This window comes from Lampetra planeri, chromosome 15, assembly GCF_965212315.1.
Source record: "Lampetra planeri chromosome 15, kcLamPlan1.2.h2, whole genome shotgun sequence".
Lineage (NCBI taxonomy): Eukaryota > Metazoa > Chordata > Hyperoartia > Petromyzontiformes > Petromyzontidae > Lampetra > Lampetra planeri.
Window position 1 is genome coordinate 5933864 of NC_136121.1, and position 121896 is coordinate 6055759.

Sequence of the window (121896 nt, forward strand, 5' to 3'; positions counted from 1 at the left end):
CTCAAGTGGAATATAAATAGTTCCAATGACACTTGCATGGGTTTTTCTTGATAAGAATGCATTTGGGTTATCAAGCTTTTTTCCATGCCACGACTCTACTGTGAAACTCTCATAGCCAATCTCACGCGCTGGGCTGTGAGGTTGGCCATGATCAGTACGATCAAGTGGGTTTGTGAATTTACTACATCTCTTCGTAACATTGTAATCTCCTCGTACGTGCGAGTATTCTCCGGACACCCTGGTTTCCTCGCAAACAAAACAAAAAAAACACTTATTTAAATCGCCAAACATTCAAATTTCAGGACCCTCGTAGAAAACTATTGAAACTTCGAGTATCTCGTGGATAATGGACGTCATTATGAAGACGACTGATGGCCTGTCTTATGCTATATTTCAATAATACGTTGGTGCATTTGTATATTCCAACTGCTCTCCATTCTGTCGCTACTGATGCAATCTAATACGCATTATGTAGGCACAACGAAAACGCGCTTAAAATCCAACTCTGATCGTTATATTTAATCAACCTTGACGACGTTCGTTTATCCAGGAAAGCCTCGCCGAGTCTCAAGACTCGTTTTCAGGCGGGTCCTGCTTTGGGATGTTTGACCAATTCGTTTTAAGGGGCAACGGTGGCGTTTGATGATGAAGAACAACAATCAACCCATGAAGATAATGATTAATTGACGATTATGGTGATATGCATATCTGTACAGATAACAAAAGTGGCTAAAGGTTAACTACCTCGCCTGGTATACAGGAAGTCGTGGGTTCGATCATGACCCTGACGCCTGCTGTATATTTGAATTTTGCACGTCGCTTTCCCTGTGGTCGCGTGGATTTTTCTCCGAGTCCTCCGGTTTTCTTTCCACAGAATCGACATCACGCGGTTAGAGTATTTGGCTGCTATAAATGTCCACGTGATAAGCCACTTCGTTGAGCTATCATTTGTGGCCGAGTTGGCTTCTAAAAAATAGCCATGTAGCTCAGCGGGCCTTACCTGTTTGTTTGTTGTAGTACAGAGTTAGACTGATGGCCTTAATCTATGTTGTCTTGTGGTTGTTGTTGTTTGACTTGCATCCCACTGGGATATTTGCACAGGGTGGGTCTACGGTGATTTTTCTGCAATATTTTGCTGTCTTTTCTTGAATTTTCTGTTTGCACATAGTCACTTTAAGATGTTTTCTTGTTCATGTGTTTTTGTTTGTTGCGGTTGCACCCGATTCAAGAGCCGAATGGCTCACAGGGCTACACCTAATACACAAACTTTGAACCTGGTCAAATAAAAAAATATGTTTAGTTTAGTTGAACTAGCCACTGCAAATTATGTGTTACTTGGTTTATTAGTTTAACATGCTGATGAGAAGCGATGGCTTGGTAAGCAGGCGCGAAGGTGGATTGTTACATCGCAAGGTCGTGATACAGCGGCAGTAGCGTGAGCATGGCTGGCGATCCATGATTCATTGGCCTTTTACCTTAATAGGCGCTCGCTGACAACTCTAACCCCGACTGTTCAAGAGGACAAACGGTAGAATAACGCATCTTAATGTTATATCTATGAATTAATTTAGGGATTGTTTATAGCAGTTAAACGTTGTGTGAAAAGTGGCAATTAACTCCCTATGCGGTACGACATGAACATCACTCAGCTGAACACAAACACGTATAGATCATACTATCACGCTTCTGGGCGCCGTCACATTCTTAAACATCGTTGTCAACATCGAAGCGTTCACTAATCGCACTTTTAAAGTGAATACATTTACAAGTGCATCACAATTGCCGATGCGAACACGTGTCGAGGTGGTCGGCCTTAGGAGGCCCACGCGAGACACCGACCCTAGGATAGAATCCCTGCCGGGGAAGGCGCAACTTCCCGGCGGAAGGCCACTATCCCAGCCCGGCGACTCCGACACTCTTTCCTTTACAAAAAAAAAGACAACTGCCGTCTCAAGCGACGCGCGACATGTTTCCCTTACTTCTTAAACATGACTCCGCCGCTCCTGGCTCTCCAGGGCGTGAGGAGGAGGAGGAGGTGGTGGTGGCGTGCGGAGGCGGCGGTCTTGAGAGCAAAGCGAGAGAGGAGGAGGAGTGGGAGGGCCTCGGCGTGAGGGGTGCGTTCGGAATCGCCAAGTCACGAGGCAGTTTCTGTCCAATGAGGACCGTGCTGAGTGTATGGGGGGGGGGGTCTTCCCATAGAGTTATATTAGAAGAAATTTCTGTCATAAGATTGTTTTTGCTGTCACCATTTGATTATCTGCTTTCATTTCCTTAAATCAATAGGGAAGCTCAAGGTTAAATAATTGGGATTTGTTTTAAGTCGATGTCATCATTTTTTGAAAGTCACAATTGCGTAATAATAATAAATCGTTAATTCACACGCTAACGCTCAAGTGATCCTCAGCAGCCGACATAATTTAAAATATATATTTTACGATTGTAAACCAAGAAATGTTGTGGGTTTACTCTCCAACACACCGGTGTGCTGTACTAGTAACGAATTGGCATGTTTTGTTTTCGTGACAAACCTTATGAATTAGCTGTGTCGGGTGGTGGTGGATTTAACGACACATTTACATCTACACGATCTAACCCCCCAAAAAACCTCCATTATGGATAATATTGGTGGCAAAAGCCTACTGACTACGTGTTAAGCTGAAGGTTGTTTATTTCGGGTTCCTCTACAGGCCCCTCCCCTTTCCACTTGCAGGCCCCTCCCCTGATTAAGCCCCGCCCCTTCCTCTTTTGGCTCCTCCTCCTTTACCTTTAAGTCCAGCGCCTTTCCCACAAGCCCGGAGTGGTAATGATCTTACACTCTGTTGTTCGCAGCTCAGTTACTACTAAACACCGCGTCACCACTAACACCCACACCCAAGTTTAGATTTTAGAGGTACTTCCTCAAATGCAAAGCGAAACTATCATTAAAAAAAAAACAGGCACATTTTTTCAGGACAAAAACAGCCGCTTCACATTCGCCGCTGAGTTGCAGCAGAGGGTAAGTCGTTTTTTTTTGCTGTCTAAAAAATAAATTTACGTTCATAAATTGTAACAATATTATACTGCACCGGCCTTTTTGACACAAGTAATAGTTATGAGCTCTTAGCGTGCCTTGAGTGCTCTCTTTGTGAAAATCTGTCAGTGGAATTCGGTAAATATTTGATCGTGAGAGATGTCTTCCTCTCTTCTCATTTAGAATTTACCAAATATGTAGAGATTTGCGAACTTAATATTATAAATGCGTGGTTTACTAACCTTGTTCAAACGAACCCCTAACGGTAACCTACCCTTTAGCCGTGTCCAGGAAGCGAACTCAAGATACTCTTAGATTTTTTTCGGTAAAGTCACGTAGGTAAAAAAATTATAATAATATAATAATAATAAATAAGTGATTTAATTTAGTTATTATCATGTATTCTTTTATTATTATATATTTTTTACCTACGTGACTTTTCCGAAAAAACCTAAGAGCATGAATCCTTGCAGTCACGAAAGCTTCAAATCTACGAACTCAAGATCTCAGGGCGCGCATCTCGTTATTGTATTTCTCGTCTTTGTCTACGACCACGAGTCGCGTCCTAGTCTTGACTCGGATACATCTCTTTCTGTGAGAACTGATTTGGGCCACACGCTTTCTCAGGTGGCTCACGAGAGAGAGAGAGAAAGCTTTTTTGAACCTGGTTCATTCATTGCCCCCGGATCTCCCGTCCGTTACGCCGTCTGATTAGGCGCCGTTTAATTTGAAATATCGATCAAACGCGTGCATCCTCGCAACCAATATTCATCCTACTCGTGAGCAAGATAACAATGCATCTCCAATGAGCACGGTGGGCTACGTGCGGTGCGAAATAAGTTCTACATACATGCATTGTGTACTTTACATTCAGTCTAGTGAGTTCACATCGAAGTGAATGGAAAAAAATAGCTGTGCATGATTCTCAGCACGTGTCACGAGTCGTGGTTGTTACAGCGCAGTAAAAATAACATTTTTTAAATGGTAAGTTACTCAACTTGTACGCGTGAAAATAAACGTTGATTGGAATAAGTTTAAATGGGAAAAAATGAAGTGAGGAACAGGTTTGAAAGAGGAAAAAAAAATATGATTGCTACGGTATTAGTGAACATCATTCAAAGAACGTAATAACGCTTTAATAATAATAATAAAAATGCCGTAACACCTTCTTACTTTAACATTGTCATATTTATAGTTTGGCTACTTATTACCAAATTCACCTCTTTCAAAAGTTGTATTTTCTAGCGCTGACACCGACTCAACGCTGTTTATAGGGCACGCAATTCGCGAAATTACCGTAATCGGACTTTTTAGACCCCGTGGCATGATTCACAAGAGTTAAGGAGTTGTGTGTCAGTGCCATAGCGCGCATTCTAAATCTTAAGACGAAGAAGAAAGATACCCTTCGACTAAGACAATGCAGATACAGGTTCTACCCTACAAGTGCAGTACAGCAGTATACAAGTGTAGAAAATATTATGTAATTATTATATTAGTGTACTCTTTGGTTCTTTCGGTAAAGTCACGTAGAAAGAGAAAATAATAAATTAATAATAGCATACGACGTTTCGATTGCAACACAAGCAATCGTCATCAGGTACAAATGAAAGAGAAAACAAACCTAGTATTAACTCTTTGGTTTTTTCGGTAAAGTCACGTAGGTGACTGCTGATGAAGGCGCAGTTTAAAATCAACGTCACGCGTTTAGAGGATTGTACATTTCCACGTGATGATGATGGTGATGATAAGCAACTTGGTTGAGCTATAATTTGTGATTAGAAAGAAAGCAGTGTAGCTCAGTGGACCTTAGCTGGTAAAATAAAAAAGTATACTGTAGTTGAGTTTTAATTGAACACCGCCGCCACCAGATGCGCTTCAGCGGCCGTCTGGAACACTCGCACAGAGACCCCGGTATTAGAAAGCCACTGGGAGCTATCCACTTTAAAATCATCCATATTGAATACTACTTTCTTTAGAACAAGGCCGTAATTATAATATATGCTAAAAAATGCCCCCCCCCCCCCCAATATATTGATATAAAAATAATTGCTATGCTATGTAAATAAAAACAACAATTTTCTGAACCTTTGCCACAATATCTGGACTTGTCTTCATATAAATCAATGCATAGATTTCTGTTTATATGATTATGGTGGTCCTTTATTAATCCCTAATCTCTGCCATTACATACAATGAAACAAGAAATGGTAAAAAAGTAAAAACAGAGCAATGTAATACAATACACTATTAGACATTATAATTGTAAAAAATAAAATAAAAGTCTATCCCACGTGTTAGTTAATTTTTTTTATATTTTAGGCAAGAAATGAGTAACATTTCGATTCAAAGCTTTCGTGACTGCAGGGATTCATATTCTTGGTTCTTTCGGTAAAGTCACGTAGAAGGGAAATAATAAAATAACATAAATATAGAACAATATAACTTTATTATTTCCCTTCTACGTGACTTTACCGAAAGAACCAAGAATATGAATCCCTTCAGTCACGAAAGCTTTAAAACTATTTCAATGTAATACTGTACTATTGTTTTTAAATGCAGTCATTGTTGATTTAAAGCTTTCGTGACTGCAGGGATTCATATTCTTGTTTCTTTCGGTAAAGTCACGTAGAAGGGAAATAATAAAATAGCATAAATATAGAACAATATAACTTTATTATTTCCCTTCTACGTGACTTTACCGAAAGAACCAAGAATATGAATCCCTTCAGTCACGAAAGCTTTAAAACTATTTCAATGTAATACTGTACTATTGTTTTTAAATGCAGTCATTGTTGATTTAAAGCTTTCGTGACTGCAGGGATTCATATTCTTGGTTCTTTCGGTAAAGTCACGTAGAAGGGAAATAATAAAATAACATAAATATAGAACAATATAACTTTATTATTTCCCTTCTACGTGACTTTACCGAAAGAACCAAGAATATGAATAGGAAATGAGTTTTCAAATGTAGGCATTTTTCTGGGTTAGGACCCCCAGACCCCCTGTAAGATTTGGTCCCCCCCCCCCACCCATGTTGACTCCATGGCTACGGCCTTGCTTTAGAACCGCACCTCCGATTAGCGCGGTTGGTTCCGTAAGGTGCAAACGAAGTTCACGCGTACACCACAGCATCTATCGGACGCAAGGGCCCCACATCTCCTGCCGGTTTTTAATTTTCATTCTCTTCTCTTCAACCACATTACCGTGGCCACCGTTTGAGGGGGGGAAAAAACGCGTTCGAATCTTTTGCAGTCACGCCTCTCAAGTGATTGTTTAATTACTTTTTGGTTCTTTCGGTAAAGTCACGTAGGTAGAAAAATAATAAATCATGCGCCTCAGCAGCAGACCACGCTTTCCCACCTGATGACGGACGCTTGTGTTGCGCCCGAAACGTCGTGATTTATTTTATTTTATACCTACGTGACTTTACCGAAAGAACCAAAGAGTATGGATCCCTGCAGTCACGAAAGCTTCAAATCAAGATTGATTGTTTAATTCTCGTTAAAACGCCACAATGAGTGCTTTGAGGCGCTCATTTATTGCTTGCATTTACTGCTTTAAGTTCGACTTCTACAGCATATTTGTAAAAATATATATATACAGTATAACTGTGGAGTTTTGAAACTACAGTCATACAATGATTTGTGTACAGTTTATCATTCGACATAGGGAAAACAACAAATACACTTTATAGCCAAAGTAACGCTTTTTTATACATTTAGATTTATCTGGGATTAGGGGTCGTCCATAAATGACGTCACGCGATTTTGGATGATTGTTGACCCCCCCCCCTCGTCACACGGCGTCACAAAAAGTCAGAACCCCCCTCAAATATGACGTCACAAAGCTCTGCCCCCCCCCCCCCCCAAATAAAACATGCTTCAAATCGCTTTAAACAATTGTCATTGTAGTGCGTATTTAATGTGGCGCTGCACTCTGATGTTGTAGGAGAAAACATTTATTAAAAAGTCTATTTAATTAAGTAGAACGTGTTGTCTATTTAAGTTGCGCATTTTGATGTGACGTCACAATTCTCAACCCCCCCACCCCCTCGTCACACATCGTCACAAATGTCTGACCCCCCACCCACCCCCCTAGGCGCGTAACGTCATTTATGGTCGGCCCCTTACTGCGGATAAGCGGAGGATTTGACGGTTTAAAGAACTGCACGCGGATATGAACTGAGCGTTGATGTTGACCGGGAGCCTCTTGACTGTCTAGCCCCCAGGCAGCCAAGGAACGCGTCCCCCTCTCTTCCCAGGAGAGCGCTGAGGTCGCATCCCACAGAGTCCTGGACATCGCAAGACCGGGATCACCATGAGGCCCCTGGCATCATCCATCGCTCTGCTCCTGGTCCTCACGACCCACGCAAGCCGCACGGCGGGTAAGAGCTGGGCCGCTTCGTGTACGGTGCCAACCCGTGATCTACCCACTGCCGGATAAAGAAAGTCTCACGAACCCCGAGCCGTCGCCATCTCCACACTGGGGGGTTTTGGGACGGAGCGATTCGACGCGCTCCAGACGGTTCTCTCCTTTGGCTGCCACTGTGCCCGTCAGCCCTGACCACAGGATGTCTATCATCTTAGCCCACTTCACTTTTCTTGAAGCGTCCAAATGAGAGTCCCCGATCCACGTGTTTCTCTTTCTGTCTCGGGCTTACTAACGATTAAAAAGTATAAACTTTATTTTTTTTTTGACCAGGTAAGACCCCACTGAGCTACATGGCTATTTGTGATGGGCCTGACCATCACAAATGATAGCTCAACGAAGTAGCTTATCACCTGGTCATTTATAGCTGTAGCCAAATACTCTAAACGCGTGGATGTTGATTCTAAATGTAGGTAAAAAATATAGCGGAGGACCCGGAGAAAAATCCACGCAACCACGGGGACAAAATGTTATGCGGCAGATAATCGATTATCTGGCAGATAATCGATTATCTGGCAGATAATCGATTAATGCAGTGATTATCCGGTGTTTGAATATCCGGTGCCGCCGGATTATCTGCAGGATAATAGATTATTATCCTGCAGATAATCGATTATGTTTGAATCTCCGGCGGTACCGGCGGTACCGGATATTCAAACACCGGATAATCACTGCCTTATCATTCATTTTAAATAGCTTATTTTTGCACGTTCTTTTTTGGCATTGTTTTTAGGTGTTGTTATGGTTTTTTTTTATTTACGATATAAAATTGCCACGAATAAACATACAAATAGACACACATAAATATCCTCCTTTAAAAGTTACCGTAATTACTGTACCAATCACGAAGACTCTGAATGGGGTGATGTGTATATATATACGTACAGTATTTTTATTGTTTAAGTATGTAGTGTATCATGTACTGTATACAACATTTTGACACTGACCGCCGGACTGGTATGCGTGTAGTACGTTGTTTGTATGTAGTGTATAGTGTAGTGTATGTAACATTTAACACTCACATCAAGCGTAGCTATATATTTTATTTGTCACACGCATATAGTGACAATCGCCGGAGACTGGGTTACAGCCTTTGGAGCGGTTTCGCCGGATCAGTCCGAGGACCGCCGAATAATGTTGGAAGCAGCCCAGATAATCGGCGATGCCAGATTATAATCGATGATGCACTGTATACGTGTCTGTCAATGTGCGGCCCCGACTTAAATCGGCAATTGAAAGTTGTTGGGTTTTTTATTTACAAATGTGCAGCGAGTCTCACGACCAAAAAAAAATCATTTTCACGGTGGATGTTTCAAAAAAACTAAAATCTAAATAAATGCTTATTTGTAAGTTGATTGGTAACGAACTGCAGTGGCTACGGTGTGAATCACGTCCCTCTCAAGAGTAGTTATCGCCAGGTCACCGCGGTCAAGCATGACCACGGTGACATCGGTTCGTAAGCATGCGGCTGTAAGTCACCCTAAATCACTTGGTTACTCATTCCATCTGCAAAGTTGGGTTTATCCGAATGCGCGTGATTCTCCGTTGTGTGAATTCCGAGATACGGTCGTAAGCGATATGTATGTGTGTATGTGTCCATGTATGGATGTTGAACTTCTTTCGCAGCGTACGTGGCCGACCGTGCTAATCGGAGGTGCAGTGTTGAGTCTATGAGCAGTGTTGAGTCTATGGGTAGTGTTGAGTCTATGGGCAGTGTTGAGTCTATGGGCAGTGTTGAGTGTCTGAGCAGTGTTGAGTCTATGGGTAGTGTTGAGTCTATGGGCAGTGTTGAGTCTATGGGCAGTGTTGAGTCTATGGGCAGTGTTGAGTCTATGTGCAGTGTTGAGTCTATGGGTAGTGTTGAGTCTATGAGCAGTGTTGAGTCTATGGATAGTGTTGAGTCTATGGGCAGTGTTGAGTCTATGGGTAGTGTTGAGTCTAAGGGCAGTGTTGAGTCTATGGGCAGTGTTGAGTCTATGGGTAGTGTTGAGTCTATGGGCAGTGTTGAGTCTATGGGCAGTGTTGAGTCTATGGGTAGTGTTGAGTCTATGGGTAGTGTTGAGTCTATGGGCAGTGTTGAGTCTATGAGCAGTGTTGAGTCTATGGGCAGTGTTGAGTCTATGGGCAGTGTTGAGTCTATGAGCAGTGTTGAGTCTATGGGCAGTGTTGAGTCTATGGGCAATGTTGAGTCTATGGGCAGTGTTGAGTCTATGGGCAGTGTTGAGTCTATGGGCAGTGTTGAGTCTATGGACAGTGCTGAGTCTATGGGTAGTGTTGAGTCTATGGGTAGTGTTGAGTTTATGGGCAGTGTTGAGTCTTTGGGTAGTGTTGAGTCCATGGGCAGTGTTGAGTCTATGGGCAGTGTTGAGTCTATGGGCAGTGTTGAGTCTATGGGTAGTGTTGAGTCTATGGGTAGTGTTGAGTCTATGGGTAGTGTTGAGTTTATGGGCAGTGTTGAGTCTATGGGCAGTGTTGAGTCTATGGGCAGTGTTGAGTCTATGGGCAGTGTTGAGTCTATGGGCAGTGTTGAGTCTATGGGTAGTGTTAGTCTATGGGCAGTGTTGAGTCTATGGGCAGTGCTGAGTCTATGGGCAGTGTTGAGTCTATGGGCAGTGTTGAGTCTATGGGCAGTGTTGAGTCTATGGGCAGTGTTGAGTCTATGGCTAGTGTTGAGTCAATGGGCATTGTTGAGTCTATAGGTAGTGATAGTCTATGGGCAGTGTTGAGTCTATGGGTAGTGTTGAGTCTATGGGCAGTGTTGAGTCTATAGGTAGTGTTAGTCTATAGGTAGTGTTAGTCTATGGGCAGTGTTGAGTCTATAGGTAGTGTTAGTCTATGGGTAGTGTTGAGTCTATGGGCAGTGTTGAGTCTATGGGCAGTGTTGAGTCTATGGGCAGTGTTGAGTCTATGGGCATTGTTGAGTCTATGGGCAGTGTTGAGTCTATGGGCAGTGTTGAGTCCATGGGCAGTGTTGAGTCTATGGGCAATGTTGAGTCTATGGGCAGTGTTGAGTCTATGGGCAGTGTTAGTCTATGGGCAGTGTTAGTCTATGGGCAGTGTTAGTCTATGGGCAGTGTTGAGTCTATGGGCAGTGTTGAGTCTATGGGTAGTGTTGAGTCTATGGGCAGTGTTGAGTCTATGGGTAGTGTTGAGTCTATGGGTAGTGTTGAGTCAATGGGCATTGTTGAGTCTATGGGCAGTGTTGAGTCTATGGTGCAGTGTTGAGTCTATGGGCAGTGTTGGGTCTATGGGCAGTGTTGGGTCTATGGGTAGTGTTGAGTCTATGGGCAGTGTTGAGTCTATAGGTAGTGTTAGTCTATAGGTAGTGTTAGTCTATGGATAGTGTTGAGTCTATGGGTAGTGTTGAGTCTATGGGCAGTGTTGAGTCTATGGGCAGTGTTGAGTCTATGGGCAGTGTTAGTCTATGGGCAGTGTTAGTCTATGGGCAGTGTTAGTCTATGGGCAGTGTTGAGTCTATGGGCAGTGTTGAGTCTATGGGTAGTGTTGAGTCTATGGGCAGTGTTGAGTCTATGGGTAGTGTTGAGTCTATGGGTAGTGTTGAGTCAATGGGCATTGTTGAGTCTATGGGCAGTGTTGAGGCTATGGTGCACTGTTGAGTCTATGGGCAGTGTTGGGTCTATGGGTAGTGTTGAGTCTATGGGCAGTGTTGAGTCTATAGGTAGTGTTAGTCTATAGGTAGTGTTAGTCTATGGGTAGTGTTGAGTCTATGGGTAGTGTTAGTCTATGGGCAGTGTTGAGTCTATGGGTAGTGTTGAGTCTATGGGTAGTGTTGAGTCAATGGGCATTGTTGAGTCTATGGGCAGTGTTGAGTCTATGGTGCAGTGTTGAGTCTATGGGCAGTGTTGGGTCTATGGGTAGTGTTGAGTCTATGGGCAGTGTTGAGTCTATAGGTAGTGTTAGTCTATAGGTAGTGTTAGTCTATGGGTAGTGTTGAGTCTATGGGTAGTGTTAGTCTATGGGCAGTGTTGAGTCTATGGGTAGTGTTGAGTCTATAGGTAGTGTTAGTCTATGGGCAGTGTTGAGTCTATGGGCAGTGTTGAGTCTATGGGCAGTGTTGAGTCTATGGACAGTGTTGAGTCTATGGGCAGTGTTAGTCTTGTGGTAGTGTTAGTCTATTAGCAGGATGTATGTTGAACTTCTTTCGCACCGTACGTAGCCAACCGCTCTAATCGGAGGTGCGAGGGAAGGACAACAAACTAAAACACACAAAAAAAGTCCTAAAATAATGAGTGTGTCAATCTAGATGATGATTTAAAAGTGCGTAGCTCCAGTGGCTTCCTAATATCGGAAGGAAGAGCGTTCCAGACGGCCGCAGAAGCGCGTCTGAAAACGTCGCCTTTGTTCGTTGGTTGGCAGCCAAAAGTCGCCGCTGCGAGGATGACCGCGGGTTCGCGTGATGATGGTTTATGCCACTTGACGAGATCAGCGAGGTGTTGATTTGTTAATTAATGGTAATAATATTAATACGGTAATTCCATTTATGTAGCGATTTTCATCAAGGATCTCGAAAAGCGCCGTAGTTTCGACTTGGGGTGGAGCGACAGGGCAGCAGTTAGCACACTGCACCCCACCAGACATCAGCGGCGAGGAATTCACGAAGCGGTTTCTCTGAGCTCGCTTCACCAACCCGCACTGACCGACGTGGTGAAGTATGGTCAAAAACAAGTCAGCAAGAGATGTAATTGGAAAGTTTGGCGGGAATCCGTTTCTTACATCCATAACAATTGGTGAGTCACATCATTTTTGTTTGTTTGTTGCAAACGAGACTTATCCTGGTCTCTTGGGCTCTCACCTGCTTACACAAGATAACCCTTAGCTTGGTAAGTTTAGCTGCGGTGGAGTGGTGGCGCAGTGATTAGCACGCCACGCTGTGGTTTCGGTTCACATTAGTGGCGAGCGATATTGGAACCGGTCCCGTTTTTTTGCCATTTATCAACCGGTATACACACATATATATATGTAAACTTACATTGTCCAGCGTGGTGAAATATGGTCAAACAATCCGCATGACCGACATTGCATATATATGATGTCTTAGTCCAGCACTGGAGTTACAGATGGTTGCACATTTATACGAATTTTTTTTTATGATTCCAGCCATTCTCTATCCACCAAGAGATGAAGGTCTCCCCATGACATGCAATTTTTTCGTGTCATACTTCACTACGCTGGTGAGTGTGGACTGGTGGCAGCAGGGAGCGGTGGCTGGACCGGCCACGGTGGCTAGGAGATGTTAACTCCCTTGCCTGGTATACAGGAGGTCGTGGGTTCAATTCCGAACCTGACGCCTTTTCAATTCCGAACCTGATGCTTCATATTGGGAGTTTGCGTATCTCTTTCTCTCTACCCCCCCCCCCCCCCCCCCCCCCGTGGTCGCTTGGATTTTTCTCCGGGTCGTCCGGTTGTTCCCTCCACATTTAGAATCAACATCACGCATTTAGAGAATCTGGCCGCTATACATTTCCACGTGTCGATAAGCATCTCGCTTGAGCGATTATTTGTGACCAGGTCGCATCTGAAAAACAAGCTACATAGCTCGGTGGGCCTTCTTCGGTAAAATAAAAAGAGCAAATGTTCTCACTATCACGCGCTGCTCATGTGAGCCACGGTCAGGCATCGAACTCGGGTGGCTGGGTTCTTAGCGCAGCTCCGCTAACGACTGTGCCACCGCTCCTCCTTCACCACACATTATACGCACTACGCAGGCCGGGTGCAACCCAGCGGTGCCGATTTGATGAGGTAAGCCTGATTCCGATACGATCACTAATACAACAACAACAAAAACACAATAATAATTATTTGAACATGCAAATAAAACAACCCGCAATTGATCATTTACGTGAGTGCCATTTATCTGAAGGTTGCACACGTGGGTTGCAGGCAGCGATATGTGAAAAGCCCTGGTGCACGTAGATTTCACCGGGGATTATCACCTCGTGTGGTGCAGCTGCTGGAGTTGGGGGGGGGGAATTCGTGAAGTGGGAGAATTTGGCTCAGGAGAAAAAAACCCTACAGATAGGCATCGACCACGTGAACTCAGATACATTCTACGCACGGCTGTTAGCAGTCCGCCTACACGCATTGTGTGCGGACGCACTTGGAGCTGATAGGGGTAGAGGGCCTGGCTAAGTAGTCCCTGAAATCCCATTACAATCGGCGTCAATTGGGGGAGTTTCTTCCACTTAAAGTGCTTGCTTAACTAAACTAGTAGTAGGTTTTTACCCTTTAAACTGGTACAAAAACTGACACCTTTATACAAGGCATCATGTTTGCAATAACCACAACACAAGCAGTCAAAATGCAAACAAAAAGAAAACAACTCTGATAATGATGATATGCACTGTCCTTGAAGTTGATTGGTCCACACCCGAGACAGCTTTACTTAGAGCCTAGTCTCCATTGGTGTTGGACCAGATGACGCCAAAAGGTGTACAACTCAAAAACAGCGCACTATCAGAGTATTGAGAGCTCGGGGTAAGCATTTACACTATGAGACCTCCTTTACCAGTGGCAAAATATAGTAGTAGGTTTTTACCCTTTAAACTGGTACAAAAACTGACACCTTTATACTACTACGATATTTTGCCACTGGTAAAGGAGATGTCTCATAGTGTAAATAACTCAACTATTTTACCAGGTAATGCCCACTGAGCCATCTGTTGGTATTTTTCAGAAGCGACCGGGCTGCCACAAATTATTTCTTCAAAATGGTTCATCACGTGGAAATTTATAGCAGCCAAATACTCGAAACGCATGCCTATAAATGTGGAGGGAAAAACCGGAGGACTTGGAGAAAAATCCCATGTGACCACGGGGAGAGAGAGACACAAAAACTCCAAATATACAGCAGCAGGCGTCAAGGTCGGGATCGAACCCACGGCCTCCTGCACACCAGGCGAGGTAGTTAACATCTCCTAGCCACCGTGATGATGATGAGAAAGAGACGCAAACTCCAAATATACAGCAGGCGTCAGGGTTGGGATCGAGCCCACGACCTCCTGTATACCCAGCAAGGTAGTTAACATCTCCTAGCCATCGTGATTATGATGAGAGAGAGAGACGGGATGGAACCCACGACCTCCTCTAGACCAGGCGAGGTAGTTAACATCTCCTAGCCACCGTGATGATGATGAGAGAGAGACACACAAACTCGAAATACACAGCAGGCGTCAGGGTCGGGATCGAACCCACGGCCTCCTGTATACCAGGCGAGGTAGTTAACATCTCCTAACTATCGTGATTATGATGAGAGAGAGAGACGCAAACTCCAAATATACAGCAGGCGTCAGGGTCGGGATCGAACCCAGGGCCTCCTGTATACCAGGCGAGGTAGTTAACATCTCCTAGCCACCGTGATGATGATGAGAGAGAGACACACAAACTCCAAATACACAGCAGGCGTCAGGGTAGGGATCGAACCCACGGCCTCCTGTATACCCAGCAAGGTAGTTAACATCTCCTAGCCATCGTGATGATGGTGAGAGAGAGACACACACAAACTCCAAATACACAGCAGGCGTCAGGGTCGGGATCGAACCCACGGCCTCCTGTATACCAGGCGAGGTAGTTAACATCTCCTAGCCACCGTGATGATGATGAGAGAGAGAGACACGCACACTCCAAATATACAGCAGGCGTCAGGTTCGGGATCGAACCCACTGCCTCCTGTATACCAGGCGAGGTAGTTAACATCTCCTAGCCACCGTGATGATGATGAGAGAGAGAGACACAAACCCCAAATACACAGCAGGTGTCAGGGTTGGGATCAAGCCCCTACCTCCTGTATACCCGGCGAGGTAGTTAACATCTCCTAGCCATCGTGATTATGATGAGAGAGAGAGACGCAAACTCCAAATACACAGCAGGCGTCAGGGTCGGGATCGAACCCACGACCTCCTGTATACCAGGCGAGGTAGTTAACATCTCCTAGCCACCGTGATGATGATGAGAGAGAGACACACAAACTCCAAATATACAGCAGGCATCAGGGTCGGGATCGAACCCACGGCCTCCTGTATACCAGGCGAGGTAGTTAACATCTCCTAGCCATGGTGATTATGATAAGAGAGAGAGACGCAAACTCCAAATACACAGCAGGCGTCAGGGTCGTGTTCGAATCCACGGCCTCCTGTACACCAGGCGAGGTAGTTAACATCTCCTAGCCACCGTGATGATGATGAGAGAGAGACACACAAACCCCAAATATACAGCAGGCGTCAGGGTTGGCATCGAAACCACGGCCTCCTGTATACCAGGCGAGGTAGTCAACATCTCCTAGCCATCGTGATGATGGTGAGAGAGAGACACACACAAACTCCAAATACACAGCAGGCGTCAGGGTTGGGATCGAACCCACGGCCTCCTGTACACCAGGCGAGGTAGTTAACATATCCTAGCCACCGTGGTGATGATGATGAGAGAGAGACACACAAACCCCAAATACACAGCAGGCGTCAGGGTCGGGATCGAACCCACGGCCTCCTGTATACCAGGCGAGGTAGTTAACATCTCCAAGCCACCGTGATGATGATGAGAGAGAGAGACACACAAACCCCAAATACACAGCAGGTGTCAGGGTTGGGATCAAGCCCCTACCTCCTGTATACCCGGCGAGGTAGTTAACATCTCCTAGCCATCGTGATTATGATGAGAGAGAGAGACGCAAACTCCAAATACACAGCAGGCGTCAGGGTCGGGATCGAACCCACGACCTCCTGTATACCAGGCGAGGTAGTTAACATCTCCTAGCCACCGTGATGATGATGAGAGAGAGACACACAAACTCCAAATATACAGCAGGCATCAGGGTCGGGATCGAACCCACGGCCTCCTGTATACCAGGCGAGGTAGTTAACATCTCCTAGCCATGGTGATTATGATAAGAGAGAGAGACGCAAACTCCAAATACACAGCAGGCGTCAGGGTCGTGTTCGAATCCACGGCCTCCTGTACACCAGGCGAGGTAGTTAACATCTCCTAGCCACCGTGATGATGATGAGAGAGAGACACACAAACCCCAAATATACAGCAGGCGTCAGGGTTGGCATCGAAACCACGGCCTCCTGTATACCAGGCGAGGTAGTCAACATCTCCTAGCCATCGTGATGATGGTGAGAGAGAGACACACACAAACTCCAAATACACAGCAGGCGTCAGGGTTGGGATCGAACCCACGGCCTCCTGTACACCAGGCGAGGTAGTTAACATATCCTAGCCACCGTGGTGATGATGATGAGAGAGAGACACACAAACCCCAAATACACAGCAGGCGTCAGGGTCGGGATCGAACCCACGGCCTCCTGTATACCAGGCGAGGTAGTTAACATCTCCAAGCCACCGTGATGATGATGAGAGAGAGAGACACACAAACCCCAAATACACAGCAGGTGTCAGGGTTGGGATCAAGCCCCTACCTCCTGTATACCCGGCGAGGTAGTTAACATCTCCTAGCCATCGTGATTATGATGAGAGAGAGAGACGCAAACTCCAAATACACAGCAGGCGTCAGGGTCGGGATCGAACCCACGACCTCCTGTATACCAGGCGAGGTAGTTAACATCTCCTAGCCACCGTGATGATGATGAGAGAGAGACACACAAACTCCAAATATACAGCAGGCATCAGGGTCGGGATCGAACCCACGGCCTCCTGTATACCAGGCGAGGTAGTTAACATCTCCTAGCCATCGTGATTATGATGAGAGAGAGAGACGCAAACTCCAAATACACAGCAGGCGTCAGGGTCGTGTTCGAACCCACGGCCTCCTGTATACCAGGCGAGGTAGTTAACATCTCCTAGCCATCGTGATTATGATGAGAGAGAGAGACGCAAACTCCAAATACACAGCAGGCGTCAGGGTCGTGTTCGAACCCACGGCCTCCTGTATACCAGGCGAGGTAGTTAACATCTCCTAGCCACCGTGATGATGATGAGAGAGAGACACACAAACCCCAAATATACAGCAGGCGTCAGGGTTGGGATCGAAACCACGGCCTCCTGTATACCAGGCGAGGTAGTCAACATCTCCTAGCCATCGTGATGATGGTGAGAGAGAGACACACACAAACTCCAAATACACAGCAGGCGTCAGGGTTGGGATCGAACCCACGGCCTCCTGTACACCAGGCGAGGTAGTTAACATCTCCTAGCCACCGTGCCACCCTGGCGTGGAATAATTCTGTATCGCGTGGGCACTGTGCAGAATTATCTTCCAACAAAAAATTATCGCATCCTGACGTAATCAGAACAATGACCAGGAGATAAAACTACAGAGAATGGTTTCTTGAATCCATCCGTGCAGCGTTGTATCCCACTTCTTATGCATCACCAAAAATCCTAATTTAGGATCCTCTTGAAAGGAGGTCTTGGGAGACAGGGAGGCTCTTCTGGGTAAATAAATAAAAGTATTATTTATTTGTTAATATATATATTTTCATTCTCGAGCAGGAATTTTATAGTTGGAAATTAAACTCATACCTGTAGTGCATGACGGAGGTCCCATTGCCACCACAATGTGTGATGCAATGTGGGGTTTATAGAGACGCTTACAACATCCGCGTATCAAGATGCCGAATTGTTAAAGCAGGGACCTTCTGGCATGAATTTTACCAACTGCGACTTCATCAGCAGTCAGTTCTGTCCAACGAAAACAGTGAGCATAATGAGGCACATATAACCATGTACGAGATTCAAGATCTCTACATACATGATCCTTAAAAAGAGCATCAGTGTTTGTAAGGTGTGAGTTTAACACGCAGTCGTACGCTTTCGCGACCAATATCCACAATAAAGTTTTTTTTGTTGGGTTAGATCGTGTAAATATATAAATGTGTCATTAAACCCACCACCACCCGACACAACCAATTAGTAAAGTTTGTCACAAACTGTGGTGGCGGGTTTAACGACACTTTCATATTGACACGATCTAACCCGAAAAAAACTCCCTTAATTGTGGATTTGTTAGGCGTGAATTATTATCCGCGATACATTTCGACGTGAAATGAACCGATGAAAGAGGGTCGCTCACAGGTCACTGCATGGAGTTCCTCGGGGTTGTGCTGCACTGACGTTTCGCACCGCGTGCTAGGGAGCTTTCCCGGTCCTAGAAGAAGCTTCTGGAACGTGGAGCGGAGATGTTGGTGGGGAGCGGGGGGGGGGGTTTATCGTTTCCGTAAGACTTACGGAGAAACCCAAAAACGCGCCGGGAGGGTGGTTCGCAAGTGAATTAACGGGGAATTGAAGCAGAGGAATTAATCACTTTCCCATAACTCTGCTTATCGATGTGACGCATTTGCGTCGGCTGCAAATATGATGTCCTCCTCATCAGTGACGTAGTAACGACATTATCAGTGGCGTAGTAACTACATTATCAGCTCGGGGGGTGCAGCAATCGTCCAGGTGGGGTCCCCAGTATTTGATTTGTCTCGCATGGTCCCACCTAGAGGCTGTAGTATCGCCGATTCCTCTTGCCTAATCACATCATCGTCGTTACGCTCACGGTCTCGAACATTTAACGCTGTAGGGGGCACCCCGTCTTTGTCGCATGATTCCTTGTAAAAGGTTTCAGTTTGGTGTTTTAACATCTCAACACCTGTTTTGTTGCCAGAAAAAAGCGGAAAACTTATTGTAGTAGGTTTTTACCCTTTAAACTGGTGCAAAACTGACACCTTTATACAAGGCATCATGTTTGCAATAGCCGCAACACAAGCAGTCAAAATGCAAACAAAAAGAAACAACTCTGATAATGATAATGATATGCACTGTCCTTGAAGTTGATTGGTCCACACCCGAGACAGCTTTCCTTAGAGCTTAGTCACTACCATTATCAGAGTTGTTTCTTTTTGTTTGCATTTTGACTGCTTGTGTTGCGGTTATTGCAAACATGATGCCTTGAATAAAGTTGTCAGTTTTGTACCAGTTTTAAGGGTAAAAACCTACTACTGTATGTTGCCACTGGTAAAGGAGGTCTCATAGTGGAAAACTTATTCTCAATTATTGCTCTTGTTCTCTGACACTATTGCCGAAAACAAATCTCGCAGTAGTTTTCAAGACGGCCCAAACTCGTAGCTTTGGCCACCAAGTGGGCGGGAGGGGCAAGGCCACCCCGCCCCCCCTCCTGCCCCCCACACAAGACACGCTACTGGCGTCCCGTGAATCTCCGGCAACCAAGTGACCCGGCGAGAGCGACCGATACTGTCCGTGCGACGTTGCCGGCAACTACGCCGTTGCGCAAAACTGTGAGCGGCGGTCAGAAAGCTCGCGACGTCCGTCCGTTTCGATCGGTTAGTTCATTGCATCCTGCAATCGTCGCAGCTGCGGTTGAGCGGAGCCGTAATATTCGCCGCACTCAGCTCGCAACCTGCCAATCTTTATTTCGATTTCCGGCCACGGCCAAATATCAGCAGCAGCGACGACTGATTCATGAATTGATTCCGGGTCTCCCCCCCCCCGCCACCACAACCCGCCCTGGCCCCCCACCCCATTGCCAAACCGTGCTGACCGGCACGGTGAAGTATGGTTAAACAATCCCCATGATCAACACAATATGGGGAGGTTTTTGGATAGACTGCGCAGCAACGGAGTGCTCACGCGCGCACCGTCCTGTGATCCCACAGACGTCTGTCTGTACGTATGAGTGTGCGTGCTGTGTTCGGTCGGACAGAGGGGGCTAAACGGGTGCGGCACGGGCTCGAGAAGAGATGGAGTGATGTGGTGCAGGAGATTAGATGTGGCTCTCAAGGACCTGGGTCACATCGCTGCAGACGTAGAATGATTTTATTATGTTTTATTTTTATTATTTTATTACTTCCCTTCTACGTGACTTTACCGAAAGAACCATGAAGATGAATCCCTGCAGTCACGAACGCTTTAAATCGAAATTTAACTGAGTGAACTTGTCGATGACTGGTACCAGCGGTGTCAAGATCGGCCTCTGTGGAGGAAGCGTGTGGAAGGATGCTACTGGGCAGTTGGAGGCAGTCGCCTCTGATCTCTTGTCTCTGATTTCTCGTCTCTGATCTCTCGTCTCTGATCTCTCATTTCTGATGTCTCGTCTCTGATCTCTCGCCTCTGATCTATCATCTCTGATGTCTCATCTCTGATCTGTCATCTCTGATTTCTCGCCTCTGATTTCTCGCCTCCGCGCCGGCTCTCAACTCAGGTTTCCATTGGATTCACGATTCTTTTGCCCGTCCTAGGACGGAAGCTGTAATAGTTATGAATTGTTTTAGCAGAGTTTTATTGTATCTTGTGTAAATGTAATGGCAGTGAATCTTTCACGAAAGTATGTCATCAAACACTTCACTGCAGTTCACTGTAGCACTGTATATAAGTGACCTTCAATTTGTTCAAATTCACTGCTCTGATACTTTATTCTCTTCTGCTTTCGGTCGCTGGGGTTGAAATTAATTGGAAACCGATACAATATCTGGAAAATCACCGAGAAATGTCTATTATACCATAATGTAGAAGCATAAATGAGACTTTCCTTTTGTCTCAAGTGCTGAAGAAAACAAAAAGGCACCAAATCCACTTTGTTGCTGCGTATAATTATTTATTAGATCAACTTTCAATTTAAAAAACGTCAAACTTGAAGCGAATTTGCGAAACAAAATTCTTTCAGCTCCACCTTCTTCTGCGTGAGTGTAAAAATCCACCCGCTCATGAATATTAATGACGTGGGGGTACGGAATGTGGAGTGACGTCACGCGCTCATGAATATTAATGAGGGGGGGTATGGCATGTGGAGTGACGTCACGCGCTCATGAAAATTAATGACGGGGGGGGGGGATGCGGCATGTGGAGTGACGTCACGCGCGTTACACACAGACAGATCTTCTTGGTTCTTTCGGTAAAGTCATGTAGAATGGAAATAATAAAATAATAAAAATTCAACATTATAAAATAACAGACATTATTGGCTCATTATAGTAGTAATTTGTTTTGGCTGTAACGTTTGAATCCGAACGCCCAATACTTTTATTGCACTGACCAATGAAAGTGTCAATCGCAAGGACTTCAAACCTAACGCCCAACTTAACATTTCCTCGTATGATAACCCATCGGTTTGTAAAAAAAAAATTAAACGGCCGAGACATTTGTTTTGTGCGTCAGTCGCTGCGAATTTGAAAGAAAATTATCGATGACAGCCCCCCCCCCCCCACCATGCCTCGCGCTTAGAAAATGCGCACGCAAGCTCCCAGCGCCTATCGTTATCTCCCCGACTCGACCGCTGCGCACGAAGATAAACAACGGGGATTGGCACGTCGCCCTGTTCCGTTGCGCACACACGCACACAAAGCCAAAGATGCCCCCTATAGCCTCGAACAGACTGCTGGGGCAAGTGCTGTGAGCGAATTAACACCGACGAAGGCCAGACGATGGGGCTGGTTGGAACAGCACCACGCCCGGGCTCGCCTTTGTCTCCCCAGTGGCGATGTTTTCTACACACCGCACCGGGTACTCATTTGAGGCTGAGTCGACCTAGGGGAGGCCCAGGACCGGTTCAGATAATCGCCACTTGGCGTTGGCCGTGAGCGGGAATCAGAACTCGGGTGGCCGGGTTCGTAGCGCAGCGGAGCGCTAAGGAGCCGTCCATAAATGACGTCACGCGATTTTGTATGATTTTTGACCCCCCCCCCCCTCGTCACACGGCGTCACAAAAAGTCAGACCCCCCCCCCCCTCAAATATGACGTCACAAAGCTCTGCCCCCCCCCCCAAAAAAAAATAAAACATGCTTCAAATCGCTTTAAACTATTGTCATTGTAGTGCGTATTTAATGTGGCGCTGCACTATGATGTTGTAGGAGAAAACATTTATTAAAAAGTCTATTTAATTAAGTAGAACGTGTTGTCTATATTTATTTAAAGTTGCGCATTTTGATGTGACGTCACATTTCTCAACCCCCCCCCTCCCTGGTCACACATCGTCACAAATGTCTGACCCCCCCCTCCCCTAGGTGCGTGACGTCATTTATGGACGGTCCCTAACCGCTGCACCACCGCTCCCCACACACTCGCGCACGTGCGTGACCACGTGGTTGCGTGCCGAGTCAGCGCTCGACTGCGTGTGTCTGTGTCTGTCTGTGGTCACCGCGCGTGCAATGGGATTCGCGTTTCTTTCTGTATCTCCATTCAGACGCTGTCTTTCCGACAGACCTGTTCTTCACCTGAGGACGGCTGCTTGCGTTGTGGCCGAAACGTCGTGATAATTATTTTATTATGTTTTATTTTTATTATTTTATTATTTCCCTTCTACGTGACTTTACCAAAAGAACCAAGAAGATGACTCTCTCTCATTGTTTAGCACCTTCTAATTTTACGTTAAGTTTGAGTTGTAATCTTGTGGTGATGATGACGACGACGACACTTTGAGTGGCAGATTTGTGCTATAAAGGCGCCACGAGTGTAAACAAAGATGACATTGACTCGACCGAGGGACGCTACGGTGGCTATGATATGTTAACTACCTCGCCTGGTAAGCAGGAGGTCGTGGGTTCGATCCCGACCCTAACGCCTGCTGTATATTTGGAGTTTGCGTCTCTCTCTCTCTCATCATCATCACGGTGGCTAGGAGATGTTAACTACCTCGCCTGGTATGCAGGAGGTCGTGGGTTCGATCCCGACCCTGACGCCTGCTGTATATTTGGAGTTTGCGTCTCTCTCTCTCTCTCATCATCATCACGGTGGCTAGGAGATGTTAACTACCTCACCTGGTACGCAGGAGGTCGTGGGTTCGATCCCGACCCTGACGCCTACTGTATATTTGGAGTTTGCGTCTCTCTCTCTCTCATCATCATCACGGTGGCTAGGAGATGTTAACTACCTCGCCTGGTACGCAGGAGGTCGTGGGTTCGATCCCGACCCTGACGCCTGCTGTATAGTTTCCATGTCTCTGTCCCCGTGGTCGCGTGGATTATTCTCCGGATCCTCCAGTTTTTTCCTCCACATTTATAATCATCATCACGTGTTGAGAGTATTTGGCTGCTGTACATTTCTACACGATGAGCCACTTCGTCGAGCTATCATTTGGGGCCAAGTCGCTTCCGAAAAAGAGCTGTACAGCTCAGTGGAAACTTTAACTGGTCAAATAAAATAAACCATTGCTTAGTTTACAGTTCATACAAACTGAATCGCCAGCGCATCGAGACACCGAGACACGTGAGGCAAAAGCGCAGCCGTGCAAGTGCTGCCTGCTGGCGGAAGGCCTCTCTCTAGAGGCTAGATCTCTGGAGCGAGTATCAAAGACAGCCCTCTTGGGAGGGTATTTTTTGGCCTACTCTTTTCCGCACACGCCAGACGCCTCGGTAGAGGTGCCGGTGACCGCAACGCTGCATCCCTCAACGCACCCACCGTGACAATGCCGACGCCGCTGGGCAGACAGAAGCATTCGTCTCAACTGCCGTGCCAGGAGATCAAAGTGGCCACCTCTCGCTGGCTTGTCCGCATCCGGTCACCGTCCCACCACGGCACCATCTCAATGATGCGCTAAGCGCAGCGAAACTAATAAACGATGGTGACCCCGATGATGATGATGATGATGACCTAAAATGTCAACTTGTTATACATTTTTTTGCAGAGTGAAACGGACTCGTGTGTGTTGTTGTTGTTGTTTATTAAAAATAAGAATTTTTTTTTGTTATCAGGAGCAAAATGCGGCACGGATACGATCAGAATGGCGGAAGGAGGCGAGGCAGAATGCAACTGCACGGGAATCGACGTCGCGAGCTTGATATGGATTCCAGACAATGCCGAGTGTGACGAGCATGGAGATCCAGGAGATAGTTCGCGGTGGAACCTGCAACTCGATGGGGGGGGATGCTGGCTGATCATCAAAAACGTGAGAATGAGCGACAGGGGCATGATTATACTGCAACCGGAGGGACGCCAAGTGAAGCTGTTCATCGAACCGGGTGAGTGCTTGCTAAATGTTGAACATCTAAAGACATGAACTACCTCGCCTGGTCTACAGGAGGTCGTGGGTTCAATCTCGACCCTGACGCCTGCTGTATATTTGGAGTGTGCGGTGTCTCTCTCTCTCATCATCACGGTGGCTAGGAGATGTTAACTACCTCGCCTGGTCTACAGGAGGTCGTGGGTTCAATCTCGACCCTGACGCCTGCTGCGTATTTGGAGTTTGCGTGTCTCCCTTGCCGTGGTCGCATAGATTTTTCTCCGGGTCCACCGATTTTCCCCTCCACATTTGAAGAAATGAGTATTGAGAGAGAGAAAGTGATGAGATTATTCCGATAATTATCAAGTATTCAATAGCTTATTTACCTAATTATTTAAGATAATTTATAAAATAAAAAAAGTTTTCCTTTAGCCAATATCATTACCCCGCAAAATTTTCCTTTCACAAGCATCTCCGAAACGTGTCCCCCCGCGATTAACGAGGCAACGCGTGCGGTGCACAATCGCGCAGCCGAGCAAAGCGTCCTTTGTTCCCCCCCCCCCCGCCCAAAGTGTGCACAGCGCTCCACATACAGAGTGCGACAGACAACACGACGGACGAAGTACGCCTGACGTGCCGCAGCGGCGGAAAAGTGGCGCCGGAGGAAGGGATTGAGTGGACGTATCAGGGACAGAGACAGGCTTCCGAGGGCAACACCGTGGTGACGAGTCTGCAGCGCCAAGGATTGTGGAGCTGCACATACGAAGGGCAGACCGCGGGGTTCTGCCTCGTCGAATCCAGTAAGTGGAATTTGGCCGGCTACCGTAGCCGGCCACCTACTGTGGTCGGTCGGCTACCGTGGTCCAATGCGCTACCGTGGTCAGCCACCTACCGTGGTCGGTCGGCTACCATGGTCCAATGCGCTACCGTGGTCGGACGGCTGGACTTGCAACGCAGAGGCCGCAGGTTCCACTCCCGTCTTCCGGCGCGGCGGCTTGGAACAGCGGTGCGATGCGTGGGTAACTCCTCCCAACGCTGTCCCGACGTCCGGCCAGCGCGCGGAAGAGTAGGCCGAATGCACTCCCCACGGCCTCCTTGGCGTGGTGCAACCCCAGCGCCACCACCCCGTGCCAAACTTCGCATTCGACGATCGCGGCGGAAATTGGCCGCGCCCTCGGCAAGCTGCGATGGGCAGGGCGCTCTTGAAGTATTGACGTGGGTGGTTTTTTTTAATATACCGAATTCGAAAAGAAGAGTGGGCTCTTCACCGTTACTTCGGTCGCCGAACCCCTGCGCTAAGCCAAGAACGAAAGAAACCAACGAACAGAACGGAGCAGTGAAACCGACTCGTCCATCCGGTCGTAACCCGCAGGGATCTCCGAGATCAAGGAAGCGGAGTGCGAGAGCAAGGAGCTGACCTCGCTGACGCCCCAGGCCACCCAAGCGAGCGACCACCTATCGCCGCCCATCATCGAGATCGCCCTCGCCGTCGCGGGGTGCATTCTGGTGGTCGTCGCGGTGCTGGCCGGCGTGTACTTCTACAGAGAGAGTGAGTGGTGATGGCCGTCGTGTGTTTCTACAGACAGAGTGAGTGGCGATGGCCGCCGTGTGTTTCTACAGACAGAGTGAGTGGTGATGGCCGCCGTGTATTTCTACAGAGAGAGTGAGTGGTGATGGCCGCCGTGTGTTTCTACAGACAGAGTGAGTGGCGATGGCCGCCGTGTGTTTCTACAGACAGAGTGAGTGGTGATGGCCGCCGTGTGTTTCTACAGACAGAGTGAGTGGCGATGGCCGCCGTGTGTTTCTACAGACAGAGTGAGTGGTGATGGCCGCCGTGTATTTCTACAGAGAGAGTGAGTGGCGATGGCCGCCGTGTGTTTCTACAGACAGAGTGAGTGGCGATGGCCACCGTGTGTTTCTACAGACAGAGTGAGTGGCGATGGCCGCCGTGTGTTTCTACAGACAGAGTGAGTGGCGATGGCCGCCGTGTGTTTCTACAGACAGAGTGAGTGGCGATGGCCGCCGTGTGTTTCTACAGACAGAGTGAGTGGCGATGGCCGCCGTGTGTTTCTACAGACAGAGTGAGTGGTGATGGCCGCCGTGTGGTTCTACAGAGAGAGTGAGTGGCGATGACCGCCGTGTGTTTCTACAGAGAGAGTGAGTGGCGATGGCCGCCGTGTGTTTCTACAGACAGAGTGAGTGGCGATGCCCGCCGTGTGTTTCTACAGAGAGAGTGAGTGGCGATGGCCGCCGTGTGTTTCTACAGACAGAGTGAGTGGTGATGGCCGCCGTGTGTTTCTACAGAGAGAGTGAGTGGTGATGGCCGCCGTGTGTTTCTACAGACAGAGTGAGTGGTGATGGCCGCCGTGTGTTTCTACAGACAGAGTGAGTGGCGATGGCCGCCGTGTGTTTCTACAGACAGAGTGAGTGGTGATGGCCGCCGTGTACTTCTACAGGCAGAGTGAGTGGCGATGGCCGCCGTGTGTTTCTACAGACAGAGTGAGTGGCGATGACCGCCGTGTGTTTCTACAGAGAGAGTGAGTGGTGATGGCCGCCGTGTGTTTCTACAGACAGAGTGAGTGGTGATGGCCGCCGTGTGTTTCTACAGACAGAGTGAGTGGTGATGGCCGCCGTGTGTTTCTACAGAGAGAGTGAGTGGTGATGGCCGCCGTGTGTTTCTACAGAGAGAGTGAGTGGCGATGGCCGCCGTGTGGTTCTACAGACAGAGTGAGTGGTGATGGCCGCCGTGTGTTTCTACAGACAGAGTGAGTGGTGATGGCCGCCGTGTGTTTCTACAGAGAGAGTGAGTGGTGATGGCCGCCGTGTGTTTCTACAGAGAGAGTGAGTGGCGATGGCCGCCGTGTGTTTCTACAGAGAGAGTGAGTGGTGATGGCCGCCGTGTGTTTCTACAGAGAGAGTGAGTGGCGATGGCCGCCGTGTGTTTCTACAGACAGAGTGAGTGGCGATGGCCGCCGTGTATTTCTACAGAGAGAGTGAGTGGTGATGGCCGCCGTGTACTTCTACAGACAGAGTGAGTGGCGATGGCCGCCGTGTATTTCTACAGAGAGAGTGAGTGGTGATGGCCGCCGTGTGTTTCTACAGACAGAGTGAGTGGCGATGGCCGCCGTGTGTTTCTACAGACAGAGTGAGTGGCGATGGCCGCCGTGTGTTTCTACAGACAGAGTGAGTGGCGATGGCCGCCGTGTGTTTCTACAGACAGAGTGAGTGGCGATGGCCGCCGTGTGTTTCTACAGACAGAGTGAGTGGCGATGGCCGCCGTGTGTTTCTACAGACAGAGTGAGTGGTGATGGCCGCCGTGTACTTCTACAGGCAGAGTGAGTGGTGATGGCCGCCGTGTGTTTCTACAGAGAGAGTGAGTGGTGATGGCCGCCGTGTGTTTCTACAGGCAGAGTGAGTGGTGATGACCGCCGTGTGTTTCTACAGACAGAGTGAGTGGCGATGTCCGCCGTGTGTTTCTACAGACAGAGTGAGTGGTGATGGCCGCCGTGTGTTTATACAGATAGAGTGAGTGGCGATGGCCGCCGTGCGTTTCTACAGACAGAGTGAGTGGTGATGGCCGCCGTGTGTTTCTACAGGCAGAGTGAGTGGTGATGGCCGCCGTGTGTTTCTACAGACAGAGTGAGTGGTGATGGCCGCCGTGTGTTTCTACAGACAGAGTGAGTGGTGATGGCCGCCGTGTGTTTCTACAGAGAGAGTGAGTGGTGATGGCCGCCGTGTGTTTCTACAGACAGAGTGAGTGGTGATGGCCGCCGTGTGTTTCTACAGAGAGAGTGAGTGGTGATGGCCGCCGTGTGTTTCTACAGAGAGAGTGAGTGGTGATGGCCGCCGTGTGTTTCTACAGACAGAGTGAGTGGTGATGGCCGCCGTGTGTTTCTACAGACAGAGTGAGTGGTGATGGCCGCCGTGTGTTTCTACAGACAGAGTGAGTGGTGATGGCCGCCGTGTGTTTCTACAGACAGAGTGAGTGGCGATGGCCGCCGTGTATTTCTACAGACAGAGTGAGTGGTGATGGCCGCCGTGTGTTTCTACAGAGAGAGTGAGTGGTGATGGCCGCCGTGTGTTGATGGCCGCCGTGTGTTTCTACAGGCAGAGTGAGTGGTGATGGCCGCCGTGTGTTTCTACAGACAGAGTGAGTGGTGATGGCCGCCGTGTGTTTCTACAGACAGAGTGAGTGGTGATGGCCGCCGTGTGTTTCTACAGACAGAGTGAGTGGTGATGGCCGCCGTGTGTTTCTACAGAGAGAGTGAGTGGCGATGGGTTTTTTCGGTAAAGTCACGTAGGTAAAATTTTTCAATAAAAATCACGACGTTTCGGAGGCAACACAAGCCTCCTTCTTCAGATGGAACCGTCACAGCACGCTCGCTGTATCAAGTAAATGAGAAATTCCAAGAGATCCGACCCCGTCGGATCTCTTGGATAGGAATTTACCTACGTGACTTTACCGAAAAAACCCAAGAATATGAATCCTTGCAGTCACGAAAGCTTCGAAAAGTGAGTGGTGATGTCCATCGGCAGGCAAACACCGACGGAACCCGACCTCTTCTTGATGGGGGTCGTAGCGGGGGGGGGAGGGGATCGCCTAACCGTGCCGGCAGTGAGCACGGGCGGTCACCGTCGGGTGCGATTCGGATGCCCGGGGTTGGTGAACCACGAAAAGAGTTGTGAAATCTGCATAACATGGTCGGGTGGGTGGGTTGGGGGGGGGGCTAAAGCGAGAAGACGGTGATGATGGCGGCACTGTAACGGTGGTTCTCCAAGGTCAGGTGTCGATGTTAGAATGGCTCTGGGATCTGGGTGCACCGTACGTGTGTACGTTGAACTTCTTTCGCACCCTACGTAGCCAACCGCGCACATGAGGGGTGCAGGGGAAGGACAACAAACCAGGGAGATGCTCTACAGCGATGGATCAATATCGTTTGCCACCTCCTTCTGAAACTAAACTAGACTATTTTTTTTTTACCAGGCCCACTGAGCGACACAGCTCTTTCAGAAGCGACATGGCCACGAATGATATGCTCAACGAATGTTTGATTCTAAATGCCAGAGGTGGGACAAAGTCATTGTTATGCAAGTCCAAGTCGAGTCGCAAGTCATCAAATTCATGACTCGAGTCTGACTCGAGTCCAAGTCACATGACTCGAGTCCACATCTCATAGGTGGGACAAAGTCATTGTTATGCAAGTCCAAGTCGAGTCGCAAGTCATCAAATTCATGACTCGAGTCTGACTCGAGTCCAAGTCACATGACTCGAGTCCACACCTCTGCTAAATGCGGAGGGAAAAACCGGAGGACCCGGAGAAAAATCCACCCGATCAGGGGGGAGAGAAAGAGACACCGCAAACTCCAAATATACAGCAGGCATCAGGGTCGGGATCGAACCCACGACCTCCTGTATACTTCGCGAGGTAGTTAACATCTCCTAGCCACCGTGATGATGATGATGAGAGAGAGAGAGAGAGAGACACCACAAACTCCAAATATACAGCAGGCGTCAGGGTCGGGATCGAACCCACGACCTCCTGTATACTTCGCAAGGTAGTTAACATCTCCTAGCCACCGTGATGATGATGATGAGAGAGAGAGAGAGACACCACAAACTCCAAATATACAGCAGGCGTCAGGGTCGGGATCGAACCGACGACCTCCTGTATATCTGGCGAGGTAGTTAACATCTCCTAGCCACCGTGATGATGATGATGAGAGAGACACCGCAAACTCCAAATACACAGCAGGCGTCAGGGTCGGGATCGAACCCACGACCTCCTGCGTACCAGGCGAGGTAGTTAAAATCTCCTAGCCACCGTGATGATGATGAGAGAGACACCGCAAACTCCAAATACACAGCAACAGGCGCCAGGGTCGGGATCGAACCCACGACCTCCTGCGTACCCGGCGAGGTAGTTAACATCTCCTAGCCACCGTGGTGGGCCTCGTGTGTCGGCGGTCCGCAGGAGATGGAAACCAACAGTGGGCGGCGTTGGGCCTGCACATCAGCAGGCTTCCCACTTCAGGCATCAGAGCGACATAGCAAGTGTGGCAGGCATCCGAGCAAGTGTGGCAGGCAACATAGCAAGTGTGGCGAGCGTCAGCAGCATTGACTTCCGGACCATTGTCATGAAATCCGCGTTAATAAAACAAAAACGTCGAATAATTTTGTTTCATTTTCTTTTACAGGCAAGAAGGCACTCATCTCACCTTACGTGTCAGAGTAAGTTCAAGCAAACCACAGGGCCCGCGCCACCACGGTTGGCCACCTATGTGCGCGCGTGTGTTGAACTTCGTTTGCACCGTACGTAGCCGACGGTGCTGATCGGAGGTGCGATCGTTTGAGCTGATCGTCCGCGTAGGCCGAGCATGAGCAATGACCATGAACTGAGAACAACGCGTGCCCATCACCTCTCTCGCGACAAGTAAAAAAAATAATATCTATGGGACCTTTTCTGCCAGTATCAAAGTATGAAAAATAAGATTATGCTTTACGCTTTCTCTCTTGATTTGAAGCTTTCGTGACTGCAGGGATCCATACTCTTTGGTTCTTTCGGTAAAGTCACGTAGGTATAAAATAAAATAAATCACGACGTTTCTGGCGCAACACAAGCGTCCATCATGAGGTGGGAAAGCGTGGTCTGCTGCTGAGGCAGACTTCTTTTTAAAAAGGTTTGAAATGGGTGTAGTTCAAGGGTTACCCTTTCTGGCAACAAAACAGGTCGTAAGATCTTCTTGGTTCTTTCGGTAAAGTCACGTAGAATGGAAATAATAAAATAATAAAAATAAAGCATAATAAAATAATTCTCACGACGTTTCGGCCACAACGCAAGCAGCCGTCCTCAGGTGGAGAACAGGTCTGTCGAGTAGACAGCGTCATTCAGACTCTGTCGAGACGACAGAGTCTGAATGACACACCCCAGACTCTGTCGTCTCGACAGACCTGTTCTTCACCTGAGGACGGCTGCTTGCGTTGTGGCCGAAACGTCGTGAGAATTATTTTATTATTTTTATTTTTATTATTTCCATTCTACGTGACTTTACCGTAAGAACCAAGAAGATGAATCCCTGCAGTCACGAAAGCTTCAAATCGAAATTTAGGTCGTAAGATGTTCAAACACCAAGTAGAAACCTCTTTGCAAGGAATCAAGTCTGCATTAACCACACAATGTACTTGTGGCAAAAACGTGCAAATGATCAGAACATGTTTGTCTGCATGCTTTAAGGGGTCACCACGCCTTGCCATGGCGCGTGTGTGTTCCCAACCATACTTCACCACGCTGGTCAGTGCCAGTTGGTGAATGGGAGGTCAAGCCAGCTTCAGGTGCCGCCCGCCACCGATGTTAGCCATGGGCCGGGAATCGAACTCGGATCCGCTGGGTTCGTAGTGCGGCGCACTTTAGCCACCGTGTCACCATTTTGCCCCATTGTCTGTACGTCAGAGGTCGCAACCAGGTACCCGATACCCGTACCCTACCCGATACCCATTTGCGACCCTGGTGCGACCGGGTATGGGTACGGGTAAGGAATCAAAACCCGTTTGCGACCTCTGCTGTACGTGTGTTGAACTTCTTTCGGACCATACGTAAGTGAAAACCTACTCGATGTGCTTTCTTTTTCAGACCTGCCGATAACCTGAGACAGTCTCGGATGACCTGCCATCCCGATTACAGCTACAACAACGGTAATGAGAGCCGAAGACCTTCCCGACAGCAAAGTGCACGACTCCAGGGGCCATTCTGTCAGCCGCTGCTGCTCATTCCGTCACTGTCGTCACCCCCTCCTGGACGTGTGTCCTGCCGTGGCCCGATTACTTTCCTAAACGTTCAATACGGTTTGGTTTGCACGTGTTTCCCTCCTGCCCCATGAGTTCCTCTCACTGCCTCTGCGTAATTGCACGGCGTGCATCTCTCCACACCTTTGTGCGCTCTTCATCCTTTTGTTTCGGACGAGTGGGAAAACGAAACTATTGTTTTTATCTAACCAGATAAGGCCCACACTGAGCTATATACGGCTCCTTTTCAGAAGCGACCTGACCACAAATGATAGCTCAACGAAGTGGCTTATCACGTGGAAATTTATGGCCGCCAAATTCTCTGAACGCGTGATGTCGATTCTAAATGTGGAGGGGAAAACTTGAGGGTCCGGCGAAAAATCCACGCGACCACGGGGAGAGAGAGACACCGCAAACTCCAAATACACAGCAGCATGCGTCAGGATAGGGATTGAACCCACGACCTCCTGTATACCAGGCGAGGTAGTTAACATCTCCCAGCCACCATGATGATGATGATGAGAGAAAGACACCACAAACCCCAAATATACAGCAGGCGTCAGGGTCGGGATGGAACCCATGACCTCCTGTATACCAGCAAGGTAGTTAACATCTGGCCACCATGGCGAGATGTAGCCAGAACTGGTGCCAATAATGAATCCAAGCTCTGCGATCCTCTACGGTATTGGGATGCTTTGGCCAACTCCATCGACGAGCGTTTGTACATGTGAGAGGAATGGGGTGTCACTCAAGTAAGAGTGGAATGTAAGAGCCAATATTGAGTGTGCGGAATGCAAGAGTCAAAATTAGGTTGGAGCCAGGTGTTTAGTTTGTTGTCCTTACCGCCACACCTCCAATTAGCAGGGTTGGCTACGTACTGTGCGAAAGAAGTTCAACATGACTCGTAGTGGAAAGTCCACTATTCTATGACAGGGGCGAGTCTCTCTTGAACGACAGCTTCTTAGCTCAGTGGGCTTCACTAGAGAAATCAACTTCTTCCAATTCCAATTCTTTTCATCAGCACGGGTGGGATGACGGACTGCTGAGTCAACCCCCCCCCCCCCCCCCAAGGAGGAGTTGATGTTGCGAGCTGCGTCACGGTGGCTAGGAGATGTTAACTACCTCGCCTGGTATGCAGGAGGTCGTCTGTTCGATCCCAACCCTGACGTCTGCTGTATATTTGGAGTTTGCGTGCTTTTCTCTCTCTCTCCTCGTGGTCGCGTGGATTTTTCTCCAGGCCCTCCGATTATTATTTTTTTTGCAATGAGAATCAACGTTACGCATCTCGGAGCATCTAGCTGCGATACATTTCCAAGCGATGGGAAGCCCACTCCGTTGAGTTGCTGTCATTTTTGATGGCCAGGTCGCTTCTGAAAAAAAAAAGAGCAACGTAGCTCAGCGGGGGGCCGGGGCTTTGCCCGGTAACGATACAAAATACAGTTGAGTTTCAGTTGAACACCGCTGCCACCAGATGCGCTTCAGCGGCCCTCTGGAACACTCGCACAGAGACCCCGGTATTATAAAGTCGTGTTCCGTGGCGGCTGTGACGGCGACCGAGCGCAGCGCAGAGCCGTTAACCTCTCGTTAACCTCTCGTTAACCTCTCGTTAACCTCTCGTTAACCTCTCGTTAACCTCTCGTTAACCTCTTGCCCCGCCACCCTCCCCAGCCACAGGGGACTGCGGCCACTCCGTGGAGATGCCCTACGTCCCGATGACCAAACAACGGACAAGTCAGATAGGTAAGGCTAGCTGGAGGCGATATCGAATGTACCGAATGTAAGAACCAATAAACAAGTCTCTCGACGAGATAAGCGTCGACCGCGTGCACCCAGGCGCGTTCTGCACGAGGCTGTTAATGGTCCGCCTGCAAGCATTGCGTACGAGAGCACTTGGGGTTGATAGGAGTAGAGGGCCTGCTTCAGTTGTGTAAAACTCAAGGACAATTGTCCCCGAAATCCCATTGAAATCGGCGTCAATTAGGGGAGTTTTTTTCACTTAAAGTGTTTGCTCAACTTTTTATTTTTTATTTGACCAGGTAAGGCCCCCCCTGAGCTATATAGATCTGCTTAAGAAGCAACATGGCTGTCGCAAATGATAGCTCAACGAAGTGGCTCATCGTCACGTGGAAATGTGTAGCAACCAAACGCTTTAAACGCGTGATGTCGATTCTAAATGTGGAGGGGAGAACACAAAGAAAAATCCACGCGACCACGGGGACATAGACCCGCAAACTCCAAATACGCAGCAGGCGTCGGGGTCGGGATCGAACCCGCGACCTCCTGTACACCAGGCGAGGGAGTTAACATCTGGATATTGAATGTAACGAATGTGAGAGCCAATTTTAAGTAAGAGCAAAAACCCATTCTAGATTTGAAGCTTTCGTGACTGCAAGGATTCATACTCTTAGGTTTTTTTCGGTAAAGTCACATAGGTAAAAAATACAATTAAAAGTTAATAAAAGTAATAATGGAAATAAAATAAAATAATAAATCACGACGTTTCGGAGGCAACACAAGTCTCCGTCATCAGGTGGGACCGTCACAGCTAAATTTACTGCATCAAGTGATGCATCAAGTGCTTTAATTTTAGCTGTGACGGTCCCACCTGATGACGGAGACTTGTGTTGCCTCCGAAACGTCGTGATTTATTATTTTATTTTATTTCCATTATTACTTTTATTAACTTTTAATTGTATTTTTTACCTGCGTTACTTTACCGAAAAAAAACCTAAGAGTAGCAAAAACCCAGTCGGAGAAGAACCAATATTGAATGCACAACGAATGGTGTAACGCGCACACAAGCCATGCGCTTGCCATGGCCTCCTTGGTCTACCCACTGCTGGATGAGGGCCTCCCACCCGCGCCGTGCCGGTCGCGGGCGGTTACATGGCCGTACTTCACCACGCCGGTCAAGTGTGGGTTGGTGAAGGCTGGGAGGAGGAGCGTAGACGCGGGAGGTCTGAAGCAGTGGACTTTTTGCCGCGTCGACCTCTGCTGCTCAACGCTGTAGCCGCACGGCAGCCGGTCGCAATCTGGCATGCACGGTGGGCACCCATCCGAGGACTAGCCAAGATCCAGCCTGCTTAGCTTCCTAGAAGTGGAAAGACTTGGTCAGAGGCCTAGTGCGTATCGTAGATTTGTATACATCCATCGGAGGTGTATATCATCGATACAACGTCGTGTTTATGATATATGTACACCGGTGTATAATTAACGGACCGTGGAGCGATGTACGTTCATTTGCGTGTTGTATTTTTTTGGAACAGACGGGGAAACGGAGGAGCATTACGACTACGAGAACGTGAGCGACACCTTGAGTAAGTTTCAGCCACTCCGACGCGCGAGGCTTTGCACTCACACATTGCTTCCACAGACGTCACAAGATCACGTCCATCTTTAAAGCGTGGTTAGCTCATATTCTTGGTTCTTTCGGTAAAGTCATGTAGAAGGGAAATAATAAAATTATTAAAATATAAAACAATACAATTCTCACGACGTTTCGACTGCAACACAAGCAATCATCATCACGTGTGAAATCCACAGCAAGCTCGTCAATGGATGTGGTGCTTTGTACGCATGTTGCGGTGGTGTAGCGGTTAGCGCTACGCTGCGCTACGAACCCGACGACTAGAGTTCGATTTTCCGCTCACCGCCACCACCAGCAACGATTATCTGAACCGGTCCTGGGCCTCCCCTAGGTCGACTCAGCCTCAAATGAGTACCTGGTGCGGTGTGTATACATCGGCACTGGGGAGACAAAGGCGACCGGGCGTGGTTCTGTCCACCCGCCCCCTCATGTGCCGTAACGGCCTTCATGGGTGCTCGCTAACAGCACTTGCTCCTACAATCTGTTAAGGCTATATGGTGGAATTTTTGTCTTTGTATGTATGTTGAACTTCTTTCGCACCGTACGTAGCCAACCGTCCTAATCGGAGGTGCGAGGGAAGGACAACAAACTAAACACAAAAAGCAGCTCTAAAGAAACGAGTTTTCAACCTCGATGTAAAACTGCATAGCTCCAGTGTCTTCCTAATGTAGTGGGTTCCACGGAGACACACACACACTGGAACTTGGAGGCAACACGTTAATTATAACACCCCCACAGGGTAACTGCATAACGTACACGTGGTTAACTAGACCGCAATGGGGTAACTACATAACTGGGTCAGTCAGTAACACACTGCCTGACCCACGATGCCGAGCGTGAAGACCGAGGAACGAGGATGGACGCAGCACCGACGGGTTCCATTCCAGCAGACAGCCGCGATTGCTCTCGGTACTTCCCTTTTATGCTCCCGGGCGTGGCCTCGCTCCGCCTTCGACCACGCCCCCTTATAGATCCTACTAGAAGGTTCTGGGCCATACATCACGTGTCCCTCTCGCCACCCTTTGGCCCCTCTCCCTACCCTGTCCAGGTCACGTGCCCTCTCGGGTTCACCCAGACTGTCACGTCCTTACTTGCCCTCTCTCTGACCGTCACCAGAACCATGCCCCCTAGGGCCCACTCCATGCTATACCTCTACTCTGGTGCCAGAGAGAGGCCCAAGACGCACAGTTGCACTCTTGTGACAGCAGCTGGCGCTATACGCCATCGTGACTCCATTTACGTCGCTACACTAATATCGGAAGGAAGAGCGTTCCAGACGGCCGCAGAAGTGCATCTGAAAGTGCGTGATGGAGTGGCCGTCTTCTCTCGAGTAAACCACTATCAGAGTAACGAAAGTTAACGATGATGAAGATGATGTACAGCTATGTATCCATGAGGGCCTCCCCACGCTGCGTCCATACTTCACCACGTTGGTCACATTAACAAAAAGATTCAACATACTCGTCAACAACACTCTGGCTTTAAATGAAAACACATAATTCGGCAACGTTTCGGGCAACGGCTCTTATTCAGAGCACATCATCAGAGAAGCCAGAGACATTTTATTTTAAAATATGTTTTTTCTCTCCAGATGTTCAGGATGAAGGAACTGCACAGCCGTCATCACTCCACCAGCAAAACCCTCTGTACCTCTGCAACGACACTCTGTACGGAGACGTTGCATGAGACTCGTGTAAAGGAGATCAGGATTTTTTTTAAATACTGTACATATATAATCACGGTTCTTGAGCAGAGGCCCAAATGCTCAAAACTCCATGCAGGCAGCAACAAAATGAACCGGATATTATTGTAGTCGCTTTACATTGAAAGTGTTATTCGAACAGAAATTTCTGGTTTACGATTCATAATTTAAAAAATTAGCAGGGAGGCCACGTGACCAGATTAGGGCACCACAGTGGCGAGATGTTAACTCCCTCGCCTGGTATTCAGGAGGTCGTGGGTTCTATTCCGACCCTTGACGCCTGCTGTATATTTGGAGTTTGCATATTCATTTCTTCTGATGTTATTGTATTTTAGCTGGGGCAATGATTAACATCACACGAGTTACTGTTCAATTTTAATCATATACTAACTCAGCTTTGTCCGTCCCGGTTATCTCGATGAATCCTGGCATGCAATCTCCTGGTCATATATTCTGTAGTCAATCACAGGTAATGTAGTCAAGCTCATGTATTGTAGTAAATCTTCAGGTGTTGTAGTCAATCTCAGCTACTGTAGTAAATATTCAGGTATTGTAGTAAAGCTCACGGCTCAGGTATTGAATGAAAACTATGAAAATTCCGAAAGGAAACTGAAATAAAATGTCGGATCGTGTTAAATACACAGGCGGGTAATATTCGGCGAACTGAATCAACATTGCACTGCTCTACTGGCTTAAAACGCCAGAAAGGGCCAATAATGTGAGCTTCAACACAACTTGTATGCCGTAATTTAATTATGTTAATGCAGAACCGTTATATCTTTGAAATATCTCTTTTTTAAGTGTAGAGGCTCGTGTAAACCTTCTCGGGAAATGTTTTTGTTTTACTTGAGCTTGCGCGCATCATCATATCGACGTGTGACTGCTGGTTTCTGAATCACCCCACCAGCCATCGATGAATGTCTCTTGCTATCGTCGCGATCAACGTTTTTTTAAAATCCTTTATATTAAGTTCGCTTGCTTGCGTGCTTGCTTGCTTGCTTATGACCGTGCAAATCTTTCGGTCGTTTTTTAACCCACTTCCCGTGATCTAATCGAGCTGACATTTTGCACACAGACTCGTTGTGCGTGACAATTTATTTTCGCGAATTTTTTTTCTCCAAAATTTTACACTTTTTAGGAAAAAAAAAATTATATTTAATTACCAATTGCTTAATGCTGCCATGCAATCATCTGACCCATAGGTGGCAGCCATCTCAAGCCAGAGGACGAGAGGACTCTAGCCGCCACGCATATAACGGATTTATAGTGAAAAACTTTGTTTTTACGGGTATACTTGTTTTCCGGTCCTGTTCGTGGTTTCATTCGCAACATTATCCCGTTGTTCTTGTTTGTTGTTGTGTTCAGTGTTTGTTGTCCTCCCCGCACCTCCGCTCTGCACGGTTGGCTACGCACGGTTCAACGTACATCCATACGTATCTAACGTGCGCGCACGTACGCTTCCTAAAACCAGCATAAGTTTTTTTGTTTTCTTGAAAGTCGTTACGCGGAGTGCCACGTGCCACCACTCGACAGCGTTGGCTCGTCGAGGTGACTTCAAATCCCAAATGCTTTGCGTCAGTGAACGTCTCGCATCTCAAACGACGTATGCCTCGTAATTATTCTTATAATTATTGTGATTATGCCTAAATGCAAACTTAAAACACCAACATCTTTTTGGAGTGTGTACTATATCGGTACGCAATTGCCAGTCACAATGCTTTAAAAACTATACTGTATATTTATGTATATGATGAAGTGTTAGGCTTAGTTGTGCGCTCCGCCGTTTACGCTACTAAAATGTTTTTTCTCGTGACGGAGGCAACTATTGAAGTACATCGTGAAAGCACAGTGTGTCCACGAAGGCACCATCCATGATTCATTAAGTAACACATTGTCCTGCGGAGGGAGCTGGTAGGAACGTTGGGTTGCTCGGTCAATGGCCAGGGTCAACGGCGGCGTGGTGTATTCCGCAAATATGCCCGACTGTGAGGGCGGGCACAAGCCGGCGTGAGTAGGTTAAACGTTGAGTTGTATAAGGGCACCACGGGGTGACCAGCCCCTCCCCACCCAGCCCCACCCCACCCAGCTCCTCCCCACCCTCCCCACCCAGCCCCTCCCCACCCTCCCCACCCAGCTCCTCCCCACCCTCCCCACCCAGCCCCTCCCCACCCTCCCAACCCAGCCCCTCCCTCCCCACCCAACCCCTCCCTGCACGACGGACACAATAATCCCCTGTGGGCTAGTGTAACCAGGAGGTTCCTACCAGTATTACGATTGTTGACCCAAGTCAAGGCGAATTACTGTTGACCTTTAATAACGGGCGACAGCTTCACGAACCCTCTGGGAAATCAATTGATGTACATCTGAATGCTTGTTCAACGCTTGGTGTGTGTGTGTATATATGAGAGTAATGTTTTACAATGATTCACAATCGCCATGGGGTTAACGTCACCCCCTGCAAGTCGCGCGAGGTGCCACGACTTTTCACCGCGCTGTGTACGAAAAGTGGACTCGGCTTTGCGCCTTTTGCAACAACAACAAAACCCCTTCAGTGGTTCCTGAAGAGATGCATTGTGCTCCCGCCTTTGTCCGAGGCCATAATCAAAATACATTTGACCAAATTTGACCGTGTGACAGCAGCAGCAAAGACGGCTAACGAAACTGATTTCATCCTTCTCAGGACTCATCGGTACTCACCAATGCTCACGGACGCAAAGTCTGTCTCTGAGAACCACATATATACAGTCCCCACGTTTATGATTGCCATATAATGCACAAATCATGTCTATTGTGAATTGTTCCTCATGGGGTTTTTTTGTCGCCTTTCGTTTCCCGGTCTACATCAGTTCTGTTATAATGGGTATTCTCATTTTATTACAGAATTGATTCACTGCAAAGATAAAACTAAATATATAGTTGGATTGAGTCACAGCCCACAACTGTGATAATATAATTCGTCAAACTCTTGATAAAGTAGGGCAAATCGTTCCACTTCTAGACTTACACATATATATACTGTAAATGCAGAATATACACAAGCACTGCTGCTTTTCAATCCTATCGCACATCCATTCAAAAACAGAAATATATTCTTTTTAAATGCAGCTTATCTTTAACCGAAGCGCACAACACACCGCGTGAAAAGTCAGCTCAGCAGACACTTGCGCTACGAAGCAACGATACGAACTTCGAACCAAATTAAAAAGCTTTCTGTGATGAAAAAAACTAAAATGATTCGTATTTCGCCGTGACAGAAAGGTCACGACACGTGCGATCTTGACCTTCTTCCTAGCGTTGTTCCCACTGTGGCACAGGGTCCGCTTTTCGGCATTGTCTTCTCCATTTGGCTCGGTCCAGGGCATCTTCGGGGGATGCGTTGACCGTCTTCATGTCTTGACCATCGGGGTGAATCTTCCTGTCACCGCCGCGGCTTTGTGTCGACGAGAACGTCAGCCGTTTGCGCCGCGTTGCTACCCGAAGGGCAACTTGACTCTCTGCCTTTGTCCTTGGCTTTTCAACTTGATCGGCACTCGTGCAATGTGCGTTGTTGAGTGTCGTAAGGAATAACCTCGCCGCTTTTATTTTTTTTACACTCCTCCGGAAGGAAGCAAACGAAATGTGAACACGCTTCCTTTTGATTTAAAGCTTTCGTGACTGCAAGGATTCATATTCTTGTTTTTTTCGGTAAAGTCACGTAGAAGGGAAATAATAAAATAATAAAAATATAAAACAATAAAAATTCTCACGACGTTTCGACTGCAACACAAGCAATCATCATCAGGCTGTGGATTTCACACCTGATGATGAAAGAACCAAGAATACACTTCCTTTTGTAAACCCTGCATTTTTTAAGTACTCGCATATTATTACCATACGTGAAGATGGTTTAACTGGCTTTGATGGAATTGCTTTATTGTACAATACTTTTAAAAAACTATTTGGGGGGGAGGGGAGGCTGAAATACCCTTTTATACATATTATCAACCTGTCATACTGTTGTTTTTTTTAAACATATAAAAATGTCCGTGCATTGTCCGATTATATTACGAGTGCGTGCGAAGTGTTTCCTTTCACACCAATAAAAGCACACACAGGGGGGGGCTTGCTGCTCCACGAGAGTGATTGTAACGTGAAACCTTTATAGCGCGTCCGCCGCGTGATCACGTGCAGCAGCAACAACAACATTCATCGAAGCCGCGAACAATCTCGGTGGGTTGCAACTTCAAAAGCGAAAAGCGAAGCAGGAAAAACAAACAAACAAATCATGACCACGTGTTGGATACATTCATTCACCGCAATTACCGTCACGAATCATCCGTAAGGAACTGACCCGGCCATTGGGTTTTGGGGAACATTTGAAAACTTTGAAGAAAACGCTGCCAATTACCGAACATCGATTGGTTTTACATGGACGCGCGCGTGTGTGCGCGCGTTGTGAAATTGCGCGCGCCAGATGTTTGCGGTGCTGGCTACAGACGATTTAGCTCCGTGCCATTCAACGCAGTGGGGTCTGCCGTGTCTTGAGTAGGCAGCAAGCAGGGGGCAAACTGCGTCCCCAAAAGGGGCGCTGACAAAGGCCGCAAGGTCGCACGCGCAGGCCCACGAAATGCGCGCACACCGGTGTTCCGGAATGCCGTGGAAGACCTCGACTTGTGTGACAGCAGCTCCAGAAGATCTCCAAACCTGTCAACCCCTTATCAGTGCCCTACCTTATTATGACAGACCAATTCAGACCTTATTGGTCACCCCGTGCCCCTTATAAAAAAATCTCAAAACGTTCATCCGACAAGGGAGAAAAAAAAATGTTACTCAATTTCCCTGCACAAGAATACGGGTAGACCGTACGAGTTGACAGGTTTGGAAATCGATGCAAAAATATCAATCCACACGCAAATGGGGTGGGAAACCACGTGGTGCCAATTGAATCGGATAAGTACCAGGCAAATCTGGCACACACAAAAAATTTTTTTTACGTAAAGACAACGTTCTATTTACAAATTGTCGATTACAAGTTTTCAGTACTTCGCTATGTAATCACGTAATTAAATTGGTAATGATTTGCCATTCCCCACCGAACACATCGATCAAGCTGTAGGAGGGCATTGACGTTCACGCTGTCCGCGCTGAAGATCACAGAGCAAGCGGTGTTGTAACAGATGGAGGAGAGAAACAATGTCGAACTAAGCAGTTGTAGGGTAACACTTTTTCATTCATGTAAACACGACCGAACGGAGGGGGGCTGCCACACAAAGCGGTTCACAACTTCAACACACCGGTCCATAGGCGCCCAAACACGTCGACATTTGCAACGTCTTAAAAGAGTAACAATCCCTTGCCATCTTCCGCACTGGTCATTCCAATGCTGACGTCCTAACAACCATTTAACAGCAGCCCAGCTGACGTTTGCTTTTTAATAATGTCAACATATTACACGGCGATCAACGTATAGATACCCCCACTGATTTCAAACGACCCCGGCTGGTCTCGTGCAGGACACGGTGGGGCTGGTCACAAGGCACCGTTGATGGCCTCGGCGTAAGAAGCATCATCGAATGATGTCGGCAAGATCACGCCGGCTACGGTTGGACAAAGTGTCATCGGGGGGGACGAGTTCATAAACGATTTCATAAGTGCATCGAATTTTGCGAGAGATGTGGAGAGGCTTTGAAATTAAATGTACCGGTAGTTTTCCCCTGCAACTGATGTCTGTCTCGCCTGGCATGGTCGTGGCTTAGATCCTGAACCTGATGCTGCCTTGTATATTTGGAGTTTGCGTGTCTCTCGCACCGTGGGTGCGTGGACATTTCTCTGGTTTTTCCACTCTACATTTAGAAACGTGCGTTGAAAGTATTTGGCTGCTATGCGTTTCCACACGATGATAAGCCGCTTCCGTTGAGCTATCATTTGTGACCAGGTCACTTCTGAAAAAGAGCTGTGGAGCGCAGTGACACCTGACCTGGTAAGATACAAAAAGTTTTGTTTAACTTTTTCGTGGGGTATCTATAAATGGACCGCCGCTTTGCTGTACCTTTCAACACCACCGGTCGTGCCACAAATGGCGCGTGCACTTAAAACCGAACCAATCCCACTCAACATTTGTGAACAAAGTGTTGGTAACGTAACACACCTTTGAGGAGCGAACGAACGCCGCGCTCTTCAAAAACCCAACTGCAACTTTGCTCGTGCAACAAATACAAATATTCCCGCGTTCACGAAAACAAAGCAATCGAGGGTCGTTTGAAAGCTGAAACAAAGTGCAAACTTCCGAAACGGCTACACAGCTTGGGAGTCGAAGTGACTCTCGCTTCAAAACGCCTCCGCGTCCGGCAACACTTTCGGAGCACCGCGCGACGCACACACGCATCTCACTCAAACCGGCTCAAAAAATCTCTACCGCGGTGCCGAAACCTCTCGCGCAACACACACACGCACCAGAGGTTGCAACCGGGTACCCGATACCCGTACCCTACCCGATATCCGGCTACCCGTACCCGGCCGGGTACCCGTTTGCGACCCTGGTGCGGCCGGGTACGGGTACGGGTAAGGAATCAAAACCCGTTTGCGACCTCTGACACGCACAAACAAAAACCACGCAAGCAGCAAATAATGGGGGCCTACATTCAAAATGGCATTGAGAAGCGAAGACCCCATTGAACAAGCGACCCTCTCGACCAGTTCACACCTGGTTTAAAGAGCTGTGTTGGACCTAATAGAAAGACAAAGACGGCAAAAACCCGTGCGTATTGTTGGAACCAATACCCGTGCACAAAACGGGAAAACGTCACGCAACTCACTTGACCTGCTCCAACAACCAGGGCTGCCCGCAGGCTCCCGGAGGCCTGGGGCTGACGGCCCCGGGCAGAATGCCACGCGGGGAGCTCCTGTATTCAAAAACCCAGGCCCCTGATAGAGGGCCCTCTCTTGTGAGGCCCAGGGAACGTTGCCCCATGTGCCCACTCAACCCTCTCTCCGCCTGGGGCGGCTCTGATAACAACAGCCATCCTGAACACGAGTTGGTGAATGGCAAGACCCGTGCAGCGGTAACACATCAAGGGTTTCTTTCTTGTTCCTTTACAAAAGAAAGGCATATCCAGTCTAACTTCGACTTACCCATCTATTCATTCATTTCCCCAACAGCATTTCAAATGACCTATTTTATCCATCTTCCTGTGTGCAATGTCTGTGTGTGTGGACGTCGCAGCGCTGGGCAGGTTTCACCATGGCGCGCTCACAACCAAAAAACTGCAATTCTTGTAAATAAATCAAACGCACCGAAACTGCCAAACAGCATGCACACGCGCTGGGCTCCCAGTGTTCAGACACAGTATCATCAGCGCAGTGTCAGGCCACGTGCGTCTCTATGCTATGGAGTGCTTGTAGCAGCGACGGTGCCAGACACGACATTTGACAGGAGCAGAGCGTGCTCGCTTAACCGACTATCCCATTGTCGATGGCTGTAAGAGCGATAACGTTTAAAAGACTCAAGCGAGCGTTTCAGACATACCCAGTTTTGGAGTGTAATGCACCGACAATGAACTAGACGTAACCCGCACAAAGATATCTTCCTCTTAGCTTTGATAATAAGTGCTAAATGGTCGCGGAAGTGGTCGTACAGCGGTTATACCGCACTGCACTATGAACCTGGCAACCCGAGTACAATTGTCGGTCACGACTAACATCGGTGATATTTGAACCAGTCCTCGCCACCCCCCCTTTCACCAATATGGACTCACGAGGATGAAGATGTGTGGTCATATAAACCTCATGAGTGACATGGGGTGGGGGAGGCCTTCCTCCAGCAGTGCATTGACAAGGGGCTGGAGGGAACAATGGTCGGAAAGTTCCAGAGGGAGGCAATGGTGTGGGGCCTGACAACTCGTCACCGGTGCTGTCTCTGCATCAGCAGCTAACTTGATGGTGGCTTAGGGGAGGTCAACGTGAACAGATGAGTGCCGTATGCCCACAACTGTGTGTGTGTATGCCAACGCAACGTGGCATTCTCACAAACTACCCTTATTGTAACGGAGGTACAGCTTTTAGCTTTTATACAAACATCCATAACTGCAAGGGGGCGAGTGGAGGGTGAAAGGGAATGACCGGTTACTGATAATGATCATCTGCGCTGACAGGGCGAATTGGTAAATGGACATCATTGCAGTAGTTACACTTTGAAAGCCCCAAATAACTCCAGGCGAGTAGAAACAAAGGAGCAACGGTGAACTAACGCGTTACTACTTTAGAAAAAAATGCGCGAGCAAATTTGGCCACACTACCAAACCTATGTCGGTGTACATCCATTAATAATGTACTGCGTTACTGTACTATACGGTATGTTGGTACAGACACCATGTATTCAAACGCAAAACCAACATTATAAAACAAAACATTTCAAACTTGGTTATTAACAAATGACGACAAGGACACGGATAACAACACCGTGTTAGATGGAGAGGTAAATGAGCGATACAATAAGCTGGTGACGTACGAGCTACACACACAGAATAATTAACAAAGAAATTGCGATGAAGTTGGGACAGATAAATAAAATACAGGTGCCTCGCTCAACGAGCTGTGCGAAAATTTTTAATTTAGACCCATTTGTTTGCAAAACGAGCAAATGTTCGCGTAGCGAATCGATCGAATGCGCACCGCGTCCCGCAGCTGTTTCCCGGCTGTGCTGCCCACGTGATTCGCCATGTGGGGGGCTTCGTAATGGCACTGTAATGGGTGGGTGGGGCAGGAGGGGCGGGAGGGGTGGGGGGAGGTGGACGGGGGGCTACGCTGCGGACAGGCACCCTGCACGCGCTGTGTGGTTCTTCATGGGTGCTCAGTGTCACATTCGATGTTTTATTACTTTATTTCAAAATTATCATTCGTATTTCTCACGTTAAGAAAGTTGTTCAAGAGTGGAATGTTCTGGGGGATGAAACGTAACTCGGCTTTTAACATGGGAGTCAATGGGAAAAACGGTGATCGCTTTAACGAGTTTTCGCTGAACTGGCAATTTTCGCGGAAACCATTCACTCTCGTTAAGCGAGACGCGTCTGTGAAGTACTTAACGGGCAGCACGCGACAAAAGAGCAAATGCAGGAGGCGCTACTCAAGCAGTGAACAGGAGCGATATGAAGGTGACGATAAAGTATTGTCATTTTTAAACAAAGATGACCATGCCACAAACACACACAATGCTAAATGTGTTTGTAACTGCGATTCCGTAGATATGCTGTGTCAGTTGTAGGCATGTAACAATTGGTCAACTTAAATCATATCTAAATTAAAAGCTGAAAAACTAATTTCTTTAGAACTGCTTTTCGTGTTTAGTTTGTTGTCCATCCTGCACACCTCCGATTAGCACGATTGGGTACGTACGGTGCGAAAGAAGTTCAAGATACCTACATTACGTTCCTGCTACACACATTGAAATCTTGCGTGGAAGAAATTTATGAAGAACAAAAAAGTTACCTTCGGCTTATTGGCATGGACGAGACCTAACGAACCTGATAAAGAACACGGGAGAGACAGTGCGGCACAAACGTACAAGGGGGATAACAGAGAAAGATTCCTAAATCGAATCGTGAAACCCTGAATCGTGACAACCTATGGAATCGCCGGCGTGTGGAGCAGAGGGGTGGGGGGTAAATCGTTACATGCCTAGACAGCCATGCGCCAGAGACCCACGGCGCGCTGTCCCGCCGGTGTCCGGGCCTCAGTGGAAGACCGTCTGGCGCCACCGATTGTCGTCCAGGAACGGCCACAGACACTCGTGGATGCCCTGGCGGAACGGCGTGCGCTGCCCGACGCCCAGGCTCTCGAGCAGAGACGTGTCGAGCTGAGCGTTGTGCGGACGGGACGCCCCGGACGGAGGCTCCTCCACCTGCGGGTGGACGGGGCACGGAGGGCCCACGGGGGGGGCGTTCACGCGCTCACGCTCTCGCCGCTGCCAGGTGGAGCGCGCGGACAAAAATCCGCGCCCGTATCGCGGGGTGCATCTCGGTCGCCCTACCCCGCCCCGAGCTCAACTTCTATCAGAACCTCATCGATCACTTTCAATCACTTCGAGTTAAGTTTTCGTGTTTAGTTGCTTCCGCAAGCAGATGCTTTTTATTCGGTCGGATTTCACACAAATATGCGTGTCATTATATGAACGACAAATAAGGTTGATATTTCATATTCTTAGGTTTTATCGGTAAAGTCACGTAGGTAAAACATTAAAATTAATAAAAGTAAAATAAAATAAAAATCACGACGTTTCGGAGGCAACACAAGCTTCCGTCTTCAGGTGGAACCGTCACAGCCACGACAGCTGTATAAAAAAAATTTTACTTTTATACATTTTAATGTTTTACCTACGTGACTTTACCGAAAAAACCTAAGAATATGAATCCTTGCAGTCACGAAAGCTTCAAATCTAGAATTGATATTTCATCTCAGTCAACCCATGGCACCTGCGTCTGTCCCGCGACTTCCTGCCAGAGGGGCGTTCCGACACTTCACGTGGCCTTAAAGTGCACGTAGCCTGGCACAAGCACCGTGGTGACGTCACCGCCACTTAGTGGCGAATGGCGTCTGTTGTTCTATATTTAACGGAAATTAACATGTGCGAGCACATGTTGTTTTTACAGAATCGCAATGTAATCATTCCCATTTTAGGCTATACATGAATAAAGGGGAGAATGTGCTGGGTGCCCAAAGTTGTCGTGCCTGCACTAAGGCACTAAGATAAGTGAATAACACTACCACTAATAATCATCACTATGAACAACCAGTGTATTATAGAACTATTGGCCACTGTAAGTTGCCTAGGTTACACCAGATCAATCTTGATTTGAAGCTTCGTGACTGCAGGAATCCAAACTCTTTGGTTCTTTCGGTAAAGTCACGTAGGTGAAAAAATAATAGATCACGACGTTTCGATCGCAACATGAGCAAATCGTCATCAGGTGGGGCAACCGCAGACGAGAGATCTGCCGTGGCACGAGGTTATATAGGCCACCTCGTGCCACGGCAGATCTATCGCCTACTTCTGCAGTTCTTTCTTGCTGTGGTTGTCCCACCTGATGACGATTGCTTGTGTTGCGATCGAAACGTCGTGATTTTATTATTATTTTTCTATCTATGTAACTTTACCAAAAGACCCATAGAGTATGTGCATCCACAATTTACAAATGGACAATGATCACCCGAATGGCCAATTTTATCAACTCGCATTGATGTCTCCCACAGCTGAAAACATAGCAGAAATATTAATAACTCGGAGAAACTAAAGGCAGACAATTACCGCTGAGAAAGACGTTCAGAAATCACTGCTTAGAAAAGAGTGTTTTTTGCAGAAACAAAATTGTTAACACATTTCTCATTGTCAGTAATAGATTTCTGTCGCCATGCAATCGCATAACAAGCAATTTGTCTAGAAGCTTTTTTTATTCATTCAAGGAAAAAAATAAAATTGTAAATCATTTAAATTGAGTTCTGTTGGAGGATGCTCTTAAGGTAAATTCTTATTCACATTTGTAATGCAATATAGCAGATATCTAAATTATAGACAACACTTGTATGTCACTGACCTGCTTATTTTGCAAAGGTAATGAATTTAATATTTTATTATTTTCCTACACCAGATCAAGTTGAGGATGCACACAATTCAGTGTTAAATGCCAACCAAAAAGCAACTTATCGAAGGATCCCAAGCGTAAAGGGAGATACATCCCAAGCTGTCCTACTCGGCTGCCCTTGTTATTGTGCAGCCTCCATACTCTCCGTTTCGACCACGTCCTTACTTGCCAGGAGACACAACACCCTCTACGTCACGAAGAACGCGATTGGAACGGATTCTATTTTCCCCCTCCCTCCAACACGCACGCTCAAAGTCACGCTTCTCACCGGTCTCAGGTGGCTGCTCGGCAGATTGAAGGCATCGGCCATGGCGCACGCCATCTCGTACTTAGTCATCTTTTCATTCCCCGACCAGTGGTAAATGCCCCTGATGGTGGCGGGGTCCTGCAGCAATGGGCACATAAAGCAGGAGGATCGGTCAGTTAAAGCGGCGAGGTGGCTGGCGGCAATCTGTAAAAGAAAACGTTCACGGCAAAACAGGCCGTCGTACACCTGCCATCAAAATCATTGACGTAATCGCACACACACAAGTCGACTCAATGAGCTTAGCGTTAAAGTCTAATCATCAAAAACAAATTAAGCTTCAAACTCGTGTTGGGGACAGCCCGGGAACTCACAACCCAAGTACGTATCGACAAGATAAGAGCTGCTGTGGATTTTTGTATGCACTTTCCTGCAAAGGTCAGAACAGTGGGGTCAGAACAGTGAGGTCAGAACAGTGGGGTAGAGTCTGGCACCACCGCTGCCCCCCTATCTTGTACCCTCTGCCATCCCCTGGTCACCCCACACCCCCACCCCTCCCCTTGGTCACCCCACACCCCCACCCCCACCGAAGCGACGCCACCAGCACCTGCAGGTGCAGCTCGGTGAGCTGGCGGCACACGAGGGCGACGTCGCGCGTGTGCGTCGGGTAGCGCTGCTGCCAGTGCTCCAAGTCGGCCGACTTGTTGGCGTGCTGCACGCGGTCGAACATCACGGACACGGCGCTCTCCGCCAGGGTCTCGACGGCGCCGTACAGCACCGGCACGCGAAGCACCGCCGCAGCTGCACGCACGCACACGCACACACACGCGCACACACACACACACACACGCACGCGCACGCACGCACACACGCACACACGCACGCACACACGAACGCACACACTCACACACGCACACACACGCACGCACACACACAAACACGCACGCACACACACACACACACGCACACACGCACGCACACACACAAACACGCACGCACACACACACACGCGCACGCACGCACACACGCACGCATGCGCACGCACGCACACACGCACACACGCACGCACGCACACACACACACGCACGCACGCACACAAACACGCACGCACACACACACACACACGCACGCACGCACACACGCACGCACGCACACACACAAACACGCACGCACACACACACACACACGCACGCACGCACACACGCACACACGCACACACGCACACACGCACACACGCACACGGAGCATTCAATTAATCGTTGCAAATCTAGGTTCCTTATTGATTCAATAAATTTCGATTACAAGCTTTCGTGACTGCAGGGATTCATCTTCTTGGTTCTTTCGGTAAAGTCACGTAGAAGGGAAATAATAAAATAATAAAACATAAAACATAATAAAATACAGTTCTCACGACGTTTCGGCTGCTTGCGTTGTGGCCAAAACGTCGTGAGAATTGTATTTTATTATGTTTTCTTTTTATTCTTTTATTATTTCACTTCTACGTGACTTTACCGAAAGAACCAAGAAGATTCAATAATTGTTCGGCTTGATTGTATTGTCCGTTTCCATTGCGTCGTCCGTTTTTCTTGTTCGTTCTCATGCTCGCACCGTCTCGTGTCCCGTATCCTTTGTTTCGTCTTCCTTATTTGTACTTTCTTTCATTCCGTACCCTCATTTACGTCCGTTTCATCTCTAGAATCTGTGCAAATTTTACTGTGTGTACTGTTCGTCGTAACAGCACCTTTGAGACGTCTTGCAAGTACGTTCTCGTTTGTTCTGTACGTCTCGTTTGTTAGTTGTACAACGTTCTTTAAGGACCCTGTCGTCGTTCTCTGCAATGTTGATAATCTTGTCTTTTGTTTAATGTCGTTGTTGTGCTCACGCGGCACCACAGATCAAACTCGTACAATGGTCGGGCAAACTGGCTAAACGGAACCATCCGTGTAGCAAATCAAATAAACTCAAGCTCTATTGTCTAACTCATTATTTCTGTGCATTTTTTAAAATAAACATTAACCTCAATAAACTTTGCATCACATACACAAAAACCCAAATTATTGTTGCACGCAATATTCCATGCGAATTATAAAAGATGCAATCGCTAAGTTATTATTTATATATTTTAATAATTTTGTCTCGATAAAGTTATCGGTCATCAAGTCACGAGGCGAAGAACCCCCTGGGATCTCCACACTGAAAAAAATCGACCCCTGGAAGTGGCTGTCACAGAGCTGCCACCACCGAGATCCCTTCCGATCGCCTCTCCAAGCTTGTTCAATCGCCGCTGAATCTCCGAACAACTAAGCGAGTGGGGGGCTGCGTGGAGCCACGGGGAAGGGGAGGGATACGTGTGGAGGTGGGGGTAGAGTTCATGCGTGGGGGGGGGGGGTACACGCACCGGGGTGTTCGCGCAGCGTCGCCTGCTCGCCCTCCAGCTTGCTGCGCCCGTACGCGCTGAGCGGCCGCGGCTCGGCACTCTCGCTGTAGGGGGGGCTGCTGCCGTCGAACACGTAGTCGGTGCTGATGTAGATCAGGAAGCCGCCTACCTGGGCTGCACGTTAACGAGACGGGGGTGCGGGAGGGGGTGGAGACGTTAGTGTTATCGGTGACACGACGGAGCGCGAAGGAGGTGGCTGCCACGGTGGCTAGGAGATGTTGACGACCTCGCCTGGTGTGCAGGAGGTCGTGGGTTCGATCCCGACCTTGACGCCTGCTGTATATTTGGAGTTTGCGGTGTCTCTCTCTCATCATCATCACGGTGGCTAGGAGATGTTGACTACCTCGCCTGGTGTGCAGGAGGTCGTGGGTTCGATCCCGACTTTGACGCCTGCTGTATATTTGGAGTTTGCTGTGTCTCTCTCTCATCATCATCACGGTGGCTAGGAGATGTTAACGACCTCGCCTGGTATACAGGAGGCCGTGGGTTCGATCCCGACCCTGACGCCTGCTGTGTATTTGGAGTTTGCGTCTCTCTCTCTCATCATCATCACGGTGGCTAGGAGATGTTAACTACCTCGCCTGGTATGGAGGAGGTCGTGGGTTCGATCCCGACCTTGACGCCTGCTGTATATTTGGAGTTTGCGTCTCTCTCTCTCTCATCATCATCACGGTGGCTAGATGTTAACTACCTCGCCTGGTGTGCAGGAGGTCGTGGGTTCGATCCCGACCTTGACGCCTGCTGTATATTTGGAGTTTGCGTCTCTCTCTCTCTCATCATCATCACGGTGGCTAGGAGATGTTAACTACCTCGCCTGGTGTGCAGGAGGTCGTGGGTTCGATCCCGACCTTGACACCTGCTGTATATTTGGAGTTTGCTGTGTCTCTCTCTCTCATCATCATCACGGTGGCTAGGAAATGTTAACTACCTCGCCTGGTATACAGGAGGCCGTGGGTTCGATCCCGACCCTGACGCCTGCTGTATATTTCGAGTTTGCGTCTCTCTCTCTCATCATCATCACGGTGGCTAGGAGATGTTAACTACCTCGCCTGGTATGCAGGAGATCGTGGGTTCGATCCCGACCCTGACGCCTGCTGAATATTTGGAGTTTACGGTGTCTCTCTCCCCGTGGTCGCCTGGATTTTTCTCCGGGTCCTCCGGTTTTTCCCTCCACATTTAGAATCAACGTCACGCGTTTAAAGTGTTTGGTTGCTATAAATTCCCACGCGGTGATACGCCACATTGTTGAGCTACCATTTGTGATAGCCAGGTCGCTTCTCAGTGGGGCCTTACCTGGTAAAATAAAATATAGGTTTAGCTTATAGGGTGGGTGGGTGGATGGGGTAGGGGTGCGGTGAGAAGAGTCTCGTGGGTGAACGTCACACCGGTCTCCCGTGCGAGCGTGGCGGACGCGACTACGTTGAGGAGGTGAGCGGAATGCGGCTCGTTCTCCACCACGTCCGGCCTGCGCTCCGCCGCACAGTGCACGACCACGTGAGGCTGCCGCGCACACACACACACGAGCACGCGCGTACGTATCATCATCACCATCACCCTCGGACATGATCCATCCACTGCTGGATGAAGGCTAATCGCCAACCCTCACCGTCTAGTGATGCAACAATGCACCTTGCTCCTGCGCGTGAGCAGACCTCGTCGTTTCATCTCCGCGGTGGGCGTCCTCTCGGGCGTGTTTCCCACCTTTAGCTGCCACTCCATCGTCGGTCTCGACCATCGGTCATCGTCCCTTCTAATGCCCTTCCCTGGCCCCCTTTATTTTTTTTAACAGTTAATGTGACGTCTCCTGCTTGCCGTATTCCCACCACCCTGCCAGCTTGCAGCCTAGCATGCGGAGGTCGTGGGTTCGATCCCGACCGTGACACCTGCTGTATATTTGGTGTTTGAGTGTCTCTCTTTGTAGTTGCGTAGATTTTTCTCCCTCCGGTTTGTGAATCAACATGCATGGAAAATATTTAGCTGCGGTATATTTCGACGCGATGAGCAATTCATTGAGCTATCATTTGTGATAGCTTATAAAAAATGATTATATAGCTCAATGGGCCTTTCCTAGTACAACATATAATAGTAGTATCGTATTAATAAATATTATTATTAATCTGTCATTACTATCACAGCATTCGTTTGCTAGCCGCTTTATAAATTTAACACGTAGGTTTTCGCGACCAATATTATTCATAATAAGAGCTCATTGTAATTATCAGCGAAACGTCGTACTCAAATTGTAAATGTTGGGGGTTAACTCTCCAACACAATGGTGTGCTGAAGTAGTAACTAATTGTCATAATTTGTTTACTTGACAAACCTTACATTTTGACTTTGATACCCCCCCCCCATCATCTACACATTCCACAAGTAGTGACTAATCCCATATCTGCATTTCCCATAAATATGCTAAATCCCTCTGTTGATATGCAAATTCCTTTGTCAAGGCGCCCTTCCTTCCCTAACCCAGCTTAAATATACGCTGACAAGCTTGGTGGTGTTCATTCAGACGCTGTCTTTCCGACAGACCTGTTCTTCACCTGAGGACGGCTGCTTGCGTTGTGGCCGAAACGTCGTGAGAATTGTATTTTATTGTGTTTTATTTTTATTATTTTATTATTATTTCCCTTCTACGTGTCTTTACCGAAAGAACCAAGAAGATGAATCCCTGCATTCACGAAAGCTTTAAATCGAAAAATCTGGCCATGTCTCGTACTCTCAGAAAGAGTATTTTGCATCCCCGGGAGGTGCTGCGTGCAAACCAGGTTCAGAACCACTGACACGGATCGTCTATTTGCATTGCACATAGATGATAGCACACAGCACACAGAAGATCTATGTTCCAATTATCTATAATTTTATTATTTCCCTTCTACGTGACTTCACCGAAAGAACCAAGAAGTTGACAAACCTTACTAATCGGTTGTATCGGTTGGTGCTGGGTTAGCGACACATTTATATTTACGCCGTCCAACCCAAAATAACTTCCGTTAAGAATAGCCGCTTTGCGTCACGGCCATTTTGTATTCGTTGCTCGGCAACCGTGCGGCGACGGACCTTGAAGTCCTGGACGAGGTTGCGCACCGCCGCGTCGTCGCACAGGTCCAACGGGAGGTGGTGCGGGCGAGCCCGGCGTAGCCCCGTGCCCAGCGGCTGCCAGCCGTTGTTGAGGAACTCCTGGTGGACGGCGCGGCCCAGCATGCCCGTGGCGCCCGTCACCAGCACGCGCCGCTCACGCACACTCTCCTCCCCCTGCCGGGACGGACACACGCATACGCACGCGTACGTGTACACGCGCGGTCGTGCGTCGCTCCGGACGTCAGCTCCAACCGCGTGTAGCTCACGCGCTCGATGTCTCCTTGACCATCGCGTGTCGGTTCTCGGAAGCTAAGCCGGACAGAGCCCCGCTTTGTACTCAGATCAGTGCCCCGTCAGGAATAGTCAGGTGTGGGGCTGCGAGGTATGAAGGACGCCACTGGGCAGTTGGAGGCAGTGACTTGCTTGCCATTTTCTCTATTTTGCACTCCGATAATTTTTTGTTGTTGTAACTTGCTTGTTGTTGTTGTTGTTGTTTGACTTGCATCCCACTGTGATTTTTGCACACAGCGTTGGTGCACGGTGTTTTTTCTGCAATATTTTGCTGTCTTTTCTTGGATTTTCTGTTTGCACTTAGTCACATATTCACTTTAAGATTTTTTTGTTCATGTTTTTGTTTTTTGTTTGTTGCGGTTGCACCCGATTCAAGAGCCGAATGGCTCACAGGGCTACACCTAATAAATGAACTTGAACCCGCCGATGCTGAACATCTGTAAAGAAGAGCTTCGGAGCTTATCAGATAGTCTAAATAAAGATTTTGATCCTCATGTACCTGCACTGGGTTCCTCAGCTGTTGTTGTCCAGCGGGTCACGTAGTAAATCTAACGCTTGCTGGCAGGCCGTGCTTTTGACTAGCTATCCAACAAAGACGGTCACCACATCGCGCGCCACTGGAGCTATGCACAACAAACATATAGATTGAAAACTCATTTCTTTAAGAGTGCTTTTTTGTGTTTAGTTTGTTGTCCTACCCCCGCACCTCCGATAATCAATGCCGGCTACGTATGGTGCGAAGGAAGATTAACATACACATGCGATGTCGCGAAATATCTTCACATCGTAGTGTCAAGTGTACAGAACATTATGATTTAAATGGTGTTGTGACATCACCACGTCTTCATACGTCACTGCTAATCTGTTACCTCCTGCCTCCAGGAGCCCGGGTTAAAAAAAAATTGTCTAAAACCTATCAGGCAGTGAATTGCATCGGCTCCGAAAATATGCACGGAGTGAAATTCTCAGCGTCTGTGCAAATTTGGACACTCAAGTCAGTGGTTGCTATGGATTACATCATCACTCCCGTTACACCAGCCAATCAGCTGCCAGGAAAACAATCCTCACGCAACATGGCGACCGTGTTGCATCAAGACTTGCTCAACATTGCTGCTGTGACATCATCGCTCCATGAGCTTAAGCTGACCTAAGTCGCATATTTATATTATTCATGTAATTTAAACTCGAGTGTAATTTTGCGTGCAATGATTTGTGCAAAGCGTGTGAGAGTGCATCTATGTCACTGTTTGAGTGTGTTACTTTGAGTGGGAATGTCTTTATGTGACAGTGGTTTTTGTGTTTTCTTCTTATTATTGATGTACTAGCCTTGATAGGTGCTCGCTAACAGTATGTTGAAAGGCTATATGGAGGATCTGTTTAGTTTGTGACAGTGCGTGTTCGTGTGGGGCGAGTATTTGTATTCGATTGTGCATGTGTGTGTTTGTGCTTTGAGTGTATAGGTGTGTATTTGTAATAGTATGTGGATGTATGGCTGTACCTCTGTATGTGTATTTGTTAAAGTGTGTGCGGAGCAGTAGCGTCGCAGTTAGCGCGCTATGCCAAGAACCCGGCGACTGGAGTTCGATTCCCACTCGCAGCCAACACCAGTGACTATCTGAACCGGTCCTGGGCCTCCCCTAGGTAGGCTCAGCCTCAAATGAGTACCTGGTGCGGTATGTAGAAAACATTACCACTGGGGAGACAAGGATGGTCAGGCGTGGTGTTGGAAATCAACCCCCTCATGTATCATGTCGGCCTTATTAGATCCTCGCTAAAAGCACTTGCCCAAACAGTCTGTTCAGGCTATACGGGAGATCTTTGTCTTTGGATGTGAGTGATGGCTGACTCACTGGTCTCATGGAAATGTATGCAATCCTCTTGCGTAATTCCCGTAGGGACTAGGAAATTGGGACGAATCTTTGGTTACATATTTTATAGAATTATCTAAGACATCCAGGTAGTCTCTCATCTCTCTTATTTATCTTTTGATTTTATGAATGTCTATCCCTTTAGGTCTCAGTGAGCCATAGCTCTCGGCATATCATAGCTTCGTGGGGGGGGGGGGGAGGGGAGGTACTCCTACAACCTTTTTGAGCCATATATGGCCCATGACAGCTGGCTGAAGAACTCTGCATTGTTGCTTTGTGTGGCTCAAACGAAAAAAATCCAAGTGGTTTTATGCCCAACTCTTGTACAAAGCCAAGCGGTGGGACCTCCATATTCGTATCCTGGGGAAAAGACAACTGACATGAAAATTACTGCTGACGTTTTATTGACTCTGAAGGTACGAAAGGCTGCCTCTCTCTCACCTCAAAGTGGAATTTGTACTCAAAATATTAAGATTGTGAGCGCACGGCCATTCCACATTCTCTTCACAGGCACACACATTTATCAAGATCGTGCACGCAATGCCGTAGACACCACGACATACGCCGATTGTTCTTCCTTCTGCCAAATCCTAACAACGTTCGCCCTGTCTGAGTTCTGCTTTTAAATGTCTTATTACGTATACTACAAACCGAACTTATGAGTCACTGCAATGCGAGTCTCAGTAACCTCACAACCACCTCCATATCCCATGCACGTGCCCCACCCGTCACAACCTGCTCCCAGAACACGTCCACGATTATTTCATGCCACGTTCAAGTATGGACTTTCAAGTGGCTTACCAAACCATACCATGAAATGCATCGCATGCTCAGCCAGCATTTCACGTGTATTCAACAGGCAGATGTCTCGCTTGTAATGGGTCGGCTTCTCTTGAGCTACACAAGAGTCTGTAGCAACACAAACTTTACTTCTGCCTCGAACACCCCGTGTTCCGCCAACACTAGAGGTGACAACTAAACGTACACAACTGTAAACGTTTTACACCACCGATATGATACAAACAGGAACACCTGTACTCATACCTGTCAACCCCTTATCAGTGCCCTACCTTATTACAGACCAACTCAGACCTTATTGGTCACGCCGTGCTCCTTATAAATCTCAACGTTAATCCTATACACTACACTATACACTACTATACACTACACATACCTGTCAACCCCTTATCAGTGCTACTTATTACAGACCAACTCAGACCTTATTGGCCACCCCGTGCCCTTATAAATCTCAACGTCAATTCTACAAAGTCCCATCACAAGGGAGACGCACAAAGAGAGAAACATTCTTTTGCCCGTATTGAAAACTCAACTTCCCTGTACAACGAATACGAAGTAGCCCCGTATGGGCTGACAGTTGTGTGCCGTACAATTGTCGCAATGACAACGAAAGCTAACCGTTAAATCATACAACATGCGGTCAATTATAACGTGATGTATAGAATAGTAAATGCAATAAAATACACGCTTGAACTTCACGTAGAGGTGATATCCTATTTAGTTTTTTGTTTTTTTAACGTATCGATGTTAAAATATGAGCAGTAACATAACACTTGTTACTGAACACAGTGAAGACATCGTATTCACCCCGAACACGATGAACATCAACTCACTGTGACCCAACAGGATCATTAATTCATAACAGCCAGCAATAAAAACATCTATTCACGGGACGTCAAATGTTTTCAATCTTGTCCATTAAGCACGGTGGGCTACCTACAATGCAGAAAAATCCCAACACACGCGGACACATTTGGCCGAACGCACGCCATATACAGTATTCATATATAAATGACTGATAATTAAACTTTATAACCATTCAAGCTGCGCTACCTGTGAAGATATTATGCCAGTTACAAACAGCACTGTTAGTCGTGTCAATGAGGGCGTGGAAGCGTCTTGTGACTGAACCCAACACGGAAAACGTCAAATCACCCACAGCAAGCGGACAAGCTGAGGCATCTAAACATAAATCCCGAGTATGACCAGCATTTAGTAACGAATTGCGTTGAATTAAGAGTTACACGGCGTTAAATATCGTGGGGGCACGATTTCGGGCGTGCACTGCAAGGCAAAGCCAACGAATCTCCGTGCGTAGCATGAACAGGCTGTCTGGGGCAAGTGTCTTTAGCTACAAGCCTCACCTGGTACACACTCTGTGCTACAAACCTCACCTGGTACACACTCTGTGCTACAAACCTCACCTGGTACACACTCTGTGCCACAAGCCTCACCTGGTACACACTCTGTGCCACAAGCCTCACCTGGTACACACTCTGTGCTACAAGCCTCACCTGGTACACACTCTGTGCCACAAGCCTCACCTGGTACACACTCTGTGCCACAAACCTCACCTGGTACACACTCTGTGCTACAAACCTCACCTGGTACACACTCTGTGCTACAAGCCTCACCTGGTACACACTCTGTGCCACAAACCTCACCTGGTACACACTCTGTGCCACAAACCTCACCTGGTACACACTCTGTGCCACAAACCTCACCTGGTACACACTCTGTGCCACAAACCTCACCTGGTACACACTCTGTGCTACAAGCCTCACCTGGTACACACTCTGTGCTACAAACCTCACCTGGTACACACTCTGTGCCACAAACCTCACCTGGTACACACTCTGTGCCACAAACCTCACCTGGTACACACTCTGTGCTACAAACCTCACCTGGTACACACTCTGTGCTACAAGCCTCACCTGGTACACACTCTGTGCCACAAACCTCACCTGGTACACACTCTGTGCCACAAACCTCACCTGGTACACACTCTGTGCTACAAACCTCACCTGGTACACACTCTGTGCCACAAACCTCACCTGGTACAGACTCTGTGCCACAAGCCTCACCTGGCACAGACTCTGTGCCACAAGCCTCACCTGGTACACACTCTGTGCCACAAGCCTCACCTGGTACACACTCTGTGCCACAAGCCTCACCTGGTACACACTCTGTGCTACAAACCTCACCTGGTACAGACTCTGTGCCACAAGCCTCACCTGGTACACACTCTGTGCTACAAACCTCACCTGGTACACACTCTGTGCCACAAGCCTCACCTGGTACACACTCTGTGCCACAAGCCTCACCTGGTACACACTCTGTGCCACAAGCCTCACCTGTCTCACCTTGCATAGTTCAACGTGACCGGGGCTGTAGCGAATGTTGAGGCCTCTCTCCAGCCCGTACGACTGCATCTCTCTTTCTCTCCGCGTTCGTGTGATGGTTTAGATAACAAGGATTCTTAATCTTTTCCACCACCACGGTTTAAACAATTTAAATTTAAACCCGAAAACTTTACCTCGATCGCTACAACAGCAAACAACAACAGCCCGTGGTGGTTGTGTGGTGGTGGTATGGGTGGCGCTCAATTTCCATAGACCGCTTCGGCCGCGCGCGACTCTGATTGGTCCGCCGCGAGTGCCTCGCGCGATGGTCGCGCTTCCCGATTGGCTGACGCGCGAGCGCGGGGACCAATCGAAGAGCCGCTGAGCGTGCGGGTGCCTTGTGCGTTGTACGGAATGCAAACGGGGCCGTGTTAACCCGGAAGTTGATGATGTTGACGTCTTGAGGTCCTTTAAACGTCAAACGCTGCACTGGGTAATGGAGAGAGAGGCCTTTAAAAATATATTTAAAAAATAAATGTTTATGTTGGACAGGATGTTATATTTTAAATATGTGCGGTAACTTATGGGTGCCTATGGGTTTTAAAAAATATTTTGGATTTAAAAAAAATGTTTTTTTTTGTGTTTGTGTCGTACTGTTTGTGCATTGTCAGAAGTGTTTGTGATGGATTATTGGGTGTCTATGCCAAGCGTTGTTTGTTTATTCTGACTTTCGTACGCATAGCTGTCGTGATTATACCTGTAGTGATCACAGTTGTAGTGATCGTAGCTGTCAACCTACACGATCTACCCGTATTCTTGTAGAGGGAAATTTAGTTCAAGTTCATGTATTAGGTATAGCCCTGTGAGCCATTCGGCTCTTTAATCGGGTGCAACCGCAACAAACAAAAAACAAAAACATGAACATAGTTTCCAAGTCCACACGGCGTACAGCCGTTTCAATACGGAAAATATATCTATATATCACGACCCACGGTGGACACGACCCACAGTGGTGTCTGGCGGTGTTGGTGACGGTGGTGGTGGTGGCGGTGGTGGTTTTGACGGTGGTGGTGACGGTGGCGGTGGTGTTGTTGGCGACGGTGGTGGTGTTGACGGTGGTGGTGGTGGTGACACTGGTGTTGACGGTGGTGGTGTTGACGGTGGTGGTGGTGTTGGGTCAATATCGTGACCGGCAACTTTGAGGACTCGGCTGCAACGCCCCGGGTTAGGTGGCAGGGGGCACCAAACGTCCACGAATTTCACTTCGGAACGCCACGAAAAATGTGGCCCCACCACCACGACCACCACCCTCTCTGCTGCTGCTGCCCTCTGCGTGTGACACGGAAGCGTTTAGAAGAAGGCGGTAGAGGAGTCGTGGAACCGCCAACAACAGATCGGTTTTTATTTGTTTACCTTTTATACAAAGACACAATGTTGAGACTAAGAAGGTTGCCCGACTCGTCGTAATCCCACGGCAGTGTTTTAAGAGCCCCCCCCCTGTGTGTGTGTGCATGTGTGCGAGAGACGGGCGTGCTGTTTCACAACACAGGTAACTCGCACACTGTTATACTGCCATCCTTTGTAACGCAGTGATGATCTTTCGATTTAAAGCTTTCGTGACTTAATAATAAAATAATAAAAATAAAACATTAATCATTCAGACTCTGTCTCCTCGACAGACCTGTTCTCCACCTGAGGACGGCTGCTTGCGTTGTGGCCGAAATGTCGTGAGAATTATTTTATTATGTTTTATTTGTTTTATTATTTCCATTCTACGTGACTTTACCGATAGAACCAAGAAGACAAGTGATGATCATTGTAGACATTGACTGCCCTTTGTACATCCTCTGGCCGGGTGAATACCTGTTCGCGCTGTGTCGTTAATGGGAGATTGTTTGACTATACTTCACCACGCTGGTCCATGGGTACGCTACACACAAGGACCGGTTCGGATATATGACCGTGGCCCGAAATCCAACTCAGATTCGCGAGTTTGTCATCGATACATCCCCGAAACACGTATCCTTTATTACCCTGCCATGATTGTATGTTGGTCTTGTGGAAAGTCTCCTTGTCTAAGTTTTTTTTACGTTGCTCATAAGCGTGTAGAGCAGTAGATTACATTCAAGCAACGTTGTTGTTTACTATACGTCTAAGGCTTCCACGTGTATGTTCGTCACCTTCGCCAGCCCTCCTTGACCAGCGTGGTGAAGTATGTTATTTTAATTTATTATTTTATTTTTAGACGTGACTTAACCGAAAAGAACCAAAGAATAATTCCTGCAGTCACGAAAGCACCTAAATTAAGAATGGTGAAGTATGCTCAAATAACCCCCCCACACACACACAACCAACCCGCTTGGGGAACGGGCAAGGGCCTGAATCTAGCAGTGGATTGAACAAGGCCTGTCAGGTGTAGGTAAGCGCCACGCGGTGGTTAAGAGGCGTGTCGTCCTGAGAGTGTGAAGACGTCATTAGGGGCCGTCCATAAATGACGTCACGCGATTTTGGACGCGTTTTGACCCCCCCACCCCCACTTCGTCACACGACGTCACAAAAAGTCAGACCCCCCCCTCAAATATGACGTCACAAAGCTCTGCCCCCCCCCCCAAAAAATATAAAACATGCTTCAAATCGCTTTAAATACTGTCATTGTAGTGCGTATTTAATGTGGCGCTGCATTTTGATGTTGTAGGAGAAAACATTTATTAAAAAGTCTATTTAATTCAGTAGAACGTGTTGTCTATATTTATTTAAAGTTGCGCATTTTGATGTGACGTCAGATTTCTCACCCCCCCCCCTCGTCACACATCGTCACAAATGTTTGACCCCCCCCCCCCAGGTGCGTGACGTCATTTATGGACGGCTCCTTAGCTGTCAATCCCTTGTCATTGAAAAGGCTGCACGCCTAATACGGACCTGGAAACTCAAATTTCCCTGTACAAGGACACGGAGTACACCGTGTTGGTTGACAACTATGAGATGTTTCTAGATTTGAAGTTTTCGTGACTGCAAGGATCCATACTCTTTGGTTCTTTCGGTAAAGTCACGTGGGTAAAAAATAAAAATAAAGAGATAAAAATAGAAATAAAGAATACGTTAATAAAAGTAAATTAAATCACGACGTTTCGATTGCAACACAAGCAATCGTCATCAGGTGTGAAAATTACAGCTAGAAAAAATAATTGCTGTGATTTTCACACCTGATGATGATTGCTTGTGTTCCAATCGAAACGTCGTGATTTAATTTACTTTTATTTAGTTCATCTCTTATTTTTATTTTATGTTTTACCTACGTGACTTTACCGAAAGAACCAAATAGTATAGCTATGCGATGCCCGTATTGTTCATGCAAAGACGGGGAGGGGGAGGCATTTGGCAAGAAGAGACAGTTGTGGAGACTCCCCGTGTAAGAATGTGTGCCTGTGTCCACGCAGGCAGCATGAGTGGGGATCTGGGAAGAGTCTTCGTCACTGTTGGCACCACGTCCTTCGATGAGCTGATTGAGACCGTCTCTTCTGATGGAGCCACGCACGTAAGTTCCACATCAGGGTTCGGCTACGTACGGGGCGAAATAAGTTCGACTGTACGGGGACTTCTCTACTTACGAGCGAGTTAGAGTCCAGAGGTCTGTTCGTAAGTCCAACTTTACTACTTTCGATTTCAAACGTGTTGTACGGCATGTACACTAAACACGGGGAATGGCTTTAAAAGATGCCACTGGTTCTTCACATTCTGCAGATGTAGAAGCCACTTGTTCTTCACGTTCTGCAGATGTAGATGCCACTGGTTCTTCACGTTCTGCAGATGTAGATGCTACTGGTTCTTTACGTTCTGTAGATTTAGATGCCACTGGTTCTTCACGTTCTGCAGATGTAGATGCCACTGGTTCTTCACGTTCTGCAGATGTAGATGCCACTGGTTCTTCACGTTCTGCAGATGTAGACGCCACTAGTTCTTGACGTTCTGTAGATGTAGATGCCACTGGTTCTTCACATTCTGCAGATGTAGATGCCACTGGTTCTTCACGTTCTGCAGATGTAGATGCCACTGGTTCTACACGTTCTACAGATGTATATGCCATTGGTTCTTCACGTTCTGCAGATGTAGATGCCACTGGTTCTTCACGTTCTGCAGATGTAGATGCCACTGGTTCTTCACGTTCTGCAGATGTAGATGCCACTGGTTCTTCACGTTCTGCAGATGTAGATGCCACTGGTTCTTCACGTTCTGCGGATGTAGATACCACTGGTTCTTCACGTTCTGCAGATGTAGATGCCACTGATTCTTCACGTTCTGTTGATGTAGATGCCACTGGTTCTTCACGTTCTGTAGATGTAGATGCCACTGGTTCTTCACGTTCTGTTGATGTAGATGCCACTGGTTTTTCACGTTCTGTTGATGTAGATGCCACTGGTTCTTCACGTTCTGTAGATGCCACTGGTTCTTCATGCTTTGGAGATATAGATGCCACTGGTTCTTCATGCTCTGCAGATGAAGATGCCACTGGTTCTTCACTTTCTGCAGATGTAGATGCCACTGGTTCTTCACGTTCTGCAGATGTAGATGCCACTGGTTCTTCACGTTCTACAGATGTAGATGCCACTGGTTCTTCACGTTCTGCAGATGTAGATGCCACTGGTTCTTCACGTTCTGCAGATGTAGATGCCACTGGTTCTTTATGTTCTGCAGATGTAGATGCCACTGGTTTTTCACGTTCTGCAGATGTAGATGCCACTGGTTCTTCATGTTCTGCAGATGTAGATGCCACTGGTTCTTCATGTTCTGCAGATGTAGATGCCACTGGTTCTTCATGTTCTGCAGATGTAGATGCCACTGGTTCTTCATGTTCTGCAGATGTAGATGCCACTGGTTCTTCACGTTCTGTAGATGTAGATGCCACTGGTTCTTCACGTTCTGCAGATGTAGATGCCACTGGTTCTTCACGTTCTGTAGATGTAGATGCCACTGGTTCTTCACGTTCTGTTGATGTAGATGCCACTGGTTCTTCACGTTCTGTAGATGCCACTGGTTCTTCATGCTTTGGAGATATAGATGCCACTGGTTCTTCACGTTCTGCAGATGTAGACGCCACTAGTTCTTGACGTTCTGTAGATGTAGATGCCACTGGTTCTTCACATTCTGCAGATGTAGATGCCACTGGTTCTTCACGTTCTGCAGATGTAGATGCCACTGGTTCTACACGTTCTACAGATGTATATGCCATTGGTTCTTCACGTTCTGCAGATGTAGATGCCACTGGTTCTTCACGTTCTGCAGATGTAGATGCCACTGGTTCTTCACGTTCTGCAGATGTAGATGCCACTGGTTCTTCACGTTCTGCAGATGTAGATGCCACTGGTTCTTCACGTTCTGCGGATGTAGATACCACTGGTTCTTCACGTTCTGCAGATGTAGATGCCACTGATTCTTCACGTTCTGCAGATGTAGATGCCACTGGTTCTTCACGTTCTGTAGATGTAGATGCCACTGGTTCTTCACGTTCTGTTGATGTAGATGCCACTGGTTCTTCACGTTCTGTAGATGCCACTGGTTCTTCATGCTTTGGAGATATAGATGCCACTGGTTCTTCATGCTCTGCAGATGAAGATGCCACTGGTTCTTCACTTTCTGCAGATGTAGATGCCACTGGTTCTTCACGTTCTACAGATGTAGATGCCACTGGTTCTTCACGTTCTGCAGATGTAGATGTCACTGGTTCTTCACGTTCTGCAGATGTAGATGCCACTGGTTCTTTATGTTCTGCAGATGTAGATGCCACTGGTTTTTCACGTTCTGCAGATGTAGATGCCACTGGTTCTTCATGTTCTGCAGATGTAGATGCCACTGGTTCTTCATGTTCTGCAGATGTAGATGCCACTGGTTCTTCATGTTCTGCAGATGTAGATGCCACTGGTTCTTCATGTTCTGCAGATGTAGATGCCACTGGTTCTTCACGTTCTGTAGATGTAGATGCCACTGGTTCTTCACTTTCTGCAGATGTAGATGCCACTGGTTCTTCACGTTCTGCAGATGTAGATGCCACTGGTTCTTCACGTTCTGCAGATGTAGATGCCACTGGTTCTTCACGTTCTGCAGATGTAGATGCCACTGGTTCTTCACGTTCTGCAGATGTAGATGCCACTGGTTCTTTATGTTCTGCAGATGTAGATGCCACTGGTTCTTCATGTTCTGCAGACGTAGATGCCACTGGTTCTTCATGTTCTGCAGATGTAGATGCCACTGGTTCTTCACGTTCTGCAGATGTAGATGCCACTGGTTCTTCATGTTCTGCAGATGTAGATGCCACTGGTTCTTCACGTTCTGCAGATGTAGATGCCACTGGTTCTTCATGTTCTGCAGATGTAGATGCCACTGGTTCTTCATGTTCTGCAGATGTAGATGCCACTGGTTCTTCATGTTCTGCAGATGTAGATGCCACTGGTTCTTCACGTTCTGTAGATGTAGATGCCACTGGTTCTTCACGTTCTGTAGATGTAGATGCCACTGGTTCTTCATGTTCTGCAGATGTAGATGCCACTGGTTCTTCACGTTCTGTAGATGTAGATGCCACTGGTTCTTCACGTTCTGCAGATGTAGATGCCACTGGTTCTTCACGTTCTGTAGATGTAGATGCCACTGGTTCTTCACGTTCTGTTGATGTAGATGCCACTGGTTCTTCACGTTCTGTAGATGCCACTGGTTCTTCATGCTTTGGAGATATAGATGCCACTGGTTCTTCACGTTCTGCAGATGTAGACGCCACTAGTTCTTGACGTTCTGTAGATGTAGATGCCACTGGTTCTTCACATTCTGCAGATGTAGATGCCACTGGTTCTTCACGTTCTGCAGATGTAGATGCCACTGGTTCTACACGTTCTACAGATGTATATGCCATTGGTTCTTCACGTTCTGCAGATGTAGATGCCACTGGTTCTTCACGTTCTGCAGATGTAGATGCCACTGGTTCTTCACGTTCTGCAGATGTAGATGCCACTGGTTCTTCACGTTCTGCAGATGTAGATGCCACTGGTTCTTCACGTTCTGCGGATGTAGATACCACTGGTTCTTCACGTTCTGCAGATGTAGATGCCACTGATTCTTCACGTTCTGCAGATGTAGATGCCACTGGTTCTTCACGTTCTGTAGATGTAGATGCCACTGGTTCTTCACGTTCTGTTGATGTAGATGCCACTGGTTCTTCACGTTCTGTAGATGCCACTGGTTCTTCATGCTTTGGAGATATAGATGCCACTGGTTCTTCATGCTCTGCAGATGAAGATGCCACTGGTTCTTCACTTTCTGCAGATGTAGATGCCACTGGTTCTTCACGTTCTACAGATGTAGATGCCACTGGTTCTTCACGTTCTGCAGATGTAGATGTCACTGGTTCTTCACGTTCTGCAGATGTAGATGCCACTGGTTCTTTATGTTCTGCAGATGTAGATGCCACTGGTTTTTCACGTTCTGCAGATGTAGATGCCACTGGTTCTTCATGTTCTGCAGATGTAGATGCCACTGGTTCTTCATGTTCTGCAGATGTAGATGCCACTGGTTCTTCATGTTCTGCAGATGTAGATGCCACTGGTTCTTCATGTTCTGCAGATGTAGATGCCACTGGTTCTTCACGTTCTGTAGATGTAGATGCCACTGGTTCTTCACTTTCTGCAGATGTAGATGCCACTGGTTCTTCACGTTCTGCAGATGTAGATGCCACTGGTTCTTCACGTTCTGCAGATGTAGATGCCACTGGTTCTTCACGTTCTGCAGATGTAGATGCCACTGGTTCTTCACGTTCTGCAGATGTAGATGCCACTGGTTCTTTATGTTCTGCAGATGTAGATGCCACTGGTTCTTCATGTTCTGCAGACGTAGATGCCACTGGTTCTTCATGTTCTGCAGATGTAGATGCCACTGGTTCTTCACGTTCTGCAGATGTAGATGCCACTGGTTCTTCATGTTCTGCAGATGTAGATGCCACTGGTTCTTCACGTTCTGCAGATGTAGATGCCACTGGTTCTTCATGTTCTGCAGATGTAGATGCCACTGGTTCTTCATGTTCTGCAGATGTAGATGCCACTGGTTCTTCATGTTCTGCAGATGTAGATGCCACTGGTTCTTCACGTTCTGTAGATGTAGATGCCACTGGTTCTTCACGTTCTGTAGATGTAGATGCCACTGGTTCTTCATGTTCTGCAGATGTAGATGCCACTGGTTCTTCATGTTCTGCAGATGTAGATGCCACTGGTTCTTCATGTTCTGCAGATGTAGATGCCACTGGTTCTTCATGTTCTGCAGATGTAGATGCCACTGGTTCTTCACGTTCTGTAGATGTAGATGCCACTGGTTCTTCACGTTCTGTAGATGTAGATGCCACTGGTTCTTCATGTTCTGCAGATGTAGATGCCACTGGTTCTTCACGTTCTGTAGATGTAGATGCCACTGGTTCTTCACGTTCTGTAGATGTAGATGCCACTGGTTCTTCACGTTCTGCAGATGTAGATGCCACTGGTTCTTCATGTTCTGCAGATGTAGATGCCACTGGTTCTTCACGTTCTGCAGATGTAGATGCCACTGGTTCTTCACGTTCTGCAGATGTAGATGCCACTGGTTCTTCACGTTCTGCAGATGTAGATGCCACTGGTTCTTCACGTTCTGCAGATGCAGACGCCACTACCGCCGTCTATTGCGCGGCGGTTGAAATTACGACTCTCAGTCCGAACAGGAAATGGACATACGGACAGCTTTATTCTTATCGTAAGTCACGTTTTCGCAAGTAGAGGAGTCCCTGTACATACACCATTGTATGCACACTACGACACGTGACATGTGCAGCTCGACCTTAAAATACCGGATAATATATTTTCGTATCAAGACCCCGTTATATCCATGTAGCCCATTTATAGCCGTGCAATGTTAATTAAATGTTAATTACGTTCCTTTTTACGTCGTCAAATATATCAAGTTCAAGGTTACGAAAAAACCAACCATTAAAACCACCAAAAATCACGAGCCCATTCTGGAACCCACATTCCAGTGCTGCAGTAGTTACTGCGCGGCACGGCGCTGAACTGGGACTCCGCTGGTACGCGACGCTTCCACGCAACGTGGAGATGCAGCTAACAGCACGTCAGCAGTGCTTTGCACGCTGTTAATATGTTGAGATTTGGGAGTCTTTTTTGTTAATGCAATTTTGAATATTTAGAGGTCCCGCCAAATATCCCTCCTGTTTTATATATGGGACACTGCACATCCGGCCACGATATTTGGAGGACACAACTGCATGGACGTATGTTGAACTTCTTTTGCGCCGTACGTAGCCAAACTTGCTAATCGGTGGTGCGGAGCAAGGACAACAAACTAAATACAAAAAACAGTTTTAAAGAAATTAGTTTTCAATCTAGAATTTTAAATGCATAGCTCCAGGGGCTTCCTATTATCGGAAGGAAGAGCGTTCCAGGCGGTCGCAGAAGCGCATCCGAAAGGGCGCGATGCGGTGACCATCTCCGTTCAATGGCCAACCCAAAGCGCTGCTGCTGCTGCTGCTGCGAGGATTGACCGGAGGTCACGTGACGGTTTATGTTCCTTGACGAGACTGTGGTGCGGAATTTCCGCCACCGCCTGAAAATCGCCAAGAGGCACGCGCACGCGAGCACTTTCAAAGACACCGTACGTGTTCCGCGCTGGGAGCACTCTGACTGCGACACTGTTGAATCGTCGTTGACCCCCCCCCCCCCCCATTTGTGTCGGCAGGTACTGAGGTCGCTGGGCTACTCGGAGTTGGTGCTGCAGGTGGGTCGGGGAGCGCTCCTGCCGGAGCCCGACACGCGCCCGGGGTTCCGCTTGAGCGCGTTCCGCTACAAGGATTCCCTGGCCGAGGATATGCAGGCCGCCTCGCTCGTCATCAGCCACGCCGGTGAGCGGGATTCTTACGCGTTGTTGACGTCGCTTGTCTCCCACGTTATACGGTGGTCGCTCGGTTTAGGATGCCATCGGTATTTCGATGAACGATCCGGCTCCCGTAGGGTCCCCCCGTTGTTTCTGTTAGCGATACATTTTCGATTAACGATACGTTTACGATATCACGCGTCCGTTGATTTCAGCTGATCGGAGTGCTCCTGAGTGGACTTAGCAGACCTCAGCCAATCAGCGACGCCCTTTTTTGAGAGTTTTGAGAGCAACTGGCTGCTAGCTTTTATCAATGGTTGATGTGCGTTGCTTATGGAAACAGCTCTCTTGAATACTATGTTTGATTAACAATGATTTCATTTCACGACGGTTTTCGCGGAACCAATTAATATCGTTTAAGCACACATACTTGTTGGTGAACATGCAAACAAAAACATGCTCTGGTAGTATATGATGTATTGTCTTTGAAACTGATTGGTCCACACCAGAGACAGCTTTCTTTAGAGCCCAGTCTCAAACGGTGTCAGATCAGAGGATGCCAAAAGGCGAACGGCGCAAAGACAATGCCCCTCTCAGTTCGTAGCAGAGGTCGCAACCGGGTACCCGATACCCGTACCCTACCCGATACCCGGCTACCCGTACCCGGCCGGGTACGGGTACCCATTTGCGACCCTGGTGCGGCCGGATACGGGTACGGGTAGGCCGTGAGTCACTGGTGAGTAACCGTTTGTCATTCATTTCGGGTAGGGTACGGGTACCCGTACCTGGCCGGGTACGGGTACCCATTTGCGAACTTGGTGCGGCCGGGTATGGGTACGGGTAAGGAAAACCCGTTTGCGACCTCTGGTTCGTAGGTCATGGGTCCGATTCGACCTCCACGACCGTGATTGTTGCAACGATGGGAAAGTTTCTAGAAACTTCCCCCCCCGCCCCTGTCCACGCAGCAGTATTAACGGCTGCACCGCAGGCGATGGGCAGGTCGTGTGTGGTGGCGGTACAGCGTGGATACTCCCACCGCTTTCAACAACATGTCTGACTAGCGTGGATGAGTAGGCCAAATGCCTTCTAGAGCGTCTCTCTAGAGCTCCAGTGCAGGCCCTTCTACCCAGAGCGGCATCAGAATCTGAAATATGCATTTCTACTGGAGGAATCGGACGAGCGATAAAGCTCTTTTACACGGATGTCCAGTAGAGCAAGACATTACATTGCTGCACCTTCAGCGTTTGAATCTCTCATCGTCACAGTTTGTTATTCATACTGCGCCTCCCGCGGCGTGGATTTCGAGGTGCCGGAAGAAAGGGGTATTATTTTATATATATACACCACAACAGTCACTCAGCAAGGAAGTGATTCCAGACCAAATATACTGTGGGAAAGTCAAGCAGTGTAGACAATACACTCGGGAGCAAACAAAATCGGCGACGCGTCACGACACGAAGGAGAGTTTCCATTCAGAACTCCGCAGCCGGCGGCGGCAAGAGGCCGACCACGATGGATGACGTTACCCCCCCGCCTCTTTACTATTAAAGCTCGGAGCATTTTACCGCACGCACGGCATTTGCCGCGCAAGAAAGGTTTTGCCGTACGTCGATCGAACCAAAGACTTTAATCTTTTGAGTTGGAATTTAGCCAATTCAAGTTGAAGAAATGTTATGACTCTTTTGTGCATTCGTTGGTGAGCTGAGCTTTGGCCATCAACTTGCTACAAATGGGAACCCGGCCCTCAATTGGGAACTTGGATCTGAACAGTTCCATCTCAGCGCTCTGATCCTGTTGTAGCAAGTAATCTATGTCTGTATGTATGTTGAACTTATAGTAATAGGTTTTTACCCTTTCAACTGGTACAAAATCTGACACCTTTATACAAGGCATCATGTTTGCAATAACCTCAACACAAGAAGTCAAAATGCAAACAAAAAGAAACAACTCTGATGATGATAATGATATGCACTGTCCTTGAAGTTGGACCAATCAACTTCGCTGGTAAAGGAGGTCTCATAGTGTATGTTGAACTTCTTACACACCATACGTAGACAACCGTGCTGACCAGAGGTGTGGGGGAAGCACAGCGAATTAAACACTAAAAGGAGTTCTCAGGAAATGAGTGCATCAATCTCGCTGATTTCAAAGTGCACAGCTCCGGTGCCTTCCTAATATCGGAAGGAAGAGCGTTCCAGACGGCCGCAGAAGCGCATCTGTAAGAGCGCGATGCAGCGACCGTCGTTGTTTGATGGCCAGCCAAAAGCGCTGCTGCTGCTGCTGCTGCTGCTGCGAGGATGACCGGCGTTTGCGTGATTAGTTTACGATTAGAGGACACCTCCGATCTGGTGTTGGGCAGTCAGTCCCGAGTCACTGACGCCACCGTCAATCAGGCTCGTAGTGGCACGGGGAGGAGGGGGCTGTATGGGGCTGAGCCGCCAAGGCAAGGTAAAACACGGTGGTACAATATTCACAGGGAGCGAGAGCAGAATGCATGTTAGACAAAAGCCGATCGCATCCAGTTGCACATCCCGCTGAGTGTTTAACACTCGTCCCACGTTTGTTTAACATTGACCGTGTCGTGCCCACCCTGAGTGTGTGTATGCGCCCCCACTTTCAACGAGGTTACTGCTGCAGGGTTGGTGGCGGGAGGCCGCTCGTTTTTCTCTACTACCCCGGCAGTCTACCTTCTCCCACCCACCCGCAGCTCTCCGTGCTGTTGACTCCCTGCTCCTGCTCAGGCTTAAGACCTTCTTCCTGTTTTCCTCTGCCTATGAATAATGCCCCCACACCCCCACCGCCCCCCCCAGACTTTAAACAAGGTCGCGCTCCAGGGTTGCCACCCGTACAGGAGTCTGCAACGGCGTGAAACGCGCGCAGGCCAGTCTGCGACAAACGCGGCGGCCCTTTTTCTTACGCGTGCAGGTGCAGGAAGCTGCCTGGAGGCCCTGGGGTGTTCAAAGCCTCTGGTGGTCGTCATCAACGAGAAGCTCATGGACAATCACCAGCTGGAGTTGGCCATGCAGCTGCAGGAGGACGGCCACCTCTTCTCCTGCACGTGCAGGTGGGGGCTCCCCCCAAACTCCTCCCGATCGCTCGCGCACCGCGCTTCGATGAGCGATGCGGCGTTTGGCACGGCGCAAGGTGCGAGCGAGCACAGCTCTGCGGAGCCACTTGAAGGGACGCCGCCGTATCGCGTGCGGTTTTTGCCAGAGGTCGCAACCGGGTACCCGATACCCGTACCCTACCCGATACCCGGCTACCCGTACCCAGCCGGGTACGGGTACGGGTACCCGTTTGCGACCCTGGTGCGGCCGGGTACGGGTACGGGTAGGCCGTGAGTCACTGGTGAGTCACCGTTTGTCACTCATTTCCCAACGTCTTGTCTCTTCTCACAATTCAAGTTCCTAGAATCAACCCACCCGCGCCTGCAACATGGCTTCATCCCAGAGGTCGCAATCGGGTACCTGATACCCGTACCCTACCCGATACCCGGCCGGGTACAGGTAGCCGGGTATCGGGTAGGGTACGGGTACCCGTTTGCGATCCTGGTGCGGTCGGGTACGGGTAAGGAATCAAAACCCGTTTGCGACCTCTGGTTTTTGCCGACCTCGCCGAGCCTCGGGATGTTTTCGGGAGCTTCCCCCACCCCCCCCCCCCCGCGTTCGAGATTTGTGGCCACGATTCACCAAGAGTGTTTTTCTGTGGGAGTGATGTACGGATGTATATGGATGGATGTTGAACTTCTTTCGCGCCGTACATAGCTAACCGTGCTGATCGAAGGTGTGGGGGGAAGGAACAACAAACTAAACACCAAAGCAGATCTAAAGAAATTAGTTTGTCAATCTAAAGGATTTAAAAGTGCATAGCTCCAGTGGCTTCCTAATAGCGTAAAGAAGAGCGTTCCAGACGGCCGCAGAAGTGCATCCGAAAGCACGCGATGCGGTGACCGTCTTCATTCGATGGCGAGCCAAAAGCCGCTGCTGCGAGGTTGACCGCTGGGATTGAAAATGATCACCAGGGTTAAGAGGGTTAAAAAAATTGCCAGCGCGCTGCCTAAATCAGTCGGGCTGGCAAACACGTGACTGTAAAACGTAAAGGTGCAGCGGTGCGATTTCCTGCATCTATTGTGCCGAACCTGTTGGCGCGCGCGTGGAAAAATACGCACACGCTCTAAGCGAGCGGACCGACCTAATACGTTCCGGTCAGCGACGCGCTCGCCATACTTGCCTCCCTCCCATAGGCACCTCGCCGCTTGCAAACGTGGAAAGTATGAACAAGAACTGGCAAAGCGAAAATTGAAGCCACCATCTGGTGCCTTGTATGAAAAGGCCCTCCCCCCCCCGGTATCTAAGACAAACAGTAAACAGTGCTAATGATCCGTTCATCATCATCATTTCATTCCTATTTTAGGCAAAGGAAACTTCGCATTCGGGTTTTAAAAAAACACGCAAATTGCACGTGCTAATGTTCAAACGGCGTGCAGGACGTTTCTGAAAAGTGTTTTGCTTGTCGTGGTGGTTTTTTTGTTGCCGTGTGCAGGTTATTTTTTTCGCCCGTCGCTAATGATGCGGATGCATCGTGAGATAATTGACTCCAACGAGCCAGGCACAGAGTGGTCAAAAAAGCGACATAACAGAATGAAAGGGGCATTATGCGGGCGGTTTTGAGTTCGAGGCAGTGAGTGAGTGGTCTGCCCCACATCCATCCACGTTACCTTCCCTTCCTTCCACTGCAGCAGCTGCAACACTGGCTAATCGGTCTAAGGACAGGGGTTCGGCAAATCAAAATAACAAAAAGGGCCATTTTTAGTTCGAATTCGGTGAAACGAACTCGACACATTTCAAGAGCCGCGATTGCACACGAGTACGAGACGGTCCTCCTTATTAAATGACGTCACGAAACGGTCCTCGGAAAGCCACGTGCGGCTCAGGATACGCAGGCTGCCGACCGCTGGTCCAGGCCGCTAAAGTCAACCCAGGCCGCTAAAGTCAACCCAGGCCGCTAAAGTTAACCCAGGCGAGGCTGATAGTTGGTCGAGGTGAGGCTCGCACCAGGAATTTATTTCGGGCGAAGTTGATCTAGGGGCAGTGTACTAAAAATACAATTGCCAAAACCCAAGTGCTTCCACTCCACAATCAGCTCTTCCCAAAGCCCCGAAGCCAGTGGTGGAAATTCCACGCTCTCATGGAGGGGGCCAGACTCATTGTGATGGCCACTGTTGACTTCCTACACTGCGGCGCCAATATCTGCCGTCGAGGCAAAAGCTGTCAAAATCTTGAGATCGAGAGTCAAACGCTGTAATCACGCGCAGCCTTTCTCGATCCACCGCTGGATCAAGACCTTCCTCGTGGCTTGCCGCCCATCGGGGGTTGTTGAACCATCACCACGCGGGGTCAGGGTGGGTTGGTGAAGGGAGGGGAGGTCCAGGATCAGTTGAGGTGTCACTTGATTGTTGTTAGATGTCACCGGATATCAAATTCAGTTCACTGGCTTTGTACAGCAGTGCCCTAAGCACTGCGGCCACCACACCACCCACTTCACCTATCAATGCCCGTATCCCATAATATTCTGCATGTGCTGTCGCTGTCACTACTTGAGACCCCCCCCCCCCCCCCCCGATTAGGTAACTCAGTTCTTGCCAACATAGCCCTGGGAATTCCACCAGCCTGTTCCAAAAAGACGTGCACTACTTGAGCATATTGGCACACCGCAAGGGAGGAAAGTGGTGCCAAATGCCGAGATGTGCAGTGGACACCTCACGGGCTATCTGCCCGTGGATCTTGATGATGACGGTGATGGTGACACTTTCAATTTCAGGCTGAGCAGACCCTAGGTTGGAGTTCCCCTTCGATTGCCACTGAGGCTGCGATTCACCGCGCTCGTTCCCGTTACCTCCCGGTCACTGCACCGCTGCGTGCTGACGGGCGGGGGTTTACGCCGGTGGAGTCAGCCGTGCGTAAATGTTGATGAGGTAGGAGGAAAAGGGACTTCGGTGGTGGCTCAAGGCTTGAGCATTAGTGGGAGAGAAGATACGCAGGCGTGCGACGCTTCAAGCTTAACGAACAAAAAGGAATGACGCATTAATGGGCCAAAGTGTCTTGCGTAGGTTTATTAAAATGTTATATATAGAGTGAACGCTGACTGCATTGGCTTTCATCCACAATTCAATTACAAACCCTACTGGGGATGGGGCGGGGGGCGGATATGCCTCATTGTCTTAATATTTCATTAGAAATTTACCCAAAGGCCATTATTCAAAATGTTAGCCACTGCCACATACCAACCCTCACGATTTTCAAAGCCAAATACCAAACCCGACTGATTTAAGGGCCAGGCTTGTTGATTCTATTGTTGTTGTTTAACCCCTTTTACCACAGACCTATTGTTGAAAACATAAATGTTGTCAAAAATGTTACGAAGCTGTACGGCTACCCTTTCAAATTCATCTGCGCGGTAAGAAGGTTGAAATATCGCCAGCTCGCTGCTTAAAATCAGTCGGGCTGGCACACACGCCGCTGTGAAACGTGAAGGCGCAGCGCTGCAACCTCCAGCTCGCGACACCGCTGGCCTAAGAGCCTCCACTGGATCGTCCGCCTTGAGAGGCCATGTGAGCAGCCTCCTCTTCCACGCGAGACAGGAATCTTGGAAGAGGGGTGGGAGGTTGGAGCAACGTGCATCTTGTACAACCTTTCTAAGTACCTGGACAAGATTGCTCGGAGATTGCTGTTTCGTAACTTATTATTAAGATATAAAAGTGGCGTTAATGACAATGCCAAGGGGTGAGTTCAATCTCACCGTACCGTGGCGAGATTTTAACTACCTCGCCTGGTATTCAGGAGTTTGTTGGTTCAATCCAGACCCTGATGCCTTCTGTATATCTGGAGTTTGCGTGTCCCTGTGGTCACATACATTTTTACATGGGTTCTCTGGTTTTTCCCTCCACATTTAGAATCAACACGCGTTCAGAGTAATTGGCTGCTGTAGATTTACACGTGATAAGCCATTCTGTTGAGCTATCATTTGTGGCCAAGTCGCTTCTGAAAAAGAGTAAAACAGCTCAGTGGGCCTTACCTGCTAAAATAAAAAAGTTTAATTTAACAAATCTCTGTCGCTGTTTCTCCTCTGCCTCGCAGCACCCTTGTGCAGACTCTACGCGAGATGGATCTCAAGACGCTGAAACCGTTCCCTCCAGGCCAGCCCGAGAAGTTTGCGCAGTTCCTGGACGAAGTGATGGGCTTCACATGACAGGCAAAGAAGCGATTCGGTGGATCCGCAGCGCAAACGCTCGTCATCCCTGTCATCACCCCCCGACGTGTCCCTGTAAACGCTGCGCGTTCGTGCTGCACAACCGTGAAAAAAAAACGCTGGTGGGAAACTCGTCGCCATCGCCTTGCACATCCACGCTCGGTGGCGGTCACGAGGTTTTCACCATTGTCAGATTGGTCGGCTTTTGGTAAATACGGGTCGTGGCAGGGCGATCCATTTGTCGAAAAGCCCATGAAAGTAAAAGGGAGAAATTTACAGAAAAGCGTTTTTATTTCAAAACCTAAACATACCTGCCGCCAATCTCAACATACCGATGAAAATGTTACTCTCCACTCGAAGATACGGAGCCAACCCTTGCAGCAAGTCATTAGAAATCGGTGGGGTATATATAAATGGATCACCCCTGCCTCGTATGGTAATGGAGACCGTCGTTATACGATGAATGTGCTATCTGACAGGCAGGTATGAGCACATGACACATGCGAGTTTTACGTAAGCGAGAGAGATTCGTTGCATCTTACCTGTTATATTGATCCCAATGGCTACAAAATAAAACAGAAAATACCTGTTTAATCTTGGAGAATTCACTCTTTTTAAATCCTTTATATTAAGTTCACTTGCTTGCGCGCTTACGACCGTGCAAATCTTTTGGTCGTTTTTTCACCCACTTCCCGTGATCCAATCGAGCTAACATTTTGCACACAGACTCGTTGTGCATGACAATTTATTTTCGTGAAAAAAATTCCAAAATTGTACACTTTTTAGGAAAAAATTAATTATATTTAATTGCCAATTGCTTAATGGTGGCAGGCAATCATCTGACCCATAGGTGGCAGCCATCTCAAGCCAGAGGACGAGAGGACTCTAGCCGCCACGCATATAAAGGATTTATAGTGAAAAACTTTGTTTTTACGGGTTAATTTTTTGCTCCTGATCAAAACACCACAGGAGTGCCCTCATCCGCAACTGCACCCAAAGCACCATCTCTACCAGCACGGCCATGTGACTCCAACCTCGAACAGGGCCACTTCCTAAAAATGTGCGACCTCACAAGCGTCTCCTCCTTTTCCCAATGTCAGCTGATCCATGACGATAACGAGTTGCTTCAGTCAGTGAGTTGGCTCCAGCTGATATTTTGGCCCATTGAGAATGAACTTGTGATCTTGGGAGCTCTTGCACCTCCATCCTTAATGCCTCTCCTGGGCTTAAAGCTCACGTAATATCAGTGCTGGACATTGCAGACAGGCAGGCAGGCCTGTCTAACGCAACTTGCCGTTTCTGTAAGATTCATGCCTGGACAGGAAGTTGTTCCTGCGATTGGAAACATTTCGAAAAAGCAGATGAAAATTCACCATATATGGGCAGGGCCTCTGATCCCCTCTGGCTTTTCTCCAGTGCCAACTCTCAAAAGCATTTCCTTGAAGAATGGACCGGCTGCATTTTTAAATCCTTTATATTAAGTTCACTTGCTTGCTTGCTTAGGACCGTGCAAATCTTTCGGTCGTTTTTTAACCCACTTCCCGTGATCCAATCGAGCTGACATTTTGCACACAGACTCGTTGTGCGTGACAATGAATTTTCGTGAAAATATTTTTCCAAAATTTTACACTGTTTAAGGAAAAAAAAATAAATATTTATTTACCAATTGGTTAATGCTGGCACAATCATCTGACCCATAGGTGGCAGCCATCTCAAGCCAGATGACGAGAGGACTCTAGCCGCCCCGATGCCACGCATATAAAGGATTTATAGTGAAAAACTTTGTTTTTACAGGTTAATTTTTTCACCTTCAACTGCAATCTGCCAGTTTCCTCTGTGCCACGCGCAATGCTGGGACCTCCTGTTCCAATTCATCAAGTCCAGTCAGCGCTCCCCCTCCATGTCCCCTAGCATGAGAAACGCTCCTGGGTTTCACTCCAAGCTTTGTAACGCCACCGTGAATCTCTCCTTGCCGTGCCTCTAAAATAAGCCTCCCAAGAAAGCCGTGAAAAAGAAACAATGCAAAGTTGAGATTTTTTTTTATTTTAAAGCAGTTTATTTGCAAAAGTTCATCAAAACATTTACATTGACATTTCTCACACTGCTGGATACAAGGAGTTGCAGTTGTCAGGAGCAGATGGTAAGCAGTGTTTACTTACAGCACTAAGGAGTTCTGCTATGGAATCACCAAAAATGATGAGCTAAACCAGCCTTATTTTTTATTCTTTAGCCAAAATAGTTTATCTTCTTAAAAAAAGACCTCTCGTAAAACGAAAAACAAATCCGTTAGTGTTACTTGTGTCAAAATGTAACATTTAAAGACAGTAGTGTATTTGTTTAATATTGTTTACAAAAATTTTCAAAGGAAAAAAGCTGTAAGCGCTTCATTTAAAAGAAATAAATGTTTTAGTACACGTTCGATTTATAAACGTTAAGCTGATTGTAATGCAAGGCAGAGAAATACATGATAGGCAATTATTGTACATTATAGAGAATGACGTCTCAAGGCGTATCGATGTAGTAACACCATCGTGAATTGTAAATAACCAAAGTCGAAAAGTTGAATCATGGTGACAGTCTCCTCTCCTAAACAACGCTTCTGCTTTCAAACTTTTATGTACAATGTTTTTTAACCACAATTTGTTTCAAATCTTAAAACTACATATGCCGTGTATTTTTTTTTTCCTTCAATAAGTCAGCCAATTCTGAGAGTCTACAATAAAGAATTAGCGTTATTTTAAAAAAAGCACGGGAGACTCACAAATAAAAATCAGAAAAATACTGTAATGCACCGTTAACGTTAATTGAGCATTAGAGGTTTGCAGATTTCCGCAGCAGAATAAGGAATCGATGCATGGCAATGCGTTTCACAATACGTCAAAAGAATGCGACATTTTAAAACTTGTCACATTCGCCGCTCTGCTTTTAACCGTCTACCACCAACGCAGGGAACCTATCTATGAACGGTCTGATGCACGCGCGCGCGCACACACACACGCGCACATCTACAATACAAAACGCTCCGTAATAGAGTAATATAACTACTGCAAGCTGTACACAAATTTTACCGTTATAATCCAATTACCCCAATTCAACCCACACCCTCCCCAGTCCCCCTTTTAACGTTCATATTTCTCCAACAGGGACACACACGGCATACAAACAGCCTTACGAATGTGGTTTAAAAAAAATGACAATAAAAAACAACTTTAAAAAACACAATCTTGGCTACAAGCTCACACCTGTCATGTGACTCGCATCGGATGGTAAAAAAAAGCCACAGGCTTGGCTTTTACCAATGTAACGCAAACTGCACGTTAACTAGACACCACAATTTGTCTGCAGACGTAAAAAAACGAAAGCCCAATACCTCCTCGCTTGCACAAAGCCTTCGGTTTCTCGTGTAATGTGAACTTAAAAACACGGCACGTGCGCTTGTAAACAAATTCACTTAAAACAAAAACTACTTGGGATAATTCAACACGTGCGTTGGAGCCCAGATCTGTTTTTGCCTTGCCCACCCCTCCCCCACCCCTCCCCTCCCGATCATCCCAAACCTTCCCCTTTCATGGTCCTGCAGTCAGACAAATAAAAAAACTGGCGTATGAACTTAAGCCAATCGAATTATTTAATTGAACTTCAATCTTTTTTTTACGAAAGCCGCCCAAAGACTTCAGAACCCAGGCAATTGCGCAGTTGGCAAAAAAACAGACTGCAAGTTAATCCTGGAAGCAAAACACACAGACCACTGCTTCTAGGAAGCAACCTTATGACAATAATTGTGATCCAAAAAGCAATTAACTCCAAATCGGCAAATCCTTTCCATTGGATACCAATTGTCATTTTTTTTTACAACAATTGTGTTACTCTAACTTTCTCAACCTCGGAAGGCGTTTGCAACTGCAGCCTAGTTGAAAGGCAACGCAACTTTTTTTTCCCCCCCACAGTACCTCTTTTTTGCCAGGGTGGCGTTTGGCAATGCCCTTGGGTTCTTTAGGATCTGTCGCAAGGCTGCTAAAGGTCCACACGTTTTATCAACACAAAAGCTGCACCGGTCTTGCAGCAGAGAATCAAGCCGTCAGCGGGTACACAATCTGCCCAAGTGTTCCGAGGCCCTAAAAAGTCATGCACAGCAACTTCTGTAATCGAACAGTCCACTTCTTCTTCTTATTCTTCACGCCCTTTTAACTTCATGAAGCGTCAAGTTAATATGTGAAGACTCAATGGCCAGGCGAGACGAAGCTGCGGTCTTGTGTGGACACGTCAAGGCTCGTATGTCAAGATGGAACAGACCGACAGATCCTTTTCCACCAGCATTTGAAGGCGCTTGCGACCAATGAGTGTTGTAAGCGGAAAAGGAAACATTCATCGCTGCGATTAAACTGCAGCTTGCTTAGTTTACAGCCAGACATCCAAAAACATATCAGATCGGTGATGATACCAAAACAGTGATAACTTGTGCGCTTATGGCAAGAGATGGTTAAAAAAAACCCATGTGATAATAACAGTAATAGAAACTAGGCTACAATAACAATAGACCAATAAAAACGAGAAAAAGAGCAAACACCACAAAGCTTGATTTTGGCAGGTTGTGTGATGAAATAAAAAAACAACACGGCAGGCGACTGTGGAGTCTCTTTTGGCTGGCATTGAAAGGTGTCGGGGGTGGTGGGTGGGGGGGGAAGATGCGGAGTCGCGCTCAGGAGACCGAGGAGATGGGCATGTGTGGGGAGCCCATCTGCGTGAGCACCTTGTCCAGCCACTGCAGGGGCCCGTGCAGGTGAATCTCCACCCAGCAGGGCGTGCTCGTCACGTCCTGCCGGTGGTACTCGGCGCCCCACCCCTGGTCACAACGGACAAGGTGTGCGCAACGCCGGCGTTAAACAACATTTCCCGTCCCCATGACGTACGTCGTCAAAACGAAATCGGGGGAAAACAAAACTCAAGTAACATCACTTCATCAGTCTCGACGCTCCCACAAGGCCATGCGGTTTGGCACCAGCTATCATAGTGGGATCGTGTCGCTACAGTTCTCTGCAGGGAGTACAATGTCTTTAAAAACAACGACGCGAAGCCTCTCTAAATAAAATTAACGCCAAGCCGCATGCGCGTTCCAAGATCCAGCGGTGAACGGGCCGCACCCACCCTGCGACTCGCAGAGATCTCGGTTTGGGAAGGGGTTAAGGGGGATTACATTATGTGTCAGCAGGCAACAAAAGTGCCACACTTTGTGGTACTTTTTATTGTTTTTTATGCCACAAACTATAAAAAAAATATTTTTTATTTTACCAGGTAAGACCCACTGAGCTATATAGCTCTTTTTCAGAAGCGACCTGGCCACAAATTATAGCCCAATGATGTGGCTTATCACGTGGAAATTAATTGCAGCCAAAATATTCTAAACGCGTGTTGATTCTAAAATGTGGAGGGAAAAACTGGAAGACCCGAAGAAATATCCACACGACCACGGGGAAAACACGCACACTCCAAATATACATGCCAGGGTCGGAATCGAACCCACGACCTCCTTGTATACCGGGCGAGGTCGTTAACATCTCCTAGCCACCGTGGCACCCAAACAAAGAGCCCCGGGTACAAGGCAGGGGGGGAGGTACAAAAATTCTGCGGACTAAACATCCCCAACTCAGTACTCTCGGGTCTAAAGATGGGGAGGAGATTGGGCTCACTGCCCCCACACACACGCGGGTGACTATGAAGGGAGCATAGGTTTTTACACTTTGTGGTAACTGTTTAAAGTCTACGGAGCCCAAAGCACGGAGGAAAATTTTAAAACCGATAAAAGTAGTTTTGCGTACAGCCAGGTGTCACACGGTGTGGGGGCAGCAAAGTTTTTTATTGTACAGAAGCAGATCAACTCCCGCAGCCATGCCCATTACTTTTTTTTATAAACGAAAAGAAACCTGCTTATTTTTTGTTGTTTTTTTAAAAAGATGCAACCCAAAAAAAACTATCTTGTAAATGCATCCTGAAGCAACACGTCTCCCCTTGGCTATTAAAATCAAACGAAAGCTTCCTTAACGAAAAAAAACAAGACTTTAAAGTTGACAGATAAGCATATTTTTTTTTTTCCCACAATAAATTCTAACTTTGCTCAACACAAGAAATGTATCAACTCTTGTCGATACGACACGATCGATCGTGCCCCGGCTTGGCATTTTGGGGCCTTTTGGACTGTGCTAGGCAAACTGGCTTCATCAGCCTGCCGCTTAATGTAATTACTGGCAAACGTCGTACTCGGATTGTAAATGTTGTGGCTTTACTCACCAACACACCGGTTAGTGCTGTACTAGTAACAAATTGACATGTTCTGTTTACGTGACAAGCCTTACTAATTGGCTGTGTCAGGTGGTGGCGGCGGGTTTAACGACACATTTATATTTACACGATCTAACCCAAAAAAAAAAAACCTACGTTATGAAAATCTACGTGTTAAACAGCAGTCAAAGTACTTATTGCGGAAGGGGTCTGGGCGGCTCACCTTGACGAAGCTCATGCGGATGATGCACATCTTGGTGAGCTCGTAGACGGCCTCGAAGCCATGGTTCACAGACTCGGCCAGCAGGCCCGCAAACTCCTGGTTGTTGAAGATCTTGAGGCTGCAGCCGCTGGGGATCTTGCACACGGTGGTCGGGTGGAAACCGTGGTGGTAGTTGCAGTTGCGGCTCTGCACGAAGATGCTGCTGTCACTCAGGCACTCGGCGAACACCTCCCCGCCCACGTAGTACAGGTGCACGCCTGTCACGCGATGGGGGTACACGAAGCGGGGGGGGGGGGGCAGTGAGCGATCGAGTATTCACAGTCCTTGAGTCACTAGTCTCGGAGTCGGCAACCTGCGATTAGCACGGTTAGCTACGTACGGTTATGAAAAACGTTCAACATACGTACATACAACCTGTGTCTCCCGGAGCCGCATGCAGCTCTTTAATGACTGCTTCGAGATGTTATTTGTTTCAAGCATCACCGTCTCTCGTCTTCACATGCATTGAGTCTCTTGAAATAGAGGTGTTTTTAACCGAATTCGAAAAAAATGGCTCTCTTTTATTTCGGTTGTAGACCCCTGCGCTCAGTCATTCAAGAATTGATTTCTGTTGTCTTGTTTGCAAGTACAGGCAAGGCACAAGAGGAATCGATTCTTGTGAGCTCGTACCGTAGTAACACCTGGCCAGGCCTGATCCAGGACAGGCATGGGGGTGTCCGCACCAGATGCACGGACTGTTGCAAGTGACTGGTTGGGGTGGAGAGCGCTCTGGCCTATTGCCGGTTAATCGCAACAGTAGTTGCACCGTCTAATTTGTACACTCTTTATTCTCAGCACTGGAATACGCTCACTATTTAGGTGAAACCCAAATTTTAAATGTTTGTATTTCGCAGTCATTGATAACCACAGGGCAAGACCATCAACTTGCCACAGTTAAGTCATGGGTTGCAGCGTGGATTCAAACCCCGGCATCTCGGTCGGAATGCGCAGGGGACCCGAGTCACAAACTGCAATTAACATTCCGACTGCGCCAAGTCACGTGTTTTTGCATCGAGTTTGTTGATGTAACGTTCGGACCGCCCTGAGTGGACATCTGTGAAAAAGCGCTTTTTAGCTCATCAGATTCCTCCAGTAAAAATAAAACATTCAAATTCTAATTCTGACGTCACGAGTCAAAAGGAGCTTTCCCAACTTAACCCACAACGAGCTCTGCACCGGCAAGCTCTGTCAGCGAGCAGCAGGCGACGACGTGGCGCGTCGCGACGTACCCTTGCCGATGTGCCGACGCGTGTTCTCGATGGTCGAGTTGCGGTTGACGTGCGACAGGAGGCCCAGGCAGAAGCGGTTCTTGTTGTTGGAGGGGTCGGTGAAGCCGTCGACCAGCACGCTGGTGGACGAGGCGTGGAAGGCCTCGCCCACGCGGTTTGTCAGCTCGTAGTACACGATGGAGCACCAGTGCTTGGGCTCCTCGTACGTCACGGGCTGCCGGTCTACGAGCGTCGCATGAGGCAAAGAAGAGGTTTTTCACTTGGAGTGAACAATTGCACCACCTCGCCGTGCTGGGTAGCAATGGGCCCCTGATCAGTAAAAACAATACTCATGAAGTCCCCTAAAAAGGTCTTTTATCTGCACGAGTACATCCACACTTATAAACTCGATTCTGTGCAAGCTATATCCTCCCAGTAGTGGCTTTTGGCTCACCGTTGAGTAAAGACGGGCACTGCATCGAGAGCGTTCAGATGCGCTTCAGGCGGCCTTCCGGAACGCTCTTCCTTCCGATATTAGGAAGCCACCAGAGCTATGCACTTCTAAATCTTGATTGAAAACTCATTTCTTGATAATGAATTTTTGTGTTAAGTTCATTGTCCTTCCCCCGCACCTCCGATTAGCAGAGTTAATGACATGAAGTGCGAAAGAGGTTCACCATACATCCATAGGGAGATGTATATATTTATGCGAAGCTTTTATTTAACCATATACCACCACGCGAGTAAGGGCACGTTGGTGAAGATGGGGATGCACTGATACGGGACCAGAGAAGTACAGTTCAACAATTGAGTTTGCTGCAGCACCCTCTGCTGACCATCATTTGCCACAAAGACGAAGATCCCCCGTATACAGCCTTAACAGACTGTTTGGAGAAAGTGCTGTTAGCAAGCACCGATAAAAGCTGGCATGGCACACGAGGGCGTGGGTGGGTGGCCAGCACCACGCCCAGCCGCCTTACTCTCCTCAGTGGTGACATTTACACACTGCACCAGGTACTCATTTGAGGCCGAGTCGACCTAGGGGAGGCCCAGGACTGATCCAAACAATCGTCACTGGTGTTGGCCATGAGCGGGAATCGAACTCGCGTCACCGGGTTTCGCAGCGTAGCGCTAAACGCTGCACTACCGCTCCCCGTCATGTAACCACAGCGGCACGTACGATCCAGGCTCAACTCTGCTGAGAAGAGATCACCCACACTGCGAGTGATTTGGTAATGGGCGTGCGTGCGGAGGACCAAGACATTTCCATTCAGAGGTGGCATCCGCGAGCAGTGCACACCCACCACGTGTGCGAGAACACTCCCCCAGAAGATTAAGTGACACTTCAAAAGACCTCTCGTATCTGTGTTTTTATTAGGCCATGGTTGGTTCAGTGTTCCCCCTCCACCGTTGTCCTAAGCCAATTTGTTTACATTTCATCACATTGTGCAATTTTCTCCACTGCGTCAACTTGCCAAAATGTGTCACTTTGACCTCCTGAAGTGATTTCTTGCATATTTAACGATTAAAAAGTGCAATTCGCGTTATTGTATTAACCTTATTTTACGAAAAATATTGTCACGTTTAGAGTAGATTTGTTAAATGTACGTTTACTTAAAAACTATTTTTACGTAACCCAGGTCTACCGTACAAAAAACAACGTTTAAGGTGTCGCAATAGGTTCATGTAATCTCTTGACTCAAATAAAAAAAGACATTGACTGACTAGCGGCAGCATACCTACACACTTGCATTTCACAAAGACTAATCCCTCTGATGCAACAGCGCTTGAAGGCACAATCAGACATCTGCAAACATCAATATAGGCGGGTAAGGGCGCGTACCGCCAGTGTTGGGCAAGGTGGGGACCATTGTGGTGCTGGTCTCCATCGATTGACTCCCGTCTTGGCTGTTCTGGTCTTCCGGGGGCACGTACGCAGGAGGTGGCGTATCCGCTGTACACGCACGCCGCAAAAACGCACCTCCGATAAGCACAGTCGGCTACGTACAGAGCGACAGATGATCAACATACTTGCACACAAACGCGCAAGGAAAACAGGCACAGCATCCGTCAGCTATACTAAACTAAAACTAAACTTTTGTATTATTTACCGGGTTAAGGCCCACTTAGCTCTACAGCTCTTTTTCAGAAGCGACCTGGCCACAGATGATAGCTCAACGAAGTGGCTTATCATGTGTAAATTAAATAGCAGGCAAATACTCTTAAACGCATGTCGATTAAAAAATATGGAGGGAAAAACAGGAGAAAATCCACGTGGCCACAGGGAGAACATGCAAACTCCAAATAAACAAGCATCAGGATTGGGATCGAACCCACGACCACCTGCATACCAGGCGAGGGAGTTAACATTTCGCCACCGCAATGTCCCAGCCCTGTTAAAGTCAGCAGGCACGTAACCGGTGTTAAAAATCTGATTCGAATACAGACGACACAAGCACCACATCACGTGTGGAAGAATGGACGATTAATCATGAGTGCGTATTTTATGCCAAATGTTTCTCCTATACTAATGCCCAAAACGACTGTGACAAAACTAGATCGTGAAACAAGACAGTATAACCGAGATGAAAGATACAATTTTTTTTTTAAAATAATTGTGGATGGGTGCAGCAGGTCATGTGGTAGAGCGATGGCACATTGGTTCGTGCAGAGCGCTGTGGAACCCTTGCGACCCGCGTTTAATTCGTGGCCACAGATAATATCAGTTACATCTGAACCCATCTTGGGTACACCCCCAACCCTACACACACCTTCACTCACCTGCACTGACCAGCGTGGTGAAGTATGGTCAAACAGCTGTGGCGAGGCATTAACACAGCAGTGAATAAATAATAGGCTGTGCATTATTCTACACCAATGATTTCACACGTGTACCGTGTGTAATGAATAGCTAAGGTTGGCCTCACAGATAAACCATCGCCTCCAGTGTGAGGAATTTCCACCACTTGCCGAGGCCCGAAAGAGAAATGATCACGGCCATTGGTAATTGTAGAAGTGAGACGACCCAACTGATATAACAGTACTGATTGCGTATGCTCGTGTAGAATCGTGTAGATATAATCAACGGTGTTTGTGACTTTCAAGTACGTCCATGTACTTAGATAAAGTTTAAGTTTAGACATTTAACAAGAGCAAGAAAACCTTTTCCTAAATAACATAAAAAACTCAAAATATTTGTAAATAGCACTGCCATTAAATAAATACATATTTCCCCAAATATTGCTGCGCTTACATGCTACATTCCACCCGTCAATCAGTACAGCGCTGTTCAGTAAACCAGGGTGATTATATTCCACATCAATTAAATCAGTTTAAGTACTCAGTTCACGCGTATCATGGTGTCCATCGGCACAGCACGACCAGCTGCTTATCGCTCCATTTAACTCTGATCAGGTTTGTGGAGAAACAAAGGTCTCTATCGGTCTACCCAAATCATACCATCCCGAGTTTCACGCAGTTGACAAAGGGGAATATGTAAGTTGGACACTATGTCCAATCATCCGAAATCTCAGATCGCAGAAGCCAAGTAGAGTAGGCACTATTTAGGCTCAATGCGACTTTATAGGCTACAAGATGGGCAGCAAAGGGCAGTGTGGCAGAGGTAATAGCTGTACTTTATAGGCTACAAGGTGGGCAGCAAAGGGCAGTGTGGCAGAGGTAATAGCTGTACTTTATAGGCTACAAGATGGGCAGCAAAGGGCAGTGTGGCAGAGGTAATAGCTGTACTTTAAGAGCTACAAGATGGGCAGCAAAGGGCAGTGTGGCAGAGGTAATAGCTGTACTTTATAGGCTACAAGATGGGCAGCAAAGGGCAGTGTGGCAGAGGTAATAGCTGTACTTTATAGGCTACCAAGATGGGCAGCAAAGGGCAGTGTGGCAGAGGTAATAGCTGTACTTTATAGGCTACAAGGTGGGCAGCAAAGGGCAGTGTGGCAGAGGTAATAGCTGTACTTTATAGGCTACAAGGTGGGCAGCAAAGGGCAGTGTGGCAGAGGTAATAGCTGTACTTTATAGGCTACAAGATGGGCAGCAAAGGGCAGTGTGGCAGAGGTAATAGCTGTACTTTATAGGCTACAAGATGGGCAGCAAAGGGCAGTGTGGCAGAGGTAATAGCTGTACTTTATAGGCTACAAGATGGGCAGCAAAGGGCAGTGTGGCAGAGGTAATAGCTGTACTTTATAGGCTACAAGATGGGCAGCAAAGGGCAGTGTGGCAGAGCTAATAGCTGTACTTTATAGGCTACAAGATGGGCAGCAAAGGGCAGTGTGGCAGAGGTAATAGCTGTTTACCCCGAACTCTCAATACTCTGATATTGCACTGTTTTGAGTTGTACGCCTTCTGGTGTCATCTGGCCCTACACCAATGGGGACTAGGCTCTAAAGAAAGCCGTCTCGGGTGTGGGCCAATCAACTTCAAGGACAGTGCATATTATTATCCTTATCAGAGTTGCTTCTTTTTGTTTGCTTTATTGACTACTTGTGTTGTGGTCATTGCAAACATGATGCCTTGAATAAAGGTGTCAGTTTTGTACCAGTTAAAAGGGTAAAAACCTACCATTATATTTTGCCACTGGTAAAAGAGATCTCATAGAATACAATTCTAGATTTGAAGCTTTCATGACTGCAAGGATTCATATTCTTGGGTTTTTTTGGGTAAAGTCACGTAGGTAAAAAAATAATGAAAGTTACATTAAAAAAAAAAATGTTTTATCAAAATCACGACGTTTCGGAGGCAACACAAGCCTCCGTCTTCAGGTGGAACCGTCACAGCACGATAGCTGTATCAAGTAAATGTTGACAATACAAGCACAGGGGGTGGGTGAGTGGGGGGGGGGGGCATGGGGCTCACCGGGGATCTGGAAGGGGCTGCCGGGGCCCGAGCTGGCAGGCGACTGTGGGTAGCTGGACGTGCTGCTGGGCGAGTGCACAAAGGGGTTGCTGTTGGGCTGCTGGAACGACTCGGGGAAGTGGCCCGGCCCGCCGTGCATTCCCGCGGGCTCACTGAAGCTCGTGGTGAGGCTGCGGAACTGCGGGATCATGCTGAGCTGGGGGTTGAACTCGCTGTGGCGCGGCACGAGCACGGGTGGCAGCACTGCAAGAAACGAGGGAGGCGCGTGGTTAAGTTTCGCGCCAAGGAGGCCGATTGGCTCAATGGGCTCTCTCGCACGGTTAGGGATACGGCGACTGCTGTAGGTGACGCGATGCTCCACGAGTTCACGTGGATTATGCTCGTGAAACATGAAATCAAATGGAACAAATAGCACATTGTTTTCACTTATTACGCGCGAATATTTCCGTTGGGATAGCGATTGGAATGAACACGAGAACGAACGAGTCCGTAAAAAAACAAGGCCCAGTATATATACGAGGCGTTATATGCAAGACAGGGTGAATCGAGACACGCGAAACCCGGTGTTTAAGTTACGAATAAAAGTTGATTCCACAGTTCTAACAGTCGTGGGGTGACATTCGTGTCCCAAGTCGCACCCGTGAATCAGTGGTGGAAAATCCCCAACCTCCCAGTGTGCTCACTCGTGTTATTGTGCAGAGAGGACATTGGATGAGTCGACCCCCCCACCCCCCCCAACTGAACTGGATTTCATAATCAACGTTTTTGGGTTAGATCGCATTATTTGAGTACTCAAAAACTGTAAATGTTGTGGTTTCACGCTTGAACACACCGGTGAGCTAAAGCAGTGAACTATTTGTCTTTTGTCAACGTGACACTTTTTTGCTGATTGGCCATGTCGGGTGGTGGAGGGTTACGACACATTTATAAATAACGCGATCTAACCCAAAAACGTTGATTATGAACAATATTGGTCGCTAAAGCCTACGTCTTGAACTGGATTTGAATGCACAACTTTTCCGAATCGCAAGCCGTGCACCGTATAATACCGCAGCGCCATCTCGCCAGACGCCAACTTCCATTTCATGACCACCCCAAGGCCAAGGCCTCTCGGCATTAACTGTCTGCATGGGATTCACTCCGAATACTAGGAAACATGAATTGTTCGCAACAAGCAATGCCCTCAATACCATGCTCGTTAAGATGAAACCCAGTGACTACTGACATTTAACAAAGACAAGACAGTTGCCAGCAGATGGCAGTACAGCAAGAAGGCCGAAGGCTGACATTCTCCGTGCTTGGTTGTTTTCTCCAGGAACTCCCCATTTCCTCGTGTGCCAAAAACAACTTTTCGTAATTGGCGGTTCGGTGGAGTGGATGAACCGTCACAATTTTGTGTCACAATCGGATTCACAAATGTTTTGTTTTTTCATCTCATTTGTACTGTGCCTCTTTTGTGCCGGGTCAAACGCCGTCCTTGTCTGTGCCGTCTCGTTCACTGCAGTTAGTCAAAAGGTAACATTTTAATTTGTTAATATCATTTTCCCAAGTTATAAATACTGGATTCTTGCGTAAACAATTCAAACGCATGTATCTTGAACACGAGGATTTGTTTAACGCCGTGAAATGCTCAATTCCCAGTAATTACTGTGAGACGACAAATAATTCGAGATGGTACAAAGTCCCATTATTTTATGCGGACACTGCACAAATTGGTCCCTTTACACTGGTTTCACTTTGAATGAAACCTCATCAGCACAGCGTGTGGCAGTGGCTTATTTACCGCACTCCCCTAAAGTTGAAGGTCCCAGTGCACCCAAAGCGCTGCGAGAGAAAACGAGGACACCCCCCCTTCAGACCAATCAAAAAACAAAACGCCGCTCAAGACTGTACGCAAATTGTGCAACACGAGTGGATTTTTAAATCCTTCATATTAAGTTCGCTTGCTTGCTTAGGACCGTGCAAATCTTTCGGTCGTTTTTTAACCCACTTCCCGTGATCCAATCGAGCTGACATTTTCCACACAGACTCGTTGTGCGTGACAATTAATGTTCGTGAAAAAAAAAATCCGAAATTTTACACTTTTTAGGGCAAAAATATTATATTTAATTACCAATTGCTTAATGGTGCCATGCAATCATCTGACCCATAGGTGGCAGCCATCTCAAGCCAGAGGACGAGAGGACTCTAGCCGCCACGCATATAAAGGATTTATAGTGAAAAACTTTGTTTTTACGGGTTATACTTATTATTCCACCGCCAAGTATTTCAACAAGCGGGGGGGTGTGCGCAGCTGAAGGCACACAAACAAGTAGGGAGGGTGTCTACTCTTAATGGCTGCACTCGAATAGATATTCAGAACTTCAAATACCGTTGTGTAAAAACAGTGCCGAGTGAAGTTCTCCGCATGCCAATATTACGGACTAGAGCACGATTTTTTTAATGGGGTTTAGTCCGTGACCAAATTACCGAGAATGCTCGCAATCTGGTCAGACCTCGGACGCCGTGATTAAATCGCCGAGCGCTCGAATGGGTGATCACCACAGACAAAGCAGGTGCATGGCTACATTGTGGCCAGCAACGAGCAGTGCAGCAAAACCCATTGTTGTAATGTACTATGCTAACCTTCATTCTCTAACCCGCACTGACCAGTGTGGTCAAATATGGTCAAATGACCCCCACAACTTTCAGGCATTTGGAGAGGCTCTCATCAAGCACCTCCGATTAGCACAGTTGGCGACGTAGAGTGCGAAGTAAGTTCAACATACACACCGATAAATACACACAGACATATGAAGAGGGTGGACATGTGAAGTATTACAACTGAGTTTTTCAGTACTATCCAAGCTACAGTTTTGACATTGCCATTTGTGGGAATGTAAATATAAAAAAACAAATGCAATTAATGAATCACCTTTATAGTTTTTTTTTCGATTTAAAGCTTTCGTGACTGCAGGGATTCATCTTCTTGGTTCTTTTGGTAAAGTCACGTAGAAGGGAAGTAATAAAATAATAAAAATAAAACATAATAAAATAATTCTCACGACGTTTCGGCCACAACGCAAGCAGTCGTTCTCAGGTGAAAACCAGGTCTGTCGAGGCGACAGCGTTAATTCATAACACTTGAAACGCGCAGCAAAATAAAGTAACTAAAACGTCCAAAACATACAAGCTGGAGACACGCAGCGGCATTCTTTGAACATTTACGGAGAAAATGCAGCAGTGCACTGTGGGCGCGGTTAGTCACTGGGGTTTCATCTTAACGAGCTATTTGTACGGAACGGGGCAAGGAAGCAGCTGCAATGTGTACATCATCCAGCAGACATGAGAGGTCTTTCACTGTCGGGCCAATTGTGTCAATGGTTGGACATGAAGCCCGAGACCCGAGCGATTCACGGAGAGACACGGACAATTCACAAAGAGCTGCGGCAGGAATTAGGGGTGGCTCTTAAAAGGGGCTTCCGCGCCAAGGATTCTTAACGTCAAACAGACAGGGGACCACATATCAAACGGTGAGCTCTGTTATAGATCAGAGCGGACACCACTTTGTGTAATAACGCACAAACAGACAGAGGGAGACACTTTGTTGTTGGAGATAGTCGTGTTTTTTTTGTAGAAGGGGACGATCAAGGTCGAGCAAGACTACACGGCAGAGGAAGAGCCCTGGGTGTGGGCGAACGGTCACAGAAAGAACTCTGCGTTGTGCTGGCTGGGATAAGATCAGGTTCATCTCCGCAAGTGACCTTGACAAGGGGGCTTTTTGAATTGCAGCGACTGGTGGAAATTGATAATGAGCTCAAACTTGGCACGAGGCATCTGAAGCGAGTAGCTTGCTAGGAAAATAAGGGGCAGTAGGCAATGTTAAAACAAATATGGACCGTAAAACCACGCAGAAATGCACAAAGCAAAGACAAAAATGTGAACGAATTTAACTTCGCCTCGTCTTGACACTTGAGTGACAACGCTTAATTTCTTTCATAATTATTTTCAACTGTGTTAAATGACCCAATGTCGGTAAAATTGCTGGCTACGTGTCGATACTAACATGTTAAGAGAGCCGGCAATCTGCTGCAGCAACACAACAACCCGACGTGCATGACTGGCACAAAGGTCGCACAAAACCATACATCACACAGATTAACAGTTGCTGTTTAAACAAGCCGGTCTAACGGGCTCGATGTATGCAGACAGTATTTTGAATTACCTGGACTCATTCAAACAGCAGAAACGCGTGAACTGTGCACACTAAACACTTCACACATTTTGGCACGTGCAAAAAAATGCACCAAAAATATCAACATCCATTGATCGCGCTAAACGTAAATTGCGAGGCATGTGTTTAATATCAGGTGAGCGTGTTGAGGATATTTCTCGGAGCGGTTATGGATGCAAGTTCAAATTCCTTCGCACCATATATGTCGCCAACCATGCTAATTCGAGGTACGGGGGAGGGGGAAGGACACCAATCTAAACACAAAACGCAGCATAAAACGTCACCAACCTGCAGCCAAACTGCACCTTTTTTAAATCGCAGCGCCTGGTGCACTGTACCACAGAGAGGCCCCCTTCACCGGCAAGACGCTTAACAGGAGGAAATGAAATTAAATTTCAAAAAGGCCAAGTTGGGAAACTCATTCATATTTTATGCAGCAGCAATTACCCGGCAGTGAAAGGATTAAAGGGGGATAACGCCAATTCGTTTTGTTGGATGTTTGCGTGAGACAAAAGGGGAGAGACGGGGGGGGGGGTGGACAGGGGACTGCGTGGCCGCGGGGGTCATTATTTATACATGAGGGTATAGTGTAGCGGCCCATAAGCAGGAAGTCATTTGGGAGAGAGGCTTCTTTCTCAGAGTGACCTCACGGATTTTCTGGCTACGATCCCGTATCAACTCCCCGCTCATTTTGTAAATTATGCAAGGCCTTTTGCACAGATATGGAAGCGGCCAACCGTATAAGATTGCACTTATGCGCTTGCTTCTTTTTTTACCCTATTTGGCCACGTGCTGAACTGTTCGGGCTAGAGGCACTGCTGTTTTGAATGACAAACGCAAATAACGAAGTCTAGCCGGTGTCAATTATAGCCACGTCCATTATTACTTACGGAAATATGAATTCAGAAAATTGTTTACGACTTCTATTGTTAAAACTCGAGCGTCGCTTGGAAGCAATAACACTGGTCATCAACACACTTTTTCTGGCATAAGGTATTCCAACGGTTTTAAGGTAATTTTGGGGTGCTGATTCTATCACATCAGGTTTTTGAGATATCAAATATTGCATTTTCAATAAAAACTGCAGAAGAAAAATATTAAATAAATGTGGATATCTACATCAAATGATATTATAAACACACTATCCTAAAAATACAGCACCATATTTTAACACTAAAGCAGTCACTGACTCGCAACAACTTGCAATCATAATTTCGGGTAAAATCAATGAAAATGGGGTATGCCGATAGCATAAAAATGAGATGTGATAGAGCAAATCTGAGATCAGATTTGGAATCAGCACCCCGAAATTAGTCTAAAACAGCTGCAAAAGTCCAGGCCAGAAATTTTTTTTTTTGACCAGTGTAATTCATCTCAATGGGGGCATAGCGGCGTGCACCTGTAAATGAGCATTTTAGAAATGTAAGGTGCCCCCAGGAGATGCAAATGGTGGTTGGCAATACAGAAACCGAGTAATGGACCACAGAGATGGTATCGTCAAGAGTGTTATCCCCTGGCATACATGGGTTTTTCTCCGGGTACTCATGTGCCCTCCAACATACAAAACACTGCCTTCAAAAAAAGGGAATAGGACAATCATTCCAAAGCATGCCTCTTAATAAAAAGTGCCAAGATCCAACTTAGGCTATTGTGGATAAATTACATTACATTTTTTCGCTGTCGGTACAATATCAGTAATTCAGTATTGCAGCAGTAATTTTCGTAGTAGATTCACATGTGTGTACAAAAGCCACTGCTATTATTCACACGGTATATTGCAAAAAGGCATTCATTATTAAAATGCTGCACTGGCGATGACATCAGAAAGCGAGCGACACCCGCTATCAGCAAACTACGTCCGCCTCGGCTGACGCGATCGCAACTCCATTGCTCCCCACCCACTTGCTCCTTCACAGCACCTCTCCTCTTCATCCCCCCCCGCTCACTCCTCCACAATCCAGTGGGGCCAAAACCAGACAAAACACGGCACTCGGTGACACACAAGAGGCAGCCCCACACTTGCGGCACCCCAGGTCATGAACGTGGGGGGGGGGGGGGGGGTTGGGGGGGGGGTTGGGGGGGGGGGCTCCAGCCAAGTGCCCGTGAGCTAATGAGGTGGGGTGAGCTAACAATTCCGTGAAGGCGGCAAGCGTTAAGCGTCAGCAACTCGAGTGGAAACTGCGCATCACAGCGTTCGTGGATTGGCAAGTCGGGCAGGCCGGGTGTGAGGTGGCCAGGGTAGGGCCAAGGTGATCACCCCCCGAGATCCTGTGGTTTTAATCCAGGAAACTGGCGATAATTAAACTGGGATTTTAGGCGAAAATTTTGATGACTTCAGCTTAGTCACCGTAGATTGCACGCAAAAAAAATGTGTCAACTTTGATTTTCGTTCTGCACTTAACCCCTTCCCATGACGTACGTGTACGTCATCAGTTTTTATTCAGATTCGGAAGTAAGTGGCCATGTGGGAGGGCGTGTGGCACAGGTTGGCACCAGCTATCAGAGTGCAGTCATGTCACTACAGTTCTCTGCAGAGAGTACAATTTGTTTAAAAACAGCGGCGCGATGCCTACAAAAATAAAATTAACGCCAACCGCTTGCGCGTTCCGAGATTCAGTAAGGAACTTGCAGACATCTCGGAACGGGAAAGGGTTAATGCGAATAGATTTCACTTCTGAGAATTAGACATTTTGGTCGATCTGTAATGCAATGAACATTTCTATCGGTGTCAAGAGTGGGTGGGAAAGTGCTGCCCTCTCCTGTGTGGAGGAGAGGTGACTTGAAGCGATCTCAAAAAGCCAGCTTTTACGAGATCCAATTCCACGAGCCATTCTCTAACATGAGGGGGGGGGGGGGTTGCACCGAGAGCCCCGGGAGATCTCAGGACACTTCGTCTTATGACGATGCCAATAGCACCAGTGGGATAAAATGAGGGGAGCTGGTAATCCAGACAGCAAAAGAACCCAAGGGAACAAGGAACAAGTCTGTCAGTGAGGTGGTAAGGCAGTGAGCAAATAAGCCGATTGATTATTAAACTGGTGACAGAGTCCATGTAACATTAAGTAAATTAAGAAATCACTGTGATAATCCATTGAAACTCCGCTATTCTATCGGTTATTAGGTTGGGTAGGAGATCTAAATAGCATATTAATTATTTAAGTGCGAGTGAGCGAGCGAGAAAACAAATAAGCGCGTGAGCTCATTAGGCTCTTAATTTTCCTATGCTACCTCCTTTGTCTGGAACTCACTTGTACCTACTATCTGTGCATTCGACTCCCTGCCACTGTTTGAGTCCAGGGCACAAGAACTTTTACTCTACTCAATAACAATTTCGACCATTTCTGTATACAGCATCTTGAGACGGCAGTTGTACTTCATCGCAATATAAACGTGGTATTGGTGTCACGCCAGTGAACGAGTCGCTGACAGCACGTAATGTAACGACACAAAGAGCGGGCTGGCGAACGGGCAGGCCAACCTAGTGATCCAGGAAGCCACCCATCACCGGAGGCTCACACAGCCCAGGTGGGCAAGCCAGGACAGGTTAGGGCAGTGCATCGTCCCGTGTCCGCACTGCTTGCGAGACACAGACAGACGGACCCCTCCACCCACAGCCCCGCCGGGAAAACCCGTGGCGCCACCCGTTTGGCTACTGGCCAGCAGCCAAGGCAATGAAACACCGAGCTCCTCCTGGCCCAAGGGGGAAGTCGCGGCCGATTTTACCTGCCGCTCTACTCCCCCCCCACCCCCCTCTCATAATGCCGACTCCGCTCGGCAGAGCTCAATTCTCTCCGCCGTGGGCTTTGAAATTCATAGCTTTTCCCTCCGTTGCTTAAAAATATCATCCTTATAACAAGAGGCGGCTGAGTGACCCAAGGGGCCAAGGATACGTCGGTGTCGAAGCAAGAAGTGATGAGGCAGCACCGCTGAGAAATGCCAGGGTTCATACCGCAGGCTCCCACCTGAGATTACGCGAGGCTCTCTTGTGGAGCTGATGGGCTCTGACTAGTCATTGATGACTCAAAAAATTGTGTTTTTCTTGGCCCAGACTCGCTCTGAGCTAAACGTGTAAAATGGACGACGTTAGAGGCAGTATAAACGCTCGATCGAGATTATTACTTTGTTTGACGCAGGTATATTTTAAAATTTACTTCCATGGAATGAAACTACCTATACCCCAATTGTATTATCTATAATATGAATAGTTAAATTTTTTGTATAAATCAAGAATTGCAGTCGCAATGTTTTTTTTATGTTCAAGCCAATCCTTTCAAGCGTTTCAAATTTAGACGACAGTTTCTCATAAAGCCTCAAATTCATGTTGGACAGCCCTACAAAATAAACAACAAATCGTTTTTTACACTATGGGAACCTCATTTGCCAGTAAAAATATGATAATTGTTTTTTTACCCTTCTATCTGGCAACAAAGGTGTCAGTTTTGTTGCCAGATAGAAGGGTAAAAAACCAATTATCAAATCGTTTTTTTCGTTGGGTTTCTACTCAAACAATGTGTTGTTGGACAAGCGCAAGCCTAGGAGGGACACACAAAGATCTCAACTAAACGCCTCACCCGACGTGCCGCCTATGCAACGAAGCATCACCGCCGTGCCTTCACGAGCATAACAACAAGTCCGCGGGGACACCAACGCCGGCGATGGGGGGGTGGGGGGGCCGGGGGCCGATGGGGGAAACTCACCCGGGCTCTCGACGCGCTTGTAATGGTACGGGTTGATGCACACCTCCTTCTGCTTGGAGCCGAAAGGAAACTCGCAGCACTCGAGAGGCTTGAGCTCGTGGTGGCTCTGCAGGTCGGGCCAGCGCCACACGCGGCAGTAGATGACGTGTGGGAGGCCCTTCCGGTGGGACACCTAAAATAAATAGGGAAGGGTTCGGGTGGACAGCGTGTTAGAACGGGGTCTTCTTCTCTCCACCAACATGAGCATTGGGGGGTCCATTATACCAGCCCTCCAGTCCATCGACTGCTGAATTAGAGCCTTCCCCGCAAACCGTGCAAACTAAAGCTACTTTTTTTACACGCTTTGTGTTGTCGTCGTTGTCATATCCTCAAATCTTGTAACTCAATTTTAACCCACTTCCCAATGTGGTATCGACTGCAAACTTGGTATACTTATGTCATACTGATGACAATACTATATTATATCAAAAATAAAAGTTTTTTTAAACATTCATTTTTACATGTTATGTTTCGGCTTGGGTCTAATTGTCCACGTTCAACTGACGTTGGCTGTAAATCACCACAATCCCTTACGTTATGGCAAGCTTCGGGGCCACTTCCTGGAGTCGTGGAGTTCTGCCATTACTCGTACGGTACATTTCATTAAAGCGTGTTTTAAAAAAAAGTTATTTTTTTATATTATTATTTTACTAGGCAAAGGCCCACTGATCTATTTTGCTGTTACTCAGCAGTGTCCTGGCCACAAATGATAGCTCAACGCAGTGGCTTGTCGCGTGGAAATTTATCGCGGCCAAATATCGTAAACGCACGTTTCTAAACGTGGAGGGAAAAACCAGAGGACCCGGAGAAAGATCCACGCGGCCACAGGGAGAACGTGCAGAGTCCAAATATGCAGGCGTCAGGGTCGGGATCGAACCCAAGACCTCTTATATATCAGGCGAGGTAGTTTACTTCCCGCCACCGTGGCACCCTGTGTGGTCGTGGGGGTTATTTCACAAATACCGCTCCACTCTGGTCAGAGACTAAGAGATGGGAGAAAGCAAAGCAGTATGTAGTATATATACCTCTAGGTATAGGTATACACCATAACTTGAAATAGAGGTCTACAGCAAGACTTTACAGACCTAACACTGTATTGGCTCATGCGTGACTCCACAGTTCTCGATAGTTTATATATAAAATTAGAGAATGACTATGAATAGATCTAAAGCACAGTTTGCTGCGAGTAACGAACAAGAGACAGGTTATAACATCACCTAAGAGCAACCACTTAGGAAAGTCATTAGTACGTTTCTCTGTCAGACTTGCTCAGCTGCCAGTACGTGGTTCTGAGGAGGACAGATTGATTAGAACCGTATTTCGCCAATAACATCTGGTCACCCAGCAGCATTTGTTTAACAAGCCAATATCTGCTGATAGGGACCCAGAAGGTGAAAGCCAGTCCAGAGTTTGCTTGCTTAAATTGTCAAGGATAATATTGGTCTGGGAAGCCAATCGGCCACTGGACCAATACACATTCTATTTATATGTGGAGATGCAGAAAGGAGTTCTGCTTATAATTGCGTGCACTCTGAAACAACAAAGATACAAAGATCCCCCGTACAGCCTTAACAGACTGTAGAAGCAAGTGCTATTAAGCGAGCACCTATGAAGGCCGGCATGGCACAATTAGGGGGTGGGGTGGCCAGCACCACGCTCGACCGCCTTTGTCTCCCTAGCTGCGACATTTACACACCACACCAGGTACTCATTTGAGGCCGAGTCGACCCTGAAATCCACACATGTACACACATTGTACACACATTGCACACACATTGCACACACGGCTGCCTAGCGAGCGCCGGTCACCTGCAGGCGCCCGTCGAGGGAGCGCGGGATTGTGACGCATTTGCTGGGTTGCCCCGGGGTGCTCAACGCCTTCTCCAGCTCTTCCAGGGCGCCCTTCTTCTTCTTGAGCTTCTTGACGAGCGAATCGACCGCCTTCTCGGCCCACTTCTCCTCCTCGTCGCCCTGCTTCCAGCCGAGCAGCCGCTTCACGGCCGGGCTCGTGAACGAGAAGAGGCTGGCTACCGACATGGTTGTCATCGAAGGATAGATCGTCCCCTCGCTCGCTCGTCGGTGCGCTCGCTCGGTCGCTCACCGCTCGTCCCACCCGCGTGCGTTTACTCCCATGCACAGAAGACGCGAACCTGACTCCGACCCTCGCCGGTCTCCGCTAACGGTTCTCCCGATCCGTTGAGCGTCTCCAACCGGAGCCTCCGTTCGCGAGCGACGGATGGCGGCGGATGGCAGCGCCTCGTGCGCAAAAACCCGCCCGCTGTCTCATCCACAAGTGGCCCGGGCTCGAAGGCCAGCCCCCTGCTGGCGTTACGCTCGTCCCTGGTTGAACGCCGCCAGACTGGGCCGTCTCGTGTCGGCGGAGTTCAAGTCCGAAGTCGCTGGAAGGTTTCCAGCGGCGTTGCGTTCTTGGCACTGCGGAGCAGAAAAAAAACGGGGAGAAGAGAGTGGAGGAAAAGAGGCTCAGTTCCAGAAGTCCATTTTCACCACCCCCACCACAACCACCCTCTCCCTCCACTGCTGTAATCCAACCCAGTTGCACCTGTTGCGGTAGTAAAATAAATATATTTTTTGGAAAAAAATGCAAATGTTGGTCCAAATCGTATTAGCGTGCATTATGAAACGTAAATATTTTAAAACGTGCGACAGCTCAAGTCGATAAACAAATTACCCACACCAACAACTACTTTAATGTGCTTTCAGTTCGGCACGGACAACGTGGAGAGTGCACTTAGCATGCGCGGCGTTAATTACAATCAGTCGCATCTCGGGGGCTTACTTTACAGCCCGCCACGGTGGCAATGACAGAAAAAAATAGTTTAATATACAAAACACGTGAGCACAGGAAAAAAAAAACCCGACAGCGGCATTGGTCGCTTTGCGGCAGGAAGTGGGTGCCCGCAACGTCCTAATGCTTCCTTCCTCACCACCGCTTCCTCCCCAGCCGGTGTTTGCGTCGAGGTTCAGCCGAACGGTGCGTGGGGTTGGCAGGTTCAAGAAGGGAGCAGAAGTCTCAATTCCCGCCTATCTGGAGGGCGCAAGGCACATCACGCACCGCACATCACACACCGGGAACAGGGGTCAGTGGAAGAACATCATTCGGGCGTGAACCTGTAAGCAAGCGAAGAACAATGGCGAGTGTTGTCGGGCGAGCGCATATTAACGATGGCGAGGAGCAAGAGAGTGCCGGTGTGGCAAGCACAACATGCTCAAGATGCTGTCCTTTTCTTAAATATATACAAAGGGACGTATAGAGCTACGCCGGTTCTATTTTAGAGAACTTTACTTTATTTATGAACTTCAAGATGGTCTCCCGTGTACAGAGGTTTATTTACGGTTATTTTCCAATTTGGGACCTGTGCAAAAACGAAAGCGGACAAACGCCTGCACTTAAGTCGATGACACGCGGCCCCCTCACCGTTACCCAGCCGACTTTCACAGCTATAAGCACACTTCAGCGGGCAGTAACGCGAGATAGAATTTAAACGCCAAAAGCGGGATTTGAACCATCGCACCCAAACCACACACACCCTGCCTCAGAGGGGAAAAGCAATAAGCGCAAGGAAAGCCAGCAAATAGTACAGATGGTTTAATAACAGAGGGCAAATGCGAGAGAGATGCCACAATTATTACGCACTGTTTACACAGGTTGCGCAGCAGTACACTTGCTCCGAACTGACCATGTTATCGAGCGAGTCATCGGCGGCGGTGCGTCAAGGTGATATTTGCGCGATGAGCCAACACTGTAACCAAGATGGGTTTTCTCACCACCTCCAATCAAGCGGAGATGTGTAACGCAGCAAAAAAACAAACACCGGCCGCACACATTCCGCCCTCTGGCTGTTACCACCAACGTCGTCAACTAGCACTCGGCCCATGGGCTCAAAACCCACGCGAATGCACGCATAATAGGCCCGACTGAGACAAACGGAAATTACACATTCGACATTAGTCACCGAGCAGCGCGTGCATGCACCTGTTGTTCCAAGGCTGGGGAAGGCGACTGAGGAGGGAGAAAGTGCATTTTTTGGGACGGGCGCATATGAGGTTGGTGTGTGGCGGCAGGGGGGGGGAAAGAGAGGGAGGAGGGGTAGTGTTGGTTTCGAGTGTGCGCGGCCAGAAAAATTCCAAAGCCCAGCTCTTCCTATCAGCCATATCCTGCTGACCAGATGTCTTCCTGCTTTTAAAACTGCTGCCTCCACCAGACCTACCCCCCCCCACCACCATCATCGCGCGCACTTCAACGGTTGAACTTACTGCATCAGAGGCCTACAGCCCTAACATTAACAGACCAGCAGAGACAAATGGGTAGCAGCGGTAGATAAAGCTCGTGTTTTACGAGGGAGAAACACATTCGAAGCCAGCATGACTGAATAAAGTGTCATGATACGGGGGTTGCGATTAGATTTTTTTTTAAGTCTTATATTTACTTGTTTTAACGCTGTATTCTACATTATAGGAGCCTAAATAGTAAACGAGACAATAATTATTTATTTATACAAATTAAAATAATGAGCGACAAACAAGACACTGATTCACACACGCTCGATTCGCCAAGTGTACTGTCAATGTCAGAAGTAATTTTACTTTATGTATTGTTAAGCCCCAAAACACCCACAATGCATTTCTAAATATACAGTAGTAACTTCAAAAATCAAGCGTACACAATTCTTTATAGCAGAGATTGGGATTTTGAACAAGGATGATATCATTAAGACTGGCAAGGCACAAAATGTGGTGCGTGGACAGAATTAATATCTCCGAGGGTGAAGCGAATAACAGTTTGGAACAAATGATTGTTGAAGGCAGATTTAACCTAGCGGGGTGGCCAATCCAGGTTAAGATTGTGACTCAACTTATAACACCATTTTTGTTCCACCACTCTCCCCTATCTCAAAGATGAAGATTCCCCACGTGGCCTTTAAGAGTATGTTGGGGCAAGGGCTGTTAGAGGGCACAAGAGAGGTCCCTGTGTAGCCATCACCCAGGCCAGTCGCTTTGCCTCTTCGGTGAGAATATTCACACAGACTGAACTATTTGGGCTCGAGTCACCCGCGGGGAGGTCCAGGACAAATCACGATAGCACTTGTCACAGAGATGTTACCTATAACCAGGAATAGAACGCAGGCGCCAGGATCGAGAGCACAATGCACAAAATTCCGCATCACCACCCCAAACAAAAACAAAGATCCACAAAACCCGATTACCCTCACACAGTTTTGGGCACACTGCCAGTTAAGCAAGTACCTATTAGGCGAGCATGGCATGCGAAGGGGTGGTGTGAACTAGTGAGCGGCACCACACAAGGCTGCCGTTTGTAAAAAAATATACATTTATAAACTGCGCCAGGTACTCATTTTCGGCTAAGCCGACCTCGGTTGGGGAGGCCCAAAAACATGTTCAGATGCCACTTGTCACGAATCTAATGTACATTTCACCAGGCTCGTAGTGCAGTGCTAACGAACAAACCACTGCTCCCCTACCCCCACACTAACAACCGTGATCAAAGACAAATATCCACCCCCCCCAATGTGGCCTTTTATCATCTTTGGGGAAAGTGGTATAAACCGAGCATCTATGAAGGCTGGGATATCGAATGTGGGGATGGTGTGGACGGCACCGCGGTTGGTCACCTTCATGTCGAGTCAAGCTAGGGGAGGCCCAGAACAGTTTCAGATAACACTAGCCAGCGATGCCATCTGTGGCAGGGAATCAAACCCAGGTGTGGCTGGGTACGTAGTGCAGTGCGCCAACCACTGCAACACGCCACCGCTCTCTCCACGAGCATCATCATCAGACACGCATGCACAAACACAACACGCACGCGCGCACACACACGCGACGGCAGTTTTCCATCCCTGTCTCCCCTTCCCCTCCCAGCGCAAGTTTGGCAGCCTTGACACGCGCGTGCTACAGGAAAACGGCGCTTTTCATAGACTCGGGGCGTGGGGGGGGGCACGTGGGGGGGGGGGCGCGCGGCCGTGCGCTCTGCCGCCACACCTCTGCACGCGCGGCCATTGCATTGTCCCCCTGCAATGCCGTGCTCAATTTAGCACCGAATTTAGCCCGCCACCCCCGCTTCTCTTCCTCGCTCGCCAGCCTTCGCTCGGCAAACAATAGCCCCCCCCCCTTCCTTGCAGGCCCACCGGCTGCACAACATATCGAAAACGTGCATAAATATGTTATTACACGCGCGCACGTACGCACGCACGCAAACCGGAGGACATATCGCCCCGCCACCCACCCAGCCCAGCCACCCACCTACCCCCACAGCACCTCCGGGCCCCCCCCCCACCCATCCCACTTTCAACTTGCTTGCTGACAAGGATGTTTGTGAGCACATATTTCAAGGGCACGCGATGTGAGGGGCGCTGGGGATGAGTTGCCGTACCTGGGCCATCCATCTCTACAAATTGGAGGAAAGCAGACATCGTGAACAGGGGACTTTTTTTTTTAAGGCCGAGGCAAACTAGAAAAACTTTGGCCAATTTTATACCAATTGTTAAGCTAATGTGACCTATGTTTAGATATGAAGTTCCACTGAGGTTTGTGATGTGCACCACTGAACCACCAATCATCCACACTCAACACAAGACACAAATTTATACCAATTGTTAGGCTAATGTGACCTATGTTTAGATATGAAGTTCCACTGAGGTTTGTGACGTGCACCGCTGAACCACCCACCACTCATCAACACTCAACACAAGACACAATCTGAAATGTCTTGTGTTCGGAGCAGCAGACAAATTCGCAAGTTTTATCACCCGAGTGTTGGAAATGTGTTATCACCTGAACAAAAAAGCTGTGGCTCTTTGCGCAATGCGGGGGGTAAGTGCTTTTATGAACAACACAGAACACATACACACAGATACACGTGCGCGCACACCCAGGCACACAAGATGCACACCCTAAATATTTTATGTAGTTTAACTGCACGATGCTTTCAACACTTGGGCCAATTTTCCACACTCTACAATGCCCGCGCACAAACATGTGCGTCACACGATTGAACAGAGAGGGGACAAGCTTAAAGTGGCGGGCTCTCTCAAACCCAAACATATCGTTATCGCCGCCACCACCGCTCAATCGACCAAACGGGATCCCATTTATCTACTCATCACTGGCTAACACCCCAAAACACTGGCACTCCCCCCCCCACCTCCATACACAAAAAACCACTTACATAAAACACTGAAGTGGTAAACTTTCCACTTTGTTTTGTTTTCCCAATCACATTACAGTATCATTATTGCACCATGGAACTACTCGGCGGCTAGGAAATATCGCACTACGTTATTTCGTGATTATCACGCAGTCACTATTATTAAATATACTGTAACCACATATATACAAAAACCAATGGATTATATATTTATATTATGTGAAACGACAAATTATTACGTGTGCTTATGCCATCATCATGATTAACTACACTGATAAAGAACTAATTGTATTATATATTTATATTTAGTAACTTGCCGTCCCGCCCGTACAGGACATCTGTTGAAAAATATCTCATCAGATTCCTCCTGTCAAAATAAAAATCCTCATTTTGATATCATGTTTAACGGCAATGTTATTATGTAGTCATCATTACTAACTATACTGTGACCACAGATATATGACCAACGGAATAATATATTTAGATAATGTTAAATGACAATTATTATTCATGTATACATGTAATAAGTCAACGCCATGAGTGCTGACGTTCCCCTGCAATCTATTTCTCTGGAGATAGGGCTAGTGGATGAAATAGATAATCATGCACATGATACTGATAACATGTACTACTAAAGTGTAGCCAGTATATGGCAGTACAGCAAGTTGCGTAATATTCCACCAACTTGAGTATTCCTTCAAGGTAAAGTGTGTTTCTGGAATATTACGTTACCTCCAACATGTTGAAATATTGAGCAAGTGGCCAAATATCCCAAACTGGACCCAATCTGAAAGTCTTAAACGACTCGGTGAGGCTATCCTGGTGAATCAGCAAAAGGCCCTTTTCCCACGTTGTTGTTGCAATGAGAAAGAAGACTCAATTTCGATTTAAAGCTTTCGTGACTGCAGGGATTCATCTTCTTGGTTCTTTCGGTAAAGCCACGTAGGAGGGAAATAATAAAATAATAAAAATAAAACATTATAAAATATTTTTTTTCTTTTATATAATAAAATAATAAAAATAAAACATAATAAAATATGTTTAATTTTTATTACTTTATTTTTTCCCTTCTACGTGACTTTACCGAAAGAACCAAGAAGATGAAAGAAGACTCAATCTATTTTCACGTAAAGTGCAAGTTATTTTCAGGCTATCTTCTTGTCAGCACAGCAGACCAATGTTTAACTTAAGAATTGTTTTCGAGCGGGCAACCTCTGGGCTGGTTTCATCAGCAGTCAAGCCTGTTAAACAAATGTTGCCGCTGTATTGCCAGATGCCATTGGCAATAGCCACCCCACCGAACAAATGTGCTCCATTCAGTGCAAAACTATATAGTTTCTTTAAATCGAAAAAAGCAACTCGCCGAAAAAAACGTACTCTCTTGTGAACGTTCTCCAAAATGACACGATGCCAAAAACGGATTCTCAACTTTCTGCAGAGCAAACAAAACCTGACTGGTTTCTGGGTAGCACAGGGGACTTGAGTCAAGTCAGCAGAGGGTCTACCAGGATACCTCCCTCTTACGATGACTGTGAACCAAGTTGAACCGCGCTCTAATGCAGCACGGGAGATGTGCATATATGTTCTTCCATAAGTGAAAAATCAAAGAATCGCCAAACTGCGACCGTGGTAAAGCCCAAACCGTCAAACGCATCACCGACGAGCGGGCCATCCACGCACACCCTGGCGGTATCGCTGCAATCCATACAGCATCCACCGCCACCTTGGATTGGTTGGAGGACCTTAAAATTCAACTATGACATCCATCAAAACTGTTGTGTCCGCCCCCCGACACCCCCTTGCCATATGAAAGCAGAAGCAGAGGAGCTGAAGGGGACAATGCCAACCGTACTTTCGGTTCTGCGGCGACGACATCCGTGCCATCACCTCGCCGCCCCACTCCACCCCCAAACAAAAACACCTGTCTGCAAACCAAGAGCCTTAACAGCAGGGGCACACGGCACATCCCAGGCCTCAAAGGGGGCTCCAAGTCGGCGTGTGGCAGCTCCCAGCGCCCAGAAGGGGGACACGAATGGGCAATGTCATCCAAAAAACGTGGGTGGCCCGAATAGACGGATGCAGGTGTTTGTGGAACCGTTTAGGCGTTTACAAGCTGATCCACACGACTCCACCCTGCCTCCCCCCCCATCCACCTTGCGTCCACTCCTGAAGGTGGTTTAAAAGGCAAACGCTAACTTTAAGCACCTTGCGATTGTTTCGGTGCGAACGAACGAGAGGTCTGCACGTCACCAACCGTCCATTCATGTAAGTGCAGGCAAAGTTAATTTGTCCACACTCATGGAGGGGACCCCTTTGTCAATAGCGAGAAGATAATTTTTTATGAAGTTAAGCATTGATGTTGCAACATGAATTTGCATCTAGGCGGATATAAATAAAATCAAGGTTGGATCTGTTAACAGCACTGGCAGTGTAATAATTACATTTTTTGTACGAAAAATATTGCAATATTTACGTACGAGAAAACACGACATGTTGTTAACACGTACAGTAAAATCCAAACCTATTGAAGGTGCAAAGCGGTCGAGAGAGGTTTCAGTAAAGCGAAATGGTTCATAAACCTGTCTGCGAAGACCTTTGAGCGTTTCCAAGCATGCGTGGATTTTCTCTGGGAGACCGTTTCCTCCCACATGCAAAACATTCCTTAAAGGAGGGACCCATTATCTCAATTTCACTGCAGGACACTCCTAAAAGACAGCCTTGGGGACTCTGTGGACTTTCCTGGTTCAATAAGTTTCCTATCATATACGCAGGGTAGACTGGGCTCCCGTTTCTTGTATACTGTTAGTATAGCCGAGGCGAAAACTAAAATAAATATGTCAAAGGCCGCAATGCAATGTGATATACAAGATGGTGGTCCTTAATAAAATAATGTCATGAAACAGTCCTTAATGAGCCGCATGTTGCTTCGGAGCCACAGGTTCCCAACCCCTGGTATAGCCCAAGAAATGAAAGTGTGAAGTGTGTACACCACATTTGGACTATCCTGCATGGCCCAACTACATAGATGCAGTATCTGCTGGTTGAATTGTCCTTCCAATAACTGGATAAGGGCCCTTCCCTTTCCAGCAATCGGACAGCAGTTGGCTGTGAACAATGGAGTGCTTTCAATCCGCTATCAGTTCTGCGTCGTAAACGAAACATTTTTTTTTTGCCCAGTGCTCTGCCCGGCCTGCCGTTGCGAGCGAGCGCCAAAAAAAAGGGGGCAAAAAAACACGCTTTTCAAAGCCCTTTTGAATCGCGTCGAGCGTCGCTGGGAACATTCACACCAACACTTGAGACGCACGATTCAGGTTTCAGGCATCCAGGATTGGGCCAGCCATAAGGTACACAACATGGAGTGCTTATTACATGAGCACTGCTTATCACGAGGCATCGGAGTGAGGTCTGGTCTTCGGTGTGATGCAATCGTGCATTAGTCACGTCCAACAGTGCGGTGTTATGAACAGCGCAACAATATCAGCACTGTGCTCCCAATTAAAAAACTGTGAAATCCGAGTTATGTTGTGACGTGCAGAAATTCGCCATTGTGTCTGCATAGGAAAGTACCAATTCAAAGCACAGCCAGCCGTGACACGCACTGAAAACAGTCAGCAAAGGAACATGCAGATGTGTTCATGTTAACAGATCGTCCAAGTGTGCATGCATACGTTCATTTACAGACTAGACGCGAAAGCCTCAACGTGAAGGGTCCAGAACACTTCTACAAGTCAACACTGGCACATTAACGAATGCCAGATGAATAGCAGAATGTGTTTTCGGTCTTAATTGGAAAGGGGATTTAGTTGGCGAGGTCTCATGATCCAACGACCACGGTTCTCCTGAATGAATCAACAGGCCCAGCACGCTGTGCTATAAATCAAGGTGCAAGTGATTTGCATATCAGGTGTGCTCACTCTTGGGCTGGTTTTGTCTCCAACATGCTCACATGCAGCCTTTCAGCTCAAACACAATTAATCTGAAACTGCCTTCTAACATGATAACACTGCACGCATGCAGCATTAACACAGTAAGGCTAATCCCCTTAATTAGATTTTAAATCTGTTTACCCTTCTGACCGTCACAAAGCTCAAAATATGTGCCCTCCGCGAGCCCTTTTTCCACGGCGCCAACTGCGCTCAAATAAAGCACACGGGCAATAAACCAATTAGAGTGTTGTTATAACAAGCAGATTTGCATTCTCACAAAAAACCAGTCACTGCTAAGTGCCAGACCCGTTAACCGAAAGCCGCTTTTAAAGCTGCCGTGTTTGGCCAAGGGCAATTAAATTATAAATGTGGTCACAGCGGCGGCAGCGCGGTCAGATGGTTTCAGTGTTTGCAATTGTCTTAAGTGGCATCCCAGAAATCAGAGAATGTAATATTCAAAAACATATCCTCGATTCAAGGGGCTGCACCAAAATAAATTGGTAGCTGCACTCGATCTATGGTTAGATCAGAGGTCACAATGAAGTTATTTTATCCTGGTCTTTAGCACTTTACAAAGAAAATAAAACTCAGTTTTTCCATGCTCTAATGAACGTGGCATGGTGCTCAATTTCCATTGTTGAGCCTCAACCAGTGGAGGAGTCCACTTTTCCATGGTCCAGTCTCTCTTCAACACAACTTTTAATGTTCCAGTTGTTCTCAAGACAAAGGCTCATTGCTGACAATAACATTTGCTTCAATGTAATCTTGGGGCCATCAATGTAGCCCTCTCATCACTATTCCAGTGGTCCTGTTATTTTCATTGTCACCGTTCACTTATTTTGGAAATATCATTCCCAAGTTCAGCACAAGCTCATTAGGTCAATTCGGATTCAACATCTCATCTATCCTTCACATCTCTTCAAATATTCAAACTACTCCACAAGGCCATTTCCTATTTTTACTTCTGATTCAAAACAAACTCACTCCCCTGAATAGATTTTTTCCTAAAACGTACAATCTGCAGTAGAGATTTCAAAACAGATACTAATGAGACCAAGCATTATTGATTCTCTCCATTTCCATTAAGATATCATTCCTGGGAGGGCTAAGAGCCCAGTCTTTGCTTTGCAAAAGCACCATTAAATAAATACTGTCTCGTCATCACCTACTGGTGCCCATTTTACCGACCGCTGCTAAGGAATGATGGTCCAAGTCGGTGTTTCTCAAATAGTTTTCGCACCGCTCAGTCGATGCAAAGATTTCCACGGATCTCCCCCCCCCCCCGCTCCTGGTGACAAAACGCATCCACTTCTCTCAAAATACCAGAAATACAAAATGATTCATATTACCCAAAGATAAAAAAAAAATAACGCAGCGACAAGTTTCGTGTAGGGGGTGGCATTTAGATCTTATGGTAGTTTATTCAGGGTGGTTTAGCCAACTTAATCTTTTTAAAGAAATATAAGTACAATATTAATTCATGTCCGAAAGAAAAAGTTATAAAAAACATTGTCGTTATTTCCAGATCAACCTTGCGTTTGCATCACAGCCCCGCGGACCACCTGGAGGACCATCGCAGACCACTGGTGGGTCCAGAGGAAGGGAACCACCACTTTGAGAACACCACCGGTCTAAGTTGACCACAGAAGCTGACACCTCAAAGTCACGGGGAGGAGGGGGGAGGGTGGGGGCCCTTTCAAATGGGATCTCCACCGCTGTACACAGCAATCCGTGCCAGCGTACTCGATCGCAAACGCTGCAGAAAAAAAATTCGCCGACCGCTGTACGCCGGAGGGGGCCACGTCCCAAAAGTGCATCCTTGGCCGAGGATCGTATATAAATAAACTGATAAATAAGTAAGCAGCGGACCGAGCGGGGTGGGGGTGGGGGGGGCGCCGTTTCACGTGACGCAGCGGGCTCAGCGGGCCCACAGTCCGCGGTCTGCCGTGCCCGCGTCGAACAAAAGTGATGCTGGGCCGAGGCGCCCACCATTAAAAAGTGATTGATGGTGGTGGTGCCACGTTACCTATTAAATGGCGCTCGGGCTATCGAGGTCGTTGGTGCGCGATGAGACACGGATAGCACCGTCGTCGCAGACAAACGATTTTTTTTTTGCACGACACAGCTATCGCGCGTCTCCAAACTCACAATGCAAAGTTACAAAAGTGCAGGGGGTTTAACGATCTACCCGGCGCAGCGATGCAATGTCATAGTTTGGATTATGATTTGATTCGAGAATCGATCCCTTGTCGACTCAATGCTACCAAACTCATTCGTATTGGTTGTTGGTGTTTGTCTTGTTTGTACAGTTCTTACTCGATTAGCCAGAATGTAATACTTGCATTTCCATGTTATTTAAAAAAAACAATCATCGGTTCTTAGGCACATAATTCAATGTATGTGTTTTGAGCAGAACCATATATTTAAATTTAAGAAACCCTTGACAGTTATATGCGAGTCTGAAAAGCTGACATGTGTCGGATTGGAGGGGTGATGATTCATATTTTTTGTTACTTGGCCCATCATTTTTCCAGGGTCAATAAAGCGAGTTCTGCTCTGTGAAAAGTGAACAGTGGTGGGTCCCATGGAGAATGATCCCCAATGAAGGAATTTCTAACTCTGGCTCAGGGTCAACCAAAAATGAGAATGGAACAACCTCCATTGAGCGGAGACAATTACCGTATTCTCCAGATTGTAAGATACGATGAACATTAAGACGCACCCCAAACTTGTGCCAGGAAAGATAAATAGTTTCTTATTTTTCACGTTACTCTTTTCATATTGAGTTGCGGCAGAATCATTTTAATGTTTTTGTTGATGTCCGTATAGTCATACAATAATTACAGTGCGACAGCATTAATGTAGTGCAATTGTTTCTAAATACAATAGATTTACGGTACATTGACAATCTACTGGTGGATTGAGATCTACAAACGCAATTGGTCGTGGGGGTTGTATATTTTCATTTTACGAGGTAAGGCTCACCGAGCTACATTGCTCTTTTTCAGAAATAACCTGACCACTGATAGTTCAACGAAGTGGCTCATCACGTCGAAATGTATAGCAGCCAAATACTCTAAAAGCATGTTTCTAAATATGGAGGAAAACATGCAAACTCCAAATATACAGGCGTCAGGGTAGGGATCGAACCCACGACCTCCTTCTAGATTTGAAGTTTTGGTGACTGCAAGGATTCATACTCTTTGGTTTTTCGGTAAAGTCACGTAGGTGAAACATTTATATAAATTAAATCACGACGTTTCGGGCGCAACACAAGCGTCCTTCCTCAGGTGGGGACAACTTAACAAAAGCACACCGCTTAAGTGTGTATACCGGACAAGGTAGTTAGTATCTCGCCACCGTGGCACCCCTCTTGACCCCGTAGCGTCCCATGGTTGCGAGACCATACTTCACCATACTTCATCACGCCGGTCAGTGTGGGTTGGTAATGGGAGGGGGGGGCGTAGGACCAAATGACATAAAGCTTGCCACTGATATTAGCTAGTCGGGAAAAAAAATCTCAGGTTGCAATGTTCATAGCACAGTGCACTAACCACTGCAGTCCTGCAGAATGCGCTTCCCTAGATGTCAGAAGCTAAGCAGGGTTGAGATTGAATAGCGAATGGATGGGAGACTACCATGCATTAGGTTTTGTAGGTTGCTGCAGGGCTACGTTGTGAGCAGCAGAGGGAAAATCAGAAAAATTGCGTAATTCTATGACCAACATGGTAAATTATGTTAAAATCACATGACCCCCATGGCGTGGGAAGATCCTCATCCAGCAGTGGACCAACAAAAACACTGTACATATGATTGACGGTCTTACAAACATGGGACTCGTGGCTTTAAATCGCAACCAAATTTTTTAAACATTCATATTCACAGCCGACTAGGCAACACTGTGGGTCCACCACACAACTCGTTCGCGCCCAGATTTGGTTTCAAACCGATGACCCCTGGACTGATCCTGTGAGCACGCCACCCCAACAATAACATGAAGCAACAGCATTAACGGAGCCATGCATCACCAACACATGGACAGCAGTACATCGATACTGTAAGACAATCTGATTCTCTGCTCACATCATTATCATTTCTTTAACCCTTTCCCATACCAACAGGCGCTAAAAAGCTCTCATCGTGGGCTGCTGAGGAAAGCTGCCAAACCCAGACAAGCTATTTCGTACTCCTTCCGTTGTTTTAATTGAGGGCACTGCACACTATATATTTTTGTCCCTTACTCTTTTTTGTTGACCAAATTGTCCATCCGTCTGTCTGCCCTGCCAATTCACTAACGCTGCACATTTCCACCGGCTTTCTCTAGCATAGCTTCAGTTCGTTAACACGCGTACGTGGCACACCACTGTCAACCCACTACTGGTTGAGGGCCCGTTATGTGACCACGCTGCAGGCTGATCACGACTGAAGATCCCACTGGCAATCACCGTGGCATTCTGCCGTAGTTCATACTCAAAAGCCCCAATCAAGAACCCCACCACTGCGCCGCACGGCTCCGATCTGCCAACAAAACTGTGGTGGCTCCATCTACTCCCTTCAGAGCATAAACTGGTACCCTGCGCACACCTCTGCCACAGGGGAGGGATTAAAGATGATCCATAGTGTGGCGAATATGGCCACCATAACCAAACAATGGACCACATCGCTAACAACTGTATCCTCCGCCCGCTCTCTGGCGGACTGCGCAGTATTAGTCGCACTACTCCCGACGCTATGACATGGTTCACAAGCGTAAAGCTGACACGCATCGTTTACACACACGTGCATACGCTAGAAAAAGACTGAGGGTTGGCAAGTGGGGAAGCATCGACTTGAGCGCCATGTAGTACTATGCAGTAAAATAATGGATTCTGATGAACTTTCCTCTGATGTCCACAACGTAGGCCCATAGCCTATAACACCCGTGTTGCATGGTGGTCACCCATCAATGCATCATCGTGGCTCAACTCTCTGCTTAGCTTTGGACATGCGACAAGATCAGGTGCACTCAGTTTGAGATACCGAAGGATTTGTGCGTGACCAATTCACCCAATGTCACAACCTATGACCAAATCACGCTGAATGTGCCCGACCTTTCTCAAATCTATGCAGAGCTGAGTTTGGTCAGTGCTTGAGATACGAGACTTGCCTGTGAATACCAAGCGTGTTAAATTTGGTCTCCAACGTGGCAGGGAGATGGAATTCTTAAACCTATCGGTGCAGATGTTTAAGCATCACCCCCTTTGTTGTATGGAATTTCTTCCAGTTACTATTGTTTCTTCCCACATAACACTCAAACGGAATTGGCTAAATGCCCCAATTGAACAGGAACCTCCGAATACAGCGAGTTTGAGACTACCCTCAATAAAAAGGACTTTAGCAACATTTCTCAACCAATTGGAGAAACATTCAACACTGGGGTCACAATATCACAAGTAGGAAGATAGCCATATATTTAAAGGTGTTAAAAACACGATTATGAGCCTATTTACATTTTTGTGTGTGGCAATAAACCAAAGGGAATTATGGGCAACAAAAATAACATTGCGATTATCAAACTCGCCGCTAGATCGGTTTATTAAGTGGGCGATTCACTGCCCGCGTGACGTTTGACATTATCGTTTTGTCAGAGCAGGTCAATGCGTGCCCGAGTTTCAGCCCAAATCTCAAATTTGAAACCTGCTGGCAAAAAATCGTATAAATACCTGTCACCAAGTAATTATAGTCTCCTAGGTCTGCATTATGAAAGATATAACGAATCCTAATGGCCTCTCACCTAGTTATATAGAGTACATCAATGAATCGATTTATAGCTTCCTCCCTCCGTACCTCCATCAGTTAAAAACAGCAAACGCTCGTTGTACATGGCGTGTGGAATGCATTATTCAGTGATATTGGGTGCAGATAATAACTGCCACCGCTATGCGTGACCGGGATCCAAAGATTCGTAGCACATTCATCCTAAACCTTTACATTATCAATTACATACACACACATTCACAGTGGATTCTCCTTACGGCTCTGAAAGGGGTGTAGAAAATAGAAGCTCATTTCTGGGATTACAACAAGTCTGTCCGCCCACGTCTTTTCGATCTCCACTCATTCTGCGCCAATTTTCTTTTTAGGCTACGTAGCCGCCAGTCCACCAAAGCGTCCAGTCTCATTCCGTGTAATGTTCAAAAAAAGGCAACAAAAGCCCCCCCCCCCCCGGATAAGTGGCTCGATTGCGTCGTGGGGCCTCCGGTTACAGCGCACCGTTCTCTTCCATGCACCCTCCCCTAAAGCCATTTGTAGAAAACGTTTGAAAGCGTTCGTGGAACGGAAGTGCGGGAGAAACCACATTAGCACTGTTTACTGTTTTGATTTAAAAAGCGGCTAATGGTGCGCTGGTACGCTTTGCGAGGCCTCGATGGTTTCGGAGTATTATCGATACGCGCGCTACATTTTAATCGCAACGCGATCTGACGGCGCAATACAGCGACACAAACGAGAGGAGTCCGTGTCAGATCTGTGGCCGCCCCGAAACATCACAGCTTAGCGCGTGACAATCGCCGCAGGAGCGTTGCAGAGATTTTTTTCAAGACGTTTGCATGCCCGCAATAAAACACCGCGCCTTTCGTCACGTTTTCCCACGTGTAGTAACTCATGTTGCTTGTTTTATTTATCATAAAGTGTTAACTAGGTTGGCTATCCTTCATGCAAAACTCCCTCTACCTGAATACTCGTGAGCAAACCAAACATTGCTTAATAAAGAGCTTTCTTTGAGGAATTTTAAGCAAGCGCAAACATAATGCAATGCCAGGTTAACATTTTTAATATTCAAGGGTTACGCTGAAGGTTTACCAAGATGAGATGATGAGGCTTGATGAGATCGACTCCGGAGTGCAGTATTAAGGTTCGACACGTACATGCTCCCTTCAAAACACACCGTCACCACGGCAAGCAAGATGGCACATTTAAATTAACTGCAAAGGAGGCACTTCACTTGGACTTATCCAAGATAAAATATTACGGAGTCACCACTCTTAACAACGCCAACAACGGTGCCATTTAGCGACAAAGACAAAAGTGTCTCAAGACCCTTTATCGATGGGGGTGCTGCATTGGGATGTTTGGTCAATTGCATTAAAGAGTTGTTTGGTATATGGGAGAAGACTAGAATACCTGAAGGAAACCCACCCATACAAGAGATGGGGGTGGGGGCAACACTCAAAATATCCCCACGGATACATTTTAAAAATCCTCGGCTTAATTGAAAATCCGTAAGAGGTTTTGTGAGTTAGATCGCGTAATATGCAATACGCAATCTAACCCACAAACCTCTTATTGATATTGGTCGCGAAAGCAGACGTGTTAAACTTTAATGGAAATCTCCGGGCCACTTCACAGACCAGGTATACAACCCACCGGTATTCCTCGGTAGTCTCCAATTCAAGCACTTCCAAAATCCGACAAGATCTTAGGGGCAGTGATGGCGATGTGGTTAGCAGCAAAAGGTATCTTAGGCCAAGTTTCCTTTAACATACCCTCCATCATGAAGCCCAAACACGGTACCCGTTTGGCTGTCAGCGCACTGCTGATGGACAGCTATGTTTAATATATTTTAGGTAAAGCCCTTTGCCAATCCACTGCTGGATGAAGGCCATCACGCTGGTAAAACTGCAGTCCGTGTAAGGGAAGCTCCAGGGACCGTATTCTTAGGTTTTTTCGGTAAAGTCACGTAGGTAAAACATTAAAATTAATAAAAGTAAAATAAAATAAAAATCACGACGTTTCGGAGGCAACACAAGCTTCCGTCTTCAGGTGGAACCGTCACAGCCACGACAGTTGTCTCAAGTCGCGTAAGTCGCGAAAGCCTACTTGATACAGCTGTCGTGGCTGTGACGGTTCCACCTGAAGACGGAAGCTTGTGTTGCCTCCGAAATGTCGTGATTTTTATTTTATTTTTTTATTTTACTTTTATTAATTTTAATGTTTTACCTACGTGACTTTACCGAAAAAACCTAAGAATATGAATCCTTGCAGTCACGAAAGCTTCAAATCTAGAACTCCAGGGACCGGTTTAGCCGTCACTCGCCACTAATGTCACCCAGAGCTGGGATTTGATCAACTCAGGTGGCAAGGTTAATAGCGTAGTGTGGCAAGCAGTGCGTCAGTGCTCCATTAGCTACGCTTAGCTTGTCACAAACCTACGCAAAATGTTATCACGATGACTCGCGCCGTGCTCCTGGGGTTATAACAGAACAAATGCCTTTTGTGACAAAATTACAAGACAGAGCAGGCAGCCCAGTGAACAAAAGTCAAATCCAAGGATAGTTAAAAAAGAACACACACGAGACCGCTTGACAAGTGTGTTTTAAATTTAAAAAGAGAGAGACGTCTGGAAGACATCGGTGGGGTAAGCAAAATAAATTCACCGAATGCCGCAGCAAATTTGGTGTGCGTGCGTTTAACAACTCAAGTCTCAAGAGAAAGAGAGAGATGGCTTTGCGCGGATTTCATTGGTAGCAGATTATGCGCACATTGAAGGCAGGGGAGAAGTCTTCTGCATGTGCTTCGCGATGACACGAGCACGGGCTGCTCGCATCAAACATCCATCCAGACGCGATGGGGGTCATAGCCGTAATCAGCCGCCACTCTTCAAGATAGAAACGGCGCTTCCAACTTACAGACGTGGGGTAAACTTGCACGGCAGAAGCGAACAGGGATTTTTGGGGATTTCGGCCTCGACTTGCAGTCGAAAGATACTCGACTTTGGATCTCATTAGGCCGTGGAGGCATGCAATAATGTTTCTCTGATAAATGTCAGCGTTTTTGGACTGCAATAAAGAATGCACGTTACGCATTTTACACGGACCTTAAATTAAGGAGGGGTCAACAAATAACAATTGTCAAAGCAATCAAGGCCAACCCACACTGACGGGGGAGGTGGTGGTGACGAACAACTCTACCAGAATAAACTACGACAACGTTTGACACCACGCCTCGTATTCGAGTCATCAAAGTCTGTTGCACACCAACGCAATGCGCCATTGAGAGCGATATACACGACCGGGGGACCTCAACAACGAGCGAACTTTTTGGAAAAGTGTCGCAGAGCTTTTCCCACCTGATGGCGGACGCTTGTGTTGCGCCCGAAACGTCGTGATTTATTTTCAACCTACGTGATTTTACCGAAAGAACCAAAGAGTATTGATTCCTGCAGTCACGAAAGCTTCAAATCAAGATTGTAGCAGAGCTTGAAAACTCACACACACACACGCTGCACATCTGAGCAGGGACACGAGGCAAGTAGACAGACAGACAGGGGTTTAAGTGGCACATCCCTTGACAGCAACGAAAATGTGTCCCCATGTACACAGGAAACTAGCAGCAGCGCGTCATTGCTCAGGCCTACTGACCGAAACGTCGGTGTGCAATTTGCAGAAGCAGTTGCAGTAATTTACGTTCAGAAAAGAAATCAATGCCAAAAGCGACATCAGTGTAGCTGACATATCCTGCAGCACAGTATTTACTTGTGGTCAAACATACATTCTATCGTACAGAAGCGTATATAGTAGTACTTTTCTATACAATACTGTCGTTTTAGGAATATACATTCATCGGTACACCGAGCAATGCAACAACGGTATATATATTAGTATGTACTGTACTGCGTATGGAGTATTGAATGTCTAAACAGTGATTGAGTGCTGTAACATACGCCTACACTACTACAATCTTCAAAGGTTAGTGTATAGTAGTACAGTAACGGTGTACAGTACGGATGCGTTGTTTTCATTTCGTTCCAGATTTCAACGCATTTCTAAGCTTCACAGAAATACCGATATGTAATTTACGTATACAATAACAATCTAAAAGTTGCATACAAACACACACACACACGTTGTCCTTAAAATACAGAACGAGCCAGAACAAATGCAATATCATCTTCGTTTCATTAGCCACAGATTTATCTACAAAATTAAAGCTCAACATTTACATTAGTTAACGTTTGGCAGTTTCTGTAACATTTTCTCGACGTGTCATTTTAGTAAATAATAACCTGGGGGGACGGACACACTCTCTTCGGCATCCAACTTGCAAAAATACGTGAACATCACGAGATATAATATCAGTTAGCTAAAAATAAACAGCTCGGGCTCACACTTTAAGTCGCAAAACAACAAGTCACTTGATTTTTTAGACTGGCCACATTTTAAAAAACGAAGCACAATTAACCACAAAGCATCTGCAACAAACATGAGTTTGAGGGACACAGAGAGAAAGCCATCCACCAAAAGCCAACATTTAACCAAACTTCTACTAAACTCTGCCGGGCTAAACTTAAAATTCCATTCCGACCAGATAAGAATGATAGGGAAAGGAAAAAAGAGGGCTTCAGTTTCGAGATCACAAACGATAGCAACTACCATACAGTAGTGAACATCAACACAACAACACACACACTTCATTGTAAAAGCGGTAACGGATCCGGCTTCTTGTACAACATATCAGGAGTGAATGTTTATACAAACTACACATATGTAGAACATAGTTTGATATTGTTAAAAGGGTACACGTGAACGTACGGGTCACAAGTGATAGCAAAGTACTTAAGACTGCCCATGAACAACACGGTAAGTGTAACATTAAATAGGTCCCCGGCCTATTTTCTTGAAATATAAAGGAATGTTAGACTGTGTTAGACTTTGTGCATTTAGGACGCTGTACATGCAAAGTTGATACCCTTTTTGGTAAATAAGCGATGGCTTTGTGATTTACATTACACTTAATGCTTTCGCAGTACTGCATACGCCTGCTGCGTGTTAGTTTTACAATATTTCATCGTGCGTAAAGTGTTGCAACTTTACATTTAACAACAAAAACCAAGCTTTTCCCTTTGTTTTTAACGTCTAAGAAAACCACCCAAAAATAGATCTCCACACGCGGCCTAAACACTAAAATCCACCCCGCAAAAGTTGCGTCGGTCACGCACTTTACTACAAAGCGACGAGTTTTAAAAAGCGTTAATTAATCGCGTTAAAGGCGAAGTATACCGCTGCTCTTTACACACACACAGGAGGATGATGATGAGGAAGATGATGATGATGATGTTGGTTACAAAGTAACGAAAAGTAACGAAAAGTATCTCGGCTCGTGCGTCGGGGGGGCCTCAAACCGCGTTAGATTCGAGCTCACGCGGTCGTTTAAACCCCCTCACGACGACGACATCGTCATCACCGTAACGTTATCAAGTTGAGTTGTAACGAAAGCACGAGAGAGAGAGGAGAGAGAGGAGAGTTCGTCGCGACACGAAGCCTCCTCGTTGTCCCGAGCCGTACCCGCAAGACGCCATGTTCGCAGTGGTTGGTTGGTTGGTGGTGGTGTGTGGAGAGAGAAAAAAGTGCTCACTCCCAAGCCGCAAAGTCGACGCAGAAACACACCGCACAGCCGCCAAAGTCGCTTCCAAGCGTACGAATAAAGTTGATCGGCGATAATAACAACAACAACAAAGTCGCTGAGCACGCGAAGCCGCTCACCTGAACACGGGGGGGGGGGGGCAAAGTCGTCCCCTGCACTTCGAAGCAACTCCGCAACACTGCGCGGAAGAACGCCCCGGCCGCAGAATGGGGTGGGGGCGGTGACGCGGTCCCGGCTTGGGGGGGGGGGTGAAAAGTAGGCGTGGCCTAATCGACTTTATGGGCGTGTCTCTACGGTAGGTGGGGGGCGGGGCGGGGCTGCCGCTCGCGTCTCTGGGCGGAGACGTGGACGGGGTGGGCCGGGGGGTGCGCGGGGGTGGGGGGTTGGAGAGCCGCGTCACGCCCCCCAGATTAATGCGCGGGCCGGGTGTGGTGAGGGGAGGTGGGCTGTAGTTGGAGCGGGGTGGGGGAGGGATGCGGGGGCGAGTGAGGGGCGGGGCTAACCGGCGCTACTTTTCCCGCGTGCACACAAACGCGCCTTTTGTGTGCGCGCGCGCGCGGGCGGGGGAACGATTCGCCCCCCCCCTCCCCACCCCCCGCTGCCCCCCCCTCCCCTCATTCCACCCCCACCCACTTACACCTTAAGAGAGCAATGGGGCATTCATTCCCAAGACAACCTGCCCGCCCATAGCTATGCACGATGCAATACACACGTGGGGGGTGGGTGGGTGGTGGTGGTGTTAAGTCTGCTGTAGACGTTCGTTCCATGTGCCGCGACAAATCCTCAGACTCGTGTCTCGAGAAACTCATCCGTCG

General features: G+C 47.5%; 5 protein-coding genes across 11 annotated transcripts in view; 2 read left to right on the forward strand and 3 right to left on the reverse strand.

The window, feature by feature from the left end:
- LOC144722618 (malignant T-cell-amplified sequence 1) overlaps positions 1-2116 on the reverse strand; it is a 12666-nt gene extending 10550 nt beyond the window's left edge. The window contains exon 1 of the mRNA XM_078600859.1: positions 1980-2116. Coding sequence (XP_078456985.1) covers positions 1980-1990 — 11 coding nt within the window. The 5' untranslated portion in view covers positions 1991-2116. The remainder of the gene's footprint in view (positions 1-1979) is intronic.
- Positions 2117-2779: 663 nt separating this feature from the next.
- On the forward strand, positions 2780-39250 carry LOC144722619 (uncharacterized). Of its 3 annotated transcripts, none has more exons than XM_078600862.1 (10): positions 2780-2995; positions 7232-7394; positions 24103-24369; positions 24923-25150; positions 25723-25899; positions 30546-30579; positions 31979-32040; positions 33805-33870; positions 35397-35447; positions 37089-39250. In XM_078600862.1, exons 2-10 carry the CDS (start codon positions 7328-7330, stop codon positions 37181-37183), a joined length of 1047 nt encoding a protein of 348 aa, XP_078456988.1. In that variant the 5' UTR covers positions 2780-2995; positions 7232-7327; the 3' UTR covers positions 37184-39250. The 3 variants fall into 3 exon arrangements, with proteins under 3 accessions (XP_078456988.1, XP_078456986.1, XP_078456987.1); XM_078600860.1 differs by having other exon boundaries at positions 2781-2995; positions 33799-33870; positions 37089-39249; XM_078600861.1 differs by having other exon boundaries at positions 2781-2995; positions 7272-7394; positions 33799-33870; positions 37089-39249.
- Positions 39251-41317: 2067 nt separating this feature from the next.
- MAT2B (methionine adenosyltransferase 2 non-catalytic beta subunit) lies at positions 41318-60163 on the reverse strand. Of its 2 annotated transcripts, none has more exons than XM_078600870.1 (7): positions 59894-60163; positions 54553-54747; positions 52878-52992; positions 51454-51606; positions 49663-49856; positions 49080-49196; positions 41318-47073 (listed from the first exon to the last, which is right to left on the reverse strand). In XM_078600870.1, the coding sequence occupies exons 1-7, from the start codon at positions 59960-59962 to the stop codon at positions 46906-46908; spliced, it is 1011 nt and encodes a 336-aa protein (XP_078456996.1). In that variant the 5' UTR covers positions 59963-60163; the 3' UTR covers positions 41318-46905. The 2 variants fall into 2 exon arrangements, with proteins under 2 accessions (XP_078456996.1, XP_078456995.1); XM_078600869.1 differs by having other exon boundaries at positions 59885-60163.
- A 100-nt stretch (positions 60164-60263) lies between these two features.
- On the forward strand, positions 60264-77602 carry ALG13 (ALG13 UDP-N-acetylglucosaminyltransferase subunit). 2 transcript variants are annotated; one of them, XM_078600872.1, is made up of 5 exons: positions 60264-60365; positions 63310-63407; positions 69626-69788; positions 72686-72824; positions 76897-77602. In XM_078600872.1, exons 2-5 carry the CDS (start codon positions 63315-63317, stop codon positions 77006-77008), a joined length of 507 nt encoding a protein of 168 aa, XP_078456998.1. In that variant the 5' UTR covers positions 60264-60365; positions 63310-63314; the 3' UTR covers positions 77009-77602. The 2 variants fall into 2 exon arrangements, with proteins under 2 accessions (XP_078456998.1, XP_078456997.1); XM_078600871.1 differs by lacking the exon at positions 60264-60365 and adding an exon at positions 61026-61421.
- Positions 77603-79041: 1439 nt separating this feature from the next.
- Positions 79042-121284, reverse strand: LOC144722622 (mothers against decapentaplegic homolog 1-like). Of its 3 annotated transcripts, none has more exons than XM_078600866.1 (9): positions 121201-121284; positions 101518-101618; positions 100382-101005; positions 98534-98705; positions 89624-89866; positions 86598-86708; positions 84776-84997; positions 83508-83764; positions 79042-81851 (listed from the first exon to the last, which is right to left on the reverse strand). In XM_078600866.1, exons 3-9 carry the CDS (start codon positions 100616-100618, stop codon positions 81708-81710), a joined length of 1386 nt encoding a protein of 461 aa, XP_078456992.1. In that variant the 5' UTR covers positions 100619-101005; positions 101518-101618; positions 121201-121284; the 3' UTR covers positions 79042-81707. The 3 variants fall into 3 exon arrangements, with proteins under 3 accessions (XP_078456992.1, XP_078456991.1, XP_078456994.1); XM_078600865.1 differs by lacking the exon at positions 121201-121284 and adding an exon at positions 121003-121161; XM_078600868.1 differs by lacking the exon at positions 121201-121284 and adding an exon at positions 102567-102792.
- Between the last annotated feature and the right edge of the window lie 612 nt (positions 121285-121896).

Excerpts from the sequence above, each read along its gene's own strand:
- LOC144722619 (XM_078600860.1), top strand. The coding sequence starts at position 7,328 with ATGAGGCCCCTGGCATCATCCATCGCTCTGCTCCTGGTCCTCACGACC. Across the intron at positions 32,041-33,798 it reads CGATTACAGCTACAACAACG|CCACAGGGGACTGCGGCCAC; the intron begins GTAATGAGAGCC and ends CACCCTCCCCAG. Across the intron at positions 33,871-35,396 it reads ACAACGGACAAGTCAGATAG|ACGGGGAAACGGAGGAGCAT; the intron begins GTAAGGCTAGCT and ends TTTTTGGAACAG.
- MAT2B (XM_078600869.1), bottom strand. The coding sequence starts at position 59,962 with ATGCAGTCGTACGGGCTGGAGAGAGGCCTCAACATTCGCTACAGCCCC. Across the intron at positions 51,607-52,877 it reads CACGCTCGCACGGGAGACCG|CCCAGGTAGGCGGCTTCCTG; the intron begins GTGTGACGTTCA and ends GTTAACGTGCAG. Across the intron at positions 47,074-49,079 it reads CGAGCAGCCACCTGAGACCG|GTGGAGGAGCCTCCGTCCGG; the intron begins GTGAGAAGCGTG and ends GTCCACCCGCAG.
- ALG13 (XM_078600872.1), top strand. The coding sequence starts at position 63,315 with ATGAGTGGGGATCTGGGAAGAGTCTTCGTCACTGTTGGCACCACGTCC. Across the intron at positions 63,408-69,625 it reads CTTCTGATGGAGCCACGCAC|GTACTGAGGTCGCTGGGCTA; the intron begins GTAAGTTCCACA and ends TTGTGTCGGCAG. Across the intron at positions 69,789-72,685 it reads GCTCGTCATCAGCCACGCCG|GTGCAGGAAGCTGCCTGGAG; the intron begins GTGAGCGGGATT and ends TTACGCGTGCAG.
- LOC144722622 (XM_078600866.1), bottom strand. The coding sequence starts at position 100,618 with ATGACAACCATGTCGGTAGCCAGCCTCTTCTCGTTCACGAGCCCGGCC. Across the intron at positions 89,867-98,533 it reads CAAGCGCGTCGAGAGCCCGG|TGCTGCCACCCGTGCTCGTG; the intron begins GTGAGTTTCCCC and ends CGTTTCTTGCAG. Across the intron at positions 83,765-84,775 it reads GCGTCGGCACATCGGCAAGG|GCGTGCACCTGTACTACGTG; the intron begins GTACGTCGCGAC and ends ATCGCGTGACAG.